Raw genomic sequence first — 101,664 nt, 5'->3', positions numbered from 1 at the left:
TAGCTGAGCACTTGGAAAACAGAGTCAGCATGGATTTATGAAAGGGAAATCATGCTTGACAAATCTACTGGAATTTTTTGAGGATGTAACTAGTAAAGCTGATGAGGGGGAGCCAGTGGATGTGGTTTGTTTGGACTTTCAGAAGGCTTTCGACAAAATCCCACATAAGAGATTAGCGTGTAAAATTAAAGCGCATGGGATTGGGGGTAGTGTATTGAGTTGGGTAGAAAACTGATTGGCAGACAGGAAACAAAGAGTAGGAATAAACGGGTCTTTTTCCAGATGGCAGGCAGTGACTAGTGGGGTACCGCAGGGATCAGTGCTGGGACCCCAGCTATTCATAATATATATTATTGATTTAGATGAGGGAACTAAATGTAATATCTCCAAGTTTGCAGATGACACAAAGCTGGGTGGGAGGGTGAGCTGTGAGGAGGATGCAGAGATGCTTCAGTGTGATTTGGACAAGCTGAGTGAGTGGGCAAATGCATAGCAGATGCCGTATAATGTGGATAAATGTGAGGTTATCCACTTTGGTAGCAAAAACAGGAAGGCAGATTATTATCTGAATGGCTATAAATTTAGAGAGGGGAATGTGCAACGAGACCTGGGTGTCCTCATATACAAGTCGCTGAAGGTAAGCATGCAGGTGCAGCAGGCGGTAAAGAAGGCAAATAAGAAGCCTTCATAGCGAGAGGATTCAAGTACAGGAGCTACGTGGCTTGTGCTGTTTGAGCAAGAAAACACCAATTTAAGTCCTATATTTCTAAGTTAACTAATAATACATTCTGCATTACATTATATCTGTCTCTCGCATTATAAAGCAGAGTGACTATACATTTCTGTGTAATTACTGTCCATCATACTTCAGATAGCACAAACAGGATATAACCTTCAACTTTGGCAGGGCATGTGACGTCAGATCAGCTGCTTTTTATACATGCCGCACAGGAGCAGGATTTTTACCTAGTCGGGCGGGCGGGCCAGTAGCGGCCGTGAAACTGACCGCCCCCACTGTGATTTCATGCTGGCTGGCCAATTAACAAAAGCACAGAGCTGCCTCAGGGAGCTGAAGATTTTTGAAATGAAAAATAAAGACTGGAAAAATGATTTAGATGAGGGGACTAAATGTAATATCTTCAAATTTGCAGATGACACAAAGCTGGGTGGGAGAGTGAGAGTGAAAATAAGGAAAACATGTCCCCTCATGTGACTCTGTCACATGAGCAGGGACATGTTAAAAATGAGTTGTAAAAGTTCTTTTTTAATCAATGGTTGAAACCTCATCCCGCCCGTAGATGAGGTCAAAGGCTCATTTGGCCTTTACGCCCGCCCCTGCTGACCATAAGGTTGGATGGGCAGTGAAAAATATCAGTTCAATTAATTGATTATGGGCCTTAATAGGCCTCTTAATTGTCGGTGGGTGGGCTGCTGCCTCTCGCGTGTACCCGCTGACTGAGATATTGCACGAGTGCGCGATGATGTTGGGATGCTCGCCCGACATCATCGCGCAATATTTTTCTCCTGTTCCCGTGCCCGCCCAATGAGGGAAAATACTGCCCCTGGAGTTGTTCCCAACCCTGGAAACAGTGCGGAGGCAGCCAGATTGGGCTACTGCATTCAGAGGCGGGCTGTTTAAAAGGCTTGCCTCGATGGTCTGAGACTTTGTCCTAGCTTTAAAAAAAAAACAACAAAACCAAAAATAGCCCTCTAGCCCTCACCCCTCACCACCCACACACTCCCCATGCCCATCCATGCCAGCTCATGCCACCTCATAACCCCACCATGGTCCCTCACACTCCATGCCAAGCTATGTCCCTCTGCCTTCTCCCATGGTCCTTTTAACCCTTATGCCAACTTAATGCCAGCTCATATCAAACATGTCCCCACCCACCACTCTTTTCCCTTACACCCTCCGTGCCAACTCACCTCGTATCCACCATGGACAGACCTCATTCCGAGATGAAATAAAATAAAGTTCTAAGAGTTTATTGCATACTTTATATTTTAAAAATACACTCTCTGATAAAAACCCATTCAATACATTTAAATTCCTTGAAGTACTTAATCCCTTATGAAAACATTTAATTCAAGCACTTAATCCCTTATGAAAACATACATTTGTATTCATAACCCCACATCACAGACTTGTAACTGTCAATCAAACCATGAACTTTAAGCTTCCCACTGTGATGATGATAGGTTGTGGAATCAGTCATGCAGCATTAATCCGATAATGATAACCCTCGGAATTATGTCTACAGATAGCTAGTGAAATTGCAAGCACTGATTTTTTTTCAACTGCAGCGTTTTATTTTCAAAAAACTAAAGAGCTTGGGGAGTTAAATGCATTGACAGCTTGACAGTTCCACTGAGTCTATTTTTACACACATTCATGTCTAATTTTAATAAGCCTCTCCCAAAGGGGCATATGACTTCTCCTCAAAGGTTACCTGGACCTCACCGAAAGAGTACCCCTACCTCTCCAAGTAACTCTGGCAGCTTTACACCTTTTGCGCAAATGTCTAAAGCCCATGACTCACGTTTTGGATATCCCACCAATGAAAATTGGATCTATTTGAAGGGGCTGCACTATTACATGTGCAACTGGCTCCGTGAACCATGGATGTGCAAACAATGCGCTCCTGTTCTGCCCCCTCCCCCACCCCGGTGAAAATGGTGGGTGCCATGTTCGGGGGCAGGACTTCTGGAATTGGGACTCTGGTGCTATTTTGGCTAAGGCACAGAGCCCTTCAAACTGCACATAAAATCCAAGTCTTTAGGTCGAATTTAAGTGATATCTTTTTGTCTTCCTCAGAAATACCTCATTGCTCTTCACACAATAAATTGCTTTGAATTAAGTGACTGCTACATCAAGATTTCGCATGTGCTGCAGAGGTTTCTCATATTGTACCTGTACTTTCTAGCCTCTGTAGGCACATTAATGCGTTAGACTGTTATACTGCAGTATTTTATTTGGTGTTTAATTTGTGCAATTTTTTATTCTGCTACACTGTCTAGGCAGATTCTACTTTGGGTCATTAATAAGTGATTACATGTAGAGACAACCAATATAAGTTCATAAGATAAAAGCAAAACACTGTGGATTCTGGAAATTTGAAACAAAAACAAAAATTGCTGGAAAAACTCATGATAAGAGCATGGCTGAAAGGGGCCGGAAAATCCCCCCACGTACTTTATGACTGGGGTGAGGAGGAATTTCTTCAGTCAGAGGGTGGTGAATCTTTAAAATTCTCTACCCAGAGGGCTGTAGAGGCTCAGTCATTGAGTATATTGAAAGCAGAGGCTGATAGATTTCTAGATACCAATGACATCAAGGGATATGGGGATAGTGCGGGAGGATGGCATTGAGGTAGAGGATCAGCCAGGATATAGTTAAGTGGCAGAGCAGGCTTGAGGGGTTGAATGGCCTATTCTGCGCTCCTGTGTCCCCTGGTTCTAGACCCCCTCATTCCTCTGCTTCTATTAAAGCACTTTGTCTGCAAGTATAATGCATTAAAATGGTAGTGATAAAAATGGAAAGGTTATTATCAAGGAGATATTAAATTTCAAGTTAGTTATGTAAATGTGAAAATAAATCATATAGCATCGCCATGTTAAAAGCAAAAGGTTAATGTATAGCATTGCAATATCCCACATAATTTAACAGTATTAATCAAATTAGTTTGTTGATGCATTTTATTATATTTAAAGTTAATATATTTTTGTTTTGTTTTCTTCTGGATGAAGGTTAATTTCCACAAGCTCAGAAACCACCCTGAATTAAACCACAATTCTGTAAAAATTAGTCTTAGCTCAGATTACTGTTGGTTCAGTCCCCAAAATGCACTTTTTCATTCTAATTTTCATAGGGTAGAGTTATAACTCAGCAATTTCTCAGCTTCCTCCATCCCAGGAACATCACTGCACTGATCAGCACTTTGCTGTGAAGGAGTTGCAAGAGTTAACGCAGGTGATACGTAGATGCTATTTATAGTATTCATTGGTCATTATTGCAAGGTTACAGCATTTTAGTTGTTGGATTCAATCATACATACATACTTAACTTGACAACATTCCAACAGCGACTACACGTCAAAAATACTTCATTGGCTCTAAAGTGCTTTGGAACATCCTGACATGCAAAATGCTGTATAAATGTAAGTCTTTTTCATTTATAAAGTTTCAAACCTATAATGCTACCCACAAAAGAAGAGATCTCTATCAATTCAAATTAGTCTCAGGTGTCATTGTTATTCACACTGACCTTCAGGCTAGAATGCTGAACAGTTACAGACCAAAAATAGGTTAAACTGGCTTAGTCACTATCTCTAACAATTTTCTATTGTAGTGAAAGGAGGTGTTTTTTAAACTCTTAGTGCTGAAATTCTGCAAAATGCTCTTATCTTTGCAATTAAACCAGGAAACTTTTTAGAAGTATGCACTAGGCAGTAAGGGCTGGATTTTGCAGCAGGCTTCAGGACCCTGGTGTCGGAACCAAATGGGGTCCTAAGCCCACCCTTGATGGCAACAAAAACTGCTCACCAATCTTCCAGGAGGCAGCCTCCGGTGTCCCAATGCTACTGGCCCAACCAGAGGGCTGGCAGCTCTGGACCCTTGGTAACCTCACCAGCTCACTGGAGGCGGCCTTACTGGGCTGTACAGCAGTGCAAAAATGAACAAAATTTAGGCTGGCGGTTCCACAGGGATGGAGGAAGAAACCCCTCTACTGGATTGGGTTCAGCCTCGATGCGGCCTTTTACGTTCACAGCCCCACCAATGGGTTGTGGAGCCTCTGGCTCCGATTAAACCACCCAGCCTGTGCCAAGGATGACACCTTGATTGAGTAGATAGGGAGAAACTGTTTCCACTCATGAAAGGATCAAGAACAAGAGGGTACAGATTTAAAGTAATTGGCAAAAGAACAATAAGCAATATGAGAAAAGTCTTTTTCAGGCAGCGAGTGGTTAAGGTCTGGTGTGCGTTGCCTGAGAGTGTGGCAGAGGCAGGTTCAATTGAAACATTCAAGATTGTTACCTGAAAAGGAAGAATGTGCGGGGCTATGTGGAGAAGATGGGAGAATGGCACTCAGGGAATTGCTTATTCGGACTGCCAATACATACACAATGGGCTGAATAGCCTCCTCTGCGCTGTAACAATTCTGTGATTGAACTGGTGGCTTCTGCATGCAACGGGGGACCCTTCACCAGTAGCAAAATACCAGCAAGGCCACAAAATTGCCCCTAATTGGAGCCTTATGAAGAATGATTTGTTGCATGCCTCCATGGAATGGGCAGCCAATCCAATTCCCAACCCGCCCCTCAGAAAACTCCCCAGTTGTGGGAATGTGTCGGGCTCCATCCTGATGTGGTCCCCCTCCTGTATTTTCCAGGCTCCTCTGCTTCCAAGCCTACCATCGTGTGCCTGAGTCTACCTCCACCTTCTACGTGGCAGTCCCAGGAAGCAGCAGTAACTGGGATGGAAAAGAAGTAAAGTTGTATTGTGTCCCTCCTGCTATTTGCATAGGTCAGGCAAGGAAGGAGTGGTATTGGAGGTCTCAGTTGGGTAAAAGAGGAATATTCCAGTGAGATAATGATAGACCTCACTCCATAAATATTCCGGCATTCTCCTGTCAAATCCTGTTCTGATCCTGTCCAATTCTGGAGAAGAATTTGCTCCCCATACTTTTACTATGGATTGACAAATTAAGTACACAGAAACTTTAACATAAAATATTGTGTGGAATTCCTAATGGGTGTATAGTTAAAAAAAAAAGCTCCCAGAAGTTAGTATAAACACCAGTTAAACAGTTCAAACTAAAAGGAAATTTATTTTACTAATTTCTGTGTAGCAAAAATGCCTGTGATGTGAGTTTTCTGAGCTTTTGCTGCCTTAGAGGATTAGCACAGTTTTCCAGTGTAGGGAATGTCTCTGGCAGTCTAGATGGCAATTGATTTACAGTGTGAGTAATGCTTTCCAAACATCAGCTGCAGCCTGGTCTGCTCAGAGACTGGTCCTCAGACTCATCGAGATCATCCATTTCATCTTCATCTTCGTCCTCTCTCCTGTACTTTCTGGTTAGGTTTTGATTTCCCATTCTCACTCAACAGCTTTCAGAAGTTTGGAAAAAGTAGATTTGATAATAGAAAGTGAGTGGCTGTGACCCTCACACTCATTGCTGGAGTCAGCATTTTTTCAATGATTTTCACGGTAGAAATGATACAGATTCTTTGGCAGCTACCGTGGTATTTCTGAACCCAGCAAAGCAGAAATTTTGAATTGGTTGATTAGAAGTCTTTTTTGCAGGTTTGTATTGAAGAAACAATGTGTGAGTATGACCTTCACATCCTGGGACAGCAGCAAAAGCAGGGAATCATAGAGGTATTATAGCTACTTACAGATTGGAATGGGTGATGCAACAAGCGTTCGTATTGCTAATTGAAGTCCTTGCTTAAGCCATTTTGAGGGGCCAATCTTATTTAGTTACTGCTGGCAGATTGTGAGTGCTGTATCAATGCTCACAGTGGTTTGCTGCTTTGGAGGGGTGGGTTTGGTGTTAAGTGGGGGGTGAGCCGCAGGTTGCATCTCAAAGGGTGGGAAAATAATCTTGGAGTCGAGGGTCACAGACAGTTCAGCAGTGGCCAGGAAGATTTAGCTTCTTCTGAACCCCATAAAATTCTTTTAAAAACTTAGGTGGGCTCTTTTGTGTGGGCTACGTAGGCTGATCAATGCCTGGCACCAACTGGTGCAGTTCATGTCACTGGTACCTCTGGAATCATAGAATTGTTCCAGTACAGAAGAAGGCCATTTGCCCCATCATGTCTGTGCCAACTCTCTGCGAGAGCAACTAATCCAGTCCAAATCCCCTGCCTTTCCCCTAGCCCTGTAAGTCTTTTCTCTCTAGATAATTATCCAATTCCCTTTTGAAAGCCATGACTGAATCTGCCTTCACCATACTTGCAGGCAGTGCATTCCAGATCCCAATCACTGGCTGCATAATTTTTTTTTTCCTCATGCCACTTCTGGTTCTTTTACCAAGCACTTTAAATCAATGTCCTATGGTTCTGACCCTTCCACCAAGAGGAATAGTTTCTCCCTATCTGATCTGCCCAGACCTCTCATGATTTGGGACATCTCTATCAAATCTCAACCTTCTCTAAGGAGAGCAAGCCTAGCTTTTCCAACATATCTTTGTAACCGAAGTTCCTCATCCCCAAAACCATTCTTGTAAATCTTTTCTGCACCCTCTCCAATGCCTTCATATCCTTTTTAAAGTGTGGTGCCCAGAATTAGATGTAATACTCCAGTTAAGGCTGAACCAGTGTTTTATAAAGGCTCACCATAACCTCCTTGCTTTTGTACGCTATGCCTCTATATATAAAGCCCAGGATCCTGTAAGCCTTATTAACTGCTTTCATAACCTACCGTGCCCCCTTCAATGATTTGTGCACATATATCCCCATGCCTCACTGTTCTTGTATCCTCTTTTTAGAATTGTATCTCTTATTTCATATTACCTTTCTTAGTTCTTCCTACCAAAATATATCACTTCACATTTCTCTGCATTAAATTTCATCTGCCATGTGCCTGCCTATTCTACTAGCCCATCTATGTCCTCTTGAAGTCTATCATTATCCTCTTCACAGTTCACAATACTTCCAAGCTTTGTGTCATCTGCAAATTTGAAATTGTGTCCTGCACACCCAAGTTTAGGTCATGAATATAGATCAAGAAAAGCAGTGATCCTAATACCGATGACCACTGGGGAACCCCACTGTATACTGTTCTCTGGTGTGAAAGACAACCTTTCATCACTAATTTCCCTTTCCTGTCACTAAGCCAACTACCAAATTGCATTGGGGTCCTTTCAATTGGCATACCTGAAAAGCTGAGGTCACCCATAAAAAGGCCCCAGTTAAAATGGTAGTGATTGTATTGAGAGTAGTAACGAGATAGTAAGTGGCGCACCTCCGAATTTAGCGTGCTACTGCCCTGTTTCTGTCAGGAGGCCTCTCTAAAAATCTTCTCCAATGAGTGGAATAGTGATCAGCCTGGGTCACCAAAACAATGGGCTGAAGACTGCAATGCACTTGAAATGCCCATAAATATTTAGAAATATGCTTTTTAGGGTTGGTAAGCATTAGTTTAAACAAACTTGTCATCACAAGCTAATTTGCACAGATCTTAGAGGGATGCTTTCACCTCCAGTTCACAACATGTGATCCTCATGCTTCAAGTTTTCCTGCAGCCAGGTTTAGTAAATCAAGTAACTTTTCATTTATGTTGCTGGTAGATGTATGAAATCTAGATGAAAAACAGAATTACCTGGAAAAACTCAGCAGGTCTGGCAGCATCGGCGGAGAAGAAATCAGTTAATGTTTCGAGCCTTCATGGCCCTTCAGCAGAACTGAAGCATAGTTAGGAGAAGGGAGAAATATAAACTGGTTTAAGGTGGGGGGGGGCGGGGGGGGAAAGAGAAGTTGAGGGTGTGGTGATTGTGGAGATAAGCAGTGATGGGAGCAGATAATCAAAAGATGTCACAGACAAAAGGATCAAAGAGGTGTTGAAGGTGGTGATATTTGTCTAAGAAAAGTGCTAATTAAGAATGGAAGACAGGACACTCAAAGTACAGCTTTAGTGGGGGTGGGGTGGACAGACTAACAAGGTTTTAGTTTTAGATTTAAAAATAATGGAAATAGGTGGGGAAAGAAGAATCTATATAAATTATTGAGAAAAAAAAAGGGGGGGGTGGGGGAGAAACGGGGTGGGGATGGGGGGAGGGGGAGTTTAAGATCTAAAGTTGTTGAATTCAATATTCAGCCCGGAAGGCTGTAAAGTGCCTAGTCGGAAGATGAGGTGCTGTTCCTCCAGTTTGCGTTGGGCTTCACTGGAACAATGCAGCAAGCCAAGGACAGACATGTGGGCAAGAGAACAGGGTGGAGTGTTAAAATGGCAAGCGACAGGGAGGTTTGGGTCTTTCTTGCGGACAGACCGCAGGTGTTCCGCAAAACGGTCGCCCAGTTTGCATTTGGTCTCTCCAATGTAGAGGAGACCGCATTGGGAGCAACGAATGCAGTAGACTAAATTAGGGGAAATGCAAGTGAAATGCTGCTTCACTTGAAAGGAGTGTTTGGGCCCTTGGATGGTGAGGAGAGAGGAAGTGAAGGGGCAGGTGTTGCATCTTCTGCGTGGGCATGGGGAGGTGCCATAAGTGGGGGTTGAGGAGTAGGGGGTGATGGAGGAGTGGACCAGGGTGTCCCGGAGGGAACGATCCCTACGGAATGCCATCAGGGGGGGTGAAGGGAAGATGTGTTTGGTGGTGGCATCATGCTGGAGTTGGCGGAAATGGCAGAGGATGATCCTTTGAATGCGGGGGCTGGTGGGGTGATAAGTGAGGACAAGGGGGACCCTATCATGTTTCTGGGAAGGAGGAGAAGGCGTGAGGGAGGATGCGTGGGATATGGGCCGGACACGGTTGAGGGCCCTGTCAACGACCGTGGATGGAAAACCTCGGTTAAGGAAGAAGGAGGACATGTCGTCAGAGGAGCTGTTTTTGAAGGTAGCGTCATCAGAACGGAGGCGAAGGAACTGAGAGAATGGGATGCAGTCTTTACAGGAAGCGGGGTGTGAGGGGCTGTAGTCGAGGTAGCTGTGGGAGTCAGTAGGCATGTAATGAATATTGGTGGACAGTCTATCATCAGAAATTGAGACAGAGAGGTCAAGGAAGGGAAGAGAAGTGTCAGAGATGGACCATGTGAAAATGATGGAGGGGTGGAGATTGGAAGCAAAATTAATAAATTTTTCCAGGTCCCGACGAGAGCATGAAGCAGCACCGAAGTAATCATCGATGTACCGGAGAAAGAATTGTGGGAGGGGGCCAGAGTAGGACTGGAACAAGGAATGTTCCACATACCCCATAAAGAGAAAGGCATAGCTGGGGCCCATGCGGGTACCCATAGCCACACCTTTTATTTGGAGGAAGTGAGAGGAGTTAAAGGAGAAATTGTTCAGTGTGAGAACAAGTTCAGCCAGACGGAGGAGAGTAGTGGTGGATGGGGATTGTTGGGGCCTCTGTTCAAGGAAGAAGCTAAGGGCCCTCAGACCATCCTGGTGGGGGATGGAGGTGTAGAGGGATTGGACATCCATGGTGAAGAGGAAGCGGTTGGGGCCAGGGAACTGGAAATTGTTGATGTGACGTAAGGTGTCAGAGGAATCACGGATGTAGGTGGGAAGGGACTGGACAAGGGGAGAGAGAAGGGAGTCAAGATAACGAGAAATGAGTTCCGTGGGGCAGGAACAGGCTGACACGATCGGTCTGCCAGGACAGTTCTGTTTGTGGATTTTGGGTAGGAGGTAGAAGCGGGCCGTCCGAGGTTGGGTGACTATCAAGTTGGAAGCTGTGGGAGGAAGATCTCCAGAGGACATGAGGTCAGTGACATTCCTGGAAATAATGGCTTGATGTTCTGTGGTGGGGTCATGGTCCAGGGAGAGGTAGGAGGAAATGTCTGCGAGTTGACGCTCAGCCTCCGCGAGGTAGAGGTCAATGCGCCAGACAACAACAGTACCACCCTTGTCAGTGGGTTTGATGACAATGTTGGGGTTGGACCTGAGAGAACGGAGTGCAGTGAGTTCAGAGAGAGACAGATTAGAATGGGTGAGAGGAGCAGAGAAATTGAGACGGCTAATGAGAATATTGGAGGTGGGTAAAAGGATCCGTTGAACGGGGAGAGGACTCCTGCCCAAAGAAGTGAGCACGGAGACGAAGACGGCGGAAGAAGAGTTCAGCATCATGCCGAGCCCGAAATTCATTGAGATGAGGGCGTAAGGGTATGAAACTAAGTCCTTTGCTGAGCACTGAACATTCAGCATCGGAGAGGGGAAGGTCAGGGGGTATAGTGAATACGTGGCTGGGGCTGGGGCTGGGATTGGAAGATGGGGTGAGGACAGAGGGACAAGCAGGGGTGGAGGGTCCCAGATGGGTGTTGGTGTCGATGAGTTGTTGGAGCTTGCGTTCCTTAGCACTTGAGAGAAAGAGAAAAAGTTTCTTGTTGAGGCGACGGATGAGGCGAAGAATAAAATGAAACTGGGGGCACGCGCAGCTTTGAAAAAGGGTGCGGCGGTGCTGCTGGAGGGAGAGGTCGAGTGTATTCATATGGCAGTGCATGGCACTGAGTGTGGATCTCAGAATGCGACGGGAACAGCAGTCCGAGAAACGTTTTATGTCCCGGAGATACCTGTAATCCTGGGTGGGTTCGAAACAAGAGGGATGGAATTTCAGTTGAAATCCACGTGGGGTGAGTCGGAGACGGAGACAGTCACTGAGAAAGGAGATATGGCTGTGAAAGCGGGTTTTAGTAAACACCTTGTCAAACATCAGGAGAGAAATGGAAAGCAATGAAGGTGAGCAGGGCAGAAGAGACAGTCGGAAATCCTGTTGGAGAACAGAACCGTACTTCTTCAAAGAGGGCATTTCTTGAAGAGAGGTGGCAGTCAATTAAACACAGAGATAAAAACAAAAAGCTAAAAGCTACTGCGGATGCTGGAAATCCAAAACAAAAACAGAATTACCTGGAATCTAGATGTTACCTGGAATCTAGATGTTGGATACTGGTGCCTTAAGGATCTCTCTAAATGAATTGCCTGTAATAGACAAAATAATGCAATACCTGAACCAGGTAAGTCTGTGGGGGAGGCGGTGATGCAGTGGTATTGTCACTGGACTGGTAATCTAGAGACCCAGGGTAATGCTCCGGGGACCCAGGTTTGAATCCCACCATGGCAGATGGTGGAATTTGAATTCAATAAAAATCTGGAATAAAAAGTCTAATGATGACCAGGAAACCATTGTCAGTTGTCGTAAAAACCCATCTGGTTCACTAATGTCCTTTAGGGAAGGAAATCTGCCTTCCTCACCTCCACAGTAATGTGGTTGACTCTTAAATGCCCTCTGAAATGGCCTAGAAAGCCATTCAGTTGTATCAAACTGCTAAAAAGACAATAAAAAGGAATGAAACCGGACGGACCAACTGGCATCGACCTAGGCACCAGAAACCAGAATGGCAAACTTGGCCCTGTCGATCCTGCAAAGTCTTCCTTACTAACATTTGGGGGCTTGTGCCAAAATTGGGAGAGCTGTCTCGCAGACTAGTCAAGCAACAGCCTGACATAGCCATACTCACAGAATAACACCAGACAGCACCGTCACCATCCTGCGGGGTATCTTGCCCCAACAGTAGCAGTGGCCAAAGAGTCCCATCACAAGATAGCTGTTCAGCCCATCCTAGTTCATCCATCTAGAACAAATCTATGCCTCAAAGATTAATTCAAACCTCACCTATGATATATATTACATATGTCGTCAAATAGGAACATGAAAAGCTTGGTGAGCCCATAAAGCTCAAGCTGATGATTAAGTCTATGTTAAAGAGTTAAATGCACAATTCCTGTTTCCCACTCACCTTGACAGCATGCCAATATTACTCTTCCCTGTGAAATCAGGAATCATCCATTTCTATAATAATCACTTCAGCCATGCTATATTTGTTGCACTAGGTGGCAGTGCAGTCCAATCTAATCTAGTCTGCATTAACAACGATCTGAATGAAGCAACTCAGGTAATATTTAGCTCAGTTTTCTTCCATTAAAATTGTAATCCAGAAATTCAGGGTCTTTCAAAACATCTTTCCTGGAACTCCATGTCTGAACCACTCCAAACAGGTTTCTGCCCCCAACATAGTATCCAAATGGCTCATATCAAAGGTACAAATGGTATCCTGTATGACTATGACAATAATAAACAATCCATTGTTACCCTTCTCGATCTGTCTGCAGCCTCTGACACAGTCAACTACACCATCTTCTCCAACGCCACTCCACCACTGTCTAGCTAGGTGAGACATTATTCTCCTAGTTGCATATTAATCTACCCGGTTATAGCCAGGGAATAACCTGCAATGTCTTTTCCTGCTACATGTTTCCTCTGGTGTCCCCCAAGGATCCATTCCTGGACCCTTCTTATTCATTTTATCAAAATACTGCCCATCAGCAACATCATTCAAAAAAACATTGTCAGTACCCACATACATGCAGCTCTGCCTCACCGCCACAGGTCTTGACCCCTCCACTGTCTCTAAAGTGTTAGGCATCTTGTACTGGATGAACATAAATTGCATCCAATTAAATAGTGTGAAGGCTGAAGCCATTTTCTTACATCACTGCCACAAAGTCCATTCCCTAGCCACCAACTCCATCCCTCTTCCTGGCAACAGTCTGATGCTGAACCAGACAACCCAAAGCTTTGCTGTCACATTTGACTCTGATATGAGTTTCTGACCACATATGCGCACCATCACTATGGCTGCCTGTTTCCACTTCTGTCACATCATCCAAGTCATCCCGATTCAGTTATGCTGCTGAACTCCTCATCCATGTCTTTGTTACCTCTAGACTTGACTATTCCAATACACACCTAGTCAGTCTTCTCTTTTATATCCTCCATAAACTTGAGGTCATCCAAACATCTGTTGCTGTGTCCTAACTTGCACCAAGACCCATTCATCCATCAACCCTGTGCATGCTAGCCCACAGTGGCTTCTGATTTTAAAATTCTCATTCTTATAAATCCCTCCATAGCCTCAACTCTTCCCAGCCCTACAACTCTCCAAGATATCTCGAATCATCCAATTCTACCTGAGTTTAATCATTCCACCATTATAGGCTGTGCCTTTACCTACCAAGACCCTAAGCTTTGGAATTTCCTCTCTAAATCATTCTGCTTCTCTTCTTCTTTCCTCCCTTAAAACAATCCTTAAAACCTACCTTGTGGCCCTCATAATTCTATATGTAGCTTGGTGTGAAATTTTACAAAACTAAAATACTGCAGATGCTGGAAATCTGAAATAAAAACAAACAGTGCTGGAAATACTAGTCAGGCAGCATCTGTAGAGAGAAACAGAGTTAACGTTTCAGGCCAGGGTGACCTTTCATCAGAACTGAAGAAAGATAGAAATGCAAGAGTTTTTAAGCCATTGAGGGAGGAGGTGGCAGGAAGAACAAAAGAGAAGGTCTGTGATAGGAGAGAGGAGATTAAATAACAAAAGATTTCATGATGCAACGGCCAAAGAGAGTGGTAATTGGTACAATATAAAAACAAAGGTTGTCTCCAAATGAGGTGTGAATGGCTATATAAAAACCACCTGAATGCAACATGCAGGGATAATGAAAGAAACAAGACGAAACCAACCCAGCAAAACGGAAAAAGAGGAAAAAAACATAAGAACAAAATGAAGTAGAGATTACGATCTAAAATTGTTGAACTCGATATTAGTCCAGAAGGCTGTAGTGTATCATGTTAAATTTTGTTTGATAATGGTCCGGTGAAGCATATTGGATCATTTACTACTTTAAGGGCGCTATATAAATATATGTTATATATCATGTTTATCCAGAGATTATATTGAAATATTGTTTGAGCAGTTAGAAAATTGCCTCTATTAAACATTCATACATTATTCCATTAATATTGGATATCACTTACCATCTTTCTTTAAAGTGACAACTTTCTTAAATGATGCATAATTATACTATAATCACCACTTAATAAATTATTAAGTGTTATGGCTGCTTTAAATCATATATTTAACTTCAAAGTTATTGCAAGAAGGATGTCATTTAAAAAATACCAAGTCAGTATTTCTTTTCATCATTGTCATGATAGTGACTTGCATTCATACTAATCCCTATTTACACAGAGTATAGAAGATATGTTGGGGGTCAGGAAAGCATTTGAGTAATTGAATATAAAGATGACAATTTTGGCAGTAGATGGGGTTTAGGTCGAGCATAAGTGGGCCATATTATAGAGTTGGAAGGAGGTGCTCTTTGTGATGGAGCAGATAAGGAGTTGGAAGCTCAGCTCGGTTGAAAAGGACAGCAAGGATGTAAATACTCAGGTAAAACTTACAGTAGCTGGAGAGGGAACTTGAAGATGGCTTTGGTCTTCCTAGTGTTTAACCAGAGTAAATTGTGGCTCAACCAAGACAGGATGTAGGACAAACAGTCTGATATCACATTGGCAGTGAAGGGGAAAATAAGTTTTGGAGAGGTAGTGATGGGTCCTGTCAGCATGCATGTAGAAAGTGGCTCCCAGATCTATGAATAATATTGCCATATCGTCCAACAGAAGCAGAGAAAGAGGCCATTCATCCCATTGTATCTATGCCATCTCTTTGAAAGAGCTTTCCAATTAGTGCCACTCCTCTGCTTTTATCCCATTGCCTTGAAGATTTTTTCTTATTAACTATTTAGCTAATTCCCTTTTGAAAGTTACTAGTGAATTTGCTTTGATCATCCTTTCAAACAGTGCATTTCACTCATTGCGTGAAAACAGTTCTCATTTCCCCTTGGATTCATATGCCAATTATCTTAAAACTGTACCTTCTGGGTAATGACCCTCCTTCCAGGAGGAACAGTTTCTCCTTATGTACCCTATCAAAACACTTCAGAATTTTGAGCGCCTCCATTAAGATTCCCCTTAATCATCTCTGCTCTAAGGAGAACAATCCCAGCTTCTCTACGCTTTCCAGTAAGGCCTCCTATTGTTCACTTACTGCTTTACCTATCAATCTCAGTTTCTAATGTACTTCATAAAAGCCAGATCCCTTTTCAAATCGCTGAAATTAGCCCTTTTCCAGATAAATATAATCACCGTTGATGGTTCCTTGTCCTTTTCCATAACTACTCTAAACCTAATGATATTGTGATCAGTGTCCAAAGTGCTCTCTCACTGAAATTTCTCCACTGGTCCCAGAACTAGATTGTGAACTACTTTCCTCCTCTTTCTGTTGGTGATCACATTTGTAGAGATCTCAGGAAATCCTCCCCTTCCTTTCCCTTTACATTGATTTTTTTCCTCAGTCTCCATTGGGATAATTGAATTCACTCATCAGCATTATTCCATAGCTTTTACATCTTTCTGAAAATTGCTTGCAGATATGATTCTCCATCTCCTTCTCACTATTTGGAGGTCTGTAGTATATAATACCCAGGAGCATACCAACTCGTTCCTTAACGCTAACCAAATAGATTCTTTGAATCCTCAAACATATAATCCTTTCCCAAGGCTATAATGGTATCTTTGATCAATACTGCCTACCCCTATCATTTTTTCCCCTTCCCTATTCCATCTGAATATACTAGAGATGGTAATGTTAAGTTTCCATTCCTGTCCTTGTTTGAGTCAAGTCTCTATTATTGTCGCTATTTCATTGCCTCATGTAGCAACTTTTGCCTGTAGCTCATCAACCTTATTTGTCCTGCATGTAGATGAAAAAGAGAAGGAACCCATAGAATAGATTTTTTGGAGGCTCCAGAGGTAACAGTATGGGATTTAGACAACAGAGCAATGAAATCAGAGGACTGAATTTAGAAGCCCAAATTCTAAAATTGTGCTTAAATATTTTGTTGAAAATTATTATTAGAATTATTTTAATTTTAAACACTTCCTTATTAAAGCTTAGAATAAAAATTCAGACTTGTACTTCAAACCACAAAAATTAAGTGAGATATAAATGAGAATGTGGCAAGAACCAAACACACCACACCTCTTCCAACTTTTCCTGTTATAAATTCTAAGCCCGTATTTATAAAGACCTATACCTCTGTACAGGATTGCCAACTTTGGTATGAGCTAGTCCTGGAGATTTTATTATGTGATGCCGGGCCGCAGGATGTCTAATTATGTGACATCTGCAAATGATATTGTATGCACCATATAAAGATTGGTTCCTCTGTGCTTTTGTATGAGAAGTTCTAAGAACCAGGAAACCACTTGTGAGCAGGCAAAGAGGGGAAATTGAGGGTGGGGTGGGATTCACAGGGGAAAACCAAAGATATGAGGAACTTTGATTCCACCAGTGACTAATAGTAGCTCATTGAAATTGCACTATTAATAGTAATACTCAGATTCCCCTCATAACCAACAATAATACGATAACCCATTGATGTAACTGGCAGTGATAGGTACAATGACCCAATATCCTACCTGTAACTAATAGTAATCCTATGACCCACCAATATTTACCCTGTCTGTTTAGCCAGAACGTTGCACAAGGTATCATTTGGTTCTCCAGTTGTTACCCACTTTTGTCAGACCCATCTCTATCCTTTTCAAATACCTCAATCCCTCATTTGATGTTCTAACCTCTGCCTTAATAAATACTTGCAGTGAATCATCAAGCCGGGCTGGATAGCTCATATGGTTAGAGTGTGGTGTTTAATGGCACCAGCAGCCCAGGTTCAGTCACTGTTCTGGCTGAGGTTGTATTAGGGACCTGCCATTTCTACTTGCCCCATTGTGATATTGTGGCATCATCAAGCCACAATGGATAGCTGAGGACACGGCATAGAGAGAGTCTATGGTCTCTTAGCCTTTAGTTTAAATATCTTTTACTCTTCTAAGATTTTTCCAGTGAATATCACTGGTCTTCGCCCAGCCCCAATCCCCCTTCACCACCTGTGGAAACAAGTCACTCACTATATATCCACAGGTTTTATGTAACTCTTTACCGACTGCTACTCCATCAATGCCACTTCACTAACCATATTACTGCTGCAGCTCCTGGCTCTGTAGGAAATGCTGGGCCCACACTCACCTATCCCATTTCCCAGTCTTCCTTTTAAACTTCAGCCTAATCATCAATCTTCCAGGTTCTCACCCTCACCTGAGCCTAAATCTGCCTGACCCCAGTCTTGCATCTGCATGGCCTTTTCCAATTATCTCCTACCCTCTAATGTCTCTTCATCTGAAGATGATACTTAGTCTAGACTGTTTTTAATGGAGTGCCCCAAGAGATTAACTAAGATTTCATCTGGTTCACTAATGCTCTTTTGGGAAGGAAATCTGCTGCCCTTACCGGGTCTGGCCTACATGTGACTCCAGACCCACAGCAATGTGGAAATTAGGGATGGGCAACAATGTTGGCATTGCCATCAACACCTACATCCCATGAAAAAATAAAAAAAGTTCCTGATATTGAGGGTATATATATATATATATACATAGAAATGTTTGGATAATAAATTGCTAAGTATTAAGTTTGGGTGGGAAAAGTTAACGGGGTAGATTTTCTTTTAAATTAGGAGCAATATAAAAGCAACAGTTTAACTCCAAAATACTGTGGATGCTGGAAATCTGAAATAAAAACAGAAAATGCTAGAAATACTCAACAGTTCTGGCAGATATAAATTCAAAGCCTGGTCAGAACCTGATTCCAGAAGTGAGCAGTGTGATACACCAATACGAACCAGGCTCCCACCACATGGTGTCAAACTCACTTTAAAAAGTAGAAAATGCTGTAAACACTCAACGGGTCGGAACAAGCAGGGATGGTAACTGAAAAGCTAACTTGACTGTCCCCTCCCCAGATCCTGACTCTTGTGTTTCAGATTTCCAGCACGTGCAGTATTTTATTCGCAATGTTTTAAAACGCGTTCGTCTGATCAGTTGGACCCTCTGGACATTGTATAAACGGACACAGGAATGCTTTAAAGTGTTTTGTGAAAGGGGGATGGTTCATGGAGCTACAGTATAAACACGCCCTCGCTTTGCAAAGCTGCCGAGGTAAGTTAACAGGCTGGGGCGGTGAAACGACCTGGGCGGAATTTCATTTGCTATTCGTAGCCCTGGTGACATACTGATCGTGGCTGTAATGCCGGACCTTCAAGGTCCAATATCTTGTTTCAACTGCCAGGCGTCATCAAGGCTCTGAACGCTGGTGGAACAAATAGAAAACTTTGATTTACTTTTTAAACTCGCCTATTAAATACTCCATCCCCCCACCCCGAATAATATTATGATTTAATTTTAGTTTCCTTACCCCCCCCCCCCCCCCAATTTAATATGGGTCGGATGTTTATTGTGAGCCCCTCTCTCAAAGGCGACCTTTGTTGGCATTTAAAAGAGTTATACCTCCCTCCCGAAAAAATAATTACGAATCTTTGCCAGGGCCCGTGAACACCATCGACAGGAAGATCAGCTGCTTTTTACTTTACTTTTTTAAAAAAGAAATAAGGCTCCGTGTGTGTGTGTGTGTGTGAGAGAGAGGGGGGGTCGGTGCAGGTCATGTAGCGGGAGGCGAGTCTGCATCGTGCAGCCCAAGCGATTCCCACAAAAATGATTTGAAGTGACCATGATAGAAAGCTGTAACCACGAAATATTTCTCTCCCAGCATCCCACGCAGAGTGTGCGATGTGAAAGAGTTTGTGATCACAGCAGTTGGCAGAGTGTGGGAGCAGTTCAAGTGGGGAATATGATGATGTCAGCGGGCGACAACTTTTTCGCTTAGTTATGGCGGAGGTCAACTTTAGAAAGTTGGCCAACTTTCCGATTCGCAGCCGGGAACCCCTGGACCTGAGCTAAATGTGTCCCCGGGTTCGTCGGGATTTAAAGGGGCTGCGAGCGGCCAGCGATCGGTGAACGTGTGAGTGTCTTTTTTTTGTGTGTGTGTGTGGATTGGGAAAGGGTTAAAGCTCCAGTTGGTGCCTCTTGTTTGATTTACTCTTTGTTGTTGTTGTTGTTGGGTGTCCCCTCTTTGCAGGAGGGCCCGAAGCGTCGAGTGTTCAATCTTGGCTCCTTTAGGCTGGTCCCAAAGTATCTTTCGGTTTTGTACCCAGCCCCGGACTTGGTGTGGACCCGAAAGGTTCACCGGCGTCTGGCCGTTCCTCCCCAGGCGGAACTCGCAGCAACCATTACATTGGAGCTGATGTAAAACTACTGCAAACATCCGAGAATCCAAGCGGCCGTGTAGTCTCCTGGATTGCACAGGTCTGTGGCTGTAGGCTGCTTTATCCTGCCTTGTCTGTTAGACTAGTTTAAATGACCTGATCTATTGTGTGCTCATTCTTCACATTGCAATGTAATCCTTTCTTTATAAAACTCACCGGCTTTGGGGTGGGGTGGGGTGGGGTGGGGAGAGGGTTGAATGAAGAGAGGTGGAAGTAAACTTCGAAATTTTGAGGGGGGAGAAAAATATTTGTCTGTTTTCAGTGGGCTATGTTTATCATACCAGGAATGCCGTAAACACACACCCAGCTTCATTCGGCCAAATCCAAACCTCGCCAGTGACTCGACTCGATAGTTGGCACTGTCGATAACTTGATCTGTTTTGTGGCTGTGTTGTGAGGTTTAGTAGTTTCAGTGGCTGCAAAGAATTCACATGTGTGCGGTTCAAAAAAAAAACAGTCACGCATGTTCGAAATTACATCCGAGGAGTTTGGGAGTTGTGAATTTCCACCCAAGTGTTTGGGCAAGTAGTACAGTTAGTACGTGGTTTCTAAAAGTGGAAACATCCATTTTGGCAATATATTCTGGACGCATTCTTTAGCAGTAATAGATAATTAACTAGTGATCTTTGGATGTAAACCTGGATCATACAGACAGAAATATGATAACGGCAGCGCGGTATAGTTCCTTTGATCACTATCACAGTAGGAGCCAGACTTCCTTGAAACAACCGAAATGTTTCTAAGTCTCATTGAAGACTGAACTTAAAGTTCAGTTAGGAGCCACACGGCCCACAGAATGAACAAAACACCACACCAGTGCAAGTGTCCTTCCATTTGTACGAAGCCCCTCATCTCGTATCTTGGTGGTTTATAGGTTTTATACTAAAGAGAACATTGCGATAGGTTCCCTGTCACCAAGGACAGCTTGAAGCAAAATATTTTTGAAGCTTTGCTATTTGTTACTGTAGCTATCTTGAGTGTTTTTTTTTAAAAACACAAATATTACTCATGCTTTCTGGCGATTTATTGATAACTGGCTACTGGCACATGGTTCTATGTAGCAGACCAACTGCTTTCTATTCACATATATCCATATTGGTAAATATATTTTTACAATGCACTGTAAAACAACTGAAGATGTAAACTATTGGTGTGAAGGTAATTATTAACTGAAACATGCTTAGGAGGAAGGGGATTTCATTGACAAAACCATGGATTGAGAAAAAAAACGTGCAAGTTTATTTTTTGAAAGCTGGAAGTGCTAAAATATAGATCTGCCAGAAATGACCCCAAAGTATCTTTGGCCTTTAGTTTTTGGCATTATACATGGTGTCTGTTGATTCATGCATCTTTCTAATGACTCACCCAGGAGGTAGCACTGAAAAGTATAGTGTCATGTGATTACTACCACATTGAAGGTTCTCGTTTTTGCCTGTAATGATCCCCAGAGGGCACTTTTCTAAATGGGTTTGGGAATATTATATATACAATGGACTTTCTCCCTCCCACTCCTAATACCATCTGTGGACTTGTACAAGGAAGCATTTGTAATTGGGATATTTTACTTGTGTTTGAACTATCAACAACCATTCTACACCAGGCCAGGAATATTAAAGGACAGTATTAAGAAGATCTACTGTATCTTGTACTGTTGATCTGGGCAAACAGTCTGTATGCATCTGGCTAAAATACACCAATTCTGATGCCATCCTTGCTTAAATATGTGCGAATGGAGCTGCAGAAAGACTGGTATTTCTTTGTGTGATCCGATGAATAGGAGTTACACAAATTTGCATTCAGTAACTGTTCTGTGAATAACGACCATGAACAACAGTCAATGTTTGTGTTGTTATAGCCTTGGGTAGGTCACTTGTCTATAGAAAAAAGGTCGTACTAGGAGAGACTGTTATCTAGGTCCTGACACATAGTAAGTAAGCAATGCTGGGATTGAGATATTTGTCAAAGTGTTTCTTTTACCATGTATTGTAACTACTGTATAAACAGAATAAGTAGCATATTCTGTTCAAGTATACTCCTATGTTCAATTTCACCTTTTAGATGAGTAGGCTGTGTTGCTGCTTGGCTAAATTTGTTAGTCATCTAATTGTGTTTATAGCTATAGACCAGCAACAACTTAGCACTTTTGTACAGAGGCACATCTTGTAGTTCTTTATTGGGTGGTGAATAATTGAGATGACAAGGAGAAGGGAAGCACAGACAATAAGGAATGTCTTAATGAGGTTTTTGAAGTGAGGAGAGAGGTAGCAAGGGAAGGAGTTTAGAGGGCAAGGCCATAGTAGCTTAAGGAGCAGCCAGCAATGGTGAAGAAAAATGGACAATTATCAGAGGAGTATTGGATATGTGTGGGGACTTGGTGCTGGAGGAGATCAGAGAGGCAAGGAAGAGCTAGATTAAGTATGAATTTGAAGGCGAAGGTGAAAGCCTTAAAGTTAACTCTCAATGACATGGCACACCTGTGGAATAATGAGCTTTAGTGCGGTGAGAAAAAGATGTTGAACACTAGATTGTGAGTACATAAATAATATAGACCTGGAGTAAATAATTTAGGATCATGATTGCCAGGCTCTGCTGAAGTGAACCGAGTTTGCATTAAGATAAGATATACAGATTGGTTACCAGTGAGTTTTTAGAGGGAGCACAATAGCAAGTGGAGCATACAATTGTGATTCCTACCAAGTTTGAACTCTAAGCTGTTAAGTCATTTTAGTTCTATTTATAACTGACAGAGTAATGGTTCTGCTGACATTGTATACCCAGTTTGGCATGTGATGTATATTTTTAGTGCTATACAGTATATGGTATGACATGTTTGGCATGTGATGTATATTTTTAGTGCTATACAGTATATGGTGTTACATGTCAATAGTTCAAAGCATATTATGTATAATATAATGACTTTCAACTACCACCGTTTTGAGAAGTTCTGTTTTCAGAGAGAAGTTCCTTTTTCACTTCTGCTATTTTTATGCAAATAGCACATTGATAAGGATGTTTTGAGGTGATTCTGAAGTTACAGTAACAAAACTGCAGTCTCCAAATTATATATTCCGTATGTTAAAGGCGCTATATAAATATAAGTTGTTGTTGTTGTTCCGTGCTTGATTACACTCCAGAAAAGTGCTTTGGGACATTTGACCACGTTAAAGATGGCAAATACAAATTGTTCAGCTTGTGCATATCGCACCTGCCTGGTTGTGGTGTAGAAATGGGAGCCATCACAAATAAAAACAAACTGTTTTATTTTAACATTGAGGAAGACAAATTTATGGTTACACTATATAAATGTTTGCTCTGAAAATAGCAATTGTTGCCTTAAAAGAGTTCTCTGGAAGAACTGATATTCAAAGTTTCAGGCAGCGTACTCTGGATGAATGACTGGAACAGGTGAAAGATTTTGTTAAATATAGCGGAGGATGGGAATATGGGCGGTATCTTATTGGTGGTTGGTCAGGCTATTGTGTTTGCAATAGGTTTTATTTTGCTAACATTTCAGGTCAATGACCTTTCAACTGAGTTCTGATGAAAGGTCATCGACCTGAAACGTTAACTCTGTTTCTTTCTCCACCAATGGCGCCAGACCTGCTGAGTATTTGCAGCATTTTCTGCTTTTATTTCACACTTCCAGCATCTGCAGTATTTTTCTTTTCTTTATGTTTTATAAATTTATCTGTATATGAGTGGAGGGAGAGTTGAGTACAGGATGGGAGGATGCCTGTAACTTTCCATGAGGCTAAGAGTGAGATGTTTCCATGTTAACAGTGGATGAAGACATTGCCCACATGATTTTGGGTGCCTGTTTATGCTGGGAGACATGTCAGAAGTGGTGCCACAATTGCCATAAATCGTGGGATATAAGATGACCCAATTTTTCTGGCCCCGAAAATCATGATTTTGCATATACTAAGCGTATAAGTTGACCCTTTTTCAGCAACAACACGCATGAGTAGTCAGCCTCAATTTTTCTCCCCACAGTGGATGTTTTACTTAGTGGTACCTTATAACTGGACATAAGGGATCAAGGTGATGCAAGCTGTGTTGCAGAGGTGTAGGGGAGTTTAAGACATGCCCACTCTTTGCAATGGAAGCTCATAGACAAAATAAATTACTTTTGGGACAAAAGAGGAAAAAATACAGCCTTAAAAGTAATGTTGTGATTCTTGATTTATGAAGCCGCAATTGAAATTGAATATTACTACCCGTCTTAAAGACCTAAGTGTATGTTGTGAAATCTGTTTTAAATCTTAGCATTGTTTGTTTAAGTTTCCCACTTTTATTGCACTGTTCTATTTACTGATCATTTAACTTAAATTGCTGCTTACTGGCTGCATCTTAACTTGAGATGAGCCACCCAGTGCGATTGAAGTGACTTTGATTGGGAATAGATTACTGTTAACTTCAATTACCAAGAACAGAGTCTCCTCACATATAGATAGATGTGTCTTCCAATTACGAGTTGTCCTGCTTTATTTAATATGCTTGTACAAACAGCCCATTGGACAATTGACATTTTTGATAATTATAGAATGATTATGAGGGGTTTTGATAAGAGTAGCAGAGTGAAATTGTTGCCTCTGGCAAATGAATAGATAACCATAAGTCATGGATTTAAAATAATTGGAAAAAGAGCTAGTGGGGAAATGATAATTCTTTTTCACACAGAGTTGTTAAGATCTGGAATGCATTATCTGAAAGGGTGGTGAAAGTGGAATCAGTAGGAACTTTCAAAAGGCAATGAGGTATATACTTGAAGAAAACAAATTTGCAGGGTTGTGGGGGAAAAGCTAGGAGGTAGGACTAAATTGTACAGCTCTGGAATAGGCTTGATGACCAGAATGACCTCCTTCTGTGCTGTAAGTTTCAATGGTTCTATTCAACGTTAGTGAAAATGAATTATATAGAACATGTAAACTTAACCTTTCTACTTGAGTTCTGAATTGCTTTTGCTGAATAAATTTGAACCTGTTCTTTATAATAAAAAACAAAAACAGAATTACCTGGAAAAACTCAGCAGGTCTGGCAGCATCTGGTAGAGAAGAAAAGAGTTGACGTTTTGAGCTTTTTGTTTTTATCTCTGTTCTTTATAATGCTGCTTCAAGAACAGAAGGGTTATTTAAAAGTACATGCAGAGGAGGTCAAACATGGTTTCATGATAAGATTGGAAATGTTCTGTTACGTGTTTTCAGTGATTTCTGCCAAGTGAAGTTGATCATTTGGCATTCTTGCTGTAGCATTTTCACTGAATTACACTGGGTAATTTTTGAACCTCTTTATATTGGAAGGTTTCTATTAGAGATGGTTCATTTTAAATATATATTTTGTTTACATGCACTTCAACCTAGCCAGTGGTATGTTCCTGCAGATCAGCTAGAATAACAAGCATAATGGTAAGCTCTTGAAAATGGGGCAGGCTACAAATGACAGGCACATGCAGCTGAAGCTCAGCACCACTGAAAATGGTAGTTCTACCAGAGAAATTTACTTTAACAGGAACGTTACACATCTGCTACCATTATTCGCCTGAACCTCGGCAGTGAGTCCTCGACCCTGGGGACATCACAACTAGCCTGAAGCTGTCCTCCCTGGAATCCAATACACATGCATTCACAAACAAACTTTAGTGGCCACTATGGTTGATTTCCCTGTCCTAACCCAGGATATCTGAGCAAGTTGTGGCCCCCCTCCTCCCTGACAACCATCACCCTGATGGAGATCAGCTGATTCAGCATAGTTCTAGGTTCAAACTTTAGACCTCTGGTTAAATGGCTCAGTTACTTGCTGGATAAATTTGTTAAGACACGAAGGGAAAGATCATAACTCTAATGAAGGCTGAGCTGTAGATTACCGTAGAACTGAATTACTATTTATGTATTAAAATAGGATATTTATTCATCTTTTTTCTCACTCCTTACCCTTTCTCTCCAGAAGTTGTTGACTTATGCTTTATGGGTGGCAGTGGTCCTCTGGTCCTTGCTCAAGTGCCTACTCTTCATATGGAAGCTTGAGCAGTAAATACTGTTGGCAAATTACATGACCATCAAATTATAATGTTGACACACACATTTCCAACAGAAGTGCAGTATGACAAATTTTCTTCCACATATCTAGCCCTGGGATCCTGAGGCCATTTTTTTTCATCACTGCTGCTGCCCTGAGATTGGCTGACTCAGTAAACGACAGAGTGTCAAACCTCAACCTTTGTACAGCTTAATAACAGCTTGCATTACTCTCCCACATTTAACCTGGTAAAATGGCCCGAGGCTTCTCACGGGGTAAAATGGCCCGAGGCTTTTCACGGGAATGCTATCAGACAAAAATTGACACTGCGCCAAAGGAGGAGCTATCGCTCGGAATCTGCTGGGGATTGTTTATTTTCAGGAGTTGGGACGATTTCCAGGACCCAAACCCACAGGATCTGCAGTGCATACTCTGGTCAGCCTCCTAAGTGACTCCTCTGTGTCCACCATTGACTTAAGAATAAGGGGCAGGTTCCTGAGGCTGCAGGCCCAATCAGAGGTCCACAGCTTTCGAAGGCGGGCATCCCTCCTGCGAGAGGTGGGTGTTGCTCCAGCAGAAAGGACTGCATGAGAGCTCCCCAAAATAGCGGCGTCCTTGGAAACATACATAATATTTCAGAAATGAAGAGTGACGAAGCTAGTAGCCTATCAGAGCAGAGGGAAAACTCCTCCGGAGGATTTGTCTGGGCTACAAGTGCAGCCTTTCCTGCTCACATCCCTGTCATTGGGCCATGGACCCTCTCTCTGTGTGCAATGGCCATCTGGCCTGCCAGGCTCAGCACTCTGCGGGAATCCCCTCCGATGCCAGAAAGATCCTGGTGGAGTCCTCCTTGCTCCCTCATTGGACCCTTAGTTGATGGTTACTGGCCACCCATCGCTGTTAGGCAGGTAGCCGCTGCTGGTGCTAACCTGCTTCCAGCAAGATCGCTCGGAGGAGGGAATGTGTTTGGCTGTTGACTGACATCCTGATCTCCAAGTCTGCTCCCAGTTACGCCTTCAAACCGGCTTCTGTGGGAACCAGAAGATTCTGCTGATCAGTACAAATGACAAAAAGCTTGGTCAAAGAGGTAATTTTTTAAGAAGGTTTTTAAAGGAGGGGAGAGATTATGGGGTGTCAGAGATGTTTAGGGAGGGAATTCCAGAGCTTAGGGCCTAGACAGCTTCAGACATGATTTGCAAGATGAGAGGCCAGATTTGGAGGAACAAGGCTTGAAGGGCTGGAGGTGGCTACAGAGATAGGAGGCAAAATTTAATGCCCTCCCCCGTGTGAGGTGAGGTGGTGGTGGGGGGGAGTGTTTAATCAGGAAGGAGGATGGGGGGTGGGAACCCTTCAGTCTTTCTGCCTCCACGCCAATTAAGTCAATGGTGGGAAGGTCCGTGGATGGCCGTTGTCTGTTGAGGCCCTTAACTCGGCATATAATGCTCGCTTAAGGGCCTTGTCCCGCAGCTGATGGTATTAACCCAGCAGTGGGTAGTAGGGGCTTGCCATGCGGGGAGGGCTGCATGCGAGAAGGAGGGGGATTTTGGGGTCCCTCCTTCAAAGGCATTCAGTGCTTGATTAAGGGATCCAGCATCAGGATTGCCCTTGCTGCCGACTTGTCACCCCACTCTACAACACTCGCCTTCACTTACCTGTGGCCTGGAATCCAGTGACAATCTCGGCCTTGGGTGGGTGTTGTATCGACAGCAGCCACTGCATCCCCTCCTCTGATTGGCTGGCAGCTCTTGGTCAATCTTTTGCCCCTGGGGATCCTTGATCCTGGGAAAGGCCCACACTGTCCAGTTACGTGCCTGATTGGCACTTAATTCAGTGGGCCTTCCCTAAAAGAGGTGATGCGAAGCTCCCACTGGCTCTCCAGAGCTCCCTGTCACCTCCATTAAATCCAGCCCAGGGAGTGGCCAGACTGTGGAGGGATTTGAATATGAGGATGAGAATTTTAAAATGAAGGCATTCTGGGGACTGTGACCCAGTGTAGGTCAGCGACCAGTGATGATAGGGCGAATGGGACTTGGCATAAGCTAAGATAGAAGCAGCGGAATTTTGGTTGATCTTAAATTTTTGGAAGGTGGTATTCAGCAAGGAGAGCATTGGAATAGACAAGTCAATGGGCTTAGGTGTGGTTGGAGATGGGTGATATTCGGAATGTAGAGGTAGGCTTGCATTTGGGTTTGGAATCTCAGCTCAGGGTCAGATAGGATGGAGAGTTTGCAAACAGTCTGGTTCAGCCAGGGAGGGGGATGGAGTTTGTGGCAGGAACTGAAGGCAATAGCTTGGTCTTCCCCAGTGCTTAATAGAAAGAAATCTTGGCTCACCCAGGACTGAATGTCATACAAGCAGTCTGACAATAGAGAATAATTCTAGGTTCGAGAAAAATAATAATAATGCACCACTTAAATTTTCTTGTGAATTTATTTGGAATTGATTCATATAGTTCTATAAAGTAAGTAGGATTAATATACAGGCAATTCCAAGAAATCCATTAGAAATTTTCCAGTAGAATAAATATTATGATTTTCTAATACAGTCTGGTAGAATATTTGTGTTTCGAACAATTTAGAAGATTTATCAATGGTTTTTTTGAAAAAAATCTTTAGGAATGGCTTTGCAGTTCATCATGAATCTCCGGTTCTTTGTAGATTTGGAGAACTAGACCTGGATCACAGGGTATATAGATGATAACCTTGGAGAACAGCTACATGGAAAAAAAAGACAGCCAGTGAAGCCACTACATTTAAAGTTCAAATGCCATAGCACTAGCTGTGATGCTGTGACACAATGGTTTTTTTCACCAGCCTTTTAGTCATTTGAAAATATATTTAGCTGCATAAAGCCCAGTATTAGCAATTTGCAAGTTGGAGAATGGCCAGAGCAATCCCTGCATTAGATTAATTGGCACTGAATACCACGCAGAGCCCTGTAGCAAATTGATTTGGCTTATGTTTAAATTCTAATTGACATCAACGGAAAATAGAAATGCTTAAAGTCGGCATTTTACTGAGAAGGAGTTCCGTTGAGCTGACTGAGAAACTGAAATTTGCAGTGCATCGCCATCAAGTTAATATAGGTGTTTTCACACTGCCAGACGTTTCAAGTGACCTTTTAAATTAAGATTATTTTATAGAAAACATATTTTATTGACCTCAAACTTGAACCTCCATTAAAATGGTCCTAATTTGCAAACTTCTTAAAGAGAAAAAGCTCTATGGCTGATCTCTGCAAAGTTGTGGCGCTGAGACACAGAGCAGTGCTCTGGGAACAGTTAACCTACCCAACATCTTGAACAAAGAAGGGTAGAAAGTACCTTAAACGTCTTGCCAATACCAACGTACATCTAATGCATGACCCATTGGCTTTCACTTACGTATGTTATAACATTTCTTTTTCATCACCCTCAATTCATATGAAATATGATGGGTAATTTATTCACCCTGAGGCAATAATCAATGGGAGACTGGTATTTCAAAAATCTGAATGATCTTATGCCTTGAAATCAATCGATAGATTGTTAGATGATATTGTTCAGAATGTTTCTTTCCAGGACTAGATTACTCCAAACAGTTATCACTCTTTTAGTGAAGAAGTTCTTCCTGGAACAACTTTTAAATATACTTTTCTCTGATTTAAATGTACACCCTCTAGTCCTATTTTTCTGTCTTAATTTAAAATCAATATACCATTACTGCATGGTATATAAACATGGCTTCAGCGAATGGATATGGTGTACTCTTAAGTTTCATTGTTAAATGGTTAAAACCTTTTATTTAATGAAAATAATCTGTAGGTGTACCATTTTGCATAGGCCCTGTTAATACAGTGCCGACCAGACTTTCAACAGGGGATTGTACTTGGCATGATTCCAAGAGACCACATTGCCAGGAGCAGGGCACATAATACAACACAGTTTTTGTTACAGTCAGCACTTTTTAACACGGTTCTAAAAACAGAACTGTAGTTTTAGTGTATGAAGTAATCTTCAGAGTCTAATACTAAATCTAGACTAACTAAACACTATATATTTTAATGCATGATGTAAGAGCACCATAAAGTGAGGTCTTCTTGCACATCTAAGATATTTAGTTTGTGTATTCAGTATTTCTATAAATGGGGAGGGTGGTGGGTGCAGTTGGGGGTGGGGGGGGTGGGGGGGGGTGGATTGAATCTGTGAATTCAGCCCCAGAGTAGGCTAAGTTCCACTTGCCATATTTTTTCATTTTAAATGTAATGCAATAATCTTGGGGCAAAATGAAGTTGAATGGCTATCTTAAACCCACACTGTACTTCTATAGGTACTGAATAGTGCCACAGATTTGCTTTAGCTCATTCATTTCTTTGTGTTTGTTTTAGAAGAGAACCTTGCCATTTGAACTGCCTACCGTCTCCTTTAACCTCATGGTAACTGTAAGCATCTGTATGGATAGCAAAGTATAATCAAGATGCATTTTTTTTTTGGCAAAGATATGGTTTGCAGAGCAACTTTAATTGTCCTTCATTAAGAAGCACATTATGAAATTATTTTCCTGTAAAATATTCTAGAGTTTGATATGTGTATTTCGAAAGCAACAGAGGCTCACAGTTAAGGATAGAATTCTTTGCTATGGCTCCAGATAAATCCAATTACATTTTTTGCTTATACAAAGCAGTTTTGAAGATTGTTATAAAAAATGAAACTTCTGTTTTTGAGCTTTATATTGAATATCACACAATATATTTCAAACAAATTGTGGGTGAAAATAGTGCATTCTTTTTATTTTATTTGATTTTAATCAGTTAGATAATTGTGTTCGAAATATCATCAGAGTTATAGTTTCACTTTTCCTGTAAGATAGGCTTGCCTTGGCCAGTCTATGTGTTGACAGACTGCAGCTAGTAGTGAATCTCATTCAATCATAGAGGACTATCTGGCCTTGCTGTCTCATCCTTTGTGAAGCAAATCTGTCATTTCTGACAATGTGACCTCATGACCTTTTTATTGAATGTAATGTTTATGGGTCCATATAAATCTGACTGATTTAGGAACTGGAGCTTCTAGTGGTTCTTGAGTTCTGATGCTCAGTGCTCTAGCAAGCAAAATGCAGTTAGATTAGAATTTACACTGCAGCAAGATGATTCATTGTCACTTAGCAATCAGCATATTTCTCCACATTTCACCATACAGACTTCCTATTGTTATCAAATGTTCTTTTGACCCAAACCTTAGAATTTTCTTAGTAGGACATATATATTGCAATAAGCAGATGCTTTTATAACTATTTGAACTATACAGTCATCAAAATATTTATGTTTTTACATGATTCCTCTTAGAACATTGTGATTTGAGACTGGTATTGCATACATTTTAAAAAATGTACAAATTGGCTTAGGATTCAATAAATGCTCCAACATGAGAGCTCCTGACCTACTTAATGGGTTAGAACTGTACAGTGCCTGTGATGTAAGCACACTGTGTTGAATTTTGGAAATTGCTTAATAGCACGCTAAAGAGGCATCTACAATCTAAGGAATGTAAACTGTTTAAATGTTACATCTGTTTAACTTTCATAATCATATTAAATGCAGATGACATGATGCAGTTCTGTAAATTAAGAGATGAACAAAAACAATTATAAGCTGAGCCTTAGTTTTTTTTTAAAGTTTGGTTTTAAAACTGTCATAATATTTTCCAGATGTTTTAATATTACACGCATTCCATCATAGATGTGGATCTACTAGAGTGGAATAATGCATACATTTATGAGTTTGATAAAGCTGCATTCACTTCATCCATTTTTCTTGTTTGGCTTGAAACAAATCTCACTATCAAACAAGGACAATATCTGCTATTGTTCTAAGTTTGCATTTGTACTCTGCTAAATTTACAGAAACAAATGTTCACACCACAGCAGTATAATCTAGCCCACACTGATTACAGATACAGGCTAGGACATGTTGTCACTTACTTAAAAAGATTGTTTTTACTGATGTTCACTTCTTGTGGCTTAAAGGCCAGGGTGCAAGAAGTACAGAATTTTTAAAAAAAATTGTTTTCTTTTTCCATTTTACTGTCTTGAAAACTAAATGTGCATCAACTCTGATTTGTTTTAGCTGTCTCTTCTGTGGGTGAGTCAGTTAATTTCTTAAAAAAAAGATCTGTTTGGAAATACAGTTTTGAAACCAATACTTGGACCACTTGCATTTGCAGCCTTAAATCAAGAAGCTATGGACAAAAAAAACTTGTACAACATTGATCTTAAATAAGTATGAAGCTATTAATTCAGTGACTTTTTCATACGAGGGAATGGACACTACAGTGTCAGCATCAAGTGCTCTGGGATTAGTTGGTGTGTTGATCTGATTAGTTTTCTTTCCCTCCTCACTCATCAGTAGATCTTTCAATTTTACAAACCAATTTCTCTCTTGGCTTTTGTGAGTGGGATTGCTCAGCTCTCAATTATTCTAGGCAAGCTAAACAAAATGTCCTGCATTATTTTAAGATATTCCATCCCTCTGAATTTGCACAATAAATAATTTTAAAAAGGAATTGAACTAATTGTAGTGTTCCCTAAATAATCATCTAGATGGAATTGGAAAAATTATTCATTTCATGTGTGTGCTTTAATTATAATCTCTATTTGTCTTTATGTATTTACATTTTTAATTTTTCTCTTTTCTCACCATCTGGAGCACTGACCTTTGCTGGTATATCAGTCTTCCACCTGTGAGCCTAGGTTGTGAGTGTTGTTGGGATGTTTGGCTGTGAAGGGCATCAAAGATTTTGCCCAATCCTGCCTTCTCCCAACCTCTAAGGATGTGCACTTGTAACTGTGGTCACTACATAGCAGTCAACTGCCTAAGATTACACTGGTAGTTGTCAGTGTGGAAAGTTCAAGTTTGGGTGGTATGTGCCCCTAACTTGAATGAAAGAAAAGAAAGACTTGCATTTATGTAGTGCTTTTCACATCCACCAGATGTCTCAAAGTGCTTTACAGCCAACAAAGAACTATTTGAAATGTAGTCATTGCTGTAACATAGGAAACATGGCAGCCAATTTGCACTTAGCCTCGGCAAGCTCCCACAATCAGCAATATGACAATGGCCAGATAAAATGTCACAGTGATTTTGATTGAGGGATAGATATTGGCTGGGGAATCAGGGATACCTCCCTTGCTCTTCTTTGAAATAACATCATGGGATCTTTACATCCACATGAGCAGGCCTCGGGGCTTTGGTTTAAAGTCTCATCCAAAAAACAGCAGCTCCAACAGTGCAGCACTCCCTCAATACTACACTGGAGTGTCAGCCTTGATTTATGTGCTTAAACCCTGGAGTGGAATTTAAATTGAGGAACTTGTGATTCAGAAGCGAGAGTACTACCTACTCAGCCATGGCTGCCTGGTAACGCCTAGATTTGCGTGAAGGTCAAGGTTCTGGAAGACTGATGGTGGAATGGCATCCTTCAGGAAAAAAGGGGAGAAAAATGAGCAAGATAAATGTTTTATTTTGGTTCAGTGCTTATTCTGACTGCTGTTTTGGGAGACATTCCACATTTTGTTGTACAGTGGTTGTATCATTGCTTGAAGCTGATATCAGGGAAATTGGTATTTGTTTCATAGACTTGGGGTCTTTTTTTAATAGACTGCCACAAGCATTTAAATAAAATTTGGATAAGCAGTGAAGAATTATGGAGACATTTGGTAAGATTCAGCACAAGAGAACATTATTGCGCATGGAATTGAAGGTGACCATTGTGACTTGGGTTGGTAATTGGGTGAATGGTAGGAATCAAGAGTAGTGATAAAAGGAATGACTCTGTTTCTCAGGATATGACAAATAGTGTTTCTTAAGAATCTGTAATGGAACCTCAGATTTCCACCATATATATATAAATGACTTTGAAGAAGAAATAGAAATTTCAATCTCCAAGTTGACAATATGTTAGGAGACACAGTAAGTTGTGTGGATGGGAGCAGGAGGCTACAAAGGGACATTTTGAGCGTGCAAAAACTACAGCAAACTACAGAATTTAAATTGCCTTTCAGGATCTTGGGACATGCCAAAGCGCTTTACAGCCAATGAAGTATTTTTGTTGTGCAGTTAGCCATTGTTGTAATGTAAGAAACATGGTAGTTAATTTGGGCACAAGAAGCTCCCACAAACAACAGTTTAATATTAACCAGATAATCTATTTTTACGGGGTAGTTATTGGCCAGGGCACCAGGGAAAACTCTCCTGCTCTCCTTTGAAAAGTGGTATAAGTTCTTTTACATTCACCTAAGAGGCCAGATGGGACCTTGGTTTAATGTCTCATCTGAAAGATGGTACCTCTGACAGTATAGCACTCTCTCAGTAATTATGCGTCAGCCTAGATATTATGTTCAAGTCTCTGGAATAGAATTTGGTTTCATAGCCTTCTGATGCCAGTAAGATTCCTACCTCTGAGCCATGGCTGACACCTGACAAATGGAGTCAATACAGGGAAGTATGAGGTTATCCACTTTGGATCAGAGAAAGGCAAATCAGAATAGTTTCTAAATGGTGAGAGACTAAGAGCAAAGGGATTTAGGTGTTCATGTACACAAATCACTAACTGCTAGTGTAGAGGGGTAAACAAATAATCTAAGTACCTAATGAAATATTGGCCTTTATCTCAAGTGAGCTGGAATTCAAAAGCAAGGAAGTGATGCTTTAGTTCTAGAAAGCCCTAGTCAGACTTCATCTGAAGTAGTGTATTCGGTTTTGGGCTCTGAACTTCGGCAAAGATATCTTGACCTTGGTAGGAATATAGCGGAAATTCACCAGATGCCAGAATGATGATTATAAATCCGCAGGTTCCATAAACTTGGCTACCATTCCTTTGAATTTAGAAGGTTGAATAAAGATGTAATAGATGTGCTTAAAATGTTTTTAAAATTCTATATCTTACACTTCCTCTGACGGGAGTCCAAAGCCATAAGGCATAAACTTCCAATTAGAGCTAGACCATTTAGGAGTGAAAATTAGGAAACAATCTTTCACACAAACAGTAATAGAAATCTGGAACTCCTTCACCAAAAGTTTGTGGATGATGGGTCAATTAAAATTTTCGAGATTGAGATTAATAGATTTTTGTTAGGTAAGGCTATCAAGGAGAAATGGCTGTTTGAAGACAAGGTCCATCGATAGAGTTGAGGCACAAATTATCTCTTTGAATGTTGGAACAAGCTTGAGGGATTGATTGGCTCATTACTCCGATGTTTCTATATGTAGACTGGGCATTAAATTGCATTTGATTCTGTAATGATCAGGCATCAAAGAAAGAAAAATAAATGTTTTTAATTTATTCATTCACGGGATGTGGACATCATTGGCAAGGTCAGAATCTATTGCCCTTCCCTGACATTTTCACTTGAGCATAAGCTGTTGATTGGTCCAGCATGGAGTTGTGGGATGAAATCAAAACCCCCTTCACTTATTCTTTCTGTCTGCTTGATCTGGAACCAGAAATAAAACAAAACAAAGGTGAGTAAACTTTAATTGACTTGATTTTAATGACAGCAGGACGATGTTATACAAATCCCTGTGATCAAACACCTGTTCCTGAGCTCACAGCTGCCCTCGCTAAATAAACCAGAATGTCAGATAACTATCTTTGCGACAAGTGCTGTGATTAATACTTCAGCGGTTAGTTGTTCTTTAGAGGATAAATGTGTGACTGGATCATTGACCTGGATTTTATGGTGCTAATGATGGAAAAGCTGTCGTTGTTCACCAGAGTTATTCCATTGAACCTCTTTGTCCTTTTGTCTATGACATCTTTTGGCAATCTCCACCTATCACTGGCTCTACTTGTCTCACCACCCCCCCCCCCCCTCCTTAAACCAGCTTATATTTCACCTCTCTTCTATTTTTCCTTAGTTCTGTTGAAGAGTCATATGGACTCGAAACGTTAACTGTGTTCCTCTCTGCAGATGCTGTCAGACCTGCTGAGTTTTTCCAGCTATTTTTGTTTTTGTGTTGTATATGAGAACCAGTTGTTTTACTGCTAACTGTAAAATCTAGCTCAGTGAATATTGTAATATTGTATAGTAGAGTTGTGTCTTGACGTTTGCACTATTCTCGCGGGCAGTGCTCCCATGCGGAAGAGGCTGGGTATACAGTTTGTTTATTGTACATGTAATATTAATTAATTTCTATATACTTTTGCTCCAATTTTTCTTCTCCAGTTTTCTCCATCTTCTTCTGAGGGCGTTCATGTCCACAGTGGGTATAATTTTGTGCAGTTGGCAGTCACCCTATTGCTCATATTGCTCATGTGCACGTTACTCATGTGAGTCTTGATGTTGAATGGCAGTAGGCTATTTCATTGTGGAATATATCACAACTAAGCCCATTCCTGTCTTCACCAAATACCTACATGTGCACACCCCCATGTGGGATCCCTGTGTAATCAGGATTGGGAGCTTGGTCAATTCTTCTCTTCTCTAGCACAAAGGAACTGACCAAATATTCTTTTTTGCCATGGCACAGACCAGCTGACATGGTATAATGTTTATATATAAAATATCCCTCCTGTTACAAAGATACTGTCTTTTACTGGGTACAGAACCACAGGTACTGAGCAACTACTGATTTCTCACCCAAGTGACCATTCTTCACCTGTGAGACTATTATTACTATTGCAAATGCTGTGACAATTGAGTGCATGTTCTAGTTGTGATTAGAGGTGTCAGCTGTGGCTCAGTCCATAGCACCCTCGCCTTTGAATCAGAGGGTTGTGGGTTCATGTCCCACTCCCGGAAACCAAGAACTGTGATTGTACTTGGAAGAGTTGCAATCTGTGACTGTTGATAACTCGAAAGAGTTTCTAGTTGTGATTAAGAGCAGCTGATACTAATTAGGGAAATATTAGGGCACATATATAAGAACCAGTTTATACCTGTGTGGAGAAAAAACTGTGTGGAAGGGAAAAGTAGTTTGTACTTTTGTTATACAGGATTATTCTTAAAACCCTATGTTGAAGACTTGTGGCTCCAGCTTCTTCCATAGCCAGATGGATGTTCACCGAATTAACAGCCGTTTCCCTTGTGAGGTTTATCACAGCTGAGTCTGATACTGTCCTTAACCAATACTCATGGTTACACCTTTCTCTTTTCCTCCCTTATAACCCAGGAGTGCTGAGGAATACTGAGGTGCCTCTACCACTGACTCTTGTGCTGATCAGCAAACTCAACATAGAATGAGAATTCAATGTGGAACCTTAAATGGTCTGTGTACCTCAGTTCCACGCTAAAAACTAAGCTATCAAGGAGCTGAAACTAATTGTTTAAGTGGTACAACCTGTCAAGAAAATGTGCAGCTGTAATGTTATCCAGGGAAAACTTGCAGCACATCTTGTGACACTCCACTATAAGGCATTCTATAGACATGCTGGCATTGTATCAAGAATTGCCTCTCCATTAAAGCAAAGCTACGTGGGTTTCTGACATTGAGATGGATCATTTCCTTCAATATAATGCTGGCATTAATTCAAACTGTATATTGATGTCAGTAATCGGGTCTTCATCTATTAGGTAGTTTGTGGTCACAGGTAGGGGAGGGCTACTTGAATTTGCAATGGATTGTGTGTCTTACTATTTAAAAAAAGACTTCTGATAAGTGAATTCAGCACATTGGATCAGTGTGATCTGCTAAAAGAATCTGATCAAAAACAGCACGTCAGGCATGTATGATCAGGGTCAGTGAACATTGCAGCAGCTGCTCTGCAGCCCGAGATCTCTATACTTTTTAAACTGTAAACTTTCATGATGCTTGCTGTGAATGTTGTTTGATTCGCTTTGTTTTTTTTTAAGATTGGTTTTCACTGCTGTGTTATATTTAGCTTGGTGGCAGCCAGATCAAAGGGTACATTGGTTGCCAAAGGCATTGAGCAAGCAGAATTTACAACTGACCTGTTGAAGAGTCATACGGACTCGAAACGCTAACTGTGTTCCTCTCCGCAGGTGCTGTCGGACCTGCTGAGTTTTTCCAGGTATTTTTGTTTTTGTTTTGGATTTCCAGCATCCGCAGTTTTTTGCTTTTATCTCAGAATTTACAACTGATGTGTATGTCACAGCCTAGAACTGGTTCTGGAATACTGCAGTAAATGCAATATCAAAGCCTATAGTTTTTTTGGGATTGTAGGCTATTAGAGTTTAGTAAGCTGAGGGAGCCATTTCAGATGAACATGGACTGTAAAATCAATCAGGGTTGGCAGGAATTGGAATCAGGGGTCCAAACCAGCTGTCTTGGCTCTGAAGTCAACTGGAACAAATGGAACTCACAAGCTTTTGTTCTTTGCTGCATCAGTATGTCAAACCTCATTGTTATGGGTATGTTCAGATGCTTGATAAGTTTTGAATACTTAGGAAAGCCTGTATAGAATCAAAGAATCACTCTGTCTTTAATTTGTGTTTGCTTTTCTTGCAGATCCCCTGCCTGTCTGATCAAAATGGAGTATAATCTGGGATTCTGGAAATCCACCAGTAATGGTTTCAGTCCGCAAGATTTTTTCCATGACGTTTCTACATCTGTTTCCCCCACCTTTGCTCATCACTTTGCATATCGTCGTGAATCTGAGGATGGGAAATTGGCAGATGCTTACAAAGCAGGTGGCACTATTCGGGTTTACTTACCAAACAAGCAGCGTACTGTGGTAAATTGATATTCAATTACTTCGAAGCCAAATAATGGAAAAAGATTTTCTTCCTTCAGAATTTTAGATTTTCTGTAAAGGGGTAATGGTTTTTAAGTAACTATTTTATTTTGTAAATAGTGCAATTCGTACAGTAACATTCATTAAAGTAATTAGTATCTACATAGTATTGCAATCTCACAGTACTAGTAAGATGAGGGCAGGATAATATTACATAAATGCTTCCACTTAATACATTACCTGCCTTGGATAATTAAAATATGATTGTGTTGCTCACGCTGAGGAGCAGTTGACTCTTGGCCAGAATGGTATGAGATTTAGTATGATGGCTGAACTCAGGACCGGTAGATAGGAATGTCATCTCATGGGGATGCTTCTTCCTAAAGAGCAGGGCAAAAGGAAAAATGTAGAATCTAGGATGCAATTGTATCACTGATTATTTGATTCTTGAATAACTTTGAAGGCAGCTGTGAAGAAAAATTACATCACCAAGACATTTATCTTCTCTGAGCTCATACTTATTAATTTGTTAGAAAAAAGTGTAGTGTGAGAGGGCTGGTGGTAGCTCATGTAATTCCTACATTTGAGTAGTGGGATGGAACATGCCCAGGGAGTTATGGACCAGTCAGCTTGACATTGGTCAAGAACAATAATGGAATCTTCTCTAAGGGAGAGAATAGAAGAACATCTAGAAACATAAAATATAATAATGAATAGTAAACTTGATTTTCAAAAGGCCAAATCTTGCATGACCAAACTTATTGAATCTTTTGAGGAGGTGTTATGGCACAGCGGATGGTAAATGCTGAGCTGCTCAAATCCCATAAGACCTTAAGACATAGGAGCAGAAATTAGGCCATTTGGCCCATCGAGTCTCCTCCACCATTCAATCATGGCTGATAAGTTTCTCAACCCCATTCTCCCACCTTCTCCCCGTAACCTTTGATCCCCTTACCAATCAAGAACCTATCTATCTCCGTCTTAAATACACTCAATGACCTGGCCTCCACAGCCTTCTGTGACAAACATCTTCTCCACATCCACTCTATCCAGGCCTTTCAATATTCTGTAAGTTTCAATCAGATCCCCCCTCATCCTTCTAAACTCCATCGAGTATAGACCCAGAGTCCTCAAATTTTCCTCATATGTTAAGCCTTTCATTCCTGGGATCGTTCTCGTGAACCTCCTCTGGACCCTCTCCAGGGCCAGCACATCCTTCCTGAGATACGGGGCCCAAAATTGCTCACAATATTCTACATGTGGTCTGACCAGAGCCTTATAAAGCCTCAGCAGCACATCCTTGCTTTTATATTCTAGTCCTCTCGAAATAAATGCCAACATTGCATTTGCCTTCCTAACTACTGACTCAACCTGCAAGTTAACCTTAAGAGAATCCTGGACTAGGACTCCCAATCCCTTTGCACTCCAGATTTCTGAATTCTCTCCCCATTTAGAAAATAGTCTATGCCTCTATTCTTACTACCAAAGTGCATGACCTCACACTTCCCCACGTTGTATTCCATCTGCCACTTCTTTGCCCATTCTCCCAACCTGTCCAAATCCTTCTGCAGCCTCCCCGCCTCCTCAATACTATCTGTCCCTCCACCTATCTTTGTATCATCTGCAAACTTAGCCAGGATGCCCTCAGTTCCTTCATCTAGATCATTAATGTATAAAGTGAAAAGTTGTGGTCCCAACACTGACCCCCGCGGAACTCCACTAGTCACCGGCCGCCATCCTGAGAAGGATCCCCTTATCCCCACTTTCTGCCTCCTGCCAGACAGCCAATCTTCTATCCATGCTAGTACCTTGCCTATAACATCATGGGCTCTTATCTTACTGAGCAGCCTCCTGTGCGGCACCTTGTCAAAGGCCTTCTGGAAGTCCAAGTAGATAACATCCATTGGCTCTCCTTTGTCTAACCTACTTGTTACCTCCTCAAAGAATTGTAACAGATTTGTCAGGCATGACCTCCCCTTAATGAAACCATGCTGACTTTGCCCGATTTTACCATGCACTTCCAAGTATTCTGAAATCTCATCCTTAATAATGGACCATGGCACCATGGGCTCTAACCCAGAGGGAATCTTGAAACAGTTGCCTCCACTGATTTGCAATTTGTATTTTTATTTCGAGATGTGTGCCTTGAATTAAGTAGTAATGAACTCAGCAAGACTTAGAGGCTTTTTACAAAACTAAATTGAACGTTTGTTAATAGAAGGAAAGATTTTAAGCACATACATGGGTCTACAAATTACTACTCCTAAATCTCCTAATTAATCTAGCTCACAGTTACACCTCCGTTAAGGCAACAGTAAAACAACATAGATTTCAACAGACTCAGGCAACACACACAATGCCCTGGACAGGGATATTCACGATGAGTTTTCTTAGCTTCAGTTCCTGTAGACAGCAACTTGATACCTTGAGGCTGGAGGCTTTTCACACTTGTTAGATCTTAGAATGCCTTCTCCCTTACACATAACCTCATCTCATTTATACATGTTTTTCCCTTTTTAACGTAAATCCCATTGTTCCAATATGCCTTTGCAACTTTACTTTTTCCATAATGTAACTCTTTCATGGTGCTCATATTATCAATAACCTTTGGGAAAAATCAACACATTGTTTGACTTAGCTTCATATGGCTAGGTGTAATAATTCATTATCTCTTTGAAATTCAAACTACTCTGGTTTGTTTAAAAATGCAAATGTTCTTCACGCCTCACATTCTAAAACTTCAGCCATGTTTACGTATTTAGTATTTCAAACCCTTAAACACTCAAAAGTTCCAGACTAGCCATCTCTAATTCAATTAAAACCCCCACACACAACTAATCCAAACCCCACTATTAACCTACCTTTACAATAAGCCACAATAATATTATGAAAATGAGTACATTTTCATGACAGGAGGTAACAGAGGGAGTAGGCAATGATGATTCAATAGATGTAATTTATTCGGACTTTCAAAAGGCCTTCGATAAGGTGCCCCATAATAGACTAATGAATAAGGTCAGAGAAGGTGGAGTCAGTGGACAAGTGGCAAAATGGATTGCTAGCTGACTTCAAGGTAGAAGCAGAGAGTGGAAGGATCTAAAAAAAAATTTATTCGTTCATGGGATGTGGTTGTCGCTGGCTAGGCCAGCATTTATTGCCTATCCCTAATTGCCCTTGAGAAGATGGTGGTGAGCTGCCACCTAAAGGGTAGTTATTCAGAGTGGCCGAAGAGTGCCGGCAAGTGGTGTTTCACTAGGATCAGTGCTGGGACCACTGCTATTCACAATTTTCATTAACGATTTGAACTTTGAAATCAAGAATACAATTGCTAAATTTGTAGATGCCAGCAAATTCTGGGGTGGAGATAGTCAATACTGAGGAGGACTGCAACAAACTACTGAAGGATATTAATAAACTTGCAGAATGGGCAAATGATTGTCAAATGACATTCAACACAGATAAACGTGACGTAGTACATTTTGGTATGAAGAATAGGGAGGTCACTTATTACTTGGAAGGTGCGAGTCTAGGTGGTGTAGAGCAACAAAGGGATCTCGGAGTACAAAAACACCAATCACTAAAAGTTGTGCCACAAGTTAGCAAGGCCATTAAAAGGAGCAAACCAAGCACTGAGCTTTATTTCCACAGGGATAGAATTGAAAAGCAGGGAAGTTAACTAAACCTGTATTGAACTTTGGTTAGGCCACACTTGCATGCAGTTTTGGTTGCAGTATTATAAAAAAAGGAGATAGAGACACTGGAGAGGGTGCAGAGCAGATTTGCAAGGATGATACAAGAAATACAATGTATATCTATCAGGAAAGGATTGACAGGCTAGGTCTTTTTTCTCTTGATTAAAGAAGGCTGAGGGGTGACCAAGTGGAGGTCTTTAAAATTATGAAAGGTTTTGGTAGAGTGGATACAGAGAGAAAGTGCTGGATTTTTGTGGAGGAGGTGGGAAGGTCAAGTTGGGGAATCTTCCCAACCCGGCAGACCTGTCTCCTTTAAATTGGCCTCCACCCACCACGTTTTTGTATTGGAGAGGCATGAGTGGGATGGAGTTGGGCGTGCTGCCTCCAGAGGCAGGCCCAAGACAGCAATAGAGGCTGGCAGATGGTGAGGCCAGCAGGCTGAAATATCCTCTTCCATTTTACTGGGACATCAGCCCAGTTTTAATGATGAATGTCAGACCCTCAAACGTTTACCCCCCTTACCCCCACACCTAGCCCCCATGCAGCCTCCTGCCCTTATATATTCCCCATGCCCCCTCATACCACCATGCCTCTCATACTCTCCCATGCCCTCTCATACATCCATGGCCTCCATTCCCCCATGTATCCTCCATAGCCACTCACCCAGTATCCACTATGGGCAGTCTTCAGGAGCCATATCTTTGAAATAGCAATGAAAAAAAGTAAACATCTTACAATCTAATAGAGCTCTCACTCAAACATAGTTTCAACTGAAAAAAATTCATTCATAAAACCCATTCAAAAAATCTAAATCCCCTCAGGTGGTCAATCTGTTGTAAAATAAAATCTATTTTACTAACCACATCAAAGACAGATCATTCTTTAATAATCTCCTAAAACTGTCAGTCAAAATGTGAACAGAGCCCATTGCTGAGATAAGTAGTTTTTGAGCTCTTGAAATTCAGCCAAGCATTCACAATGGTCTCAGCAATAATGAACCCTGGGAAATTTAAACAATGAATGAAATTGAAAACTAGATGACCTTTTTCTTCTTAAGCTACACCAAATATCCTGTCAATCAAAGGAGTCCTTGATCAGGTGGGGGCTTCTTTTTCTCTTGAGTTAAATCTGCTGAAGGTTTTTTTTAAACTTTAAAAGGGCTGTAGGCATTTCAATCACTTAAACCATTACATTAGAGATTCCAAGCAATGGGCGGAATTTAATGTAGGTGATGGTGGTTTTGACCGCTGGCTGGAGAGCTGGTGAGAGCTCCACATTGCTTTATTTTGGGAAGACCTGCCACATTAAATGCCAATTAGGCACTTAACTGGGTAGTGGCAGGCCTTCCCCAGGATCAAGGACCCCAGGGGCAGAAGGTCAGCCAGCCAATCAGAATTCAGCAGCTCTTCATTACATGGCAGGGTCACCAGGGAGGCAGTGGCTGTTGGGGAAGGAAACAGTTAACTCACAAGGAGTTCAATTGCTAATTATCAGTTAACAACCCTAAGTACCCATTTGGGCGTATAAAAGGGATAACAGGTGAGACAAGTTCTCTCTGTAGAGACTTTTATGCACCAGAAATAAAACTCTATTTGAAGGAATCTGGTTTGGTCTCGGTCTTTATTGCCAAACAGCTATTGAAGTTTAACAGTGGTAGCAGAGGATGGTTGCTGCTTGTAAGTAAAAAGATTGGAAACTAAGCTTTCTTCAGACAAAAGACTGTATTTGGAGTTAACTTTGAGAGCAGTGTGTTTTGGAGTCACTCAAAAATGGCTGAATCAAAATGTAGAGTGTCAGGCTATGATTACCCACCGATGTTTTCTGAGAGTGAATCCTATGAGCAATGGAAGAATGAAGTAACTATGTGGACACTTGTTATGTCCTTGCTGAAGAAAAAATAGGGAATGGCTTTGGCACTTTCCTTACCACACAAAAGCAAAATAAGATGCAAAGTATTTTTGGAGTTGGAGCCTGAACATTTGGACACAGATGAAGGTTTGGAAACATTTTTAGATTTTATGGATAAAATCTATCAAAAGGATGATTTATTAAGTGCTTAAGAAGCGTGAACAGGTTTTGACAAATTTAGAAAGTTGGAGGATAGTCCAAAAAAGATTACATAATGGAATTCAGTAGACTATATGCAAGATTGCAAAAATTCAGTCTGAAAATTTCCAAATCAGTGCTGGATTTAAGTTACTGGACTGCATCAGAGTATCGAATGTGGACAGGCTTCTAGTTTTGATGGGAGTTAAATTTGTGGAAATATACACACTGCTAGAACAGATGTTGGAAGATTTTTTAAAATCCCTTGGAAAACATTCCTTTCTGGCAGTGTTCAATGTGTAAATGGGTAATTTGGTGGTCAGACAGAAAAAGGCAGATACAATATTAACAGGATGGTAAGATAGTCTAGACACAGGCGTCAGTACGAAAGGAGATTTGTAATTAGAAACAATGAGGACAGAAACATCTTTGACAGTTATGGCAGGAGAAAAGAATTGGGGAATTACAACAAAAGAATGAAACCCAGAAATGCCCAGGGTGTGGTCAGTTGGTGTTTTGGATGTATCAGCCATGATTGAATAGCGGAGCAGACTCGATGGGCTGAATGGCCTAATTTCTGCTCTTATGTCTTATGGTCTTATGGATTCAAAATACCATTATGCAATGAACTGTCCTAAACGATACAACAAGGTGTTGGAAATTAAACGTGAGACAGAAGACTCAGAAGAAGATGAAGATATTATCCAAAGAGAGGGCATTAGTTACAAGAAGTTTCACCCCGACGATGAATGTCTTGGCTGTAGATCCCTTCAACTATGCAGTGCTAGATAGCGGATACACCTCTACAGTCTGTGGAATAGACTGGTTAAAATGCTACCTGGATTCCTTTAAATGACACGGATCAGAATAAGGTTAAGGAATTTGATAGTTCCACCAGTTTTAGATTTGGAGATGATAATACCCTAAAATCTTAAAGGGTAGTGATTCCCTGTAAGATAGCTGGAGTCAATCATTTCATCAGCAGGGGTGTAATATCTAGCGAAATTCGGTTACTGTTGAGCAGGCCATCGATGAAGAAAGCGCAAATGAAGCTGGACATGGAAAATGGCCAATGTATTTGGAAAACCCTGTGGATTTATACTCTACTATATTCCTTTAATGAAACCTAACTTTTCTACTAAGGAAATTAACGAAGTGCTATTAGCATCAGGGGATAATAATTTACAAGACAAAAAGCTAATTGTGTTAAAATTGCATTGGCAGTTTGCCCACCCTTCACAAAGATCAAAAATTTTGCTAAGGGATGGAGAGTCCACTAACTTTATAGAGGCAATAAGCGATAGGTGTGATTATATATAAGAAATACAGAAGGACCCCGACACAGCTGATCGTGCGTCTACCCTTAGCAAGGGATTTCAGTGAAGTTGTGGCGATGGATTTAAAGGTGTGGAATTTAAACAAAAAAAGAGTTTTATTTTGCATTTTGTAGATTTGGCCAGTTGACAATCATATATACTATAGTAAAGAAAATAAATGTGGATTAGGTTATGGAAAAGTGGATAGAGACTGGATTGGGACCACCAGCAAAATTCCTTGCTGATAATGCGGTGGGGGGGGGGGGGTGGGGGGGGGGGCGGAATTTGCTAACGATGAGTTTCAGGATATGTACAAAAACATGAATATAATAGTTCTCAATACAGTAGCAGAAAGCTCCTTTAGCAATGGAGTGTGTGAAAGGAATCAGGCGATGATAGATGAGATGCTTCATAAGATTTTACCAGATAGACCAAGCTGTAAATTAACATCTGCTCTGGCATGGGCTGTCCATGCCAAGAATTCACTGCAGATGGTTGGGGGCTATAGTCCATATCAGTTGGTTTTTGGTAGAAATGCAAAAATTCCTTCAGTCCTGAGTGATCATCCCCCAGCTTGGGAGGGAACTATGATTAGCTCTACCTTTTTTGAGGATTTAAGTACACTACATGCAGGCAGCAGAGCATTTCTTAAAGTCAAAGTTTCAGAGAATTTGGCGAGCCTGAAGATACAATGTATGGCCATCGGAAACAATTTTCAAACAGGGAGACTTGGTATACTATAAAAGAGAAGGACTTAACGAGTGGAAAGGCCCGGGAAAAGTTATGGGTAAAGATAGTAAATCAGCCATTTTACACCATGGGAACCAGACTATTCAGGTACACTCATTAAGGTTGGTTGGCACAGATTACAAATTTGCTGGTTCAGAAAGGGTTGTAGGAAGTGATGAGGAACCATGTACTTCTCATACCCATATGTTGCATGATTGTGAGGACCAGGTAGCTGAAGTTGACAGGGTATCTGAAGATGGAGACAGCAATTCGGACTAACAAGATGAGGCGATTTGTCCCAGAGGAAAACTGCCAGAAGCTGGCACTAAGGTTACGTACTTGCCAGAAGGGGCTAGTCAATGGAGGGATGCGACAATTGTAGGCAGAGCAGAGAAGGGCACTGGAAAATATAAAAACTGGTTAAATGTATGAGATAAAGGACAGGAGGTTAGGCCTATGGATTGGGAACATGAAGTACAAAAATGGAAGGCACAAAAACACAGTATCAGTTCAGACAGTGTGTCTGGGAGTGAACATGTCTCTGGGAAGAGATCGTGAACTGTTGAAAGAACATCATCTTTAAATGGAAGAGGGAGATCAAACAGCAGCAGTCCAGAGTGTGATAGAGGACAGGATCGAGGACGTGGCTTAATAAGTTGGATTTATTGGATGAAAAATATATATTGATGTTTGTGTTATGGAAGAGAAGATCCATCTTCATTTAATCGCACAAAAAAAGAATAAACTTAAGGGTTACTTCTTAAAAGGGGAATCTGTTGGGGAAGGAAACAGTTAACTCACAAGGCGTTTGATTGCTAATTATTAGTTAACAACCTAAGTACCCATTTGGATGTATAAAATGGATAACATTTCTTTAATTTAATTTAATTGGTTGCTCAAATAGTAAAAGGGATAACAGGTGAGACAAGTTCTCTCTCTAGAGTTTTATGCACCAGAAATTAAATTCTATCTGAAGGAGTCTGTCTTGGTCTTATCCTTTGTTGCCAAACAGCTATTGGAGCTTAACAGTGGCTGCTGCTGGTACTACATCCATCCAAGGCCCAGGGTTGCCAAGGGACCCAGGCACAGATGAGTGATGGGGAGGGGGTATTGGAGGAGGGTTGGTAGCAAGGGCAGGGAAGTGGCTCTTAGTGTTGCCTCCCCCAACTTCCTGTTGCTGAGTCCCTTGATCAGGCACTGAGTGTCTTTGAACGAGGGAACCCTTCTGACTTCCCACATGGCGAGTCCCCTGCCCACCACTGGGCGAATACTAGCAGTGGCAGTATGAGGCCCTTAAGTGGGCATTAATTGTCCACTTAAGGCCTCAATTGGCAGAGTGAGAAATCCACCCAAGAACCTTGCTGCTCTGTACTAATTTGGGTGGAGTGGGGAAGGTGCTGGGTCCCCACCTGGCACACTTATGCCTGATTAAACGCCCCACTACCACCAAACCTGCCACAGGAGAGGGCATTAAATTCCACCCAGTATTTTATTCGGTTTTGAATGTATAAGAGCACTTTTCCCAATGCAAAGGTATTCTAATGCATCCCAAAACTTACATAATGCTGATCAATGTAAGGGTCAATTACCTTTACAGGACAGAGCCTTATAATCAATCACTGCAGTAAAAACACATCTAACTTTTATAGTATAGCATCTAACTATTGAAACTGAAGGAACATGTTTTTCAAAACTTATCAATGAAAGAATTGCAGGAGCAGGTGAATGTTTATTTTTTTTGGTTCCCTACTTGGGACTGGGGTTTCTCCATAGTTCATACTTCCTCTGAGTGGCTGTGATCAATTTCTACTTACAGAAGGGGCCTGGTTCCACTAAAATTGAGTGGGTGGGTGTTGTGTTTAAACAGCCCATCACACCCCCCCCCCGGCCAATGGAGCACAGGAGTGGGAGTGCTGCATGCAGGCTGACTGTCCACATCTTTATCCTGCAAAAATTGCCAGAAATGTGAATGATGGTGGGAATCCTGGAATCTGGTCCCACCCACCATTTTTAAAGGGCTCCTGCATTGGCCTGGATTTTCCCACATTGGGCCAATGTTCCCACTTGTGGGGAAGAGAACTAGAGGCCATCAGTATAACTGAAATCAAAGAAATAAAATAGGAATTCAGAAGAAACTTCTTTACCCAAGAGCTGGCGAGAATGTGGAACGTGCTACCACAGGGAATGGTTGAAGTCAATAGTATAGATGCATTTAAGAGACAGCTAGACAAGAGTATGAGAGAGAAAGGAATGGAGGGTTACAATGATGGATTTAAATGAGGAAAGATGGGAGGAGGCTCGAGTGGAGCTTAAACATCAGCATGGCCTGGTTAGGTCGAATGGCCTGTTTCCATGCTTTAGCTCCTATATAATCTTATGTATGTAAACATTGTATTGCTGCAGATTTGAGTTCCTAATAAGGAATCATTATGCTGATTGGAATTGGCTGCAATGAATATTCTGTGACATTGAAGCAGTGGGTGGACAATGGCAACATGGCTATCTAATAGCATTTAGTCACCATGGCAACAGTTGCCAGAAGAGTATTTAATGGCAGGAAAAAAAAATAGCATTTGGTCTTTGTATGCTTGTCCTACTTCCTTGGTATTGCTTCAAATGAGAATGGGGACAAATATGTTCATGTTGCTATGGTATTTGGTATTCAGAAAGTGCTGTCAAGACCTGGCTGCTGGAGAGTTAGGCAGATGCTTATTGGTGGGTAAAAGAATAATTTATGATTTCCAGTAGGTCATTTATGAGAGTTTGCATTTAATCCTTTCGGAAAGTTTAATTGCTACCAAATGCTGTATTCAAGCACTGGGCCAGTAACTAGGCTTTATGACCCACACCCAGATCCATGTCCATATTAATGAAACTATTTACTGTAGACTGTATAAAATACACTGACTTATTGCCCATTAAAAAATATTTGTATATTTAGGTTTCTCCTGAATGCTGAGCAATATTGGTCAGGGTTTACTAGTCTTTTCAGGGCAGGGGCTGGGGGTGATGGCTGGCGTTGAAATGACTAGATCTAAATTACAACTAATTCTATTCCTGATCCTGAAGTGTGAGGATGAACAAAGTCTAAAGCACAAATTTCCTGAAAGGGCAAGTGCAGTAAAACAGACACAGCATTTTGGTGTTGCAGATTTCGTGGGAAGGACACATTGGGTTGAATTGAATCCAGGCGATGGGAGTTTTGCCCGCTGGCTGGAGAACCGCTGAGAGTCTTGTCTTGTCTCCTTTGGGGATGGCATAGCAAATTAAGTGCCTATCAGGTACATAAGTGGTCAGCGACGAGCCTTCCACAAGATCAAGGACGCTGGAAAAATCCTGCCCCCCTCCCCTGAAGAACTGCCAACCAGTCGGAGGCCAGCAGCTCCTCATTGCTGTCAGCGCCACTGGGATAGCAGTGATAGCTGTTGGCAATACACCCACTAGAGGCCCATGATCAGCAAGGGCAGGGGGTGGCTCTCCGTGTGCCCTCATTTTCCTGATGCCCGGTCCCTCAATGAGGCACTGAGTACCTTTGAACAAGAGATTGGTTCCACCCACTTGGGTGACTGATTTTCAGGCAACTGTCCAGGCTGCTGCTTGAAATCCATCAGTGGCGGGATGAGGCCCTTAAGTGGGTATTAATTGCCCACTTAAGGGCTTCAATTGGTGTTGGGGCGGGAAGGCCGTCTGTCAGCCAGCCCCCTTCTGCCCGATGAAATGCCATCCATTGCTGTTAGCATCTAATAGGTTCTGTTTAATGAATATTAAAAACCCAGTACTTGAAGGTAATAAGGTGAGCAGGTGCTGGGCGTTGCTTTGTTAATCATACTCAATTGTATATGAGGAAGAGTTAGCCAGCACTGGTGTGTTAAAGGGAAGAAATTTGTGCTGTAGTGGGCAATGAAACCCTCTACTTAAGCATCCTTGCCTCTGTATATCCTTCACATCCAGGCTTGGGAGGTAACCAACAACCGTCTCGAAACTTGCCTCGAGGAGGGCATTAAATTCCACCCCTCACGTTACTTGTATCGCACCTTGATCTCTGCTCCAGTAAGAACCATTAGGTACAAATGATACAATCAAGGCTTAAGAAAACAGAATTTAAAAAAGGCTAGCAGAAGTTAATAGTTGAACACAGCATTATGCATAACTGACCTGTTGCCCTTCCTTTTATATGGCGCTGCAGGTGAGTGTGAGACCAGGCATGACTGTACAAGACAGTTTGAAAAAGGCTCTAAAAGTTCGAGGTCTTCAGCCAGATTGCTGTGCAGTCTTCAGGCTGCCACAGGGATGGTAAGAACATTTTTTTGTTCAGTTAATATGAACAATAGCTAACTCTGTCTGTTATGTTCTTCAATAGTGGAGTCAAATGTACATTATGCACTGAATAAAATATTGATAGCATACTAGGTTTGTCATTATTCAGTTCCAATTTGTTCTTCCTGTAATAAATACAGCTGTCTGAGTTGTTCTTTATCCTGGCCTGAGGGAGGTAAAATGGTTCCATTTTATAAGACAAAAAACCTACAAGTTTTATAGAAAGAAGTCTTTAACATATTTTCGAGAAATTATTTAATATTATCAGAGGTATTTCTAAATTACATTAAATGCCATTGCTTGTTATGATACGCTGTAGTTTTCTACTGTGAACTTGCTTGACTTTGGTCACGTGCATCTGAAAATATGGGCCCTTATTTTAGACTTGTTATTGGCAAGAGGCCCAAATCATTTTTCTGATCAGGCCTCATTTGAATGTAATTGGCAAGCTGCCTGTGTGAACATTCATGGCTGCTTGCTGTTTTTGGGACTTGGAAAATCCCTACAGCATTGTATTAAAGGGGAAGACTGTGTCATATTGTGGTGGGTTATGGGTCGATAGAGTGAACTACTGATTGGGGTGGTGGACAGGTGGGAAGGATTGTCATTGAGGAGCAATTATGCTCATCCTGAATCCCAGAAATGCTATATAGAATGCATTTTCCTCATTCCTGGCTTGTTTGCCCTTTTAAGGGGCACCAGTTCTGGCACTTCTCCACCCTGTATAATGAATGGGTCTTGCGCTTAGCAGGTGTTGCCCTGTCTGTTACCCAGTTACATGGTACAGTGAGGCTCTTGCCCATTTCCAGCATGAGTGCTGGCTGCTTAAATTGAGGCTTGCTTGAAAATCATAGTGGACAAATGTCAAATAGGAAGTATGTTGAGAATGAATTCTTGCAATTTTGATCTCTACCTTCCTGCTCCCGCCGAAAAATAGGGCGATAGACCACAATTTGGATCAATGTCATTTAATATGCCCGTCACTCTCCATCTGCATGTGATTAATTGGCTGCAGACATATGGTGAATTTATGTTTATTTTTAGAGCCACATAATTCTGAGTAGTGTTCAAGTTGCAGTGGTGGGTATGAAAATGGGCTTCACTTGCGTGACTGCTATTTGTCGTCTGTCCCTAATTGAGCAAGGAAGAATCAACCACATTGCTGTTAGCCGGGAGTCACATATCAATCAGATGGTGACTATGTTTATCAGAATATTGTTCAATTGTTGGGTTTTTACTGACTTGGAAGCTAAAGGGCCACCTGCTCAATGAAACAAGTCAAATAATTCACCATTTGTTATATTCTCTGTTCCTGTTCTCTCTGGGTGCCTATTAGTGATGATGCATTTAGCTCTGTTGGACCGCTTTGTGAAGTGCTGTCAAAGCGGGGCCAGCCTTCAGAAGGACAGCATCTGATTGCTCTCGCAATTTTCTTGGGGAATCTAGTGACATATGGGATGCTAACTGAAGAATTTGGTTTGTTTAGCTGGTAGTTGACAGTTTTCACTCAACAGTTGAGGTGTGATAGCACTGACTGGCTGTCAATGAGCGTTGAAATATGAAATTTTGGCAAGCTGGACAGTGTAGCAACATCCAAATGTGTTCAGCCTTCATCTCAGTAAATCTGTTGAAATAAACGATTGAAAGTAATAGGGAAGCTAAGAATAGTACCAAATTAAAAGAAAAGACATACAATATGGCAAAGATTAGTGGTAAGCCAGAGGATTGGGAAAGTTTTAAAAACCAACAAAAGGTGACCAAAAAACAATAAAGGGAGAAAATAAACTTTGAGGGTAAACTATCAAGTAATATAAAAACAGTCAGTAAGAGCTTCTTTAAGTATATAAAAAGGAAGAGAGAGGCCAAAGTGAACACAGGCTCCTTAGAGAATGAGGCTGGGGAAATAATAACAGGGAACCAGGAAATAGCAGATGAGTTGAATAAATACTTTGCTTCAGTCTTCATGTAGAAGACACTAATAGCATTCCAATACTAAATAATCAAGGGGCAAAAGAAGGGGAGGAAATAAATACAATAACTATCACTAGAGGAAAAAGTACTAGAGAAACTAATGGGGCTAAAGACCAATAAGTCCCCTGAACCTGATGGTTGCATCCTAGGATATTAAAGGAAGTAGCTACAGAGATAGTAGATGTACTGGTAGCAATCTTCCAAGAATCCTTAGATTCTGGAAAAGTCCCAGGGGATTGGAAAACTCCTAATGTAACACCCTTATTCAAAAAGGGAGGGAGACAAAAAAACAGATAACTATAGGCCAGTTAGCTTAGCATCTGTCATTGGGAAAATGTTAGAGTTCATTATAAAGATCTAATAGTAGAGCATTTAGAATTACATAACCTATTCAAGCAGAGTCAGCATGGCTTCATGAAGGGGAAATCATGCCTGACAAATTTATTAGAATTCTTTGAGGTAACAAGCAGGATAGATAAAGGGGAACCAGTAGATGTAATATATGTAAATTTCCAAAAGATGTTCGATAAGGCACTGCACGTAAGGCTACTTAATAAGATAAGAGCCCATGGCATTGGGGATAGTATATTAGCATGGATAGAGGATTGGCTAACTAATAGAAAGTTGGGATAAGGGGGCTGTTTTCTGGATGGCAACCTGTAACTAGTGGAGTGCCACAGGGATCAGTGTTGGGGCCTCAATTATTTACAATATATATTAATGACTTAAATGAGGGAAGTGAATGTACTATCGCCAAACTTGCGGATGATACAAAGGTAAGTGGTGAGGATGACATAAGGAGTCTTCAGGGGTATAGACAGATTAAATGAGTGGGCAAAAAAGTGGCAGATGGAATGTGGGAAAATGAGGTTGTGCATTTTGGTAGGAAGAATAGAGGAGCTGAATATCATTTAACTGCAGAAAGCTGCAGCACAGAGGGATTTGGGAGTCCTTGTGCATGAATCCCAAAAAGCTAACATACAAGTTCAACAGGTACTGGGAAGGCAAGTGGAATGTTGACATTTATTTCAAAGGGAGTGGAGTATAAAAATAGGGAAGTCTTGCTAAAACTATACAAGGCACTAGTTAGACCACACCTGGAATACTGTGAACAATTTTGGTCCCCTTATCTAAGGAAAGGTATACTGGCATTGGAGGCAGTCCAGAAAAGGTTCACTAGGTTGATCCCAGATATGGAGGGATTTTTTTATGAGGAGAGGTTGAGTAGGTTGGGCCTGTACTCATTGGAGTTAGAAGAATGAGAGGCGACCTTTTTGAAACATACATGATTCTTAAGGGGCTTGACAGGGTAGGTGTTAAGAGGTTGTTTCCCCTTCTCGGAGAGTCTAGGACTAGAGGGCATAATCTCAGAGTAAGGGGTTGCCCATTTAAAATGGAGATGAGGAATTTCTTCTCTGAGGGCAGTCAATCTGTGGACCAAAAACAAAAATAGCTGGAAAAACTCGGCAGGTCTGACAGCATCTGTGGAGATGAAGACAGAGTTAACGTTTTGAGTCCGTATGACTCTTCATCTAAAGAACTAAAGAGAAATAGAAATGAGGTGAAATATAAGCTGTTTAAGGGGGGTGGGACAGGTGGAGCTGATTAGAGGGCCAGTGATAGGTGGAGGCAAAGGAGAGATTGCCAAAGATGTCATAGACAAAAGGACAAAGGGGCGTTGACGGTGGTGATATAAGCTAAAGGATGTGCTAATGGTGACACCTGTCTTCCTGTGGAATTCCTTATCGTAGAGGCTGGGTCGTTAAGTATATTCAAGGCTGATAGATTTTTAATCAGTAAGGGTATCGAGGGTTATGGGGACAAGGCAGGAAAGTGGAGTTGAGGATTATCAGATCACCCATGAATTTATTGAATGGCAGAGCAGACTCGATAAGCCGAATGACCTACTTCTGCCCCTATGTCTTATGGTCTTATCCTTACACCCTTGTTTCGAAAAAGGAATTTCGTTTACAATTATCCAATCCTCTCACACTGCCTTCCAATCTAAGGAGGATTGGAAGATTATAGCCAGTACCTTCACAATTTCAATCCTTACTTCCCTTTAGCATCCTTGCATGCATCCCATCCAGTCCTGGTGACTTATCAACTTTAAGTACAGCCATCCTTTCCAATACCTCTTTATCAACTCTTAGCCCATCCAGTATCTCAGTTACCACCTCATTCACCATGACTCTGGCAGCTGTATCTTCCTCGATAAAGACAGGTGCAAAGTACTCATTTAGAACCTTGGCCATGCCCTCTGCCTCTAAGCATAGATCCCCTTTTCCGTCCCTAATCAGTCCCACCCCTCCTTTTACTGCTGTTTTACTATTTATATGCCTGTAGAAGACTTTTGGATTCCCTTTTATGTTAGCTGCTGTTCTCTTCTCATACTCACTCCTTGTCTCTCTATTTCCTTTCTCATTTCCCCTCTGAACTTCCTATATTCAGCCTGGTTGTCGTTTGTATTATCAACCTGCCTCCTGACATCCTCGCCCTTTTTTCCTGCTTCATCTTAGCCTCTATCTCTTTCGTCGCCCATGGAGCTCTGGATTGTTTACCCTACCTTTTGCTGCATCCTGTAATCGATGAAGCTAGCAGCAGACTATCTACATTTCAAATCCAAAGGTCCAATCAGATAATTTGATTTTTACCTCTGATTTTCTGGTTTGTAGAGGCAAATCTACACTCAACTTTGATGTAAAAATAATCAATTATTTTTCTTGCAATCTTTAAATACAGCCCGAGAAGTACCAAATGGAACAATTGTATGCAGATTCTACGAAAGAAAACTTTGCGTTGTGCTAAAAATGAAAGGCACTGAAGCTGCCCTATAATGTTCTTGAAAAAGCTGCTTTACTTTCAGTAGTATGTAATTGCAACCCAGATTCAGCCTATGTACATAAATGTCAGAATTTTGTAGAAACAACCAGTGCTCTATCATCGATCTGAGCTAAATGAAGTTCTGGACAAATAGATCATTTTTTGAGTGAGGTGTTGGTCTTTCATATTAACTGGGAAACTGTTATGGTTAGTGACATGTTACCAATTTGACAAATTTTATCTTTTATGTATGCAGTTTGTATAGTGGCTTACAGCGTGTTGGAGGATATGTGGTTTTAAAATAAAAGGAGCAATTGCATTTGACACATTGTAGTATGTAAAGAAGGCAATAGAGAATAACAGAATAAATAACAAAAGGCTAAATGAATTTGTTTTGAGTATTTTGTACACAAAGGAACTGCAGAATGCTAAGCTTTTGTGCTAAAGGGTTGTGATTTGTAACTGGTCTACAATTCAGTTCAGTGCAAATTAGTTATTTGCATAACTTGGTATCAAGTTACCAAGGCACGTCTGTCTTGCAGATTTATCTGTTTTATATTTGGGTAATTGTGAAGCAGGAAGTGACAGTAGCAGTAGTTGAGGTGGAATTGAAGAGTCGAGCACTAGTGTAGGATGAGTAGCAGATGAGGGATAAACATGGGGAGCAGAATGGGAGGCGATGGAAGCTAAATCAGCTAAGAGCAAGGATTTGGAGCAGTGTAGCCCACAAGAGCATAATGTGGGTGAGATGTGCACACATTGGCATGTACTTGGTAGTGAATGATTGGTGGGGCCTGCAGGGGAAGTTCAGCTTTATATAGAAGTTAAAGAAGATGATCCAAGCACTAATTAGTAAAAGGTTAATTGTAACAGTGTGAAGTCTAGCTATGATTCTTGTTAGCTACTGTACAGTTAAAGAAATTGTGAATGAGCAGTCAGATGCAAGAAATTTGTTCACACTTGACTGTAAGTAAGAAGCATATGGAAATGTGTGCTATAAATTAGTATATAATTAAAATGTCGATTTATAAAAGCAGAATTGTACCACCAGTTTTGTAATTTAAACAATTAAGAAACCTTTGATAATAAGCAGTAGATACAAGATTATTGACCACTCACTGGTAACTTACTTTCTGGAGACAGGAGTAATGATTTATTTTTCTCCAAAGCTAGCAGAGATTAATTTCCTAGACATCTCTCTTATACCTTACAAAAAGGCCACGTACAATCTCCAAACCCTGACAATCCTGCCCTTGAAACACAATAACTCTGGCACCTATATTTCTTAGTAGGTGGTTTTTCCGATATGAATTTGAGAGCCTGAAAGTTTGGAAAGTGTTGCTTTTAACACTGTCACCCCATTGGTAGATAAATCAGACCGTAAAGTTGTGCAAGATGATGGGAACATGGATTTAAACTTTCTATGTGCCCCATCCCACTGAGGTTCCATGGTTTTTATCTACGTTGCTCGCAAAGATAATAGCTTAGACTTCCTGCCTTATAATTCCCCTGAAATATTGAAGAAGGTCCCAATTTACCCTTGGGAGACCTCATCGGTGGGCCTTCTGGCTGCGCTGCTTCATTGGCCATCCTTTTTTTCAGTCTGTGGTACAGGGGTGATTCAGGATCCTCCTGGGAGCTTTGTACGATATGAGTGTAGGACTTTTTATTGTGTTCAACGAAGTGTAGAAACACATGGAAAATCTGGAACATTTTCAACCTTTTGCCATGGAAATAGAAATGACAGAATTCTTGGCACTTCAATATGTTCAAGTCTTCTGATCCATATTATCATTCTTTCAGTAGGTCTTTTTAATATTGTATATGGTGGTGTAATGTGTTGAAACATTAATGCACAGCACCATTGGAATGGTGACCTATGGGTTTGCACATCTGACGCTCCATCGCTTGTAGATACCAAGCATTCTCCAACAAAAGGAGTGAAGTGCAAGAGGGAGAATAAACAATCTATGCAACTCCTTGTGGCTGGTTTCCAAGTGACGTTATTGGAGGTTTAGGAGTAGGTTAGCTATGTACAAACTCACTACTGGAGGTGTGTCGATAGGGAAGTAAAATATCTTAGGGGGAGTTTTACCATCTTAAAAAAAAAATCTTACATTAATATCCTTTGCTGCATCTATAGCCCCAAGTACCGTATAGATTGGACCACAGATGCTACCTCATTGATTGGTGAAGAGCTGGTGGTTGAGGTCCTGGACCACCTCCCTCTAACAACTCACAATTTTGTAAGTACTTCAGCTTACGTTTGATTCAGTTTGCGCATGCTTCAGTAGCTTTACCATTTTAAACCATTCTCATGTTATCTTTTCAAAGGTCCGCAAAACCTTTTTGAAGTTGGCATTCTGTGATATCTGTCAGAAATTTCTTCTGAATGGCTTTCGGTGTCAGACCTGCGGCTACAAGTTCCATGAGCACTGTAGCACCAAAGTCCCTACCATGTGTATCGACTGGAGTAACGTTAGGTACTTGTGTAAAATGTTTAGTTGGCTTCTCAGATTGAACCTTTCTAGTGAAATGGATTATTGTAGAGATATTGCCTATATTTTATGTACTGATAGTTTATGCCATATACATAAGTTCATCAGGGTTGGCAATTACTGTGAATATTGATTCTGACTTTAGTGATTGCCTACTTGTACAACTTGCTGATTCGGTAGTAAGGCATTGAACTCACTCCATGATCTCGGAATCTGAGCTCTGGCTTTGCATGATACTTTATAAGTGTGAAAGTTTGGGAAGTGTTGCTTTTAACACTGTCACCCCATTGCTGGAGAAATCAGACCGTAAAGTTGTGCAAGATGATGGGACACATGGATTTAAACTTTATATGTTCCCCATCCCACCGAGGTTCCATGGTATTTATCTACACTGCGTACAAAGATAATTGCTTAGATTCCCTGCTTTACGGTTCTCCTGAAATATTGATGAAAGCCCCAATTCACTCTTGGGAGCCCTCATCAGTGGGCCTCCTGGCTGCCCTGTTTCATTTTGTCTGTGACACAGTGTTGATTCCTCCTGGGAGCCTCGTATGATATGAGTGCTGGACTGTTTACTGCGTTTAACCAAGTGTAGAAATGTATTGGAAATCTGGAGTGCTTTCAACCTTTTACCATGGAAATGAGAGAATTCTTGACACATCAATAAATTCAGCTGAATTTTAGGCACCCCTGCCAACAGTTTGGTGGCAGAGGGCATAAAATCCAGTGGGTGGCCTTGATGCTGCCTATCTGCCTGCCTCTGACCTGTCTGCAATTTTACAGGGGTGTGGGGTGGCAGCGGGTAGCTCATCCACCCGTGAGCCTATTGTGGTCCTTTCAGAGCCTCATCCTGCTGCCACCAGTATTTCTTTTACCTGTGGGGGAGGGGCCAAAAGCTTTACCTGTGTGTGTAAGATGGTAAGGACCTCCTTTGTTGGCCCTGAGGCCCTCCCCCTGGCCCCTTGAACATTAATGCACAGCACCATTGGAATGGTAACCTATGGGTTTGCACATTTGATGCTCCATCGCTTGTAGATACCAAGCATTTCCCAACAAAAGGAGCGGAGTGCAAGTGGGAGAATAAACAATCTATGTAGCTCCTTGTGGCTGGTTTCCAAGTGGCATTATTGAAGGTTTAGGAGTAGGTTAGCTATGCACAAACTCATTACTGAAGGTGTAATGATAGGGAAGAAAAATATCACCCCCTCGCCCTGTCTTGCCAAGACCCCCTACCCCAGACTTAATTGGGATCCTCAATATGGTGGGACTACCTGTAGTCCCAGCAGTGGCCACCACCCCTGGCTGGTGCTCCTGGGACTACAGAGATGCCAGTCATCTGATAGGTTGGCAGCTCTCTGAAGCGGGAATCTCTCCTGAGAAAGAGGTGGAAGTCTTGCCTTAAAGCAACTAACACTGTTTCCAGCGTTAAATTACTGTGGGGCAGTTGTCAGGATCATTGGGCACCCCCTTGACATTTTAGCTGGGAGCATGGCACTCTGTAAAATCCAGCCGTCTGATTCGGCAGACTGTCTTTCAGTTGTGTGCGCTAGATTTTGGGCAGCCTATTAAATGGAGTGCTTTACAACGATGTTGTTGCATGGTGTTCAAGTTTCATGCATTCAGTGTTCCAGTAACTTTAACAATTTGTTAACGTTTGTCGGAATACAATAACTGGCTAGCGATTAATATAATAAACTTTTATTTTTGGCTGGGTGTTTTGGGTCATGTTAGAAGTCACTATCAGTTGTATTACAGTGATTTATCAAATTGCTTTCTCCCCTTTTGTCTGATCATTTTCATCCCTCCCAATTGGTTGTATTGTACAGCACTTATTTGGTGGAAGATTAAAACCATAAGACATAGGAGCAGAAATTAGGCCATTCGGCCCATTGCGTCTGCTCCGCCATTCAATCATGGCTGATAAGTTTCTCAACCCCATTAGGAACAGCCTTTGTCAACACTACTTTTTAGTTGACACTTAAGTGTCCCTCCCCTAATCTTCCTGCAGTTTACCAATGGACTCTTATCCATAGGAGATCGAGAGTTGACATTGCATACTGTGAGCATTATTTAAACCTTTTTTCCATAAGAGTGTATGCAAACTCACATTCCAAATAAAAAGGCCTTACAACAACTGCATTGGTCCCTTCAAGTTCATGACATGACTTTATCTCAAACAACTGCTGTGTTTAAACCATCTTCTCTCCTCCTTTTTCATTTCATTTGAAGTAAGCAATGCATTTCCCATAAGTATGTGATCATTTTGTAACATCCTAAGTTCGAGGATATTTTCTTCATTAATTGCAAAATAATTGCAGTAAATTTAGGTATTTTAAGCAATTCTTGCTCGCTCATTTCTTTTATCTTCTACCAGAGCTTATCAAGCAGCCACAGCATACACCAGACTGTTCTCTACATCCAACAGTGATGGGGTAGTGCCATCTATTACACAAATGACTACACGCCGAGTACGCGAGTCTTTTTCACGGCTTCCTGAGAGGTAAGTTGGAAGCAATAAACTAATTTCAAAGAAGTTGTTCCATCACAGTTAATAGTCTGCTTCTTTGACTGTTCTTAGCTTGTGCTTCTCTCTTTCTTGTTTTCAGTTTGCAGTACAGGCATTCCACCTCGCATGCCTTCAACTGCCCCATGCCTTTCTCGTCCATAGAAGGTCAGCTCTGCCAACGGCAAAGGTCTTCATCCACTCCCAATGTTCACATGTCCAGCACCACCATGCCGATTGATAACAGCATTATTGAGGTAAAAAAAGACTCTTGTCCCCAGGTGCTTTGGCAGAACCCCCTGAACTTGCATGTGCCTAAGAACATGCAGCTGCTGAGAACACATGGGCATTTGCTGGCTACACTTGGCTGTGGCTAGTAGATTTAATTTTCATTTGCCACTATAAATAAATAATGGCCCAGATGTTCCAGTCTCCGGATCGTCAGAGACCAGATGTATGACCCAAGATGCACGCCGGGACCCCACAGAAGTCCCGAAGTGCTGACCTCTGGGAATTGCCTGGGAAGTTTGAACTTCTGGAGGGCAATTCCCATGCTCCCTGGGACCCTCCATGAACGTCTCTGACTCTGAGTTGGACTTTGGACGGTTCCGACTTACTTACCTAGATGGTTACCCAGGAAATGTTAGACAGAAAAATCCTAGCCTAACTCCTCGGTAACTACAGAACTGACCCTGCCGCCCCCCACCCCACCCCTCCACAACTCTCCCCGCGCACTCCCAATTACCCTCCCTTACAGTCTTATCAACCCCTCTGACCATCCACCAACAATCCGTCCCAAACACACTCCTGACTACCAGACCTGACTAGCCCCTGATGTGACTACCCCTCCCCTACTACTCCCCAACCCACCTGCCAGCTCACCATCTGGCCACTCTCCCAGCTGCTACCCTACCCAGCTACCACCTCATCCACCTGCCACCCTACCCCTTTACTCACTTACCTCACCAACCCATTCACTCACTCATTCACCCATTCACTAAAATTCACTAAAATGGATGTTTAAACTTACCATATGGCAGCTAGTGCCATAAAAAGGGGGCATGCCCTGTCTTCACCAACCCCCACCCACTTCCCCCTCGGCCCTGATGTTACAGCACTGCAGTGGAGCTCTTTGAGGGGCACTGCACTCTGCATTTCTGGAGATGCCAGGCTCAGAAGACCCAGCAAGAAATGTGGATCAGGTCAGGGCGAGCAAAAGTTCTGAAAATGACTGTCACTTCGCGGTGGTTCTGGGCCCATATATTGTTTATGATCACTAGTTTGCATTTTTTAAAAAAAAAACTCTCATAGTTATGTTTTCCTTTTCTACAGTCTCCGCTTTATATAAAAAAAAATGCTTTCTGTATTTTTTTGAAATTTTGCACTCACTGTACCATCATATTCTGAGTGCCAGGGCCATTTTTGCTGATACTTTAAACACTGAAGAATTAGAGCTGTCTAAAGTAAGGTCAGAGATTACGGAACACTTGTACAGACAAAAGGAGGTAGAAGTTTGGAACTCTCTTCTGAAATTGGTGCTACATAAATTGAAAATTTTTTTTGTCTCCGAAGCTATTAAGGAATATGGGACAAAGACTGGTATTTTGTAAAGTGCACATCTTCATTTGAAACACACAAATAGATCATTATATTTAAATCATTTAAAGCTAATGAGAAAGTTCATGATGCTCGAGTTTATCGTGAGATCCACAGGATAGATAGCGCTGGGGATTTCCCGAATGCAGCCAGAACCAAACAACTGCAGTTAAGATAAAAGCAAAATACTGCGGATGCTGGAAATCTGAAACAAAAACAAAAATACCTGGAAAAACTCAGCAGGTCTGACAGCATCTGCGGAGAGGAATACAGTTAACGTTTCAAGACCGAATGACTCTTCATCAGACTCTTCTGATGAAGAGTCATTCGGACTCAAAACGTTAACTGTATTCCGCTCCGCAGATGCTGTCAGACCTGCTGAGTTCAAACCACTGCAGTGTTGTCTTCTTCACAAATAGATGGCAGATCAGACATAATCTCATTGAATGGCCTAACGGGCTTAACGACCTACTCATGTTCCTCACCATTTTGGTAAAGGAGTTGAAGCCAACACAAGGAACAGCTGTTCAGAGGCTAGTTAAGCAGTTGATTGCCATTTAAAATGGCAGCTAGTATTCACTAAAAAGGTCGCACAGCATTTTGGCAACTCACAGCTCAACAAATGCCCTTTCCTAACAACAATCAACTATTTGGGAGTAAGTAGACATTGATGTCAATTTCACGCTGTAGGTAAATTGATACTTACCAACTCCGATGATCATTGTTGCTGGAACTGTGAAGAGCACATCTGAAACACGTTGTGAGACTTTCTGGGATATTTTGCCAAATTTTCACCACCACTTGAGCAAAATTTATTCCAAAAATTCTCCATGGACTTTGCCTAAAAAGAGTGAGAGCTGTGCTGCTCCACCTTGTTGGACACCTTTTTTTATAGGCGTGACCAGGATAAAGGGAGTGCTAGGGGATCCCCCTTGGAATGGGATGAGGACATGAGGTGAGGCAGAACAGCACCAGCTGCTGCAGCAGAGAAGAACAGAAGGACGATTTGGTGTCCTCTTCTCTTCCCCCACCCCTCCCCCCACACCCCCAACCTTTCCCTCTTAAAAGTACAGGACATCTCTCTTCCTCCACAAAGACCTTCATTTCTGCATTGGATAACCTACATTCCATCTCCCTTGGTCCCTGAACCATTCTTTAACATGGTGCTGTGTGCCAGCCAGAGTACTTCACACCTTCAGTGGAAATGGGTGTGAAGAACCTATATATGTTGCTCCATGAAAATTACATCTAAGCAGCACTTGAGTGCTAAACCTGCCAGCTTCTGGTTAGCACCTGCAGGTGCATTAAAATCATAATCATCAATTAATCTGAAAATTGTGTGATTAAATCTGGACTTTGAAGCAGAAATTTCTTATTAGCTCAAACATCTTTTTGCCAAAATAACCCCCCATCTCGATCAGTATTTACACAAAACGTTCACGTCCATGTACACTTCACTGAATCAGATGAAATGCTTTTTTTCCTCCTTGTGCAGCACAACAACATTGCAATAGCACAAGATTACTTTGATAGTACTTTTAATGTAGATTGTTTTTGCAGTGTTTCTTCTTGGCATGTTGCCATGTGCAGTAGATCCACCATTCTTTGGATAAAGATTATCACGTTTCCTTCATTCACAATCACCAAGCCTTTTCTTGAAAAAAAAAATGTCCTGCAGATTGTTTCAGTTTTCTTTGTGGTAAAGTTAAGAGCATATTGAGGCCACATGTAGGGTTCCCCTGATGAACAGGAGTAATGAATATCCATTTCTAGTTCAGTCTTTTTGTGGAGAAATTGTTCTGGATGTAGGTAGATTATAGGGAATTAAATAATTTCACCATTATAATAATAACATTTCCCTTGGTATTCTCATGGATTGTTTAGTTAGTTGATGACATGAAATTAAAATTGTTTTGAAAATTGAGTGAACATTCTTTGAATGTTTTCATGACCACTTCTATAACTATTAATTTTGAAAATTTATGATGGTCATGTTTGATATATATGTGTCTCTGCCATTTTCTTCAATTTGACCAACCCTGGTTCCTTTTATTTGTATTTACTTGTCTGCAATTTTGTTGTAGAATAAAATAATGCAACACCACAATTAGCATCCAGTAGCAGTGCTGCAAATCCTGAGAGCTAACATGCTGTGGAAAATTTGAAAGGTGGGATTTTGACAAAAAAAAAGGTTCACTTTTCAAGGTTTGTGTTTTCAGTGGAAGAGGATAAAATTAGATTGTTTCAAGGCTGGCAGATACTCATCGAACCTTCTCTGAACTTGCAAGTTAGCCCAGGAAATTTGTTACAGACTGCTAACAAGACAGGATGTGCTTTCAAAATGACAGAAGCTTGAACAAGCAGATTATTATTGATCTAATGCAGTGTTTAGATTTGCCACTTGTGGAGTTGACATAGATCCTGTTTACAACTAAGATGGTCAATTAATTTTGAACCTCGACCTCAAACCACATGAACAAGCTAATATTACAATTATACTGCTATCTTTGTCAAAGACCTCATGAAATTATACCTGTTCTGAAAGTCAAGCCCATATGACAGAAGCATTGAGGGAAGCAAGGAATGTACTGTGGATGGGGGACTTCAGTTTCCATCAACAAGCATGGCTCACTATCACTGCTGCTGACCAAGTTGATTGAGTCCTGAAGGATTGATCAACCAAACTCAGATGGCGAGAGAACCAACTTAGGTGAAAAATCTAGTTGAGCTCATCCATGCCAGTCTACTTGTCGTAGGTACATCTGCGCTTGACAACATTAGTCGGAGTGACCACCCCACAGTCCTTGCAAAGGCCCCCCTAACACTGAGGCCACCCTCCATTGTGTTGTGTGGCCCTACCACTGTGTAAATGGGATAGGTTTAGAATAGGTCTACCAGCTCACAACTAGACATTAATGAAACACTGGGCTATAGACAACAGGGGTATTCTATTTCACCAAAATTTGTAATCTCATGGCCTGGCACATTCCTCACTCTACCATTACCATCAAGCCAGGGGACTAACCCTGGTTCAATGAAGAGTATAGAGGAGCATCTGGGGAACAGACCAGGCGTACCTAAAAATAAGGTACCAACCTGGTGACGCTACAACACTGAACTACATGCACGCTAAACAGCATAAGCGTTATGCAATAGATAAAGTTAAGCATTTCTACCGCTAGTGGATATGACCAAGGCCCTGAAGTCCTGCCGGGTCCAGTCATGACTGATGTTAGACAATTAAACAACTAATGGAAATAGGAGGTTCAATGAAAATCCTCACCTCAATGATGGTGGAGCCAACTTGTGCATGCAAAATACAAAGCTGAAGTATTGGCAACTGTCTTCAGCCAGAGGTGCCAAGTGGATGATTCATTTGTGTTCCCTCCTGATCTCCCCACCATCAGATCTGCCAGCATTCAGCCAATTTGATTTACTCCACATACTATCAAGAAATGGCTGATGGTAAGCTGTACAATAAAGGTTATGGGTACTGACAACATCTTGGCCTCTAGGGACCTGGGTTTGAATCCCACCATGGCAGATGGTGAAATTTGAATTCAATAAAAATCTGGAATTAAAATTCTGATGGTGACCATGAAACCATTGCTGATTGTCGTTTAAAAATCCATCTGGTTCACTAATATCTTTAAGAGAAGGAAATCTGCTGTCCTTACCTGGTCTGGTCTACATGTGACTCCAGACCCACAGCAATGTGATTGACTCTTAAATGCTCTCTGAACAAGGGCAATCAGGGATGGGCAATAAATGCTGGCCTAGCCAGCGATGCCCACATCCCATGAACGAATTAAAAAATGTTCAAAATAGAAATCGATAGATTTTTGGATACTAATGATATCAAAGGATTTGGGGATAGTGGGGGAAAATAACAGAGGTAAATGATCAGCTATGATCTGTTTGAATAGCAGAGCAGGCTTGACAAGCCTGACAATTACCATTTCCAATAAGGAAGAGTCTAACTGCCTACCCGTGACATTCAATGATGTTACTATGGTTGAATCCCTACCATCAACAACCTGAGAATCACCATTGATTAGAAACTTAACTGGACCAGTCACATAAATACTGTGGCTACAAGAGTAGTTCTGAGCCTGGGAATTCTGCAGTGAGTAGCTCACCTCCTGACTCCCCAAAGCCTGTCCACCACCTAAAAGGCACATGTCAGGAGTGTAATGGAATACTCCCCAATATCCTTTGTTACATTCTTGATTGGCAGCTGAGTGACAATATCTATAAGTTACTAGTAGACATGGTGGAAGTTTGGTTTGGCTGACACACTTTTAGAATCTTCACTGCTGCGACCTGCTTCTTCCTGTTGAGTTTCCCCAGTTTAAGTCAAAACATAGATTTACTAATTCAGCTTATTATGTTGCTTCATCCTCCCATTTTTATCTACTATGGCTTAAAATAATAATGTATAATTCCTCTTCATTTGAATGAAGATAGCTACCGCCACCTTACCCAACTCCATAAACTAAATGAGTTGATGAATCAAGTTGCTTCAATTTACTGTATATTTGTTGTGATGATGGTCAGAAATAATATGTTTTATTTACTTTTATAGGATGTAATAAGAAGTCACACTCAAAAAGGTAATTTGATTACTATTTTTATATTTTTCTTGTTAACACCCTAGGCTGGGTTTCAGCAAGGTTGGAGGGCAAGTGATCTTATGCCAACATGCAGCAATGGTGCAGCCTTTTTTCTCCCCATCCTCTTCCTGTGGTGATGTGCCATTTGGTATGCTAGTTGTTGCACAATCATGGTGCTTGCTGACTGTTAGTAGATGTATCATTCTCTTTTTATATATTATACCATTCAGTGCATTTTACCTTTAACTCCAATTTTTTATTGTAATTTTTAAATTTTGGTGCGCTGGGTGTCTGATATGCACGGAAACCCACCTCTGTGCTTAAGTCTCTAAACCAAGCGACTGAAATACATTTAGGTAAAGTTTCTGGCTTTCTGTTACACATTGTCTCCTGTAGTGATTTAGTTAAGTCCAGAGCATTTAGGTGCAGGATGGGAATGGCCAAGGCTTAAGGATACCTGAGTGTGTACAGGGATACTCCTCTATTTTAGCTGAATATATTCCAGACAGCCTGCTAGCACAGTTAGCATCACCCTGCCATTATACTATTGATGTACAGTACAAGGTTATTTGGGCCCAAGTTAAATGCAAATCACTCCCCGTCTGATAGTTCCTACCTTTTGAGGTTTCATTGATGGGCCAGAGAGTCTAATAAAATATCTTCAGTGCCCTGAACTACTGTGAACATCCCTGATTCAGGTATTGGATTGCTAAGTTTGCCACAGAGGGTTGACTTAGTTCCAGTTTCCCATTGTCAGCATGTCACCCGGACCCCAAAGAGATCCAATCAGACACTCGCCTCCAAAGAGTGTAGGCAGTAATTGGTTATTGGATAACTGACAAGTGTGGGTTTGAGTGCTGCTGCACTAATAAGTCATATGCATATTGTCACCTATAAGTTTCAGTTGGGATGTTTACACCAGATTTTACAGTATTTCAAACATTCAAGAATACAAATCCAAAATAACTTTTGGGTCAGTTGAAATTCTTTTCTTTAAAAAAAAGTTGAAGCCCAGCAATAACAGTAAACTGAAGCTACACGTTTTTCTTCAGTTCCTGCATCAGCACTGTCGAATAGTCCACCCAGCTTAAGTCCAACACGTGAATCTAAGCAAAAGTCTCCAGTTCAAGCTCACAAAGATAGAAGACCATCAGCAACATCAGAAGGAATAAAGAAGATTGTAAGTTGAAGTAAACGGGTGAAACCTAATTATAGAATCTGTGCAGAACCATACTGCTTAAGACTGTGGATTTGGGGTGCTGTCACAATGTTTGTGGCATGTTGTACATAGGTGAAAATATTTCAGTGGATGACAACATTCACAGGAATAAACATATCAATAAGCTTTAAAATGTTGTCGTTATTTTAAAAGACCTTTTCCCTGTAAATCCAAAAACAACCCTTTCCCAATTTGTATTTAGGCTGACGGGTGAAAAATTAATAGTCTGTGCGCAGATCTTTTTATATGCATTCATAATGTATAACAAAAGTCAATTATATGGATAATATTTCTTGAATCATGTCTTACTTGTCGTCCTTAATGACCAGTCTGGGATGAAGAAAATTTTAGAATTTTTATTTAAAATTGTACTACTGACAATGTTGGACAGGAAATTGTGTTTCATCCTATTAAAAACAATTGGGCATTATATTGATATAATAAAATGGAAGGTATTGTGACATGTCCTCCTTACCCCCTGTGGAAAGAGGAAGTGAACTGAGATCCAAGGCAAACCTTACCTCACCTAACTGGAAATCTGTTTTGATTTTTTAAAATTCATTTACGGGATGTGGGCATCTCTGGCTGGGCCAGCATGTATTGTCCATCCCTAATTGCCCTTGAGAAGGTAGTGGTGAGCTGCTGCCTTGTACCGCTGCACTCCCTGTTGTGTAGGCACACCCACAGTGCTGTTAGGGAGGGAGTTCTAGGATTTTGTCCCAGTGACAGTGAAGGAACGGCTATATATTTCCAAGTCAGGATGGTGAGTGGCTTGGAGGGGACCTTCCAGGTGATGGTGTTCCCATGCATCTGCTGCCCTTGTCCTTTTAGATGGTAGTGGTCGTGGGTTTGGAAGGTGCTGTCTAAGGAGTCTTGGTGAGACTCTGCAGTGCTTCTTGTAGATGGTACACACTGCTGCTACTGTGCATTGGTGGTGGAGGGAGTGAATGTTTGTAGATGTGGTGCCAATCAAACGACTGCTTTGTCCTGGACGGTGTCCAGCTTCTTCAGTGTTGTTGGAGCTGCACTCATCCAGACAAGTGGGGAGTATTCCATTACACTCCTGACATGTGCCTTGTAGATGGTGGACAGGCTTTGGGAGATTGATGTTAGACACATTCCCTCAGAAGGCACAAAACAAAAATCAGGACTTTCACACACTTATTCATTCAGCAATCTCAGGTTAGCATAGGCAAAAGTTTGTGGAGAGATTGTCTGTTTTTTATCACTACCAGTGGGCAAGAACTGGGGTGAGCAGGGTGAAGGTAGCTTCTAAGAGATGAGAGATAATAACTTTTTTTAAAAGAACATAGATGATATGAAGTAATGTACTTTCTTTATTCCTTTTTCCTGTCAATTTTTACTTTTCGCCTGCTTCTCCTGTTGAAGATGTTAGTGCTTCCTAGAGTATTGTTCCATAGTCATCCCCTATTAGCAATATGGCTGTCATTCATGAGTGAGCTTTGGCAGGTGTGTTGTCAGGTGGCTTTATCATGATGCACATTGCAGCTGAACCTAACACTCACACTCGAATTCAAACTCTTCAGCAGTAATCTTTGGGGGATAGCCTGGATGAGAATCCTAGCAGGCTTTCCTTTCCTTAACCCAGGAATGCTGAGGCCAATTGTGCTCAGCTCTGCCATACCAGCCAAGATCACTAGCTCAGCAGATTGGATACGGAATTGTGTGGGGGAGCCCTTAACAAACCTGTTGCCCATCACTTTGCTTGCAGAATTGCATCTGAACAGCTCGAGAAGAATTGAGCCCTAACTGCATTCCAGAGAGATAAAAGAGTAAGATTTTTGATAAATTAGTAATTTCAGGTCAGGAAGATTTTAGAGGCTGGACTGATTTAATATTTCTAAAATGAGTGCTTAAACAGGGTTGATATCTTCTAAGATTTTATACAGCTTGTTTGAACACTATTGTCTGTTACAGCGCCCACGTGTTCAAAGAGATTCCAGTTACTACTGGGAAATAAAAGGGGAGGAGGTAGTATTATTGAAGCGAATAGGCTCTGGATCCTTCGGAACTGTATTTAAAGGAAAATGGCACGGTAAGAAGATAATTTTCTAAATCCATCTGTCGTCTAAAGGTGTTTTTTTTTTACTTTAAAAGCTCTGTATTTTAGATAATAGAAAAACTTGAACTGCCAAGATAACACTGCCTAGTAATCAAAGGTTGGAACTATGAATGTTTATGTATCAATTATGTAATTCTGGAAGGGAATCCATTTAATCTATGATCTTGTTGAGTTATCTGGTTGGAAGACCTTCCTTGAATAACCAGGGCTTCAGTGAGTAATTTTTAAACATTTTTTCTTCTACTGAATTTTGCGTGTTGACCAATGTGAAGGATGTTCATATTAGGGAGTGAAACTGTTCCCACTTCAGCCATCCATTGTTTGCACCAAGGACTCGTGAGGTCAGCTGGAGCATAGCCACGTGCAAAGCTTCCTCTACTTTCACCCAACAAGGAGCCTCAACCCCAGCCTTGTAAAGCACACCCTATTGAAGCAGTGGGGCTTTTATCACACTTTTTCCATAAACCTACCTGTGGCCTCTGAGTGAGATTGGTAATTTTCTTTTTTCTCATTCTTAGCAAGTAGATATTGCTGGTGAGGCAGGTGTTTATGGCCCAACCCTGAAGATAGTAGCTTAATGGTAATGTCATTGGAATAGCAATCCAGAGGCCTAGGCTAATGTTCTGTGGACAGGGGTTCAAATCCCACCATGGCAACTGGTGGAATTTAAATTCAGCAAATAAAGCCTGGAATTGAAAAACTAGTCTTAGTAATAGTGATCATGAAACCATCATCGATTGTTGTAAAACCTATCTGGTTCACTACGGGCTCTTTAGGGAAATAGTTTATTTTCATTTATTTGTTCATGGGATGTAGATGTCACTGGCTAGGCCGGCCTTTATTGACAATTGAATTGCCCTTAAGAAGGTGGCACACCACCACCTTCTCGAACCGCTGCAGTCCATTTGCTGTAGGTACGCCCACAGCTCTGTTAGGGAGGCAGTTCCAGGATTTTGACCCAGAGACAGTGATATATCTGCTGCTGTTGTCCTTCTAGGTGACAGAGGTCTTGGGTTTGGAAGGTGCTGTCGAAGGTGCCTTGGTGGGTTGCTGCAGTGCAACTTGTAGATAGTACACGCTGCTGCCAATGTGCGTTGGTGGTGGAGGGAGTGAATGTTTGTAGATGGGGTGCCAGTCAAGTGGACTGCTTTGTCCTGGATGGTGCCAAGCTTCTTGAGTGTTGTGGGAACTGCACTCATCCAGGCAAGCGGAGAGTATTCCACCACACTCCTGACTTTGTGCCTTGTAGATGGCGGACAGGCTTTAGGGAGTGAGGAGGTGAGTTAGTCATTGATAAAGAAACTGAAGATGGTTAGGCTCAGGACACTACCCTGAGGAACTCTTGCAGCAATGTCCTGGGAGTGAGATGATTGACGTACAAAATCACAACTATCTTCCTTGATGCTAGGTATGATTCCAACAATAATACACTCAATTGATTTAGAAAAATCAGTTTTACTCTTTGTTCTCTTTTGTATGAGATATTAGTAAAGGTTATTTTTTTGTGGACAGGGGTTCAAATCCCTGTATTATTGTTACTGTGCTGGTGCTGTGGGGAATTTTCCACTGATTCCCATTGACTCCAGTTTTGCTAGGGCTCCTTGATGCCACACTCAGTCAAATGGTGCCTTGATGTCAAGGGCAGTCACTCTCATCTCATCTCTTGAGTTCAGATGTTTAGGCCATGTTTGGACCAAGGCTGTAATGAGGTCAGGAGCTGAGTGGCCCTGACAAACCCAAACTGAGCATCAGTGAGCTGAGTAAGTGCCATTTGATAGCACTGTCAGCAACACCTTCCATCACTTTGTTGATGAGCAAGAGTAGACTGATGGTGTGATACAGTAATTGGCCGGGTTGGATTTGTCCTGCTTTTTGTGGACAGGATGTGCCTGGGTAATTTTCTACGTTACTGGGAGATGCTAGTGTTGTAGCTGTACTGGAACAGCTTGCCTAGGGGCATAGCTAGTTCTGGAGCACAGATCTTCAGTATTATTGCCAGAATGTTGTCAGGTCCCATAGCCTTTTCAGTATACAGTGCCTTCAGCCTTTTCTTGATATCATGTGGAGCGAATCAAATTGGCTGAAGACTGGCATCAGTGATGTTGTGGACCTCGGGAGGAGGTCGAGATGGAATATCCACTTGGTACTTCTGGAGGAAGATGGCTGCAAATGCTTCAGCATTCTCTTTTGCACTGATGCGCTGGGCTGCCCTATCATCCAGGATGGGAATATTTGTGGAGACTGTTCCTTGTGTTAGTTGTTTAATTGTTTATCATCATTCATGACTGGATGCGGCAGGATTGCAGAGCTTAACTCTGATCTGATGGCTGTGGGATCACTTAGCTCTGACTATCACATGCTGCTTCCACAGTTTGGCATGCATGTAGTCCTGAGTTGTAGCTTCACAGTGCCTCATGGATGCCCAACTTTGAGTTGCTTGATCTGTTCAAAATCTGTCCCATGCAGTGATAGTGTTACACAACACAGTGGATGGCATCCTCAATGTGAAGCCGGGACTCATCTCCACAAGGACTGTACGGTAGTCGCTCCTACCAGCACAGTCATGGACAGATGCATCTGTGACAGGTAGATTGTTGAGGACAAGATCAAGTAGGTTTTTCCCTCTTGTTGGTTCCCTCACCACCTGGCGCAGACCCAGTCTAGTAGCTATGACTTGGCCAGCTCAGTCATTAGTGGTGCCACAGAGCCAGTCTTGGTGATATTGAAGTTCCTCACCCAGAGTATATTCTGTGTTGTTGCCACCCTTAGTGCTTCCTTCAAGTGGTGCTTAATATGGAGGAGTACTGATTCATCTGCTGATGGGGAGAGGGGTGCTGTAGGTGGTAATCAGCAGGAAGTTTCCTTGCCATGTTTGACTTCATGCCATGAGACTTTGTGGGGTCTGGAGTCAAAGTTCAGGTCTCCCAGGTATGGCAGTGGTCATGTCCGGGAGGCTGGATGGTATGATTCCATGAAGATGACTATATCAGGCTTTTGCTTGATTAGTTTGTGAGACAGCTCTCCCAATTTTGGCACAAGCCCCCAGATGTTACTAAGGAGGAACCTGCAGGGCCTGGGTTGCCATTGTCATTTCCAGTGTCTTGGTTGAGGCCACATGATCCATCCGGTTTCATTCCTTTAAGGCTTCGTAGTGGTTTGATACAACCTCGTGGCTTGCTAGGCTATGCTAGAGGGCAGTTAAGAGTCAACTACTAAAAGGCATTAGTGAACCAGATGGGTTTCTGCAACAATATACAATAGTTTCATGGTCACCACCACTGAGACCAGTTTTATGTTCCAGATTTGTTAATTGAATTTAAATTCCAGCTGCCGTTGTGGGATTTGAACCCGTTTTCCCCTGACCATTAGCCCTGGATTACTAGTGCAGTGACATTAGCAGCACGCACTGTATCCCCATAAAGAAATCTGCCATCCTTTCCTGGTTTGGCCTACATGTGACTCCAGATCTACAGCAATATGGTTGACTCTTACCTGCCCTCTGAAATGCCCTAGCAAACCATTCAGCTTAAGGGCAATTGGTGATGGCATCAAATTCTGGCCTTGCCAGTGACACCCACATCCCATGAAAGGAATAATTTAAAAATTGGAGGGTGCGCCTGACCATGGAACTTATCCAAACATCATAGCACTCAATTGCAGATGGATATAGATGAGACCTGGGAGTAATTTGTCTCCAATCTTCTCATTGAGGAGATGGGGCAGGGTTTTTAGGCTGGTGTGCAGGCTCAGGAGCGGCTGGGGAATGCACCGCTGCCCGCGATCAACTCCAGACCGCGATTTCATGCTGGCTGGCCAGTTAACGGCCAGCCAGTGTGAAGCACGCGCCAAAATGCTCAGCGCTGCCAGGGTGGGGGTGGGAAGAGGGCGGGCGATGACATAAGCATGGGCAAGCACTGAATGAAGGCCCCCTGAGGGCAGAGAGCTGCCTCGGAGCCGAAGACTTCAAAACAATTATATAAAGATTTTAAAATCTGGGGGAAAAAAATGTCCATGCATCACAGTCGGTCACCTGAACATTTTAAATGGTGAAATTCTGCTCATACATTTTTATTTTTTTAAATTTAATAACGGAAGCCTCATCCCAAATTGGATGAGGTTTCATCAAAAATGCAAAGTGCACCTGGCAGATTCACCCGTCCACCAACCGTAAGGTTGGACTGACCACAATCGAGGTCAAGCGGAACTTTAACAACTTTAATTGTCTTAATTGTAGGCAGACACTCACATGCGCCCACTGACCGAAATATCACACGAGCGTGAGGTGATGTTGGGATGCTCGCCCAATGTCATCTCGTGCAATTTCGCGTCCGATCAGGTCGGGTGCACGCCCACACACTGATCTAAATATTCTGCGCATGGTGAATGATATATTGTGATTAGGAAGAAAAATACTGAAATTGAAAGTTATTAAAAGATTTAGTTTGAAGTAACAAATTACCCAAACTCTAGAGCTGAATCTTTAAATCATGTTTATGAGAAAATTTTATACTTAATGTATATTTTTTAGAGAAACCATTAGTCTAGCGAGAGTTGGCTCTGGTTCGTGCAGTGTTTGACTCTTAACCTGTGTGCCACGTGTATGGCCTCAGTCCTCAGTTAGGTTACAGTTGCTCATACATGTACTGAGTGAGATGTAATTTACATGTCCACTTTTGTCTTTTAAAATTTTCCGCTGCTGCCGAGACCAACTGAAAAACTTAATTAAATCGACTGTTTATGTGTAGGTGGTTTATCTAGATGTTATAAAGCTGGTATTTAGAATTCAACTCAATTCCCCTCTTTAAAAAAAAGTTTAATAAATAAACACATCTCCAAATTGACTGTTCATACAGTGGCTTGCTTGTGGTTTACTGGAGAGAATATGATTTGGAATTGCAGTACTGACCACAGTGGGTGGGTGTTGAAGATTGTGGGTGAATTGGCCTGCCTCCTGACTGGTTATTTATACTGTTGATAATAATGAATGGTTTGTTTAGTCTGATTAGCTGAGGAAGTTTGCAGAAGTGTCGTAATGGAAATGTAGCAAGTTTGGGTCGCACACTGTTTTACTTAAATGTGAAAATGAAATACAGCTCTGGAGTTGGAGCTGGACACTAAACTGGACTGAAAGCTAACTGGAGTTGTCTCCTCTTCCTTCTAGTATTGCAGCTTTACAGTTTCCTCTGTGGCTTTGAATTGGAACTGCTTATAACTTCCATAGAGGTTTACACAAAAGGAGACCACTGCCCATTTTGTTGGTACTGTCTCTTTGCTGAAGCAATCCAAAACTAATTCCTGCTGACTCTGCATAGCCTTACATCTTCCTTTGCTTCAAATATTTATTCTCTTAAAGATGCATTGGTCTCTGCTTCAGCTCTTCCCTGTAGTAATGCATTGCATGATGCAATAACTCAGTTAAAGAAATTTCTCCATAACCTTTCCCTTAGTCAGTAATTTTAATTGATGACCCCCTCACCGCTGACCCCACAAGTAGAGGAAATGACTTTTTCTATTTAATATATCACAACTTTACATCTCTTCTTGGCATTCTCATAGTATCACAAATCTTTTTGTAACTATAATTTCACAACCCTGGTATTGCCCTGTTAATCTACCTGTATACGCTATGGTTTCAATGTTTTGTTTGGAGTACAGAATCGAATCTGTCACCCAGTATCCTGTGGCCCAGCCATATCCTTGTGTAATACTACGTTTTACCTCTTTGCTCTTGTTTTGTATGCCTGTTTCCAAAACCCAGAATGCTATTTTCATGGCTTTAGCAACCTAACTTGCAGTTTCAGGAAATTGTCTTTGAACACTCATCTTGTTTGGCCACACTCTTCAGCATCTTTCCATGAAGTGTGTACTCCCATTTCTTGTTTTCCCTCTCAAAATGTATAATTACCTCACACATATCCACATTGAATTGCACCGGTCTGTCCATTCCATTATTTTGTACAATGTAGGAGAAGTATAGCACAGGCAGATATCGAAGCAGAAAGCATTTTCTTCCTCATACAATCCATTTCACTGTTAAGCCCTCTGCTGTCGTTAGCAAATGTTGCTGTTATGCTCCTTCCTGATGCTTGCTATACTATTTCTTCAGTATTGCTGTGGTTTTCAGGCTATTTACCCTTACAAGCTGCATCTGAGGAAAATTTGGTTTCTGCCAAGCCCTTCTCTTATTAGTGAGAACAAAGCAAACAGCAGTTGAGACTGTTCATAGCATATTCTAAAGAAAATGGAGAGCTCGGCTCTTGAAAATTTTATTTTGGATCTGGCACAGGATATATTGCTGTAGTCCAAAGGTTTAAAAAGCCTGAGGGTGAGTCTCACTTTGACGATTTGCTCACATCACTGGGAGAGCCAAAGTATAGGGCAGCATCTGGAAGAGACAAAAATAAGAGAGAGATCTCGTTTTTCAAATTCATAGTTGAAATAAAATGGTTACAGATTTTATTTGATCTTTCTTTATCTTACATAATGCCTAGCACACCCTTGGATAACTGAATTCACCCATATTTCCACAGGAATATTTTTCTGGTTCCTTGCTGACCTTTGGATGTGGGGAATAAATGCCAAGCCTTAATAAAAATTTATCAATTATCAAATTTGTTACTTTTTAATCCAATTTATTTTTCATCAAGGAAGTTACAGAAAGTAAAAGGGATTTTATTAACAAAATGTTAATGGGCTAAAGTGCAATGAGGTGAGTTTGTCACATAGACTGTATTGGATTTGTAATATAACTTTTATTTATGTGATCACTGTCTTTTTAAGTAGTTTTTATATTATCATGGCATAATGACTGTGGCTGAAGCCTCAGTTTTAACATCATAATCTGAGACCAAATAATTTGTTTGTTTAAAATGCACATTGTTTGGCCACACAAGGTTAATATCGGCAGTCAAGGCAGTAGCTGCCTTATTTAAGGGGTTATCATGTTGGCCCTTTCGATTATATATAGAGTTGAAGCATTTGGAGAAAGTTGTGAAGCTGGGGTGTCAGTGGAGAAGTGAGGTTTTTCATGGTCTGATACACTCTCCAGGCCCTGGTATCACAATGACACACAATGGAAATCACAAGTCACAGATGAAGGCAACCTGACTGGACTGCTCTGCTGTGTAACTGATGGACATTGTTGTGAACTTGGTATTTCAGGTGATGTAGCTGTAAAGATTCTAAAGGTAACAGATCCAACACCAGAACAACTCCAGGCTTTTCGGAATGAAGTTCAGGTACTAAGGTAAGAAAAGTAGAGAGTTTCTCCCAGTATCTTGTCCAATATTCCTCCCTTGACTACTACCACCAGAAAATGAAGATTAATTGGTCATTTCCATCAATGTTGATTATGGGATGTTGCCAGCAGAGTGTTTCTATTTGCTTACATAAAATCACTGAGCTCCACAACTGGTTCATTGTGCAAAGCATTAATGATATGTCACAACAGAAATGCAAATATTTATTTTTCATCAAGACTGTAACAGAAACACATGTGTTCACAATTTTTGGTAAGATATCCATGGAGCAGTTTAGGGCTTTGCCAATGGGTGGTGATGAAGCAGATGAGAGGAGGAGCTAACCATGTTGCCATATACCACATCCTACATTTATATAGCCACTTTAAAATAGTAAAATATTCCAAGGTACTTCACTGGAGTGATTAAATTTAAGACCAAGCCACATAAGGAGATATTAGGACAGGTGACCGAAAGCTTGGTCAAAGAGGTAGGTTTTAAGGTGCATCTTAAAGGAGGAGAAAGTGGAAGAATATTTAGGGTGGGAATTCCAGAGTTTTTACAAGGACAAAATACTGTTCCTCATATTATACTCAATTGTATTACGAATACATCCCAGCACCATGTTTGTTCAATGATTACTTCACTGCATTGTTCATGTACCTTCAGAATTGCTAGTCAGAATCACAAATTGACACATGAATGTGTAAATGCCTGAATCAAAATTTGATCAAGTAGCCTGCAGGTACTATCATGGTTTGCTCGCCAAATGCATGGATGTCTATTACCTATTCAAATTAGCAAGTAGTCAGTACCTATAGGATTGGAGAGAGGGGATGAAATTGACAAAGAAAAAAATATAAAGTGTTTGAAGTTCTCTTTTCTTTCTCATCATCAATTTTTTAATAGCAGATACTTTTCTGATTGTAACCTGTTCTCTTGTCACAGAAAGACACGACACGTAAACATCTTATTATTTATGGGCTACATGACTAAGTTTAACCTGGCTATTGTCACCCAGTGGTGCGAAGGTAACAGCCTCTACCAGCACTTACATGTGCAGGAAATAAAGCTGGAGATGTTTCAGCTAATTGACATTGCTCGTCAGACGGCACAAGGAATGGAGTGAGTAGAACGTCATTAAAATTGGCATTGTGGTGCAGTGACATGATTTCTGACCCTGTTGTATACATTCAAGTAAAAACTTTGTTGTGGTGTAGTTTAATTTTACATTTAACTCCTTAAAGGATTCTATTCTTATAGCTACATTTCCTTTCTGGCTTTCTGGTATTTTCATCCTCTATTGTACACGTTGTATTAAGCTGTGATAAGTGAGTTTGATCTAAATAGACATCAAGCAGTGAAGGAGTCCAGGGTAACAGGTCTGCTTTAGGCTGTGACCTAGAGTTTGAATCACTACACTGTTTATACGTCAGCCATTCTAGTGTTGAATCAGGATTGTTGGAATCTTTACTGCCACATAGTGCTAGCCATGGCTCAGATGGTAGTACTCCTGCCTTCAGTCAGAAAGTTGTGGATTCAAGTCCCACTCTAGAGACTTGAACACAAACATCCCAGCTGACATTCCACTGCAGTGGCGAGGGAGTGCTGCATAAGAGGCCCTGTCCTCTATCAGGTGGATGTTAAAAACCCCATAGAACTATTTTGAACAAGAGCAGGGGATTCATTCTGGTGTTCTAGCTAATGTTTATTCCCCGCTCAATGTCACTGAAACAGACTATCTGACCATTATTATATTGCTGTTTGTGAGAACTTGCTGTGTGCATATTGGTTGCCACATTTCCTACATCACAACAGTGACTACACTTCAGTAAGCACTTCATTGACTATAAAGCACTTAGGGATGTCCTTAGGTTGTAAAAGCCACTATATAAAAGTTTTTTTTTGTACAACACCTGAAATATAAATTTCACAAGAACTCATGTCATTGATTTATACCAGCTATACCACATGGGTGGGTAAACTAGTATTGGAAGGTCTAAGGTACTACCATTGGGGAAGACCCACCAGAGGTGGGAGCACAGTCAAGAGTATACAGCCAAGAGTGAGTGGTCTGTGGAATCCTCAACACTGGCTCTGGATCCCATGAAGGCTCATGGCACCAGGTCAAACATGGACAATGAAACTTGCTGATTACCACCTACCGCCCCCTCAAACGGCTGATCAGTCAGTACTCCTCCATTTTGAACACAACTTGGCAGAAGCATAGAGCAGCAAGGACACAGAACATAACCTGGGGATCTGCATGTCTGTCACCAAGAATGACTCGGCACCACTTGCAGCAGATGGTGAGAGAATCAGTACAAGGGAAAAACCTACTTGACTTTGTCTTGAACAATCTACCTGCAGCAAATGGTGGTGTTCATGATGGTATTGATAGCCGTGATCACAGCAGTATCCTGTGGAGACGGAGTCCATCTTCACACTGAGGACATGCTCTATCATGGTTTGCAGCTTTATCACCATGCCAAATGCGATAGATTCAGAGCAGGTCTAGTAGCTTAAAACTAGGCACCCATGAGGTGCTGTTGGTCATCACAGGAGAAGAATTATGTTCCATGGCAATCTGCAACCTCGTGGTCTGGCATATCCCTCATCCTATCATTATCATCAAGCCAGGAGATCAACTCTGCATCAATGAAAAGTGCAGATGTACATGCCAGGAACAGCACCTGCTGTCCCTGAAAATGAGGTGCCAGTCTGTTGAAGCTACAATACTGGACCACATGAATGCTGTAGACAGAGCTAAAAGTTCCCACGACCAAGAGATCAGATCAAAGCTCTGCGGTCCAGTCATAAAAGGTGGTGAACAGTTAATAACAGAAGAAAGAGGTTCCATAAATGTCCCATCCTCATCTGCTGGGCTCTATCTTCATTGAATGCAGAAGACGAGGCAAAGTCTTTGCAAACATCTTCAGCCGGAAGCAGATGATCTATTTCAGCCCCTTCCACTACAGATGCCAGTCTTCAGTCAATTTGATTCACTCCATGTAATTTCAAGTAAAGGCTGAGCACAAAGGCTGTGGGGCCTCGACAAAATACTGGCAGTAGAACTGAAGACTTGTGCTCAATAATTGAGCCAAGCTGTTCCAGGAGAACTACACACTGGCATCTATCAAAGTGGAAAATTGCCCAGGTGTATCCACAAACAGTAGGACAAATTTAATCTGTTCAATTACTGCTCCATCCAGCTACTCTCAATCATCAGTAAGGTGCCAAAGACAGTGTCACCATTTGGCACTTATTCAGTAACCTGTTTTCCAGTGCTCAGTTTGGGTTCCACCTGAACCACTCGGCTCCAGGTCTCATTACAGCCTTGATCCAATCATGGTCAAAGGGCCTGAATTCCAGAGGTGAGGTGAGAGACTACCCTTGACATCAAGGCAGCAATTGACTCAGTGAAGCCTCAAGGAACCCCAGCAAAATTGAAAAATTGAAGCAATGGTAATCAGGAGGAAAGCTCTCCACTGACTGGTGTCACATCTAGCACAAAGGAAGATGGTTGTGGTTGCAGGCCAATCATTTCAGCCTCAGGACATCATTTCAGGAGATCCTCAGGGCAACTGTGGCCCAACTATCTTTGCCTGCTTTAACAAGCCAGTGTCAGAAATGGTGACCATGCAACTATCATCAATTGTTATAAAAACCCATCTGGTTCACTGATGTTCTTTAGGAAATCTGCCATCCTTACCCCGTCTGGCCTATATGTCACTCCAGACCTACAGCAATGTGGTTGACTCTTAACTGCCCTCTGAAATGGCTCAGCAAACCTCTCACTTCAAGGACAATTAGTAATGGGCAACAAATGCTGGCCTAGACAGCGACACCCAAGTGCCATGATAGAATAACAAATAACCTTCGTCCATCATAATTTCAAATAGGAATTTTGCTGATAATTACCCAGTGTTCAGTTCCATTCGCAATTGCTGAAATAATGAAGTAGTCTATGCCTGCATGCAGCAAGACGTAGGTGACATCTAGGCTGGGCTGCTAAGTGGTAAGTAACATTCACACTGCACAAGTGCTAGGCAATGACCATCTCTAACATGAGGGAGTCTAAGTGCCTTCCCTTGGCATTCAGTGTTATTGTCATTGAATCCCTCACCTGTGATATCCTGGGGTCACCAATGACCAGAAACTTAATTGGGCCATCAATATAAATATTACTGTAAAAAGAGACATGTCAAAGCTTTTCGTCTTGCACTCATCAGAACACTTCGCAAGAATATCAATACAAGGGGAAAACAACAATTTATACTGTATGAGAAGAGAGTGCTGATTGGTTGGCAAATGAACTCTGATAAAGGCCTTACCATGGAGAATGCACCTCTGACCGTGGTCTTCAGCACTAACAGGATGCTGCCGTCAAGCCAAAAAGATGTTCTGCCTATCAGAAATGAGTAATGTGGCATGTGAATTTCAGTGCCAGTTTGATGCTAGGTATGTAGGCTGTACATCCCAAAAACTGGTGGATTGTATCAAACAGCATGTCCCAGCTGTTGTTCGCAATGGGCAAAGTGCAGACCGTACCCAACCAGACTGTGCTTGCAAAATTCAAAACAGTGTTCGACATTAAATGTGATCCTGCGATTGGACAACATTTGCTAAATTAATCCTCACGTATGCTAGGAATTATGCTGACAATCAATTTAATATTGTCAGTTGGGCTTGTAGTATGGCGCATTGGCGTTTACTGGAAGCTACATACATTAATAGACAGGGCCCTGTTCTTTGCAGACAGAAAGAACATGTACACACATTGTACCTGTTTCAGCTAAACAAGAGAGCCATTTGCTGACTCATTGGTTAAGGCATTGCCCTGAGGAATCGGTGTGAAAGCTGTCTGGTTTAAATTTTAAACAATGCTTGGCACTTAACTGTCAGTCACCATCAATTGGTGCACTCTCCATCGCAATGCCTCTACCAATCAGATTCACTTGCAATCAATCAACACTGTCTTCTCGTATAACATAAATTGTTGTTTTCCCCTTTTATTGGTATTCTTGCGAAGTGTCCTAATGAGTGCAAGACGAAAAACTTCGACGTCTGTATTTTCAGCAGCACTCAAGTTCTGTACTTCCGAATGACTATTCACTGTAGCTACAAGAGCAGATCAGAGGCTGGATATCTTATAGCAAGGGACTCACCACCTGACTTCCCAATGCTTTTCATCACGTATAATGCACAACTGAAGAGCGTGACTCTTGCCTGGATGAGTGCAGCTCCAACAACACAAGAAGCTCAACACCATCTAGGTCAAAGCAGCCCGATCAACCACCTAAACATTCCTTCCGCCACCATTGCAATGTGTTCCATCTACAAGCTGCACGGTAGTAACTTTCCATAGCTTATTTGATAGCATCTTCCAGACCTGGGACCTGCGTCATCTAGAAGAACGAGGGCAGTAAGCACATGGGAACATCACCCCTTGCAAATTCCCCTCCTATCTCACACACCTATCTCGACTTGGAAATATATTCCCTTTCCTTCATCATTAGTGGGTCAAAATCTTGGACCTCCTGGCACTGTGGGAATACCTTCACCTCATAGACAACAGCACTTGGAGAAGGCGGCTCATCAACTTTCTCAAGACAGTTAAGGATGGAAAATAAAGGCTGGCCTTGTTAGTGACACCCACATCCTCAATGAATAAATTTTGAAACCAGAAAACAACAGAACCAGTATGTCAGATCCAAAGGATTTTTCTTTCCATCTGTGTCAACATGTAGTTGACTAATATTTATGGTGGAACTTGGGTCCTTTGCTGTATGATTCATTAGATAAACTTGCTGAGCCTTCAGAGAAGCTCATGTGAAGCTTTTATGGAAGAGTAGGACTAATGGAATTCATTGCAAATTGGTTCCCTGATTTGAAAATTGGATGATGATAGAAAGTTTAAAAATAACATTTAAAATGCATTTTCTCAATTTGTTTTTTATTTTGTATATAAATTGATGGTGTAGGTAAAGTGAGAAATGACAATGGTTAAAGAAAACAGAACACTACAGTCTTAAACTGATTAATACTGGTAGAGCACTATCTGTGCGAATATTAGTCTGCATTCTGCTATTGCTGTAGCTGCCTACTTTTTATAACCTCTCTCTGTATATCCCACCTGGAAAAATGTGCCCCACAGTTTGTGAACCACAGATCTAAATGTTAGTTTCTGATACTGAAGATTTTATCTCCACAGGTAAATTATCTACTTTGCATATCATTTATAATCTCTGTCACTGTTCAAGAAGCAGAACAGGGTACACAAGCCTGTTGTTCAATTTTATTTACATTGAATAAATAAACACCGCTGATCTGTCACGATGGTTAATTGCCATTGATAATAAGGAAATTGTCTCAAAAAATCCAACCGTGAATGTTAAGGTACTTGTATATTGGATGAATGCTGTCAGTGGTATTCTTCGCATTTACGGCTGCTCTCCAAGATAAGGCAGGCACCTGTAGAGACCTGAATCTGTTGGAGACCCACATTCTCCTGCATTGCTGTTAAATTTCAAATTTGATCTGATTTTTCTTATTTTCTACTCGTTAGTTACAGGTTATTAACTCGGAGGAACCAAAGTTTGGAGCAGCTGCAAAAAAAGGTTAAAATGGGAGAGCAGTGCACGAAGTTGTGGCTCACTCTCCTGGGACCCCTAACTCAAATGTAAAAGTGCCGTTAATAAATAAGACAAGGAGTCCTGTGCTATAATGTTGTAATTACTCCTGTTCTCTACAAATCCATATTTTAACTGAATGGTACTTAAGTTTAGGGAAAAAGCCCTGGTCCAACAAATCCCTTGAAAATTTCATGGGGGAGAAAGAGCGCAGAGATCTCCTGAGGCAAAGAGCTGCCTCAGGGAGATTAGTTTGATCTTAAAAATTTGAATAAAGATAGAAAAATTTTTTAAGACCCGAAGGTTCTGCCCCTATCCGATTGCTTGTGACAGTTTCACAGATACTACGCAAAGATAGCCTAGAGATTCCATGTAGCGAATTGCACCCCTTTAATGTCAGTGGAAAGGACAATGTGTCCATAGAAAGACTGGGCCAGCTTATCCTCATATCTTTAGGAGTCAACCCTACATAAAATAGAAGTAATCTTATGGGGTGCATGGAAATTTCAGTGTAGTCCTTTCATTTATGTAAAAAACTGTTCTACCTGATGTTTGCAGGCTGTGGGAGCAGTAGCTAGGTAAGGAACAAAGCTTGGCTCAGTCAGTTCACTGTTGGCTAACTTGATTCTGTGGGCCCATTTTTAACTCCGAGCAAGTAAATGGGTTTTAAGTGGGTTAAAATCTTGTCCTATGTCTCATGATTATTTTTGTGGCAAGAACAAGAATGTCTAACAGAAACGGCCAAAGTAGCGCTAAGGGGCCAGGTAAGCAAAGAAGATGCCACGTTTTCAGAGCTTGCCATTCAAACCCCTCTCCATGAAATAGAGCAAAGGGGAGACAGGAGTGCTGGGTTCTGTGGCAGGAAAGCTATGAGGAGGGCTACTCATGCCAGGTAGAACGAGGTGACCTCTGGACTACAGGGCAATACCCTATAAAGTTCAGTGACCTGACCAGGCATTGCAAGGTATCACTCCATATTCCTTCAGGGACACCTTCTGTGCTGTTGCACACAGCATTGATGAGAGAGGCTTTTTAATTAAATATATTTCTCTAGAAAGAGAGAGAGAGACTGCATTAATGGCCAGAAACATCACTGAGCCTGACTATGGTTTGCTTCTCTTATAGTTACTTACATGCAAAGAATATTATCCACAGAGACATGAAATCAAACAGTATCCTTTCTTATTTGATCTTTGACCCTTGTTGTTTATTATTTGAGTAATTCAGCAGGATGATACATAGCAGAAATAAGTGCCAAATTTTAATGAGTGCCAAGCATGAGATTTTCCATCCTGACATTACCAAAAGCAATGGAATTCACATCCCCAACTACACAATCAGTTTATTTTATTTGCAGCTCAGGGTTGACTCTTACTTCCTGCAGTGTGCTGCTTTGTCACCTAACTCACTGGTATGCATTCTTCACAATTCACAATTGACAACCAAGCCAACCAATAGAAAGATGCAGATTCCAAGAGCCATATCAATTTGTGGGTTTGAGTGATAACTAGGTTACGTGCAGAAACCCTGTTACACAGAAATCTGGTGCAATTGGCAATCTTTTCTCTGCTGACCGGTTGATAAACGGGCAGTTTCATGGTGATAGGCTATTTAGGATACAATTAGTAAACTTTGGGTCCTGCCCCTTGTGTGTTGCTGACAGTAAGTGAAGCAATGTCCACTCCATTGAAGAAAGCCAGTGAATAGTGTGGGCACTGTAGAAGCATTTGTATGATTGTTTTTAATTTTAAGAGACTACTCAGCACTTGATTGAAATAGGAGACTTAGCATCTATGAACAGAGTTTGTGATTTTTGAGTGATTTCTATTGGAAATAGTGTTGGTTCACCTAGGTGTATGGGATAAAGTTTTGTTAACGTGTAGAATAATAGCAATTAAGCAAGAGGACACTTAAGCAAATTATTAAGTATTGTTAAATATTAGACACTAATTTAATGCATAATGTATTATTCTGCTGTTGAAGTGGTCTGTGTTCCTATACGGCCGCAATGTTTGATTGTTATGAAGCAAACATAATTTGAGGTTATTTAGAGGTCAGTTGCTTATTAGTGTAGAAAACTTGCAAATCAGCGGGTGCTCACAAATTTCAGATAACAAATCAAAAGAACTCATGATAAAGTGTATGGCTCTCCTATTTATTTCTTTTTATGATTGCTTTGAATAAAATATGACATCCAGAGAATTACAGATGCAGATCTATATACTTTTGCTATATTATCTCTAACTATAATTTTTATATTAAAAATGATTTCATAGTTCCTGTCAGTCACACTTGCTTTCACATACTCTGGTGTCAGTTACAGAAATGTAACTCGGTTCACTTACCACTATGTTGAATCAAAAATGTTTATGAAACTTGGGGATTTGAACTATTTTTTCACCCGCCATTTATCCGCTCACCTTGCTAACGAGTTCAAAATAAGATTTTTATTTTCAGTGTATTCATTAACAACTAAGATGTTCACATGTTTAGAATTGCTAACAGTTGAGAAGTTTGGGTTATAATTTGGGGGCTGTATGCTCCTTTGCAGCTTCCTTTACTGATGAATAGAGAAAATTATGGAAAAAAGGCATTTACACTGTATTGCTGGGTTTCTGTGGTACGGTGGGTGAATGAGAGAATTATAAAATAATACAATACAGAAGGTGGCTACTCATCCCATTAAATCTGTGCCGGGTCTTTTGATCTATTTACTTCCAATTTCTGCTCTTTGATTGATATCCCTGTGATAATTTTTTTTTCCTCCTTCAGGTACTTATCAGTTCCCTTTTGAAGGCTACTATTGAATTTGTACCCACTGCCCTACTGAGCACTGCATTCCAAACCCTACACTTTCATTGCTTTAAAAAGCTTTTCCACTGATTCTTTTACCAAAGTTAAATCTATGCCTTCTGGTTGTCAACCCTTCAGCCACTGAAAACAGTTTCTCTTTTAATTATTCCATCTAAACCGTTCATGATCTAAACGCTTCTATCAAATCTCCTGTTAGCCGCTACGGCTCGAAGATGAACATACCGAGCTTCTCCAATCTACCCACATAACTGTAGTCCTTCATCCCTCTAGAAAACCCCTTCTAAACCCTCTCCAAAGTCTTCATGTCCTTCCTGAGGTGTGGTGGCCAGAACTACACAATTCTGCTGGTGCCGAACTTTATATAGAGCTTCTGTGAAATACACCCCAATTGTGTATTATACGCAGTAATCTTTCTGTTCATATAAATTAGGGCACCCCCTAATTTACAGTGGACGATCAGGAGAAGTCCCCAGAAATTCACGCTCCATATATTCTTCTGCTATGGCATAGGTGTATATTCCTTTCTAAATTTCCATTACAAATTTGTAAGTCCACATTAAATAATGGAAACAACCAATGTAAACTTCTGGCGGTGAAATTCAAAACAACAATGGGACTAAAGTGCCTCCAGTGGGGCAAAATATAAATACAGCTTCTCAAGTTGATGGACATTTTTCAATCTAGCTGTGTACATAGGAGTTTATAATGGAAAGTTGGCAACAAGAGTGTGCAGATATAAACCTTTTAATACGCTATAGATATGTAGAGAGTAATTATTTATTTCAGATGGGGAACATGTTTATTTGGGCAGTACAAATGTCTTGTAATCTTATTTCCTCAATAGCTCTTGTATTCTTGTGACTAAATTTTTGGTGTTAAATGATTTCAAATTCATTTGTATTTTGTGTTGACCAGGGTTGTGCCCATCCCTGCCACAGTTTGTGACTTTAGATTTCTATTGATGAAATGCAACCACTGCCTGATCAAAATGAACAACAAACATAATGTTGTTCCATAGAGTTTGTGAAACATTTCAGACAACTAGCAGCAATGCATCTGGAAGATTCAGCTTGTTATTAGGTGGAGGCTGATACATTTTAAATTGTTTGGTGCTTAATATTTCAATGTCTGAATTGGACCATCGATTAAGATGGGGGACATATGATATCGGGACAGATGTTTAATGGGTGACTAACTAAAATTTAAACAGGACTAAATGTGTTTTTATATGTTATGCAGCTACTTGGCTAGAAGAGGAAATCTGTGCAGTTTTGTAATCGGCTCATTAACATTCTTTATTAGATAAAAATGTAAACAAACTAAAGGAATCTCCTTAGACACTCTAATCTTATAACTGCCTTATTTTACCAAGTGTTTTTATTACACTCAGTTTGCCGTCTTGTCAGATAATATAGATTCTAGTATTGGATCATTGGCAGAACACACAATGGTGTGTAATTATCACCATTTTCATAAGTGGATGTTTTTCTTGCACTGTCAAATTGTGCAGGAAATATTTCTGAGAATTGATCTTTGTGCGAGGTACAGTCTATCTCAGTTGGGCACGTGGACTATTAATTTCTTTTAGTACTTATAAGGTGCTATGAAGTGAATTAATGAAGGATAAAGGCTGTAAAATTTGCAGAAATCCGGTATCTCGCATTAAACAGTACAATTACCTTTTGGGAGAAAATACTTTGCAGTGTGAAGTAAGAAGAGGAAGTTAAACTAAAGCCTAGCTGGGTTCTGACTATTTGGGTAGAAGTTATTGGGAACAGCTTTCTTTTTGGGGGGTAGTACTCGGCCATGATCAACAGAAGTTCTCCTTGACAGAAGCTCAGACATCTTTCTTCACGAAGGCCTCACTGTGAAGATTGGAGATTTTGGCTTAGCAACTGTGAAATCTCGATGGAGCGGCTCCCAACAGGTTGGACAGCCAACAGGATCCATTCTTTGGATGGTGAGGAATTGGACACTTGATGGTTGTTTAGAGTGTTGAGTATTTAGAAAGCTGGTTTAATTGAAGTAGTTAAGGTAAATAAAAATAACTTATAGTTTTGTTAAATAGGCTTCTTTGTTACCCAGAGGCCATTTTGAACAGATCCATAGCCTGAGACTCCCTAAAGCCTTTCATTCAGGAAGTGAAGGATGTAATCTGCATCAAATATTTTCACTATTAAGCAAGAGAGTTATCAAGTTCCAGTGTTGTTCTTGTTAATAATACATATTTACTGCATTATAAAATGCCCTACTCACGATCTTAAAAGCAATTTCTGAACCAGTCAAACAATCTGTCTCTAAACTTGGACTTAAAATGTAGAACATGTGTAGATAAATCCTTGCATATTTGCAACCCACTGGTGAATGTACTCAAATCAATTCTTTATTATTCTGTGGTTTGTTCTAACTTTTGACTTGCTGTGCACAAATCATGGAAATGCTGTAAATTTGCTAAAATGACTGCAAAGATAATTATGATTAAAGCTTTTGCATGTTCTTTTTGGCATCATACAAACCTAACTTGCTTTCTGTGACTTTTGATTTATGATGGTGTGTTTACTTTCCCTATTTTTCGATTGCAATCTCCTTTACTTTATTGCCCTAAGTTAATATTTCCTAAACGCATTGTAAACCAAAATGAACTTCATATTGAACATTTAGTTATAGCACTTGTATTCCCATTTATGCAGCCCCTAAAGTGATTTGCTTGTTCCCGCCTTTCTGAATGACCAGCAGCAAACAGCAGTTGAAAAATGACAAGTGATCTCATCCTAGGCTTCTCAATTTGTCTAATGGTCTTCCAAAATAAATTTTTTAAAGTTTTACATTTGCATATACCATAAATTTCAGCACATAAGTCGACCAGGTGTTGTAAGACAACCCTATTTTTCCACCCCCAAAAACATGTTTTTGCATATCCTTGGCGTATAAGTTGACTCCCCTTTTCAGCCGTGACATGCTATATTCACATTAGTAGTCACTCAATTTTTCTCCACACAAATGCAAGTTTTACTTACTGGTTCCTTTATAACTGGGCATAAGGGCGACACAAGCTGTGTTGCGAAGGCGTGTGGGAGTTTAAGACATGGTCACTCTTGAGTCGGAAGCAGATAATATTTCAAAATGGTGACCACCCACGCCCATGGTGGCGTTTCACTTTTATACTTGGCATATAAGTCGACCACCATTTTTTATGAAGGGATTTTTCGAGGCTTCAAAGATTGATTTACATGTCGACACCTATGGTATTTGTTGCCGATTCATCTGGGATATCTGTCACTATTCCATTCCAGTTAGGAAAGGATAAAATAGGCCAGAAACTGGGATTTCTGCCACTTGGCCTTGTTTTCAGCACTGATAAGAATCCACTCGATTAATTTAGTATTTTCATGTACACTGCTATATTTGTCTGTGAGTACCAAGCATTCAGTATTAAACTTGGCTTCTATCTTATCCAAAGGTCACTAGTTTTTTTCAAAATTACTTTCAATTAGAGTCTATTTCTAAATTACATTATGCTGTCAAAATAATCTTTGGAAAGATCATTAGAGGTTGAGATGTGATTATGTTGTCATTAGATGAGCAGAAATGTAACCTTTTTCTGTTCAGAGTAATCAATTCTGCCTAATCCTGGCGAGCTGTTTAAAATTCTCTATTGTTAGGCACAGGCAGTTTTGATGCTTCCATATTCAGAGATGCAGGCCCCCCTCCAGCAGGGGTCCGGGCACTGGTGAATGCTACACGAGAAATAGAAAATGTAACTGAAAGTGGCTACTTGTTCTAAACTGAGACAAAGGGAAGCAGTTTAAACAATGAATATAGAAAAACCGCACTTTGAAACCTTGCCTTTTAGCTTTTAGAATATTCCGGCTTATAGACATCTTCATGGATACCATATAAATGGCCTGTTTCTCCTCTTAACAAAATAAATTGTTCCATTTTGGTAGGAGATATAAGGAGGCCACTTATTTCTCAGGTAAAAAACTAAATGGGGTGGGAGGAGCAAAGAGATCTGGGAATGCAGATCTGTTCATTGTTAAAAGTAACATTATAAGTTGGTAAGGCCATAAAGTGTGCAAAGTACTGAGCTTCATTTCTTGAGGAATAGAATATAAAAGGAGGGTGGGATTGTTAAATTTATGATAGAACCTTGGTTAAACCACAGTTTGAGTGCTGTTGTGTAGATCTGTACTGTCTGGGATTCATTCCTAAGAAAAGAAAGCATGAATGCTCGTTTGGATTGAGGTTGAGGGTATAGTACTTTTAGCTGCTGGGTCACACATTGGAGAAGATTTAAACAATGCCTTTCTGTCTGCTCTGATTATTCATTCCTAGGCAAGACTGGACAGAATTCTTGCCGTAGACTGACCATTTCTAGCCTATTGCTCAGATTAGGAGGTTATTAACAACCTAGAATGTTTTAATATCTCCTGCTTTCTTTTCTTCCTTCCTCTCCTCCTAAAAATACTGAGTCATGCTATGATATGGTTCCACATCTGACCATCTTAAGTTTCATGATTTCGCACAGTTTGCTTGAGAATATTTTCTAAGATTTGGACTTTCTAAAGCTCTCAATGATCCCAGTCCCTCAACTGGGTAGTGTAACTTATTGCAAGGGATTGTTTTCCTAGGCACCTGAGGTCATCCGAATGGAGGAAGTTCATCCATATAGTTTTCAATCTGACGTCTATTCATATGGTATTGTGCTGTTTGAACTAATGACGGGAGAGCTGCCCTACTCCCACATAAACAATCGAGATCAGGTAAGATGACAATATGTTCAAGTACACAACTCTTTAAAAACAAACTACTACTTGGTATTCACTTCTCCTCCTCTGTCCCCTATTGTTCTGTTTTTCCCCTTTGTCATGCACTATTGCAGGCTAGTGACTTGTTGTGCACCTCTGATGATGCTACCATGTAACCAGGGTAGCACAGGGCAGTTGTCCAGTTTGCGTTGGCTGTTGATTTGTTAATTTTTCCCTCCTCTTTGCCCCCAGTAGCAAAGTTCCTCCTATGATGATGCACTGAAACTTGGTAATGGTTTTGTAAGGATATGCAGCACCAATGACCTACAGTTTGTGGTACATATGCCCTAGAGGTGTACAGTTTTACAGGTGTCAAAAACCATCCAGTGGCCATTTCGCATGTGTGAACCACAAACCATTAAATTGTAGGGAGCTTCAGGAAGCTGAGCCTGATCCTGTTAACACTTGGGGCCTCCTGCTGGAGGATGTACAAACAGTGATCAGGAGCATTTGTTTAGCAGGCAGTGAAAACAATTATAGAATTCCAATTGCTGCGCTGACTGAAACCACCCAACTCAGCCCAAAGTTAGAAATGATAACTGGAATCTACCAGTCTATTTGGTTTAGTACTATAGCTGGTATATTACCCACTGGAAATCTGTCTGTTTTACCTTTTTTATTTGCAAACATTTTAATTTCATAGTAATGATGCCATGAACTGTTTTGATTTCTTTCCAAATTCAACACCCCAATTTTGTGATGCAGTGAATTCAACCTGTAATATATAAACAAGCTATGTGTGCCGCACACTGCTTATTTGGGTGTCAATGTTGTGAAGGCCACTCTTGCATTTGCATATCTCTGCCACCAGATGGAGCATCAAAAACAACAAACTTGCATTTACATAGCACCGTTAATGTGATAAAATATCTCAAGGTGTTTGCAAGTCCAAGGAGACTCTAAGAGCTACAGATTCTGTATCATTCTGTCACTTAACAGCTATCTTTAAATAAATAAATGCAAATTAGTGTACAGAACAGTATTGTTTGCATTGAAATTATTTGACTCAATACATATATCACTTCAATAGCTAAATGCCTATCTGAAAAGAAATTCTGAGATAAACTGTACTATGTTGGAACAAAGCCCTTTTATTACATGTTTACTGCCACTTTTTTGGGCTGGTAAATTAAATCACAGGAGTTCCATTCATGTAAACAAAACATTAAAAAGTATTAATACAAAAGCAAAATAATATGGATGCTGGAAATCTGAAAAACATAAATGCTGGAAATGGTGAAAAGGTCTATCAGCATCCATGGAGAGAGAAACGATGTTAACGGGCAGAATTGTCTGTTTTCCCCTGTGGCGCGTTTAGTAGCGGGGGCCGGTATTTAACCACCACTTTCCCATCACCATCCCAATTAAATCTTGGCAGGAAAGGCCATGGAAGGCATTCCTGCCTTACTGCCAATTGAGGCCCTTGGTGGGAAATTAATGCTCACTTAAGGTCTCATCGTGCAGCTGCTGGTAGTAATTGAGCGGCAGGCAAAGGAGTTGCCATGTGTGGATCATGATAAGCAAACCGTGTCGGGTTACTTGAGCTCCGGGGTGGAGTGGGAAGAGGGGGGGTCATTCAAACGCACTCAGTGCCCGATTGAGGGACCTGACATCGGGAAGGTAGGGGTGGCCTGTTGAGAACCACCCCCTGCCCTTGCTGCCAATAATCTTCACCCCTCCCCTACAACCCCCATCCCGCCAACACTCACCTGTGGCCTGGAATCCAGTGACGACCCTAGTCCTTGGTGGATGTTGCACCAGCTCCCTAGTGGCACTGCCATTCAATAGAGCTGCTGGCCTCTGTCCGGAAGCTCTTGGTGGGCAAGACCCCTGGCCCCAGGGTCCTTGATCCTTGGGGGTGGGAGGGAAGGCCTGCTGCTGGCCTGTTAAGTGTCTGAGTGACACATGATGTGGCAGGCCTTTCGAAAAGAGGCATTGAGAGGCTCTCGCTGGCTTTCTGGCTGGTGGTCAAGACCCCTGTCTCCCCCACACGATTCCTCCAATGTTTCAGGTTAATGCGACCTGAAACATTTACTCTGTTTCTCTCTTCACAGATGCTGCCAGGCCTGCTGAGTATTTCCAGCCTTTTCTCTTTTCACATTAAAAAGCATTTTTGTTAAACATGTTTCACATTATTTCATCCATTGGTGAAACACAATTTTAAAATTTGTATTTGCCTTTGCTTTTATGCGATTAGATTATTTTCATGGTGGGAAGAGGATTTTTAACCCCTGACCTCAGTAAACTCTACAAAAATTGCCCGAAAGCAATGAAGAGACTCGTAGCAAACTGTTTGAACAGGAACAAGGATGATCGACCTCTCTTTCCTCAGGTAAGACTAAAAGCAATGCTGATTTATTGATGATAAACCACAAAAATGAGGTGCGGGTTATATTTTTATTTTATATTGACTATAGAGGCAAGCTTGACAGGTTAGTGAATTGATCTTGTGTGCTTTTCACATTTTGAGTTAACTAAACAATATAACTAGATCAGTGGAGCACAAGTAAAACTATGCTACAACTTGTACTCTGGTGAGATCTTGAGTACTGTGTCTAGTTCTGATCATTAAGGTACAAAGGAAGCTTGGAATATTTGAAGGGAGTTCAGAGAAGAGTCACAGGAATAATCCCAGAATTCTTGGACTGAGAGAATACTGAGGAATTGGCATGATTAGAAAAACGTGATCTCTTTGAATGAAGGCAGCTGAGAGAAATATAGATAATATAAAAAAGATAAATGCAGTGCTAGGTGAAGGTTAAATTTAGGACTAATGTCAGAACTAATGTTGAAATAGATGTCCAGAAAGAGTAGTGGAGGCATACGCTTTAGGAGTTATGCAAGTCATAATTGGGAGAATCTTAGGTTTTTGTATAATGAACTGAGATAGAGGCCATTCAGCCTATTATCTATATTTATTTCATGGTAAGGAAATAATTTAAGCAGGGCTCACACAATGAAAAATCTTGTAGTTGTCTTCTGCTAGACGTAGGAGTATGGCATGTCACAAGCAAATTATAGCAGCTACCAGGTGTACTGAGGAAATTGTATACCACCAGTTGGCACTAAATGTTTTTAATACCATTAGTTGTATAAGTATTATGATTACAATCGCAAATACATTATGACAATAATGTGAGAATTCACTCCATTTTGGGGTGATCATAAGCTAACACACTTGGTTGTTTGTTTTTGTCATCTCAACTGCTGTTGGTGTTTTTTGTTACATAAAATGATAAAAATGTTAAGACTTCCTATAACCATGTTTTAAACAGTAGACAGGATGCCACATAGCCCTCAGATTTTGCAGGAAGCAGTGATTTCAAGGCAAGGGTCTCTTATGCCCTTGGGGATTAGGAAATGAGCTCTAAACGCCCATCTACAAATGATGATCCTCTTGAAAGAAGGTTCCAACAACATCCACCTTCACTGCTTCCTTGCAGTGACTTCAGATTACCTGCTCTGCACTAGCCATGTCAATCCTTGTTCTTTAACTATGATGATCCAGCAAGAACCAGATATATTTGTATGATAAGAATTATCTACCATGTATTCTACAAAATCTTCTCCACTTAGTCCCTGGTGGAATGGTGGGAACTGATAGCAGTTCTGGAACCTGATTTCCTAAAGGATGTACTTTTCCAGAGCAATGGCATTAACGTTCAGCCTCCAGACTTCCTGACCAGTTGTAGAGCGTTGGTGGGATGACTAGTCCATCTGTCAAAGGAAGGGTTTGTAATTAAAGGGACCACAGCATGGGTTACAAGAGCTCAGCTTGGGTTCCTGAGGCTGCGGCCAACCACAGGAATGGACAGGAGGCCTGGGAAGGCCACCACCAACTCCCCCCATGCCCTCTCGTCTCTCACTCTTGGCTGATGTAGGATCTGAGGGGCTGCAGTGAGGGGAGCTCTCCAAAGGACAGGAAGAAAAGGATAACCTCTCCAACCAAGCAGGCGTGGATGGAAGTGGCTGAGGAAGTTGGCAGCAGAAGTGTTCCTGTTCCTCCAAACTGGAGACGATGCACCAATAGGATCCAGGACCTCAACGTTTTCATATGCAAATCGTACAGTCTTGACACCCAGTATTCTCCTGCACAGCACTCCTCAGGTCAACACATCTTGTGACTCCACTCATTGCTTTCTCTGCAGGAAGCTCGCATTCCCATCCAAACAGCCAATACTCACACTGGCCTCCACCCTATTGCCCCTCGCACCCATGCCTCAATGGCCCTCCACAAAATAGGTACTGCCCATCACTCCACTCCACACAAACTGTTACAAACAACCATACCTCTCTACTTTCTTTCCTTGCAGGAGATGAGAGCACACAATTTGGCGAGAGGCAGTGACCAAGTGGTTGTGGGGAAGAGTGATCCTCCCATGATAGGCGCTTTTGTCGGCCACTGGCATTGCCGCCGCCCGCCCGCTCCATTAGAAAGGATGTCAGGAGACAGCAGGTGTCAGCGGTGACCTGTCGGGAGAGCTTGAGCCTCCTGAGCATTGGTGCTCAGATGTGGCCAGAGACATAAACCTCTGACTGTAGACCCTATGTTGGGGATCTCATCTCCTTCCTGCTGGATCACAGTGCCATCCCTTCTGCCATGTGGTGGGGCACAGGGTTGAGGAGAAGGCAGCTGGTGTTGCTGCTGCTATTGCTCCTGTTGTTATTGGAGCTGTTGGCTGTGGTGTGGCCTGTGTTCTTGTGTCTCAGCAGAAGTGGACGTTGGAGCTGCATAAGGTGCTCCCATGCTGTGGTGAAGGCTGGCATCAGGTCAGTGAAGTGCTGGGGGTGAAGTGTTTTCCAAAAAGCTGGACATCACCTGTCAAGCAGTGACAACACTCAGAAGAAATGCTTTGAACATCAGCCTTTCAATGACCATGGCTGGAACTCTTCAGTGTAACTAATCAAAGCCTTCCTAACTTGTCAGTCTTATTGAAGAAGTTCTTCACATTGTGCACTCACCTTTGTCACCCTGGTGAGGCGCAGTCACAGCATGGAAGTCGTGCACTATTGGGAAAGATCTAATTCATGGTTTAAAAATGCTCTTAATTGCTTTTTTAAATCACCTTTAAATGCTTTCACATCAGAATCTGCCCGTTTCCCAGAGGTGTTGAAACCCACCCTGGGGAAAATCAGAAGGGGGTGGGATCCTGGATGTCACTGTCTGGGACTTGCCCCACTTACATGCACCCAAATCTACTTCCACCGGTTTGAGAAAATTCAGCTCATTTGTTTCTTTTCTGGGCTAAGTGTCAGAAAGATTATGGGTGGGATTTTCCGCACCCGCCTACTGCCGAGATCTTCCGGTCCCGCTGCAAACCAATGGACTTCTGGCCGGGGCACCACCTCGCCCGCGGCGGGTCCCACCCATGACAGGAAAATCCCGGCCTTAGAGGACAGATTCCAAAAGCTTAAATGCTGTGCAACCAAAACAACAATTTCTCAAATGCCTGTGAGATTATCTGTGCATTTCTGGTGAAGCATATCTCTCTCTTACCAAGCAGTGGAATTTGAAGATCCTAGTGATATTAAAGAGCATTTCCTGAGCACATTATTTGAGCTAACATTTATCATCATGACATTCAGAATGTCTGCAAGTAAGCAGTGCATTTCAAGTAATATTATTGCCATGACTTTACATAAGAATAAATAGGAGCAGGAGTAGGCCACTTGGTCCATGGATCCTGCTCTGCCATTCAATAAGGCCTTAGCTGATGTGAATGTGGCTTCAACTCCACTTTCCTGCCTACCAACCCCCCCCCGGCCCATGACCCTTGACTCCCTTATAGATCACAGATCTGTCTAGCTCAGCTTTGAACATATTCAATGACTCCGCCTCCACTGCTCTCTAGGGTAGAGAATAAATTGCTGTCAAGAAAAGCCTGCTGTATGCTAGGGGCATATTAGTTCTCATTCTCTTCATTTGAGGCACCATGGTCAGGGTTAGAAACCTGAACATTGTAGGCAGTTGGAATGAATGAGGAGGTAAAGAATTCCACTATTTTGAGGTGTTATGAAAAAATGAGTTAGAACATTGTCATGAATGTTGTCTTCAACACCTTTTGAAGATGAAGGAAGGAACAAGGGCATGGAGGACTGCAAATTTAGAGCTTTGGAGTTTAATGGAAACAAGATGGAAAAATTAAAATGAGCAGATCATGGAAATATCTGCAGGGGTGGGAGGGGTATTGGATGTTATATATAAGGAAAGATTAGCCATCACATCTTTTTTATTTATATCTTGCCCAGATGAGTGAAAGATAATGGAAGATATGTTAAAGTTTACGTATTACAGTTTTTAGAGGGAGATTATAGAAGATTTCATTGAGGTGTATAAAGTATTAAATGGTATACAGTAATAATTGAGGCATACTGATTACCTGACTGAAAACTCTTAAGGTCATGTTCCTCTTTTTTGTCATTCTTCTCTGTCCCACTCACAGTTAGCCAGATTATTTTATTTATAGTAACAACAACAACAATGACTTATATTTATATAGCAGCTTAAATGCAATGAAACGTCCCAAGGTGCTTCGGAGGAACAGTATAAAACAGAGCATGATATAAAAACCAAGGAGATAATTAGGTCAGATGACCAAAAGTTTGGTCAAAGAAGCAAGTTTTAGGAAGTGTCTTAAAGGAGATAAGTGAGGTAGAGAAGCAAAGAGGCATAGGGAAGGAAATCCAGAGCTTGGGGTTTAGGGAACTGATGGCACAGTGGTGCCAATGGTGGAGCAATTATAATAGGGAATACACAAGAGGCCAGAATTAGAGGAGCTCAGATATCTTGGAGGGTTGTGAGGCTGGAGGAGATTACAGAGATAGGGAGGGGCAAAGCCATGGAGGGATTTGAAAACAAGGGTGAAAATTTTAAAATCATGGTGTTGCTTGATCTGGAGCCAGTGTAGGTCAGCAAACACAAGGATGATAGGGGAACAAGCCTTGCTGTGAGTTAAAATGCAAGCAGCAGTGTTTTGGATGATGTCAAGTTCAGAGGGTAGAATGTGGGAGACCAGCAAGGAGTGTGTTAGAATAGTCAAGTCTAGAAGAAACGAAGGCATAGATGAGGGTTTTAGAAGTAGATGAGTTGAGATGGGGGCGAAGTCGAGCTATGTTACAGATGTGGAAATAGGCGGCCTTTGTGCGAATATGAGGTCGGAAGTTCACCTCTGGATCAAAAGTGACACCGAGGTTGCAAACAGACTGACTTAATGTCAGACTATTACCAGGGAGAGGGAGAGTCGCTAACTAGGGAATGGAGTTTGGATTGGGGACTGAAAACAGTGGTTTTAATCTTCGCAATATTGAATTGGTGGAAACTTCTCATTAGAACTCGATGTTGGATAAGCAGTCTGATAATTTGGCAAAGGTAGAAAAGTCAAGAGAGGAGGTGCTGAGGCAGAGCTGGGTGACTCAGCGTATATGTGAAAACTAACACTCTGCCTTTGGATGATGTTGACAAGGGGCAGCATGTAGATGAGAAATAGGAGGCGCCAAGGATAGGTCCTTGAAGGACTCCGGAGGTAATGGTGTGAGAGCAGAAAGAGAAGACATTGCTGGTGATTCTCTGCTCTGATTCAGATAAGAATGGAAGCAGGTGAGTGCTGTCCCACCCAGCTGTATGACTGTGGAGGGGCCTTGAAGGAGGATGGTGTAGTCAGTCATGTCAAAGGTTGCAGACAGGTTGATAAGGATGAGGAAGGAAAGTTTACCTTTGTCACAGTCACATAGGATGTAATTTGTGACTTTGATAAGAGCTGTTTTGGTGCTCTGGCTTCTTTTGCAGAATAATGGATTATTGCCTTTAAAAATCAGTATGCTATCCTATCTCTCTTATTGTGTGACAAGTGCTGTAATAAAATAATCACCTTATTGCATTATTCTTTAATGAACAAATTTAATCTGAAGTTGTGGACCTCTACCAATTGAATTGAAATTTAGAAAATACTTTTGGATATTACATTTTGGGTTCAATCTGCTGTAAATTTTACATGTAACAAATATTTTGATTTGGTTTTGATTTAATGTTAGGGAACAGGCTCACTCTGAGCTTTGCAGGGGATGAGGACAATTAGCCTTGAGGCACAAGGCTCCCATTTCACCAAGTAAATTACATTCCCACAGGTAGGATGGAATGATTGGCTGCAGTAGGAATCAGAAGGCTCAAGTTTCAGTTCATATAATGATATGGAATTCTAGATGCAGAATACAATAAATGCAGGAGATGATTAATAACATCCAGACTTTAGAAAATGTACTTTCAGGATTTTTTGTGATTTGGATTACAAGGAGAAAACTGTATTTCTATTGAACAGTTGATTCGATAAATGGCTCTTGCAGCATTCTGATATAAAAGGTTTCTTAAAAATAGCTATTACAAAGAATCTAATTAAATCCTATTGTAAGGATTAGATTAAAATGGGTAATAGTTTCTAACCATAATTTCATATAACGTAAATTGCCATAATTGTAATTTAAATTACATGATTGCATGTATGAGACTTGAATGTGTGCCATTGCTTGATTTTTCTTTTTTTTCCTCCTTTCTGAAATTGTTAGATTTTATCCTCTGTTGAACTGTTGCAACATTCATTACCCAAAATCCACCGTAGTGCCTCAGAACCTTCTCTCCATCGAGCTGCACACACTGAAGACTTGAATCCCTTAACCTTAACATCAACACGAGTGGTTGCTTGCTGATTTCGAGTCAAGAGCAATGGAAAAAGCTGTACAGTTACATTTCTTTGGATGCTACAGGACAGTGAATAATATGCAGCATCTGTTCACTTGTAATCAATTCTGGAAGCTGCCATTGTTCAGATTTAATGATACCAACTAGTAAGGTAAAAGGTGCATCCATTTCATTTAATGTGTGGATTCCTGGTAAGTTTCATGAAGCCTTTTCCAAAGATGGACATACAGCCTACTTGTACATCATGGATTCTTGTGTGGCAGACATATCATGCCCATTGCCATGCTTGGCACCAGACTTCAAACTGTGCACTCGTGCAATGTGGTTGAATTGGAATCAACTATATTACAGCATACTACATGAAGATCCAATCAGCAAACAACTTGCTTATCAAAGAAGACATTTCTAAAGCAAATATTCACCGCTTTGTATTGACTTAGCAGATGTGAGGGTTAAAGGTGGACTAATGCGGTAAACTGTGAGTCAGTATGATGCAACAAGTGTGTTGAAGTGGTTATAAATAATTGGGAGGTTTATTGTTTCAGTTTTGTTTGGTTTTTTTTGCTATTGAGTGGGGATAACACGGTATTCCTTTGGATACCTTTAGAGTTGTTGTCAGTCCATGTATTTTAATAAAATAAGTTAATTTGCATTTTATACAGAACTATATGCAGTTCTTTTAGATCAGTCTATTCAGAACATTAGATAATTGAAAAATGTAATTACAGAATTTAACAGCATTAAAATACCAAAAAATTATGAATGTACGATTAGTTACTACTGAAGAACCGTACAAAAACATCGAATAGAAAACTGGAGGCTGCTGTGATTAGTTGCAACCATTTATATTCATTTCCATTTTACTCCAGTTTAACCAGTAGAGCAAGCAGGCCCAAACTTGCCTGTGTTATTCCATAGTCTACCATAATACCAGTTGTTTTTATAACCCATCATAGTAAATTTATCAAGTTACTTTGGTGATTTTTCTCTTTGTGTTGATTTCCTCTCCTGCCCCCTTTTCCTAAGATGTTAGCTTATTGGTGGAGCACAATTCAAATGGTCATTGACATGCCTGTGTGTTCATTCTTGGGTGGTAAAAAGAACTTCAAACTAATAAATGGGCCAAGGGCTCAGTCAGGAGGAATAGTAAAAAATTGTTTCAATTTGTGACAATCCGCATAGAGGTCGATAACTTTAAAAAGAAAAATTGAGCTTCCAGTTGATAGCTGAAAGGATGACATGATAAGATTTCATATTTTACTGTCTGACTTACAGACTTCTACTGTAACAAGCAACTAAAAGTGCCTTTGACTGAACACTATTTTTGTAGGTAACTTGTACTTTAAATTATGGAACAAAACATTCCTGTTTTACTTTTAAAACAACTGAATACCCACTCTACAAGTAGACATTAGTGTCCTTTAAGTAGACATTGGTTCAAAACTTCCAATTAGAGTTGGAACCCCCATGTCTGATGCTGGTCAGACAGGAAACTACCCGCTTGCATTGAAAAGACTTCGATAGAGTAACACCAACGGTGCAGGAATCCTCGCAGAGAGCATCAAAGAGGATCTGCTCAGAAGTCATGGCTCCCTTTTTTTAATGACACT

The 101,664-nt window shown here is 41.3% G+C and overlaps 1 protein-coding gene across 4 annotated transcripts; it reads left to right on the top strand.

The window, feature by feature from the left end:
- Nucleotides 1-18,495: 18,495 nt before the first annotated feature.
- On the top strand, nt 18,496-100,813 carry LOC144681648 (RAF proto-oncogene serine/threonine-protein kinase-like). Of its 4 annotated transcripts, none has more exons than XM_078543437.1 (17): nt 18,496-18,619; nt 38,239-38,464; nt 50,434-50,540; nt 57,502-57,604; nt 57,693-57,841; nt 60,231-60,356; nt 60,463-60,616; nt 66,541-66,568; nt 67,621-67,748; nt 69,726-69,843; nt 77,032-77,116; nt 78,057-78,233; nt 84,866-84,912; nt 88,396-88,514; nt 91,186-91,317; nt 93,560-93,694; nt 99,922-100,813. In XM_078543437.1, the coding sequence occupies exons 2-17, from the start codon at nt 38,261-38,263 to the stop codon at nt 100,060-100,062; spliced, it is 1,953 nt and encodes a 650-aa protein (XP_078399563.1). In that variant the 5' UTR covers nt 18,496-18,619; nt 38,239-38,260; the 3' UTR covers nt 100,063-100,813. The 4 variants fall into 4 exon arrangements, with proteins under 4 accessions (XP_078399563.1, XP_078399560.1, XP_078399561.1 ...); XM_078543434.1 differs by lacking the exon at nt 18,496-18,619 and adding an exon at nt 19,237-19,478; XM_078543435.1 differs by lacking the exon at nt 18,496-18,619 and adding an exon at nt 19,596-19,822.
- Nucleotides 100,814-101,664: the final 851 nt, after the last annotated feature.

Source organism: Cetorhinus maximus, chromosome 6 (genome assembly GCF_964194155.1).
Source record: "Cetorhinus maximus chromosome 6, sCetMax3.hap1.1, whole genome shotgun sequence".
NCBI classification, from domain to species: Eukaryota; Metazoa; Chordata; class Chondrichthyes; order Lamniformes; family Cetorhinidae; genus Cetorhinus; species Cetorhinus maximus.
The sequence above is the reverse complement of the archived record's forward strand: the minus strand, read 5'-3'. Positions and strand labels throughout refer to the sequence as shown.

Coding starts and splice junctions, on each gene's coding strand:
- LOC144681648 (XM_078543437.1), top strand. CDS start 38,261: ATGGAGTATAATCTGGGATTCTGGAAATCCACCAGTAATGGTTTCAGT. Junction 50,541..57,501: donor TTCAGGCTGCCACAGGGATG/GTAAGAACATTT, acceptor CTGCATCTATAG/CCCCAAGTACCGTATAGATT. Junction 91,318..93,559: donor ACATAAACAATCGAGATCAG/GTAAGATGACAA, acceptor TTATGCGATTAG/ATTATTTTCATGGTGGGAAG.